The following is a 121,896-nucleotide window of genomic DNA, read 5'->3' on the forward strand; positions in this document are numbered from 1 at the left end:
ATACCCTTCACTGCGGGCCGGGGCACGTGACGCGATTCACTTACGCCAATGGTCATTGGCTCATTCTGTAGATACTCGAAGATGATAGAGCTCCCTGAAGTGATTCCAATTACGTCGTCACATCGACGTTACGTCGAACATGAGCGACTGAAAGGGAACTAGATTTGCATTAACCGTAATTTTTCATATACTATGTGTGAGTTTTTATTTCTGTAAATGTGACATTAGGGACTTCGTTAATTGATGTTTTGCAGCTTTTTTTTATTTAAAAAAACGACTCACAGGTCAGTCATTATCAGAATAGACCTGCTGGAGAAACCCATGTTGTGCCATTTGCACAATGGTGGGAGGACATGAATATAATCTCAATGACTCTCCACTGACTGTCTCCCCTATTGGCAGCTCAGGTACTTACTCCCACCTCAACATACTAAAATAATCTACAGTTATATATATATATATATATATATATATATATATATATATATATATATATATATATATATATATATATGCATGCTGTATGTAAGAAAAAATATATTTTACTTATCAGAATTTTGGTCTTGCATAAGATTTTTAAGTAAAATATTGAATAATATATATTGAATTCATTTTATGTTTTCTTGATTTAAGCCTAAATTCAACAAAATGCAATGAGGTTTATTATGTTTAAAATAATAAAATAATTGGTAAAAAAGGAGAAGAATACACCATAAAGATAATATATCATAAATTTAGTCTAGTTTTTATTTAGTAAGTTTGCTTGAATAAAGTTTATATGGTTTATGGATATTTAGATATTTTCATGGTTACAATTTATTTCGATGGTCCACTTTAGATATTCTATAAGGAACTTTGCAACTAAATGTCAACTTACTCTACTAACCCTAGCTCTAAATTAACAGTTTACAAATACTCTACTCTAATGAGAGTAAATGAACATAGCTGCAAAGTTACTTATAGTTAGTAGAATGAATAAAGTGGACCATCAAAATAGTTTAACTGTTTTTACTGGTAAACAAAGCAAAAATACTGAATTTTTTTTGTAATGTTTTTTCTCAATGTGAACAACTTGAACAACTGAATCCAAATTTTATCTTTGTTTAAAATTTTGATTGGCATGCTGCTCAGACTTGTTAATGCATCGGAGTGCGTGAATGTGTTGAATTATGCAGAATGAAATGGTCCAAATAAGCGTGCAGTCTCAGGTTAATGGTAATTGAATTTGATGATGAGTAAACAAATTGTTTTCGACTAGTTGTCTCTTACTCCCAGAACGTAATTAAACATGCTAAAAAGGACAGGAGAACAGAGACTGTGTGAAATAGAGCATGTATTTGCACTACCTAGTGATAGCTAATGTGACACATTGCATTGTGAGTCAGTGTAAGTCGACACACACAGTTCAAACCTAATCTAATTATCTAAGACAAAAGCTTGTACAGCTTGTGCCACCTATTGTTGCAGTCTTTCTTCATGCAGACTCTTCAGATTTTATGTTGGAGATGGCGTTTTTGCATGAAATATACTATGGTGCTGTTTTTTTTTTGATGAACTATAAAAACTTAAACTTTATATATATATATATGTGTGTGTGTGTGTGTGTGTGTGTGTGTACCTCCTGTAGAGGTATGACATTGAGGCTTGTACAATAAAGGCAAGACTATCAGGAATTTTATATTCATATGCATAGAGTGTCATACCCTTGAAATATTTTTTCTATAGACCTACAAGCTTTACTTTCAAAATATTATTCTCATTTTGACACACAACCCAATTGTCTGTTCTGTCTGGAGGTGAAGTGACTTCATTGTTAATTGCTCCCTATGCAGTACAATAATTACATTTTCTCAAAATAAAGAAAATCTGAAGTTTAGCTCTCGGGGTATTTGCTTGCAACCATTTAGGCCTCTCTTCTTATTAATTAGCACTGGCTAGAAATAAATCCCACCGAGGTCCCATTGAGATGATAAAACAATCGTTTCTTTGGTTAAAAAAAACAACAATTCATTAGAGGTGAAGGCATCCCCATCGGAAATCTCAGAGAACACTCTTCCACAGCATGTGGTTACTGATGAAAACATGGAACCCCGTCGCCTCCAAGTGATGACAAATTGGATTTCCATAATTGTCAGTGCAGAAGTGTGTTTCCCTATTAGTGGAATGCTTATCTTTAAAATAATGTAAGTGAAAAAAACAACACCACATAAATGTAAAACTATGGTATAGATGGATTAATAAGTGAATGACAACCTTAATTTCAGTCTGTTCCTCGCACAAATATATATTGAAGGACAAATACACTGAACAAAATTATAAACACAACACTTTTGTTTTTGCCCCCATTTTTCATGAGCTGAACTCAAAGATCTAAGACTTTCTCTATGTACACAAAAGGCCGATTTCTCTCAAATATTGTTCACAAATTTGTCTAAATCTGTGTTGGTGAGCACTTCTCCTTTGCCGCGATAATCCATCCACCTCACAGGTGTGGCATATCAAGATGCTGATTAGACAGCATGATTATTGCGCAGGTGTGCCTTAGGCTGGCCACAATAAAAGTGATTATTCTAGAAGTGATGCTAGAGAAACCATTTTTGGTTCCCTAAGAACCTTTCAGTGATCAGTTCTTTTTTTCTTGGTGTAAAAGAATACTTTAATAATCTAAAGAAACTTTTTTCAATATAAAGATCATTTTGTGCAATTGAAAGCTTTCATGGATTTTTATGGTTTATGGAACCATCCATGAGAAAAAGAACTGTCATTTTTAAAAGTGCACAGAACACGTTTCTGTGGTTATAACTGCGGGCTGCAGGTCAGTGGAGCAAAAAAAAAAAAAAAGAAGAAGAAGAAAAAAAAGCAAGGTTTCGATACCTTAAACTTCTTTACCTTGAGCATCACATAATTTAGAATGGTCTCTCATGCGCAAGGCATTGCAAAAGATGTGAGCGCAATGGTGAGAAACACGTCAAAATAATGAAAACGCAGCACAGTGGACTGCAAAAACTCGTTTTGTGTGAACGGCCCCTTATGACTAGCCTGACGTCGTCATACTTAGATTCGAGTCGGAATGTGAGTCTGATACTGCTCCACTGGGCTGTGATTATGGGGCGTGTTTCAACCAGGGGGGTAATCCAGCACCCGGAAAGCGTACCATCCCCGGGGGCCGCCATTGGCTAACAAGCCATCACCTGCTGTTAGCATTCCATTGACTCCCATTCATTTTGGTGTCACTTTGACAGCGAATAACTTTACATCTGAGGCGTTTAAAGACTCTATTTGTCCATTGTTTATTTCTAAACAAACACGACAATGTATAAAAGGCTCCATTACCTTGTATCTTACGTTATGGCCCCGTAGAAGCAGTTTTTGTAAAAATAGGCTAACGATTGCGTCATAACCACACGACTCTCTGGAAATTACCTTATAGACAGGAGGAGAAGCTCGCAGTCAATCGGGGGGACGTGGAGGCATAAAGTCCGATAAAGTCAAGGGAGAAGCCCATAGAGAGTCCATAAAAGCAACGGAACAAAATATTTCAACAACGTTTTGAGGAATTGTAAATAATTCGGTATGTGTCAAGTGAAAACATATGAAGTAACATTCATCCATGAACTTTAAATAATTTAACTACTTCATTAAATATGAAGTATGGGTAACGGGGCATACCTATATTAACAGGGGATGGGGAAATTATACAGGCAATGAAAAAAATGCTGTGAACTTTTCGCCTACTGTTTTTCGAATTCTATGATTTTGGACATACTACTCTGCTCGCGTACTGTTTTTCGCATACTATATATTAGGGAAGTATTCGATTTCGGATGCAACTATATTAAAAGATTTAATTTCCAAACTCACACACACACACACACACACATTAATGTTCAATGTGAGTTTACTCTGAATCTGACACATCATTGACCGTTCGAGGTCAGCTTGCATGCGCTTTATGATAACACCTGGCAATAGTCAAAGCCCTTTTTTCTGGAGAGCCGTGAGACTTCGACCTTGGAAACTTCTGATCATCATTCAAGACAAGTATTGTGTTATATAGGTGGTATTTTGTTAATTCAGTGTGTTAACTGTTTGTTGCCTTTTTTTCCAGGGCAAGCGATGCTTGAGTAAGGCGCACAGCATCACCAAAGATTGATCTCACCTCAACCAGACTAATCACCCCATTCCCCTCCAGGATGTGTTACAGGTCTCTATGCACCCGGACCAGCAGGTTCAGAGGAAACCCACCGACACCTCCTTGCCTGTGCCTGATGAGCTGAACCATGTCCATGGAGCTGCTTTGACAGGAGCAACAAGGAGGTAGCCATCAACGTTGTGGCTACCTCCTTGTTAGCCACAACGTTAGCCCCCTCCCCACACACACACACTACTCTTACAATGTTACTGTTATTACACTGCACATATCTATACATACTGTACATATCGGTCTATATTGTTCATACTGCATACCCATGTGTTCTTCTCTTATAATGCTACTGTTAATACACTGCACATATCCTTACTATAAACCATACCATTAGGTTAACTGTATACTACTGTCTACACTGCACTATGTCATTTATTGTTTATACTACACTACCTGTCTATACTGTACTTTTTTTGCACTTCTGGTTAGACACTAACTGCATTGAATTGTCTCTGTACTTGTACTCTACACAATGACAATAAAGATAAATCTAATGTAATCTAATCTAAAGGTGTCTTGACATCTCCCTTATTAATATTCACTGTGTAGGCCACTGACTTTGAATATATATCATTACGAAGTTCTACAACATAAGTAATAAAACCACATGACATTTCTGTCAAAGCATGTCTACTTGAAGTGTCTACTGTGTGTTTCGATATGAAATATTGAATCATTTGGTTAATAAATTTTGCTTTATTGAAACCATAAACACAAATAAAAACAATTTTAAAAAAAAGTAATAAAAATAAATAAAAAATCCCTATCCCCTCTCTAGCTACATTCATCGTGGGGAAGAAAAGAGAGAGGCCATGGGGTGGATGGCTAGGGTGATACATAAATGGCACGGAGGGGAGAAAGGGTGGGGGGAGAAAGGGTGGGGGGAGAAAGGGTGGGGGGAGAAAGAGCAGTGACTATTGAACAGTGTTATGTCTACCAATGTGATAATGTATTAAACTAAAGACAAAAGGCACATACACAACCCCAAAAGAATTTCAAATTCTTCAACTGTTTCATGTTTAAAACATGTTGAGAGGTTTAATCCAGCATCACCCGTACTGGATTAAGACTCTCAAGCCTTCAGCCAAATTATTTAAAGGAACTGTATGTAAGATTGTGGCCAAAACTGGTACTGCAATCACTTTCAAATTACTGTAGAGCGGTGTATCCCCTCTCCCTCCCCCCCCTGACTCGAGGTTGCCAGATAGGCTGCAGGATCCAGCAGGAACGTTTGTAGCTGCAGTTGTGGTAACTAGAGCAGAGCTGGCAACCCGGATGCCGAAACACTACTGACTTCATGATTGGTAGATAGGTGGAGGGTGGGGCATCAGGCCAAAACACAACATGACAACATCAACATCAGTTGAGGGCTGCAACTATCACTTTTAAATGACAATATCCTGGCTGGACTACTGTTGTCAGTGATATAAGTATTTGAAATGAACATGATTTCTTAATGTCTAGTGACATATCAGGGCCATTTTATGATTAATTGAAATACATTTCTTACATACAGCTCCTTTAAAAAAATATCATTTCCCATAGTGGATAAATGAACTTCGTCCCTAAAAAACAGGTGAGGCTTGTTAAATATTGTTAAATAGGACTTGTCAATTTTCCCTGGAAGGCCTGATCTCCACCGACATCTCTGGGTGATGTCAGACAGCACGATGATCATCTGAGGGAAACGCCGATGGAGATGTTGCAGATCCTGCTTCATTGCTGCGACGAGATCGATACTCTTCCTGCATCCCAAGTCGTTCCCGCCGCAGTGAATCAGCAGGACATCCGGGACTGCTCTTCCTCTAAGGGACCGGTAGAAGAAAGGAAGCAGTCCGTGCCATCGAAGTCCACCCCAGCCAAACCAGTGAACCTTGGCCGCTAGGCCAAGATTGGCCCCTATGGTCTCTCTGGCCCTCTCTTCCCCACGACGAATGTAACTGCTGCCCATGATCCAAATCACTGGACCTGTTAATAGCATACAGCAATTACAATCAAAACATTGTTTTGTCAGTGTCAGTACACATATTTTAACACACAAAAGTAACTTGTGTCCGGCCATTGATTTGTTTCTATCCAAACAAAACAGAAAAAAAGTCTATGCAGATATACAATAAAACACAAATTAATTGCTCTTATCTGTTCATTGAAATAATAATATGACAATATAGGTATTACACAAGGTTCATTTATTTTATTATTCTCTCTTACGGTCAATGTGTTGCTTTCAATATTTGACTTTAATCTAAATTATACTATAGCTACATGGCTTACCTTTGTTGTTGGGCATGGTGTAACAGTGCCACTTCAGTGCAGCTATTAATATTTGAACCTATGAGGAAAGAAAAATGAAAAGGGCAACCATTTGTTATAGATGTTATTGGTGACATTCATTATTGTCCATCTATTATCTATATTATTTAACAGGCCAAAGCAGACGCTTTTGTCCAAAGCGATTTACTGAATAACTTTTTTATATGACTGATTCGTCCATTTCTCTTGCGATGTAGATAACAGTTAACGCCATTTTGTGGTTATATTCGGCGACCATTAACGTTATACAACATCAATTATCCATGTTAATTATGTGCCCAGCAAGCATGTTATCTTTACCAGTGCCTAATTTCATTGTGCTTAAATGATATTTAAAATATGTGCTCCCTGGGCGGTTAAATAAATTTTTAACTTACATTAACTTACATTCGACTTACATTAGCTGTTTAAGTTTAATTAATAATGTTAACTAGCATTTAGTTAGCAATAATTAGCCTGTGCCTAGTATGTTATCTCCTTACATATACCTATTGCGTATGAATTCACATCACAAGTTCTTGAATATAATTTTACATAATTCCTTAATATTATGCATTAACTTAATATGGCGTACTGGCGTTAAATTTTAAAATAAATAAATACTATGCAAAATGACAAAATAACTAATCAGAAAACTTACCAAAAGTTGCTCCTGCTCCTAGCTCATTGATTCAATAGCCGCTTTCCGACCGGAGAAACCTTTTCACAGTTCCTAGAACTATTGGCTAAAGTACCCGGATGTCGGCGTGTTCGCACCGCAGGAACTAGGAACGATTTTAGTTCTAGGAACTCCATTTGGAGGAACTAATTTAGGTCCTACTTCAGAGTAGGGTCTAAACCAGCACTATACATAGTTCCCACATGACGTCACAACATACGGGCATTTGCCGACCCGGCGCCATTTCTGAGGGCAGAACACAACATTCTTACAATGCAGAACATGAGAAGAAGAAGCTGAAACGGAAATTTTGTGATTAAAAAGTGAAAATGGTAATCTCCTGCTGGGTCAATGGATGTTCCAATCGTGCCGGATGTTCAGTTAAATTTAGTTTTTTAGCATTTGCCGACCCGGCGCCATTTCTGTGGGCAGAACAATAGTAGAAGAAGCTGAAGCGAGTTAATTTCGTGATAAAAAGTGAAAATGGTGATCTCCTGCTGGGTCAATGGATGTTTAAATCGTGTCGGAGGTTCAGTTAAATTTGGATTTTACAGTATACCCGTCATTAGACTTCATGAATGTGAGAAGACTAACGTTAAGCTTTTGTCAGAACAACGATGGAGGTTATGGCTGGCGAGGATAAACAGGAAAGAAACTCCCTCAAAACACGCAAGAATTTGTTGTTTTTTATTGCGAGTGTACACAAATATAAGTTAACACTTTGCAGTTTGAATTATGTCCTGTATGAACAAAATGACGAGATATTAAAAACATACAAAAACAACATTGCTTCCACTGTTCGATCGCGCCCGCGACTCTCTCACTCTCACACACACACACTCACACACACACATTCCAGCACGGCAATCTCAGATTATGTCCCTAAAGAACCCGCGTATAAAGTAGTTCCGCATTACATTAATTAATTTGCACGCGAGTTTTACTTATTTTCATACCGTGTATATTACCGTGTATATTCATATTCATGCACATATTTCCAGGCTCGGAATTGCTCACATGTATTAAAACTCCTAGCCAATACCAGATAATGATACACATGATAATACTGTATCTGCTGCATAATCAGTGCTCAGTGCTTCCTTTGTTAGCGCATACGGATCCACACCATTTATGACTGAAATTTTCGCATTGTACCTCTCTCTGTCTTGTGTTAATAGAGTCTCTTTATAATCTCTGTCACTTTGTCTCTTCATGATTTTCGTAACATTATAAATGGAAAGAAATATTCGAAATTTGCTTGTAAAACTCATAGACAGTATGGTAAAACATTGTAAACACAGCAGCTTTTGCCCTCAAAGATGGCGTCTCCGGGGAGGTCTCGTGACATTAATTGGCCTGTGGGAACTATGTATAGGAACTACCCGTGACGTTAGTGTACCGAACGCATGCGGAACACCAGCACCCGCCATTTTTAAAACAGAATGTAAACACACAGATTATAGCCTATATATTTACTCCAGAAACTAACTATACAAACATGGAAAACAGTGATAGATGGGTCTCTAAACCTTTATGCTGAAGAGAAAATCCAACGCAACTTTGAGGGGACCAAGTCAAACATGATTATGTATTTCTGCCCAGCTAGCAACACTGGACATCAACCACACGGCATAGGCTAATAACCTTTTTTTCATATACTGTCTACTTTCTATAACAGTTCTATCTAATAACATATTTAACAGTACTGTTAGACAGATCGCTAACTAATAAACACAGAGGATGCGAGCATTGTTTGCTCTGGCGTTCTCAGCGCCGCCAAAATAAAGGTCCGTAGCGCCGTCAAAATAAAAGTCACCGTGCTTGCGTCACTCCCTTACCCCATCTATACCAGTTCCTATGGCCACTTGGCCAGTGCGAACGCAAACAGCAAAACCGAGTTTGGGGGAGAGTAGTTCTTAGAACTGTTTAGAAGTGGACAGTTCCTAGAACTAAGTTCCTGTAACTACTTGGTCGGAAAGCGGCTAATGATTCAGATTTCTCCATTACGGTGACCGGGAGGGGACATGTTCGGTTCACTTATTTTTGTCGTGGCTACAACATATAAACTCGTGGGAACGTGATATTAAGTCGTGGGAACGTCATAATATCTCGTGGGAACGTCATATTAAGTCGTGGCCACGAGATCATTTTGTTGAGGTAACGACATCATTATGTCGTGGCCACGCGATGCAAAGTCGTAGCCTCGAGATCATATGTTGAGGGAACGATATATTTATTTCATCTATTTGTCGTGGCCACGAGTTGAGGGAGCCACAGCGGCCAATACTGTAACTGTACCATAGCATAGACTGGGCTACAGCAAAGATGGAGATGACAGAAGAAATAACATTTTACTTTAAATTAGGAATGTCATAAAAAGATATAGTGCGGTATTTGGCATTCTTATGGGATGGGCTATTTTGTCGCACTTTTGCACTTGCATGAAGTTGGTTTGACTTTGGATGTTCAATATTCGCATATTTAGGGACCATCTCAAAATTACATGCGACATTGGCATAAACGTTTCTAACTTCAATAATAGCATTTGAAGACAGTGATTTACAGTCATAAAACCAACTGTACATTGTTCACCTAGGTCTCGTGTATGATGCACACCTTTTAGATTTTTGACAATAGATATTTAGATATGTATGACAATAAACTGCTAAATCATATGCAAATATTGCTATGTATTTCACTACTGTCAAATACCTGACACCTACACTGTAGATGAACAATGTAGGCTACAGTTGGTTTTATGACTGTAAGTCATTGTCTTCAAATGCTATTGAGCTTTAAATATGGTCATATTCTGTATATGATCACATACAGTAGTGCAATACATAGCAATATTTGCATATGATTTAACAGTTTATTGTCATAAATATCAAAAATCTAAAAGGTGTGCATCATAGCCTACCTGACACCTAGATGAACAATGTACAGTTGGTTTTATGACTGTAAGTCACTGTCTTCAAATGCTATTGAGCTTTAAGTATTGTCATATTTTGTATTATGATCCCATACGAAATACATAGCATTATTTGCATATGATTTAGCAGTTTACCGTCATAAATATCAAAAATCTAAAAGGTGTGCATGTGCATCATACATGAGACCTATATGAACAATGTACAGTTGGTTTTATGACTGTAAGTCATTGTCTTCAAATGCTATTGAGCTTTAAGTATTGTCATATTCTGTATATGATCCCATACAGTACTGAAATACATAGCAATATTTGCATATGATTTAGCAGTTTATTGTCATAAATATAAAAAATATTAAAGGTGTGCATGTGCATCATACATGAGACCTATATGAACAATACACAGTTGGTTTTATGACTGTAAGTCATTGTCTTCAAATGATATTGAGCAATGCCAATGTCGCATGTAATTTTGAGACGGTCCCTAAATATGCGTGCGACAAAAAAGTCTAAGAATGCGCTTCATGTGTCTTTCACTTATAACGTACCCATGTCTTTATGCCAAAGACCGCACTATATCTTTATATGACATTCCTAATTTAAAATAAAATGTTATTTCTTCTGTCATCTCCATCTCTGCTGTAGCCCAGTCAATGCTTTGGTACGGTTACAGTATTGGCCGCTGTGGCTCCCTCAACTCGTGGCCATGACAAATAGATGTCGTTCTCTCAAAATATGAAGTCGTGGCCACGAGAAAAATATATCGTTCCCTCAACATATGATCTCGAGGCTACGACTTTGCATCGCGTGGCCACGACATAATGATGTCGTTACCTCAACAAAATGATCTCGTGGCCACGACTTAATATGACGTTCCCACGAGATATTATGACGTTCCCACGACTTAATATCACGTTCCCACGAGTTTATATGTTGTGGCCACGACAAAAATAAGTGAACCGAACATGTCCCCTCCCGGTCACCGTACTCCATAGACAGTAAAGGATTTCTCTTGGCACAGCTACTAGAAGACTTACAACTGTTGAGACAGGTTGCTCACGTCACATCTACGTCATCAAGCTCAGTTTGAGTCTGCGCAGTACGCTCAGCCATCAGGAAGTGAGTGCTTCTAATTGGCTTCACTTTTCTCCGTTGAAGTCTATGGGGTCGCTGTGTCCATTTCTTTTACTGTCTATGGTTTCATACATGGGGGGAGTGGCCCCCGGGGACCAAATGAAATTTTTCCGTAAAAGTCTAGTGGGGCTACATGCCCACCAAATTTCATGTTCCCCGGTGTTTCGGTGTCCCTGGTATCGTTGACGAAAAATTCAGTAGATGACGGGAAAAAAAAATAAAATAAAATTTGACAATCCCTATATGACCGCTTTCCCAGCTACGCTAATAATTCATTTGATATAACTGAGTAAACAGCTATGGAGCCAGAATTGGCTATAATTGTCATTTTTATGTTTTATATTTTACTGGAGGATGGTGAGGATGTTTCAGCCCTGGCGCTGCCGGGTCATGTATTTTTGGCTTAGCCAAGACCATGGCCAGATAAATTAAGCTGGTTTGCTGCGTCCCAATTCAGAGGCTGCTTCCTGAATTGGCGGATTACACTTTAAACTGTTCAAGTATTGGGTGTTAACACGTAAATAATGTACACTGTAAAATGTAATTAGCTGACCTTACTTAAAAAAGTATGCAAACTCGTTGCCTCAAAAAAATTAAGCAAAGTAATCTTAAGATTAGTGAGTTAGAAAAGCTTGTTTATTTTAAGTGTGCAGTACTAAATCAGGTAGTACCACTAGCACGTTTTTTTATGTTCATGTAACTTAATAGCCATGATTAGTGTTAACTTAGTTTTTTCATTTTGTGTGGATTGCTTGATATAAATTTAACCCCACTTAGAATTACTAAATACCTGCAACTTAACACTTCTAGTTCTGCTCACTCATTTTTCATTCTGGGTGCAACCAATCAAAACTCATTCATGGCTCCCATCATGCATTGCTGCATGAATAAATAATGAGCTTATGATCAGGGGTGATCTGTTTGTCACCATTGTTGAGATTCATACGCTAATTCTTGATGTCTGTGTGCCTACATAAAAAAAAAAAAAAATTTTTTTATTATTTATTTGATTATTTGGATTTCATTGAAATGGCTAAAAATATTATGCTGTACCAGGACATTGCTGCTATAATTAATAAAGTAAACCTAACTCAGAAATTGGGCTCTATATGAGTTCAGTGAATCAGGTCAAATGATTGCGAAATAACGATTATGTTAAAACACAACCATCACCATCAGATCACCTTTTCTATTTGTTCATCTGGCTGTTATAACTCAGGTACAGCAGCCAAACAAAATATTAAATTAATGATATAAGGGTCAAGAGCCCAACTAAAACAAACACTAATCACCATTGAAATTACGTTTTTCTCCTTCAGCCAATAGTAGCTATTCAAGGTCGGGTCTTGGCGTGGCCATATATCGCCGTCTAGCGTAGAGAGGACTGATCTGCGCATGCCCACAGGTCATAAACTTACTTTTTCTAAATTAATCCAGCTCAAGTAGACTGAGCTGGTAAGATTTTTCAACCTCAAAGTTGACTTACTAAAAGCGAGTGTTAGTAGCAGGTTGAAAAAAAATGATTAAGGTCAATTTACTATTTTTAATTAAATACCATGTTTGCATTTACAGTGTAATGATATATGAAAATAAAATAAAACATTTTCAAAGGTTCAAATGTTCACTTATATCTTACCTTGATGCGATTTTGTAGGCTAGTATATTCTTTTTATTATGTACACAAATGGACCATGGTGAACATACAGGTTTTCAACCCTGTTTGAATATAAAACCGAATATTGAATATTGAATATTACTCCCGCTCATCATCGGCAGCTGTCACAGTTGCCAGGCGACAAGAATAATTCCTCCGTAGGCTAGACCGGTCCGAGCGCTTCAGATGCACCCTTTCATTTGGGATGCAGCTGTAGTTTTTCCCCAATGCGGTTTTAGTAGTTATTAAAATTACTTTTTTTCAGAAATATACTCTTTCTGAAAAAAATCTCAGTGACATGGCAGCCGTCGACTGAATCAGCCCTGCAAACCTGTTGGTAGACAACTTAGTGGATAGTGGAAATATGTACTCAAACACTCTGGAGACGTTCCCAGATGATGTCCCATCAGCAGAGGCCTTACCAGAGTCTCTATTGTGGAGCCCATCCCGGACCAGCAGCACCAGCAGGGTCTCCCTGCTCAGCTCAATAAAAGTTTACATAATTTTTTCTTATTTGATGTACTGTAATTTTAAATGTTTATGTTGATTTTGATATGTTTAACGTCCATCCATCCATCCATCTTCTTCCGCTTATCCGGGGCCGGGTCGCGGGGGCAGCAGTCTAAGCAGGGATGCCCAGACTTCCCTCTCCCTAGACACTTCCTCCAGCTCTTCAGGGGGGACACTGAGGCGTTCCCAGGCCAGCCGGCAGACATAGTCCCTCCAGCGTGTCCTAGGTCTTCCCCGGGGTCTCCTCCCGGTGGGACATGCCCGGAGCACCTTCCCAGGAAGGCGTCCAGGAGGCATCCGGAAAAGATGCCCAAGCCACCTCAGCTGGCCCCTCTCGATATGGAGGAGCAGCGGCTCTACTCTGAGCTCCTCCCGAGTGACCAAGCTTCTCACCCTATCTCTAAGGGATCGTCCAGCCACCCTGCGGAGAAAGCTCATTTCGGCCGCCTGTATCCGGGATCTTGTCCTTTCGGTCATGACCCACAGCTCATGACCATAGGTGAGAGTAGGAACGTAGATTGACCGGTAAATCGAGAGCTTCGCCTTGCGGCTCAGCTCCTTCTTCACCACGACAGACCGGTACAGCGACCGCATTACTGCAGAAGCTGCACCGATCCGTCTGTCAATCTCCCGTTCCATCCTTCCCTCACTCGTGAACAAGATCCCAAGGTACTTGAACTCCTCCACTTGAGGACTCCGGCAGGGCTGCCCTTTGTCGCCAGTTCTGTTCATAATTTTATGGACAGAATTTCTAGGCGCAGCCAGGGGCCGGAGGGTGTCAGGTTTGGGGACCACACGATTTCATCTCTGCTCTTTGCGGATGATGTTGTCGTGCTGGCCCCATCAGACCAGGACCTTCAGCATGCACTGGGATGGTTTGCAGCCGAGTGTGAAGCGGCTGGGATGAGAATCAGCACCTCCAAATCCGAGGCCATGGTTCTCAGACGGAAAAGGGTGGTTTGCCCGCTTCAGGTTGGTGGAGAGTTCCTGTTTTATGTTTAACGTATAGTGTAAATAATTGGAAAAAGTACTTTTACGTAGCCAATAGAACAAATGATTTTAATTTAACAATTTTATTTAAAAAAAAAAAAAAAGGTATAGAAGAATTTGTTTCATGTAGAAATTATGACCGTCATTACAAAAATAAACAATGTCCAGAACAATTCATTCTCTTTTATTTACACATTTAAAGTTGCTTAAATAAATAATGTACAGAATTTTTCTTTCCTTTTAATAAAGTGAAAAAAAGTTAAAACAAGAATATATAGAAAAAAAATATATTTTTCAATCATTCTCTCAAGAAGAGAAAACAGCCTGTCCATCCTCTCCCTACTCTCCTTGCCTCTGCCTCTCTCTGTAGTTGCATGTCTTCTCTGTCTCGCCTCGTCCTCTCTGTCTCGCCGCCTTCGTGCTGCTGCTGCTGCTCGTGCTGCTGCCCCTGGCTCTTCCTCACTGTGGGCACCCACTGCTGAACTCGGCCCTGGTGTGTCCTCAGGGATTGAGGCAATGAGGACGTGGGGTTGGTGCAATGCCTCTGTCCCAACACCTCATCCATGAGGACAAACCAGGGCCAAGTTTCAGTAGTGGGTTTCCCACTCACACCCTCACCTGTCCCAGGACACTTGCAATCCTAAGGCAGAGCAAATTAACCATGGCTTGTTAACAACAACAGCACAATACATTTCAGCAAAGATGTGTGTATAAACTTTCTTACTTTGTATGTTTTTTTTTGTTTTTCTTGCCTGTATGGGAGTTACGGTTACCCTCCCCAGCAGATCCATTTTCTCCAGAATTGCTCTAAAAAATCAGAAAAGGGTACTTATGAAAAATGTTAACACAGGGGTGCTTAACATTAGTGCATTGTTAACAATGCAAAATATGACAAATCAGGACATGCATACAAAATACTTAAGAAATCATATTTCTGGATTCTCAAATTTGGTTAAAACCTTTGTAACGTTAGACATAGCTTGCATGACAGCACTACAAAAACACATAAAAGTGAAACCCCATTGCCTTATCTACTGCTTTTCTTATTGTTGTGGACTTTATAGGGTGAGTGATATTTCTTATAATACACAAGTGAGACAGACTAGTGCAAATATTACAAATAGGTTGTTGTCTTGCCTCCAGTTTTTCGCCCCCGTAAAGAAATGATCATTTTCAGACCGCAATTTGAAGCCACGCAATGGTGACGAAGGAGTTAAGATGAAGTTTATAAGAAAGAAAAACTTGAGTAAATGAAAACATAATACTTACATTTAAATGTGAATTTGCCGTTCACCACTGAACTCTCGGCCGCAGTTTTTTTTAAAATAAAAATGCTGTCGTCACCTGCGCGCAATGACTTATGGGATAGGATAGGCCGCTAAGGATCCATTTATGTATCCTTCCTTTCACGGGGAAACGAAGGGTGCATTTGGCGTCGCTTTTGAATCAGGGAAGCCTTCGTCGCGCCGCGATGACGCAACCGGCCTTCGAATACGGCAGAATTAAATTGGGACAGTCTTCATCGCGCCGTGGTGACGCAATCGGCCTTGAAATGCGACCTTCCAACGGTGCAGCCTTGGAATTGGGACATCCATCGTCGCACCGCTGTGACGCAATCGGCCTTCAAATACGGCCAATCGGCCTTCAAATACGGCCTTCAGAGGATGCAGCCTTCACATTGGGACACAGCTAGGGAGGTTGCCGCTTGGTTTCAACCGAACCAGGAAAGAAAATGCCTCTTCACTCAATTGGATAGACCTATAACCAATCAGAGCAACGGAGTAAGTGACGTATGTTTTTCATTCATGTTTCTGATTGACAAATGCCTTGATCGCGATTCTCTGTTCCTCTTTTAAAATTAATGCGCTGTCGATATCTTCTATAACAGACGTGATGGTGGAATCTACACATGATGTTTTATAAAGAAAGGTTGGGAGGAGCACGTTCAAATAATCAATCCAATCAACTTGTCATCAAACAATTACCAGGTCTACCCTACCAGCATGAGAGGAAGCATATATATATTCACTCTGTCAACTCACCTATCATTCAGTTGGTTATGAATGTTTTCAGTTTTCAGCATCCCTCCACACACTCTTGGCTTGTTCTTCCACAGCCAGGAATACGGGGGGAGAACTTTGGGTGCGGGCCGAATACCGAGCCCGGAGCGCTCTCCTCAGACAGCATGCCAATATGCATTTATTCTATCTGACTTATTTGTAAGTGTGAACTTGTGTAATCTCAATTCTCCAGCGGCAGTCATCTTTTTGTAAACAAATTCAACCCAAGCGCTCTTTGGTGACGTGGATGATTATGTTACAGTTGATCATCTGTCCATCATCGTATAAAGCCTGTCCTGGCAATTTGATTGGTCCGAACAGCTTTTGTTTTGTTTTGTAGCTCCACAACGGATCAAGTCCAGACCGAACTTCCCGACCTAAAAAATGTGTGGGCAGGGCTAAGTTTGGCTGGCATCCAGGCTACCTTATGTAATTTCTATTGAGCTTTTTGTCATTGTTGGAGCTTGACATTCCCCTTTTGCTGTATGGAAAAGAACAGCATGAACATTTCTTTAAAGCATCACCTTTTGTGTTCCATGATGTCTTTTGGGTTTGGAACAATATGAGTTGAGTAAATGATGACAGGATCTTTTTATTTTTGGGATTAAATCTCATTTTAATGCATCTTCAAAGCATTTCTTTTGTCTGCATTTATTCTCAAAATATTCATTTTCTTTTGATTTGCCTCATTTTTCAGTGCCAGCTTTTGTGACTGCATGAAATTACAGCTCATTGTGCAGTTGTTCTTAAAATACAAGACATGCTGTCTTCATGACAGAAGTATAAAACGATTACCAGGCCAAGTGCTTTTAAAATTACAATTCTCAAGTCCATACACAAACACACGCATACATACAACATCTTGCATCCATAGTTATTGGATCTTGTGGTTTCTCAATAATCTAATATTGATGTAGATGTGGAGAGGGCAATAGACAGAAAACAAAGGCTGTTGCGACATGCAGAGCATTATTTAGAAGTATACAAGCTGGTGTTATTTTTTAACATCTCTGTCCCTGTGTGAACTGGACATGATCCAGTAACATTGATAGCGTCTTGCGGCTCTTATTCACACTGAGAGCAAATGTTGGCTGTGAACATGACAATGGATAGGCTACCCAAAAACCTCAGTACACTTTTTTTTTTTACTTCTTTGGGCGAAAAATAAAATTATATAACATACAAGGTTTGCATAAAAAATATTTCATGGAATAATGACAGTAAAAGAGAGAAGAAAAGCATTTTATATTTTTAGAGTATGCACAGGTAGAAAAGTCCACCTACAGTATGTGCGTACTATGCTGATGACAGAAATTTCCATTATGTGACACGTGACATAACACTTAAAGATTGAAGTATATGACTCTGAATAGTGAATATGCCTTTAATGCAGGTAATATATCCCCCCCCCCCCCTTCTTGAAGAGCACATTTCTTAAATTTTATGAATTTAAAAGAATCGACGTTTCCTGCAAATATGCTTAAGCTAGCAAGATGAGTGATAAAAGAACATGTTGAGCACAGCATATTGTGAGAAAGGACAACGAGTCATTAATCAAATAATCAGACATGTCAAGAAGCATGCATAGAAAAGAAATATATATTTTTTAAATGGTCAACCGAACAAAACTTTATAATCAGAGGGATTGCAGACAGTATTATTGATTAATTATTGCATGTGCCTGTGCTATTCCTGTACTTTTACAACTGAGTGAGTCAAGCTTTAAAGTTATAAAATGTATCATGTATAGCTTGCCAGTGAATATACTTCAACCCTGTCATCCTTGTCTGTTTTGATTAATTTCCCTCATCATTCATTATTATTTCACCAGGCCCTTGTGATTTGTGCCTGGCATGAAAACAAAATTCTAACACAAAACCTGTCTCTAGTATAAAGACTCACATTCAGAAAATGACACAATAAACCTGTCAAGTGAGGGTGATTCGGTGCAGCTTTGCATTTCTGATAGAACAACAGGGTCAGGAATCATCATGGGGCCGTGAGTTTAGTCTTGGACAGCTGTGCTGAAACATGTCCTGAAACTGTCCTGAGGGTCTGAAGTTGTTATTTTTACAACTACGAGGGAAAAAAAGGTTTAATTGAGGCAGTCTTTCAGAAATTTGTTAAGCTATATTTGTGTAAGGGTTCAATTATTATTTTTTTGCAGGTTTAGGAAATATATATATGATTTTCAAAGTTGTGTTAAAAGGATGAAATAAAAATTCATGCTATTTTGGGTACCATCTTGTGATTCCAAATTTTTATATCGGTTAAGACATCATTTGAAATGTCTCAGTGCGACTGGTACAAAGGTCTCATTCCCAAAGAAGTAAAACAAAAGGTAATAAGGTATTTAAGAGTTTAGAGATAACTTGCACACAGAGGAGGGTGCATCTTCAAGGCAAATGGCCTCCTGCTCTCAAAAGGTGTAAACTCTGAATGCAAATTCCCATTGTTAGCAAATGTTCACATTTGAAAAGAGGTTTCTGCCTTGGTCTGAGTATTTAGGGAGATGCTGAAGAAGGCTCGTTGCGATTTGTAACTCAAATTAGGCTGTGATGCAGAGTGTATGCAGGCACTCCGCATCATGTATTTTATAATGTCAGGTTTGCATCTTCTCTCTTTATTCCAGAGCATTTGATGTTTTGTATTTATTATCTTTGAACTGATTATGAAATTGGCATGATACATTTACCTGACATGATAAATTGTTACATTTGATTTTATTCTGACTGACTCAGCAATTGTTTTCCCAAGTAGATTAAACGGATTCGTATGTTACCGCAAGTTTTGCGTCAGATTAGTGACGACTAATATTTGACATCAATTCAAGTGTACTTGGTTTGCAAAGACAAGAAGTTAATTTCCGTTTAGAACAGCAAATGCTGCTTGACACCTTTTAATGTAATGTTACTTTAGATAAGTGTACGTGGGAAACCACGGCATGGCCAATCCAAAGCTATTATAAGACAAGTAAAGTTGGTTGACTTATTTCTGTAGTAGTGGCCATACCTCTACTGAAGTAAACGTTACGTTAAATTCAAATGAATGCAATCACAGGGGCTATACCAAAGTATCTTTGCTTGTGTAAACGTGAATGCGACCAATCTCAGGTATATAGCAATTACCTCTGTAGTGACCGAAGCTGGTAGGATTGTAATCGTGAGACCCGCGTTAAACAAGGCGTGAGGACCTCTGAGCGACATAGCTTCCTAAAATGAACGGGCAAAATATAAGTAAAGAGTTAAATAGAACAATCAAATGTATTATATTACTATTATATAACTATAATAAACTATTATATAACTGACCAATAGCCAATTGGCAATCTAACTTAAATTCGAGATCGTGATAAAATGGAGTCAGATATAAAATGGAGATAAAAGCTTTAAATTACTTTGCCATGCGGAAAGACAGTAACATGCAGAGACCTTCATCCGTTCTGGCGGAAACCCACATTTGAACCGATAAACGAGATTACACAAGTAAGTCAACTTGTTTCAATCATAATTGTTTGTAAGTTAAGGGCTGTTCACACAGGACATGTTTTTGTATTCCAGCACACTAGTCTCTCAGTGTTTTTCTATGTACATATATAGGCCTTTTTTTGTCTTTTTTTTTTGTCATTTCACTGCCCTGCATCTCACAAACACAACAAATGTGTTCTGTGTGAATGGAATCAATGAACAGCCCCTTACTTGTGTTTTTCTTACTTTGTAAATGTCCAATTTTTATACCCACAATCTTCATGAGCTTGATGGCATGTTTTTGCACTGAGAGTGATGCTATACATTAGCCTGATTGGGTTTTTTGTACTTAATGGATCGGGGCTGGTCATGTGAGGCTGTCTATTGTGACTGATCAGTCCTGGAACAAGACCGCATCTGATGAGCCAACACTCCTACACTTCTCCATTGGAGAATTTCCAAGCTGCCCATCATTTGAATGCCAGCCCAGTTTCTGAACGGGCCCCGAGTCAAATAAACAGCAAAAGCTATCTATACTGGAGATCAATCCAGATTACTTCAATTTTGATAAATGCCCTCAAAGTTATCAACACATAAATTAAGCGTATATGATGACATAAACTTCAGAGTTTTCTGCAAACAGGAAAACAGCCAGAGGAAATTTAAGACGCTTTAAGAGGAAAACAAAAGACACTGAGGACATGGCCAAACGGAGCAGAAACATCATATATCCCAGCGTCCAAAATCACATACTCTCTGACAAGGCCATAACCATGTTGTCACGCTGAGGCAAGGATGAAGCAGAGAGAGAATCCAAGTGCAAGCATACATTTAATAAAACAAACAGGTAATCCAGGCGGAACACGGAACTCAGGACATGAACAGGTAACAGTTACATTAAACAACGACCGACAACCAACAACTGAAGCACAGAGGTTTAAATACACAGACAAACAAGCTAAACAAGATAACAAGGGGGTGTGGCTAATTAGAAACACCTGGGAGAACTAATAAGCAAGAAAAACTACAAAGGACTACAAAACATGACACAGAACAGGAAATGACAAAAGTGCACACAAGACAAGGGAAACACAGGACAGGAAACATTACATAGCCCCCCACCTAAGGAGTGGATTCCAGACACTCCGAAGAGAAAAAAAAAAAAAAAGGTCCAGGAGGGTGGTGGGTCTGATCCGGGGGCGGGACGGGGGGCTAGGCCCGTGGAGCGGAAGAGGGCCTGAAGACTCCGGCAGGGCAGAAGGCCAGGGCGGAGCAGGCTGTGCAGGCGGCCAGGGCGGAGCAGGCTGTGCAGGCGGCCAGGGCGGAGCAGGCTGTGCAGGCGGCCAGGGCGGAGCAGGCTGTGCAGGCGGCCAGGGTGGAGGCGACCCTTCAGGCGGCCAGGGAGGAGACGACCCTTCAGGCGACCATGGCACAGGAACAGACACCGGCTCAGAGGAGACCATCTTGTCCGAAGACACCGGCGTGGAGTCAGCCATCTTGTCCGAAGACCCCTCGGGCGGCCACGGCGGTGAAGACCCCTCGGGCGGCCACGGCGGTGAAGACCCCTTGGGCGGCCACGGCGGTGAAGACCCTTCGGGTGGCCACGGCGGAGAAGACCCTTCGGGCGGCCACGGCGGAGAAGACCCCTCGGGTGGCCACGGCGGTGAAGACCCTTCGGGCGGCCACGGCGGAGAAGACCCCTCGGGCGGCCAGGGCTGAGACGACCCTTTGGGCGGCCAGGGCGGAGACGACCCTTCGGGCGGCCAGGGCGGAACAGGAGTCCACCCCTCTGGCGGTCCTGGTGGATCGGGCTGGTCCGGAGGTGTATTGCCCCCCCCCAAAATTTTCTTGGGGAGGCTCCCCGGTAAAGAGTCCTGGACCAGCGATGAAGAGGGCTTTGAGCTGGGCAAGACCAGCGGCGAAGAGGGCTCTGAGCTGGGCAGGACCAGCGGCGAAGAGGGCTTTGAGCTGGGCAGGACCAGCGGCGAAGAGGGCTCTGAACTGGGCAGGACCAGCGGCGAAGAGGGCTCTGAACTGGGCAAGACCAGCGGCGAAGAGGGCTCTGAGCTGGGCCGGACCAGCGGCGAAGAGGGCTTTGAGCTGGGCAGGACCAGCGGCGAAGAGGGCTCTGAGCTGGGCAGGACCAGCGGCGAAGAGGACTCTGAGCTGGGCGGGACCAGCGGTGAAGGAGACTCTGAGCTGGGCGGGACCAGCGGTGAAGGAGACTCTGAGCTGGGCGGGACCAGCGGTGAAGGAGACTCTGAGCTGGGCGGGACCAGCGGTGAAGGAGACTCAGAGCTGGCGTGAATTGCAGGCTCGGCTGGACTGGCTTGAAGCTCTGGATCGGCAGAAGTGACGTGAACAGTCTCTGGATCAGCAGAAGCGACGTGAACAGTCTCTGGATCAGCAGTAGTGACGTGAACAGTCTCTGGATCAGCAGAAGTGACGTGAGCAGTCTCTGGATCAGCAGAAGTGACGTGAACAGTCTCTGGATCAGCAGAAGCGACGTGAACAGTCTCAGGATCAGCAGATGCGACGTTAACAGTCTCTAGATCAGCAGAAGTGACATGAACAGTCTCTGGATCAGCAGAAGTGCGCTCTGAGCTTGACGGGACCAGCGGCGGCGAAGATGCGGCTGAACTGGACGGGACGTGAAGACCAGGTGTTGACCTTGGGTGCCACGGGAGGAAGCTCTCCAGACATCTGGAGAGTGCCTCTCTCCAATCCAGACCGGAGAGATCGGGGAGCTCCCTCGGGTCAACCTCCCTAGCCCCCAGCCGGTAACACACCTTAATTGCCTCGTCACCCAGAGAGCAAGAGGCAGCAAGAGGAACAAATCCCCAGGTATACTGGAAGAGATCGAGGCTATCCAGGGCCAAGGCCGCGATCTGTCCAGCAAACTCCTGGGTCAGGCTGTGAAAATCAGGCATGACGCGAAGAGACTCAGGCTTTGCAGGCATGACACGATGAGACTCATTTAATGCTGCTGGATTCATCGTTTGGTCGGTCGTTCTGTCACGCTGAGGCAAGGATGAAGCAGAGAGAGAATCCAAGTGCAAGCATACATTTAATAAAACAAACAGGTAATCCAGGCGGAACACGGAACTCAGGACATGAACAGGTAACAGTTACATTAAACAACGACCGACAACCAACAACTGAAGCACAGAGGTTTAAATACACAGACAAACAAGCTAAACAAGATAACAAGGGGGTGTGGCTAATTAGAAACACCTGGGAGAACTAATAAGCAAGAAAAACTACAAAGGACTACAAAACATGACACAGAACAGGAAATGACAAAAGTGCACACAAGACAAGGGAAACACAGGACAGGAAACATTACACATGTCTTGAACATTGGGGGGTGGGGACCAAAGTTCAACTAACTCTCATTAGAGTATTACTAGACTGTCTGCTTAATATCTACTAACTCTTTATTGTGATGCTCATCTAACAGACTTTCTACTGACTAGAAGTAACTTTGCAACTACACGTCAACTTATTCTAACCCTAACCCTACTACTCTCCTAATACTCTAATGAGAGTTAGTAGACATGTAGGTGCAGTTTTAGGTGCATGTAGGTGCATGTAGGGGGACAATTTAGTCATTTCCAATTATTGGGGGCTCTCTGAGCAGGTACTTCTTTTAATTAAGTACTTTGCGACAGTTAAAAAAAAAGTATGCTCTATATAATATGTATGTGTGTGTTATGAATGAAATTCAGACATACTACATGTTGTCTTTGTCATGTGACCTACGGCATCAGTTGTGTCGCTTCACTGGCATTCACTAATCTTCTCGTGGCATCATGGGATAGTAAACTGTCCATTGTATGCACAATTCAAAATCTCACCATAAGTAGTAGGTCATCTAGTTTCTTTTCTACTTCTGTTTTATGAAAACCATGACCTTCTATCACCAACTATAACCTTTTTATAATAGAGTAGTATGCCATGGTTTATCTGGTTAGCATGGTGTTGGCAATCGGTAGTTGCCATTGTCAAGTACAAGAAGATTCAGATTTTTTTTAAATGAAAAAGTTAGTATTTCAGCATGGAATTTGCAAGTTAACTGCTTAGCGTACTGCCTTAGCTTTAGCCTGCTAGGATAGCCTATACCCACAAATGTTCAATAGGACTATGTTTTGATTATTTGCTAAAGTGGGATAGCATTACAAATGGCCATCCCCTGCACTGTAATTATTTTTGTAATTTTAACATTAAAAGTCCATCAACAGTAAAATCCTGTTAATTGGTTGACAGCAAGTTCTACCAGGAAGACTCGGGAGAATAAATACCGTAACAAGTATACATTTATTAACAGCTCAGCAAGCACAATTATGATAAAGTTCTTTAGCGTAGGCCCCGTCCGCAGCTCGCATTCCGAGGGTACGGAATCTGCATTTCCTGCCTGAAGACGAAGGCAGTGGCGCAGCCAACCCCCAGGGAGGTATAGGAAGGGACCATCCTGGTGGTGGTGGGGAGGATGGAGGTGAATGAAAGCGTCAGCATCTGCGAACTCAGACATGTGTAAGTACCGCTCTTTTATACTACAAGTATTAGAACATAATTGGATAGATGAGAAGGTAATAAGTGACGTAACAATTGAGTCTTCCCGGCAGAACTTACGCTAAAACTTTCATTTCTCTTACTATCTGTGATGATAAAACTGTATGAGATCCAATAAGATTTTAAGTAAATTTACAGCAATATACCGTTAAATGTACAGACTGTGGACATCTCTGGAAGTAAAAAAAACGAACAGTCATATAATTTACAGCGAAAACTGTAAACTAAACAGTGGCTTGTGGGCCTCCTCCCTGTCCAGTGCATATAGACACGTGTAATAAATAAGGACCCTTATGTCACGGAGTAAACTATAGGATGGGGTTCACTGCTCTCTTGCCCCACATGTCTGGTAGGTAATCCTGCCCTGTTTTGGAAGTAATTTATTTGAAAATTCCCAAGCCTAATTATTATTAATAATAAACATACCCTGTCCTCCTTTCGTCTTTATTTTTGGACTGCTACATGGCCATAGTGGCTGTATGAATTAAACATGTAATCACTTTTAAAACAAAGCCTTTCTCAACTGCAAACATGCTAAATCTTGCAGGAAGCACAGCACAATCACGATACATGCAGCCGAGATGTAGTTCCACCCTGAAAGGCTGAGACAGGGAACCCTCCTCCAGACAAGTGCAAACTCAGATTCCGTCCCCAATCCATCATAGGAAGGCAAGGAAGAGAATCGGCTCTGGCTTTGCCGTCGTTCGCTCATCATGCAGTGGCCAAAAATACAACCAGAGTGAACCAGAAATATGAGTGAAGGGGCTGACATAGTCATGCTGGGAGAAAAGCAGTGGGCTATAAGACACACACACACACACACACACACACACACACACGTTCAAGCACACGTGGATCTGTTCCTCCTCCACATCTTCCATATCCACCACCACCGCCTGAACAGGCTTAGCAATGGTAAAACGAGCACTGCCCACAAAAATCCACCGTGGTAAAAGGAGGGAGACCAGCAGATATATTAAGTAGGATGGGAACAGATAACTTTGATGCTTTTAACATTTTGTGACATTCATGAGCAGCTCTGTCCTTATTCTTAATGGCAATATAATTACATCGTTCAAGAATCCGCATACATTGATTCTTGCACAATGAGCTTGATTGGCCACATGCTTTAGCTCAAGCTTAGAGTTATGGCACAGCTGGGGAATACAGTTAAAAAGGCCCTTGTGCTCAATATCTCTCTATTAGATGTGAGGTTTTCCCTGCTCATTTTCTCACTTTGGCTCCCTCCACCATCCACCCCTTCCCACCAAGTTTCATCACAAGCAAGGGATTGCATCTGCCTATTTTTTAGCAGATTTTCAGCTTCCTCCACTGGACTCTCATGGAAGGTTGGGAAACATTGTGCTACGATATTGAGTGGGAAAATATGAGGGGATTTTCTTGTTTCACAACTGTGGAGTTTTGAAGGTCTGAAAACATCTTCTAGAACATGGGAAAGTGTCAGTACTGCTGAGAGTGTTGCAGTGAGCTCCAAAAGACTACTATTGCAAATGTATCTATTTGGAAGATAAATATAATATTTAATATTTTTAATATAATATAATTATATATATAAAAAAAATCATTATTATTATTATTAATGATGTTGTTGTTATAACAATAGTAATTATTATTAATAGCAATAATCATAAATGTAATATTTAAATGTATTAATAGTAACAATAATTAATGAATAATAATACATTATTATTAGTAGTAGGAGTAATATCATCATCATCATCATCATTACAAACTATCAAAATAAATATTAATATTAATAACACATGTATTAATATTAATAACAGGATAATATAAACGATATTATTATCATGATAATGACAAAATAAGTATTAGTATTAAATGTATTATTAATAGTATAGAAATATAAATGTAATGCAAATAATAATAATAATACATTGATGTTATTATTGATATTTTTTAACAAAAATAGTTATTGATATTAATATTAATATTCCTAATATTAAATACATTATTAATTATATTTTAATATAAACATAACAAATTAATACATTAATATAATAATAATAATGTTAAATTGAAACATTTACTTGAACTTTAAATTATTTTAGTATTTTCAATGTTTAATAAATATAATCAGAATAAGTATATTGGTTAATTCAGTATTAAAAGCCATGACCTCATACAGCCAAAGCTATTACACAGTTTTGATTTGACTTTGCCTTTGATTTTGGGAACGTTTCACGACAACGATGTGCTAAAAAAACGGAAAAGTTATTATAATAAATATTATAATAAATAACAATACATACAACATTGCCACTAACAATAATAATACAAAAAATAATAATATTTTGTTTTTTGTTTTTTTGGCGGAAGCATTTAGGCGGAGTTTCCTTTGCAGCGCTATGTACGCAGCAGTTCGCCGCGAGTCTTCAAACTGCACGGGCAGCAGGTAACAGTAAGCTAATACGGAAAAGTTACATTTGTCCTACCATGCCACTGTAAAAGTTGCGGCAGCATGTGAGTTATGCTTAACAATCATAAAAGTATAACTCAATTTCAGCCGCATTCTGAGTCTGACAATGTCATTCGTTTTTATCCAAGGCCATAGCAAGTGTTATTAGCTTGGGGAAATACATCTAGTGAAAGGACATTTTAAGTCCATGTCCAGCTCTAAATTAGAAGGAATTTAAATCTTTGATTTCATAGTACACTTTACAATAAGGTTCATTTGTTTATTATTCATATTAACTAACATTTACTAATCATGAGCAAAACATTTGTTAGGCTACTGTAGGCCTATTTGTTAATCTCAGTTAATAATAATACAACTTTTAATTGTTTGTTCATGTTATGTTACAGTCAGTGCATTAACTATGTTAACAAATACAACTTTTGATTTGAATAATGTTTTAGTAAATGCTGAAATTAATATTAACTAAGATTAATAAATGGTGTAGAAGTGCAGTTCATTATTATTTCATGTTAACAAATTTAACTAATGAAACCTTATTGTAAAGTGTTACTGATTTCATGATAGCTAACATAGCCTACATAAAATTTAGGTTACACTTTATTTTAAGGTGTCATTGTTACTGTGTAATTATATATTTAAGTACTGAGTAATATTAAGCAACTACATGTACTTACTATAGGGTTAGGATAGGATTAGGATTTGGTTGAGGGTTAGTTGCATGTAATTATGCATAATTTACTGTTATTATTACTATAGTAAGTACATGTAACATATATAACAAGGACACTGTAAAATAAAGTGTTACCAAAATGTATAACATCAACATAACTAAACATGAATTCCTCATAATTACCTACTTGATTCTCTGTTTTGTTTGGTAAAGTAAATAATATTTAGTAATAATATCATCATTTCCCTATTTTTGTTTGATGTGTTATGCATTCTAATTGTATCAACATCTTTTCATTGGTAATGAAGAGAGGCTCTCTCATCTACTGCTGCTCTCCATCGAGCGAGATATTCCAAATAATTGTGAGGAAGTCATTAAAATATTTAAAAACACAACAGACAGACAAATGTTTTAAAAGATAAATGTTTTTTTTTTTTAAAGTGCCCTTTTTGGTCCTTCCATCCCTGCCCCAGAGGAGGTCTGTGCACGCCACTGGTTGACAGAATTAAACATTTTAGGTGAACTATCCCTTTAATGTTTTAGTGCTGTGCTCTGTATTCATCAAAAAAAAAAGAAAAAAAAAAGAAAGATAACAAGATACATACAAGGCATTACCTGCGTAATTGGCAGAAAAAAAAGAAAAAAAAGAAAATGTGTGTCTCTTTCACAACTCCAAACGCAGAACACTTAAAAATCACATCAAAGGCCAATTATTATGTACAAAAGGGTTATAAGTGCAAAAATAAAGCGTGTGATCCTACATCTGTTTCCTCATTGCGGTTCAAAATAGAAATAAGCACAACATAACAACTTTACACGTCGCAAAAGCTGATGAGAGAGCGTTTTTAGTTGTTATTGTTGTCCTTTGTTGTTTTGCCAAGTTCTTTTCTCACGTTATCCATTATTAATATCTTAAAATGTAATTGCTGTATTTATTGTAAAACACAGCTTCAACCTTGTAGCAATCCAGCCGAATGGAAGTTTCAATTAAAAAACATAAGAAGCATTCAGGCTCATAAACAGCAAGGATTTGCCATGTAACCTCATTAGCATTTAAAAGGCATTTTTAATAAAGTCTTAAATGCTCTTTTAACAACGTAAATAAAGCCCAGTGACAACCTTTATTTTATTCAGGCTTTGTACATATATTAAACTAACTGTAACACACATTAAAAGACCAAATGTTGTTGTTTCTAAACCGAAAGTTTTCATAGTTTAACTTTTTGAACTCATTTTGATGCAAACACCCCGACCTTGAAGTTCTGTGCATATTTTGGGTGTTTGAAAAACACCTCATAATTATGCAGATATCTGACAGATGATGTGGTTTAAATAATAAATATCATAACTAGTGCAGGAGACACTGTAATGAAATGTCATTATCATTCAGCGGCTACAGAGATGAATTCGACATCAAGCTGTGAAATTACATAAGCTGTTTGGTAAACTTCACAGCTATTGAAAGACATTAGTAACATTTTTCAGTATTGTGTTTTGAGCACAGCTACTTTAAAATAGTGTGGCTTTTCCAGTCACAAGCTAATTTTGCTAATGACTAGCGATCTAGCATCGGAAAGCATGTTTTTGAGATTAACTTATAGTCAGCCTCATAATCAGTTTTACTTCAAATATCAAGAGACAATTAAATGTAATAGACATTAATAATTGTCGCAAGGGATTTAATTTAGAAAATGTTTCATTTGCCTTACATCATCATAACGGATGCGATCAAACTTCTAATTGATGTCTGCAAGCACATAAAATATTAATAGGCAAAAGAGAAAGCTCTTAAAAAGGCTTTTTGAAGAAAATACTGTACATCAAAGTATGTATTGTCGCAAAATTGCATTGAATTATTTATGAGGGTCTGTTTAAGTAACAAGTCAGTCAGATAAAGAAGGATTCTTTTTAAAACTTTTGAGATGGATGAATCATCATACTATTATGATCTAACATGGCATGATCTGTGTCATTACAGAAGGATATTTCCAAATGGCCTCATTTTCACTGTGCTAAAAACATTATGGTAGATATGCTATACCCTTTTCATCTTTTTATATGGCCTCTAGTTATAGCTAGTAATTTATGGTCATTAACTGATCTAAGAGCCATGCTCACATAAATCATCCTCTTATTTAAATGAATCAGTTCATTCGGTTCACTTGAGTCCTTACCCAGAAATCCCTTATTTGTTTTGTAGTTTGACATGTTTTCCATTTAGATATTATGGTAACACTTTACAATAAGGTTTCATCAGTTAACAGTACACTCTCAGAAAATAAAGTACATAATTGTACCTAATTGTTCTTTGTACCTAAAAGTACATAATTGTTTTTTCGGCGCGCCTAATAAATCTATTGGATGTCTCCGATGGACCCGATTTTTCCCTAAAATCGGACAGGAGGAGCTCTAGGACTCACAGGTTCACCGCCTCATTAGTCCGCACACCAAAAAAACATTTCTTCGGAAGGTCTAGGAATGGAGTCGATCCAGTCCGCACCCCACAGAACCTCGAGTTTAATTACACATCAAACTCAGTACTCCACCACAGACCCAGGTCATCAGCATGGTTTCGTCTCTCAAGTTCCCCAATTAAGTAATTTATGTTTCTCTCTTACCCAATTCTCAGTGCCATTTGAGTTCAGTTTAGAATCAAAAGGAGGAATACAGTACAATCAGTCGGACATACAGTGGATACAGTTATAAAAATAATTAAAAGAGTTATAATATTATAAATAAATAAACTTCTCACCTGGCAAAACACCGGTGTATCATATTTTGTACAGCTGCTTGTTTTACTGTGAGATTTTCCCATGGTGATTACACTGTGTCTGTGGTGTTCTTTCGACGCGCCCCAAAAATCTGTTGGACGTCTCTAATAGACCCGATTTTTCCCTAAAATCGGACAGGAGGAGCTTTAGGACTGACTCACGGGGTAACCTTGGGTTCACTGCCCCATCAGTCCGCACCCCAAAAACCCATTTGTTCGGAAGCTCAAGGAATGGAATCAATCCAGTCCGCACCTCAGAACCTCGAGTTTAAAGGTCTAAGCGATGTTGGGTGACGTCACTTCTTGTTGACTTTCAAAGTATTGTCAAACAAAATGGAGGCTAACTCGACCCTCCCTCCTCCTCATCCCGTCCCCTCCCCCTCCCTTCTGTGCTTCCTGAAACAGGCTTTTCCAATGTAAATTCGGGACTTTGTGTGTTCCTTCTCCTTTTCCCTCTTCTTTGCTATTTGTTCATCAGAACGTCGTCTCTTTGGTCATGTGTCGGCCATATAACATGTGCACGCGCACTAACCCCCTTCCCCAAATCATTCTTGTCGGTTATTGGCTGGAACACTGTTTGTTATGTTTCGTGGTGCAGGTTGGCCCAGTTTGTTTTTGTTGCCGTTTGTGGAGCCTGGGCTGTCTTTTTTTTTACAGTGTGTTCAGGAGACAGGCAGCTTGCGGATAGTGAGGAGATGTTTGCTGTATGTGACAGCATGTTGTTAGTATGACAGTATGTTACAGTTTCGGCCTAAAAAAAACGCATACCATCGCTCCTTTAATTACACATCAAACTCACTACTCCACCATAGACCCAGGTCATCAGCATGGTTTCATCTCTCTTACCCAATTCTCAGTGCCATTTGAGTTCAGTTTAGAATAAAAAACATGAACTAACAATGAACAGCTGTCATTGTCAGAACAGCTTTCTGTCAGGACCACTACTGTCAAATACGATTGACAATTAGCAAACAGTTTAGATTGGCGGTATGGTTCCGTTCTGGGCGAGAACTCCCTGCGCATCCTTGCAGCCTAGCATGGATAAGAGCAGGGAGAGCAGCAATAACCCCCCTTGGGGTAAACAGAACAGAACCAACATGAATGTTTGTAAATATATTTAATTCAAGATTTTAAAGTACAACATATTTTGAACAGAACCAACATGAATGTTTGCAAATATATTTAATTCAAGATTTTAAAGTACAACATATTTTGAGAATTTATTCTGATTCAAGGGGAATCAGAATGCCAAATCCTGACTGGGCGAGAGGAGGGGCTGGGGATGGAGGAGGGTAATTAGCTCCTGAGAAACGCGATAGCTGCTGATAATACTGAAGGAGCTTATATATGTATACGGTGATAGGCGTCATATTCCTATAGGTAGATGTGAATCAGCTGAGGGTCAGCTGATGCGAGCTTGACTAACGTGACCTGCCAGAACTAACGCTACGCTTGATTTTTACTAACTAATGTTAACAAAGATTAACAAATAAAGTAACAAATGTATTGCTCATGGTTAGTTCATGTTAGTTAATGCATTAACTAATGTTAACAAATGAAACCTTATTGTAAAGTGTTACCGATATAACAATCGAGAGTCTTATTTTTCTAATTTTATTAGTTATGTTCTGTCAGAATTCCAGCCTGTGTTCCCCTGGTCTTGTGTGGACTTTTATGTTATTTCCTGTTCTGCACCATGTTTTGAAGTCCTTTGTAGTTTCTCTAGTTGATTAGTTCTGTGATCATTCCCAAGTGTGTCTTGTTTGCCTTGTCTAGTATTTAAATCCCAGTGTTTCTTGTGTTCCCTGTCAAGTCTTGTCCTACACGGATGTATGTTTGGTACTGCTCATTCTGTTCTATGATGTCATACAATGTCCTTCCTGCTTGTCAAAATATGTATTACCATACCTCTGCGCACCCTGCTGTGCTCTCATGCTTTCACTCCATGTCAGGAACGTAATTACGAGATGGCAACCCGTGACATTCTACCCGGAGCTGTTCACGTCCTCATACTCAGATTTACACGTTTCTATGTCAACACTATCAACGCAGAAATTAATCTGCAGCAGTCAGATGGTACAAGTAAGAGCTCTGTAATTTGTATGTTCATTATTATTGTAATGTTATGTGCTTTGAGACATGAGGTAGTTTAACGCCGTCTCTCGTGATGCTTTGCAGACTCTGCTGTGTGTGCCCATTTGTTTTGAAGGAGGCGTGACTTTGGAGACTCTGTATGGAAGGTGGGATCTCATGCTTTCAAAGCTAGCTTGCTATTGTTAGCCTCTTCGAAATTGCTTACCTAGAAAATAGCCTTATATTTAACTCATTTTGATTAGCAGCTTGTAGCTGGTTTTTTAAAAGAGAAGCTTCAGCTTTAAATTGTGAGCCAACACTGGACAATAACATTAAAGAAATATGATTTAGCAAACAAAAGTCTAGTCAAGTTTTTTTTATGTAGCGCTTTATGGACTGCATTTATATATATATATTCAATATATATATTTAGATATATTCAAAGCAGCTTTTCAGTGATAATGATTCAATGATGCGAACAGAGTTAATTTCGGTTGAACAGCAGCTCTATAAGAAAATAGTGTCATTGTTCAACTGAAGATATTTCAGTGTTGATTCAATCCCGTTGTAAAGGTAGTCAGTTATTGAATTAGTTCATTTCGTCTATAAAACAATTCTGCAGAAAACAGTAATGTCATCGTCCAGCTCAGTTCAGTTCTCATTCAATAGTGTCAGTGAGGTCAAATCAGTAATATTGCTGAATATTACGTGTCCCCAACTAAGCAAGCCAAAAGGCGGCAGTGGCAAGGAGCCTAAACTCCACCGTCTGTGCAGAGGACTTGTTTGGTTCTCGTGGTCTTTGCTGAGGATCTGTGCCGATGGCTGTCGTGTCGACGAGGCCTTCACAGGGGATTGTCTGGTTGATAGGATCTCTGCTGACATCCAGTAAGAAAGACAAAACAAGCCTCTTTCAAAGCTCTTGCATTTCCGATATGACCCCGAGGTCTGGAATAAATGAGGCCTTATGGGGCAACCAACTCCTCAAATTAATTCCTATTCTCTCGAACATGCTGATTCCCAAAAGTGTTTCCTTTTCTTCTTTTTGACTCTGTTTTCTGTGCTATTGTAAAAACCTAGTAAAACGCTAATCTCCAAATGACCTTTGAGTTACTCACCTCTATTGTACATTTTTGTAAAGGAAAATGCAGTGGGGAAATTGAAATGAGTTTACTTGTTTTTTCATTTGCTAACCACACAGTCATTTAAGCTTGGTACTGAATGAAATGGGTTCAATCACCTAGCTAGTACATTTCAATAAACAAAAACTAACACTAATTTTCTCACCCCTTCCTCCTTTTAATGGTCTTGGTCTTGAGGAACTTTAAAGATTGCTCAGTACTGTATGATGATGGTACTCCACTGTTCTTTAAGCCAAAGCCAGATAATTTTAATGAGTAGTGGGTTGAATCTATAGCCTGTGGCTGAGTACTAAATGTCAAGTAAGTGCAAGTCAAAATTAATTGATACAGGACCTTATCTGTGTACATAGCGCTGTTAGTTTTGTCAAGTATTCAGAAGCCCAAAGGATCAGACTTGGCATTAAAAGGCCATTTTTATTAAAAATAAATACTGATCTTACAAATTTCTGCTAATTATAGTTCTCTCACCCACACGAAAGGGAATGTGAAATTGTGTTTGCGTCCAAGTTCGGTTTTTGTGGCCAACTTATAGCGATAAGAAGGTTCACCTAAGGTCTTATTCATTCCTTATTTATTTCTTGGCCCTTAGAACATGACTTGAATAAAAACAAGATGTTTTGGAGTCCACCAGAAATCTCTCATAAGCACAATGTGTGCTTTACATTCCCAAAGCACTTACAATGATTTTCAAAACCATTGTTGTTTTCTCATGCACTGAGCCAGAAATCTCTACTTTATTAGCACTTACATACAACAAACGAGGTTTACTTCGGTCTGTATTGTGAATAGTTTTATTTTTATCGGAGTTGTTTGCCATGGGAGCTTGTTTCCGCCACGGAATTAAAAAAAAAAGACATTCTGACTTTTTTCTCTCGCAATTCCAAGTTTATATCTAGGAACATTCTGCCAAAAATGTCAAAATTGTGAGATATAAACTTCTTAACACCCCCGACTTTCTAACTTGCAATTCTGAAGTTGCAATTGTTGTTGTTGCAAGTTTATCAGCCTGATCTCATGAAAGTGTGTATCTATAGCAAAAATGTTATTTATCGTGCAATTTATACGCAAAAGAGTTTTTTCGTGCATTTGATACGCAGTTTTCGCGTGCATATGATACACACTTTATGGCGTGTAATACGCACGTACTCCACACCACTCCTAATCCTACCCAAGGGGTTTACAGTGCCTATCATATGCATGTAAAAACTATTTTTTGCGTATAAATTGTAGATATGCATTTTCATGAGATTGTGTTGGCCAGATTCACACTACTGCGTGAGCACACATTTCATTTCAATGCCCATGTTAGTGGCATATTACATACTTATTCAATGCCCACTCTAGGTGTCAGTGCTGAAAGTTGGGTTGGCGTCAGAACCCAACGTCAGACTGAAGTCAATATCCGATGTCGGACAGATGTTAGATTTTGGTTGGAAATGAAAGTTGGGTTGACGTCAGCACTCTAGGTGTCAGTGACCAGGGGCACCAAAGAGTCTTAATCCGCCACTGCTCACAGTAGGTCTGTCTTTAAAGGTTATCATTCAAAATTAATTTCCAAATGGAGAAAATTAATTTTTACTTCCGAAAGTTTTTACTTCCGGAACCCAACTGTTGCACTCTATTGTCTCAATGTACTTTGATTAATCAAATGGCGAAGTATAGCGATATCCATTAGTTACAATTTGTCCCTTAGTCACCTGTGGTGTCTTGCCTTAAATTAACTCAAACGGTCATTCCATGAATGATGGTTGTACCAACATCTTGTGGACATCTTTAAATGTGTGAATAGCCGTTATGGATGTGCAATGCCAGGAGAAACCCTTGAGAAATCCCTGTTAGCTCCCTGATAAACACTACGGCTGAATCGTTGAGCACAGCTGTTGTTGTGCAACTGATTTGTTTCTTAATAACCGTGTAATGGATGCAACATGGTTTCAAATCAAAACATGGACTTTCTGATTATCTTTTCTTTTTTTCTTTTTTTTTGCGTGTCATATGTGTGTTTATTACATTCGTGCCGCTGCAGGCTTGTGCAACATCAGCTGATGCCTATCAACCTTAAAGGTTACTGTAAATAAAGATTGTCAGGACTGCAAAATCTCGCAATGAAAAGTTACTCAAATAAATGTTGTTGAGTCAGAAGTGAGTCAGTTTGCAAGAGAGACGTTATTATAGCAAATCTACCTGTTTTAATATAAAGTAGGCAGTTTTGTCAGGTCAATTATTTGGGCATGTATTGCAAAATTTTAATCCACTTAAGCAGGAAAATTACACCCCTGCTAAACAAATGTCTATAATCATCTCACTTCAGGGGAAAGGGCACGTTATTGTGTTGGTGAAAATTTTTGTATGTGAAAAACACAATGCTTTCCAAGGTTGGCTGAGAAAATGAACACAAGATTATTTGAATTTCAAATATGGAAATTTTTTGGATAAAGATGTTTGATCTTAACAATGTGGGATTTCAGGGGTGCAGCAACAAATAAAAAATGTGTGTGAGGGGCGTATTAACATATATAGAGGGCCTGAGAGCACACTTAAAAAATCTGAGATTTTATTTACATTTAAATTTGTAAATAAAGTATTAGGATATAAAAAATGTTAGTTGGGTATATACAATGAATGAGAAAAATAGGAATGAACGTTTGTTTTTTATTATTGTTTTACATTAGATTACCTTTGCCATCATCTAACACTTATTTAAAATTAATTTTTAAAAACAATAATTTAATGAAGTCTTTAGCTAATCTTAAAATGAAAATTCAATTCCATGTCGTTCCGAACCCATAAGAACAGAAATGAAGATATTTTTTGTGAAATCTGAGAGATTTTTGTCCCTCCATTGAAAGTCTATTCATCCAAAACTCTGATGCTTCAAAATGTTCATAAAGTGATCATCAAATAAATCCATACGCATCGATCGGTTCAGTCCAAGACTTTTGAAGAGAAACAATCACTTTATTTGAGGAACAGATGTAATTTATGATTATATTCACATTTAAGCATTGATCAGCAAACATAAACAGAAGCTCAACTGGATTTGCTTGATGCACGAGAACAAACCTCATTGGTTCTCAAAAGTGTTGAGTGACATGCGAGAATGAACCTCATTGGTTCTTGTGTGTCATGCATGTACAGTTGAGCTTCTGTGTACCATATTTGATATGCTCTATGTATGTATATTCGCTGATCAATATTTAGATGTGAATGAAACCCAAATTACATCTTAAGGGACCGAAATCTCCCAGATTTCATTTAAAAAATCTTTATATGCGTTCTGAAGATAAACGAAAGTCTTATGGATTTGGAACGACATGAGGGTGAGTAAATGATAACAGAATTTTCATTTTTGGGTTAACTATTCCTTTTAAACAATTCATTTTTAGTGTTATTTATTTTTTACAAAATGGTGATATAGTGTAACATAAAAATAAACAATTTCGGCTGGTCACTATCTGACAGAATTTTAATATCGGTGCATTAAAGCAAAAGGCAAACATACCAAATGACAAATATCTGTTTTTCAGATGCTGTTCATTTTATAGCTAACACTGAAGCATGCTTTTCACGTTTGTTCTACTTCAATTATATTTAAGAGCTCAAACCTTTTGGTGATGACTGAGCTGCAGAAATTCCCACCATGTGAAGCGATTTTCAAAGGATGGTTCTGCAGCACGTGTAGAGCTGATTCTGAGTCAGTATCTGAGTGGGTGGACATCAGCCTACCTACAGCCCAGGATGTTGGCCTCACGCTGAGGAGATGTATAGACGCTGTCAAACGTTTGCCAGTCATCCGTGTTCAAGTTAGTTCATCATTATCCCTTCAAATAGCCCCGCTAATGCGAAGCAAATTGGGGCTCTCCCACACTGCCTGTTATGGCACAACAGAGGTAAAGCTAGCGGTTCGCCTGACACTGCTGGCAAGAGGATTTGGGGTCTCCCTGGCTCAGTGCGACACAGTGATCAGGATGAAAAACAAAGAAACTCTTAGTCACATAACCCATTAAATGAAAACCAGTGGAGAGAGCTGTGCCTTTGAGATAGAGCGAGCGAGAGAGACTGCCAGAGTTGTAGAGTGAGGCGGAAAATAGATTTATTTATTATCAGACTTTTCTGCACAACTTGGTGTATTACAAAATGAATTATTTAAATTGGAAATGAGGCTCTGAATAGCAGTGTTGTACAGTTTTTGTTTTTGTTTTTTTAATTTACTCAATATTTCGTTATGTCATTTAATAATTTCAGCCAATTTTACCTTTAGTTAAATAGCATAGTTCTAGTCAAGGAAAATAACATTTTAAGGTGTGGTCACATTAGCAGCAAAAAGATCTATCTATTTATCCATCCATTCATCCATCTACCCACTCAACCACGCATTTATCCATCCATCCACTCATCCATCCACCCAACCAACCACTAATCCAACCACTCATCCACCCATGCCTCCATCCTTCCATTCATTCATCCATGTATCCATTTATCATTACATTCCTCCATCCATGCATCCATTTAGCCTTCCATTCCTCCATCTCAACTGACTTGATTTTGTCACTTAATACAATGACAGTCAGGCATTTTTAAGTGTGATTTAGGTGCCCAAGTGCTTTTTACGGCCACTGTGTATCCTAAAAATGTGTATAAAACAAGCGCACATTTTAACACAGATATCCTGGCGTGAATCCTGAAAAGATTAAATTATGGTATAGGAAGGCAAGAGCCTTGCTGACTTCATCCTGGATACAGCCCACATGGGTTTAAAATAACTGTGAGTGAATAAAATGTAAAGAATAATGTTGTTATTTTCAAGCCATTTCAATGTTATAGTAAAAATGAATCACCAGCTATGTCATTCAAAAGTGTTAGTATGAAAAGGCGTGAACAATGCTAATTCAAAGAAAATCTTGTTGCTTAGTCTATTTAATTTGTCATGTACAGATGCCAACTATGTAGTGTAATGAACAGCAAGAAATAATTCAATCAGCAACCACTCAAATTAGCATTCAGACAGCTCAGCTGCTGCTGCCGCTCATCTCCAACTTTGGAATGGATAAGAAAACTAGGAACACTTTATAACGAGAGTTTGGTCACACTTTTTTTTCTTAACCTTGTGCATGCTATTTTTTTTTTTTGTCTAGCACTGATTTTTTGTATGCACAACTTGAAATGGATGGGTTGTATTGTATGCACTGAGTTGCATATTGCAAATTTCAGTTTAGAGATCACAATGACCTGGGCAAAACCAAGGTATTCCCTAAAATTTCAATAGGTGGTCTAAATGATTATTCAACAACTGGGGTTTTCAAAATATGGTGATCTATTATAATCCCAAATATGACAAGATGAGCTTTGTTATATATAGGGAGCTCTATATTCACACTTATAGAAACCCATTTATAATGTTTGATTTATTAAAATATATTTATATATTTTTTTAATAATATTATAAAGATAGCATGTTGTTTCCAAAATAAATTATTAGCTTCAAAGCAAACTATTACAATATTAACTAACATGAAAATATTAATGAATTTATACATATATGAATATACACCTCACACCATGTTTCAGAAAGGAGGATGATGAAAAAGATCAATTTGAAAGTCTAATAAAAGTCCACCGGAAAATCCAACAGAAAGTAGCAAGCTAGAGGGAAGGAGCAAGCTTTGGAGGAGGGTGTGGAGTTGGCGAAGGGCTGGTAAGAGGAGCAGGCAAAAGGATGGTGAGAGCAGGCAGCAGAAACCAGGGAGGAGCAGATGGTGGGAGCATCCATGGTGATGACGAGAGCGGACAGATGTTGCAGACCCAGAGCACAGCAAGGAAGACAGACCACAGTGAAGTTGATGGAGGTAGGAGCCATGATGGTGACTTGGCTGGCGACATCCGGGGGACGGCCGATGGAGGTGAAGCGCAGACGAAAGGCAGAGGTAGTGATGGGACGCCGATGACCTGGGCGGCCGCGACGGAGCCGCAGTGACGACCCCGCCGAGATGGAAGTGGTGATCCGGAGGGCTGAGGTTAATCAGGAGTGACCGTGGGCGGAGGTGGAGCCTGAGGGAGGGCGGAGCTGGCCGAAGCCAAAAGGGTGGAGAATCATAGAGCAGCAAATGGCCCGCAAGTCCGCAGCAGAGGTGTGGCGATGTCTGACCCAGGAGGAGCCGACGGTCCGAGAGACCACAGCGAGGCTGAATGGTCCACGCTAGAGTCGAGGGAGGAAGGAGCACAGGCGCAGGAGCCAGGGTGACGAGTCGAGGAGGGACTGAGCCATCTGAGGCTGGAGGGGAAGCTACGGGATCATCACGCCCAGGAGGAATTGGCTCCCAGCAGGTCCACTGTGTAACCACACCACTGAGAGGAGGTAGAGCTGACAGAGGGACCGATGGGATATGATGACTGAGTGGCAGGATTGGCTGAGGACTGGCAGTCTGAAGAGGTGGTGGGAGAGGGAGGCTGGGCAGGGTCAACAGGACTGAAGACAACGATACACATTTTGGCAAGATCAAGGGACACAAGGAATTCATCTCTCCACACACACAATCTGTCCAGTACATCCAGCTGGTACTCATTCTCAGAAGGCTCACTTCCATACCCTCAAACTCCACAAGGACTCCCATGGCGATGGACGGTGATGCTGGCTCACACCCCTGGTCAGACTCACTGAGGTGCTTCTGCTCTGGGGCAATGGTGGGTGCTGTCCTCCTTTCCTCGGGCATAGGCACACGGGCTCTGGCATAATATCCGTCCATCAGGGTGGTGGTGGGCTGGGGTCTGGCTGCGAGACATCCGTAAGGTGGGGCTGGATGAGGCTGATCGCTTCGCCCACTGTGAGTTTGGATCCGTCCACCCACAATGCAAAGTTGATATTGTCCTCTAGGGTCCAACAGTGATCATGACAAAGAGAGTTTCATCGTCCAGCCCACACCTAAATCCCTCCATGAGGCAGGCAGCTTGATGGCAGGGAAGATTTTTTTTTTAAACCAGAGTCTTTGATAAAAATCCACAGGAAAATCAAACAGAAAGTAGCAAGCTAGCAAACACAACATAACTTTAACAAGACCCAACAACTGAACACTAAGAACACAGGAACTTAAGTAGTAAGGCAAGTGAGGAGATAATGGCAAACACCTGGGATAATTAAATTAATCTCCATGACAACTAAAGAGTGGCGGGGAAACTAGACAAAGGGAATTAGGAAACTAATGAAAACAAAGTAAAAAGTCCTTGAAAATGTATCTAAGACCAAAATAACTGAATGTATGTGACAAATATATTATAGTAAAATATATTTTAATACATTAATATAATATACTGTATTAGCATACACTCACCTAAAGGATTATTAGGAACACCATACTAATACTGTGTTTGACCCCCTTTCGCCTTCAGAACTGCCTTAATTCTACGTGGCATTGATTCAACAAGGTGCTGAAAGTATTCTTTAGAAATGTTGGCCCATATTGATAGGATAGCATCTTGCAGTTGATGGAGATTTGTGGGATGCACATCCAGGGCACGAAGCTCCCATTCCACCACATCCCAAAGATGCTCTATTGGGTTGAGATCTGGTGACTGTGGGGGCCATTTTAGTACAGTTGACCTCATTGTCATGTTCAAGAAACCAATTTGAAATGATTCGAGCTTTGTGACATGGTGCATTATCCTGCTGGAAGTAGCCATCAGAGGATGGGTACATGGTGGTCATAAAGGGATGGACATGGTCAGAAACAATGCTCAGGTTGGCCGTGGCATTTAAACGATGCCCAATTGGCACTAAGGGGCCTAAAGTGTGCCAAGAAAACATCCCCCACACCATTACACCACCACCACCAGCCTGCACAGTGGTAACAAGGCATGATGGATCCATGTTCTCATTCTGTTTACGCCAAATTCTGACTCTACCATCTGAATGTCTCAACAGAAATCGAGACTCATCAGACCAGGCAACATTTTTCCAGTCTTCAACTGTCCAGTTTTGGTGAGCTCGTGCAAATTGTAGCCTATTTTTCCTATTTGTAGTGGAGATGAGTGGTACCCGGTGGGGTCTTCTGCTGTTGTAGCCCATCCGCCTCAAGGTTGTGCGTGTTGTGGCTTCACAAATGCTTTGCTGCATACCTCGGTTGTAACGAGTGGTTATTTCAGTCAAAGTTGCTCTTCTATCAGCTTGAATCAGTCGGCCCATTCTCCTCTGACCTCTAGCATCAACAAGGCATTTTCGCCCACAGGACTGCCACATACTGGATGTTTTTCCCTTTTCACACCATTCTTTGTAAACCCTAGAAATGGTTGTGCGTGAAAATCCCAGTAACTGAGCAGATTGTGAAATACTCAGACCGGCACGTCTGGCACCAACAACCATGCCACACTCAGAATTGCTTAAATCACCTTTCTTTCCCATTCTGACATTCAGTTTGGAGTTCAGGAGATTGTCTTGACCAGGACCACACCCCTAAATGCATTGAAGCAATTGCCATGTGATTGGTTGATTAGATAATTGCATTAATGAGAAATTGAACAGGTGTTCCTAATAATCCTTTAGGTGAGTGTATATGTTAATACATTTATAATTGTATTATTAATATATTAATATAAAGACAATGAGTTGTTCCAAAGTAAGTAGCTTTAAAGCAAATTATTAAAACAATATCTGAAAAATATTTACTTTACATTTGCATGTTGCTTTTTATATTATTTATTTTTGTTAGTTTTATATAGAATATCACAAACCTATGGAGGACAAACCTGCAAAAACAATAAACAAAAATACGTATGCATATACATAAATAAATACATACATGTATACATACATAATTACATACATACATAAATCCACATATTCCTGCACAACTAAATACATGTGCAAGCATATAAACTAAAAATTAAGTACATACATACATACAGTGGTGGTCAGAATTAATGGCACCCCTGGTAAATATGATAAAAAATGGCTGTAAATCTGCATTGTTTATCCTTTTGATCTTTCATTAAAAAAATTCGCAAAAATCAAACCTTTCATTGAAGTAAAATAATTGAAAGAGGGGGGTAAATCACATTATAAAATAAATTATTTTCTCCAAAACACGCTGGCCATAATTATTGGCTCCCTGTTATTAAATACTTTTTGCAACCTCCTTTTGCCAAGATAACAGCTCTGAGTTTTCTTCTATAATGCCTGATGAGTTTGGAGAATAACTGACAAGAGATCAGAGACAATTCCTCCATACAGAATCTCTCCAGATCCTTCAGATTCACAAGTTCATGTTGGTGCTTCTTCTGTTCAGTTCACCCCACTCATCTTCTATAGGGTTCAGTTCAGGTGACTGGGATGGTCATGTCAGAAGCTTCATTTTGTGCTCAGTTACCCATTTTTGTGTTGATTTTGATGTTTGTTTTGGACCGTTGTCCTGATGGAAGATCCAACCACGGCCCATTATAGGATTTCTAGCAGAGGCAGACAGGTTTTGATTTTTTATCTGTTGGTATTTGCTAGAATCCATAATACCATGTATCTGAACAAGATGTCCAGGACCTCCAGCAAAAAAATAGGCCCACAACATATAAGATCCAGCAGTATATTTAACCGTAGGCATGGGGTTCTTTTTATCCCTGTTTGCACCAAACACATCTGGTGGGTTTGCTGCCAAAAAGCCCTCTTTTTTGTTTCATCTGACCACAGAATCCGATCCCTTTTGAAGTTCCTGTCATGTCTGACAACTGAATATGCTGGAGTTCATTTTGGAGGAGCGAGGAGGACCAAACAAGATGTAGGGATGTAGGGGTTGTTTGATAAAAAAATTTAGGCTTTCTGACCCCCAAGACTTAACTAATCTCTGCAATTCTCCATCTGTGATCCTTGGAGAGTCTTTGGCCACTCAAACCATCCTCCTCACCGTGCATTAAGACAATATAAACACACGTCCTCTTCCAGGAGGATTCGTAACATCTTTAGTTGATTATAACTTCTTAATTATTGCCCTGATGGTCAAAATGGGGATTTTCAATTCTTTAGCTATTTTCTTACATCCACTTTCTATTTTGTGATGCTCAACAATCTTTTGATGCACGTCAGAACTATATTATTTGGTTTTACTCATTGTGATGAATGATTAAGGGAATTTGGCCTTTGTGTTTCCTCATATTCCTCAAACAAGAAGTCATAGCTAAACAATTTCATGTTCCTAGTCACCCTGGTGTGCTAAATAAAGGTAAATATTAATGGGAATCTACTTCAGAGATATTTTACTCGTAAAAAATTCTAGGGGTTCCAATAATTGTGGCCAACATGTTTTGGAGAAAAACATTTATTTCATAATGTGATTTCCTCCCCACTTTCAATTATTTTACTTCAGTGAAAGGTTAGATTTTTGCAGATTTTTTTAATGAAAGATCAAAAGGATAAACAATGCAGATTTATTTTTTACAGCCATTTTTGATCATATTTACCAGGGGTGCCATTAATTCTGACCACCACTGTACATAGATAGATAGACAGACATACAGACCCATCAATGAAAAAAATAATACAATATAAAACATAAATATATGGGGGGTTCTATTTTGTGTCCCAGAACTCCCTATAAGTGTTAACAGAGACCTTGTGATTGAATTTGCCACCCTGATGCTCATGGAAGCACTACTGAATATATATAGGCCTGTGTCTAGAGCTCTTAAACTGATTTGTTCGCTTTGTGCTACAATTGCTGTGCTGATTCCAGTGAGAGCAAGTGTACAACTGGAAAAATCCAGCCATAAATTTCTGAAAGGGCTGGAATGAATATTCAAGGCTTGATGCAGAGGTCACCCTATGGTGTGCTGTTCTGCATATAAAGCTTTATTGATCTAATGATATCAGTGATCTAATAATCTAATATTCAATATGAAGCTATTTCCAATGTGGATTGAATCATGAATGTAAATGTTCTATGTTGAGTTGTGTTACTTAATTGGTTTTGCTGTGATGGACAATGTGAACGCTTACATTCTAGAAGGGAACCCAGCGACTGTACTGTATATTAAGGGAGTATGATATCATAAAGACATGAAGGTGGACACATGAGTACCCTAGCAACCACTCCACACCTAATTAGTTGTCCATGTGTTGTCCTTCAAACCTTTTAAACAACTGAAGTGCTGGTGTGCTTTTTTCCTAAAATGACAATTTAAAAACCATCTATCGTTAAGCTCTTGTACAATCCTATTGCATATTATGGTAATGATCATAAATCTGTAGTGAATCCTGTGGGTGTATGCAAAAACTTTCACAGCAGCAGCCTTCTGGCTGTTTCATCATCATGTCAAATGTGTGCACTATGTTTTAGCGATCTTCTCATAAAACATTTCCACTATACACTGAAAAGATTAATATCTGTGGGTGTATCTAATAAAGGTCAGTTGTAAGTTTGGTTTTCAAATTGAGACCATCTCTGTGCTCTTCAGTGACATTTCTAGTTAGTTATACTGTAGGCACTCGTTGAGGGACAACTGATGGGTAATTTATTCAAAACATGTTGTTACTTATATAAATTAACAATTTGTGTGTGTGTGTGTGTGTGTGTGTGAGTGTAAAAAAAGTTATTTTAGACTGTAATTTTTCACAATATTTCAGCTTTAAAAAATCGCGCAGACCCCAAACTTTCAAAGGGTAGTGCATATCAAATTTTTATGATATATTTTAATAATACTATAACTCAATCAGAATCACTATGTTTTGGATGAAGGGAGAGGTTTAAAATATCCATTACCTGAGGGTTATGAGGCATAGCTGACAAAATAATGTGCTATTTATTATTTATGTATTATACTTCTATCTATACCATCACAAAAGAAGCAATGTGAAGATAAACTCACATTACATTCCACAAAACAATTCTATTCTGTCATAGCAAAAAACAGCACATGATTAATTAAGTAATGCAGCCATTCAACACTAATGAAATTAATTAGCACACAATTAAAAGCTTTAATCCAATGTGACTTACAAATGAGTAATACATACATCTATAAATAAAATATTTAATACACATTTAATTAACGTTAAAATTATGTTCCCTGTACAGTCATTGCGTCTTTGCACAAATTGTCATATAGATAATTTTTGTTCTACAGGGGAATATCCATGATTCATTGCTCTTGTATATGTAAACCTAGTTGCTGCAGCTTGTAATGTGAGCAATTTATTATTGTAAACAGTACAATGAGGCTTTTTTTTTTACCCCTTTGGGATACAGTAGGCTAACAAATGAGGCAAGCTCATAAAAGTTTTTTTTTTTCTAATAATGATCCAAGTGCAACAAACAGTAGTAGCATGTGCTGAATGTTCATCTCATGCCTATAATGTATTTCCAGGGCTTCTAGATTCCCATTGAATCTCCATTCACCTGTAAGGGCACTAGGGACAAAAACCGTCACGTAACAGCAGCTATGCCATTTATTAGCCATTATTTTTGAACTGGCTGCCTGTGAATGTGAGCAGCTGTACATGGAAATATCGAATGGCCTGTGAAAGCCCTCTTCAATGTTTGCAAGTTTGTGCACAAAGTGGCTCTCAAACGAAGAGGTTGGGATCTCTGAGAAAGATGCCTCTGGGGGAGTCTCTGATGGCAAATACTGTCTGTTCCATAGTCATTAAAGTATAAAAGAGCGCTGCTACGGGTAATGTTAAGCACAGAACAAGGCCCGCAGGAGAATAGTCTCACATTCTGGATTGCTTCCACGCTGTCAAGACACCCTCTGATAACCTCCAGCATGTTATCTATAAACAGTGTTTATCCAAGTGTCAGCAAGGCAAGGAATCAAGAAGCAGCCATCATTTTCCCTGTCACCCATTATCTCGCTGCCAGGCATTGTCAAAAGCTGAGAAATCAATTAGTGTGGAGCATCTTGACAGCAGACTCCACTGGCCCTCATGATCGCCCTGCTGATGGAAGGAGACAAAGTGTAAGTAATGAAGACGACCACCCACGACCCTTCCCTGCCTGAAAATATCTCTGTTTGCAGTCCACCGGAGCTCCAGGAGGCTGGATCACAGACTGGATTTGGAATGGAAATCCACACTGTAAAAAAAAAAAAAAGGATTGTTGGTTTAACTTAAAAAAGTAAGCAATCTGGTTGCCTTAAAAATGTAAGTTCACTGAAAAAAAAAAAAAAAAAGTGTTAATACAATGGAGATTGGTTTAACCTGTTAAGCTGCAACCCCACTTTTGAAAAATCCCAAGAAATTACATACCCAAACTGAAACAGATACAGTTCATGAACCCTTTGTACTAAAAGCACAAGTATGATCTCATTTGAAAGCTGACACCTGGCAGTTTATTGTAAATGTAGAATTAATTATTGTCATAATGACAAAAATTGTTATAAATAGCTTCAAAGTTTTGTAAAGTTATTAGAAATTATTTTTTATGAAAAAAAAATTGAAGTTGGCACTGGAGCAATCTAGAAATGCACTACAGCTAATGCCACATGTCTAAACATTTTATGTTTAAAATCTTAAGATAATAAGTCCAAAACTCTGTATTTAGTGAAATGTTTTTCAAGACCATGTCATGTGACTTTATTTTGATTTGAAGCTAAAATGCTACTGATGTTTATTGTCATCTTCTAACCATCTATCCAGTATATTGTCTTTATTGTTTTGTGGTGCAAACGAGCCCCATTCAGTCTCAGTCTCCCCCTGCACACATTCACACCTCTCCAGCCCGGTTATGGCTCTAAATATGCATTTCTTTTGTCTGCATTATAGTTACTAACGACTGGCTATTCACAGGCTATTCATATGGTTTCAGTCACTAATTTCTTTTCTTAAAGTTCACCCTTACATTTTAAACTGTATCAAATGCATTTCTTGAATAAAGAAACATTTCAGTAAGCATTCAAAAAATAATAAAAATATAACTTCTAGGTGGCAGGTGCACCTAGGGCTAGCTAGCATGTTAGCTTAGCACACCATCAATACACGACAATTTATGAGATTAAAACCATGTTTGTGCTTATAAACTTACTTTATAAAGCAAATCGAGTATTTTAAATAATTTTTTGTGATCTAATTTGGCTTCAGATAAAAAATCAGACAGAAAATATACTATTGGATAGTGTTCTGCACAACGATTCTATATAGATTAGCATTACATTATAAATATAATCTATTATTATGGAAATACCTGGCATGGATTGAAAAACACAGGTAACTCAAATATCATAGCAAACATGTTTATTGTCTTCAAAACTGCATGTTACAGCCATAGTTACAGCGCGATCTCTTGTTAGCTTTGTGTGTGTTCGAGGCTTCCTGGATTGTCACATGATTATGGCACTTCTTCATGTTCTAATACTGTGCACAGGGCGGCGAGGGCGCCCTCAGGCTATTGGTATGAATTGAAAACACAGTATCAGAGTTATGCAAACGCTCATAATGATTACATCGACGCATTTGGGTATAAATTCAATAAATATTATTCCTGTCTATAGAAATCTGATGTAAACCTATGAGAATATATCAATATTTCTCCAAATCTGCACATTTTTGAGCTAAAGCCCTGAGGCACGTTGTTTTGTGTATCGCTGTCATGACGACGGCACGGGAGTTTTTTTATGAATGAAAGCGGCTGACGCGCATAATTCATATCAAAGGTATCGACTAATTTTTTCATTTCATAACTCCTGACACAAATTAAGAAATAACTGTCGCTATTGAGAATGAGGACATACTCATAGGTAGCTTGCGGTCACGTGACGAATTGAGCCCGTCCACCATTTTGGGAGGATACGCTATCGGTTGCCAGGGGCAACAGTGCAAGAGCAATACAGAGACGGAGCAGGAAAGACGGCTCGAGGAATTGACCCTTCGCTAAGCCACGCCCGAAAACCGCCACAGGCCAATCGTGGCTTAGCAACCGTAACTAGGCGCGGGAGGTCTGGCAAGCTTTCGAGCGAGGGAAACATGCCGAAGCGTTGTGCGTATGGATTGTGCAAATCTGATACCCGGTATCCTAAAAGTTTGGACGGGGTGGTGGATTTTGTTCCCTTCCCGAAACCTAAAACCCAAGGGGAGAAATGCCGGGCGTCATCTTCATTTATATAGCGCTTTTAACAATGTAGATTGTTCCAAAGCAGCTTTACATTGATAATAGGAAATTAAAAGTAAAGTGTTTTGGCTTTATAGCAGCTCTAGAATAAAGTTATTGTCCAGCTCGTGGATCAAGCAGTGTGATTAAAGCCAAGACGGAGGCTCACTGACATAACTTGCGTTACTTAAAAATATATTTCAACATTTTGTTAATCGACGGCCAAATTACCCCAATCCGATCGCGACTCTCCCGTTAGTTCTAGTAAAAGTAAAAGGTACAGTAGTTAGTAAAAGGAGGGAATATCACGGGGCTTGCCGGAGATCTCCAAGGAAAAGGTTGGTATGCAAACTTAATCAGTTCATAACAGTAAGTTAGTCCGACGTGTGAGCAGTAACGTTAGCCTGGCGCGCTAAAAATATAAGCGGGAGAATGGTATCATTGCAAAGTGGTCAGGCTAATGTCTTGTGTTTATTCCACAATACATATGGATAAGCTGTTTGTTTTATAAATATTAGAATATTTTCAAATTTCACTTACCCTGCTGGGCATGCACATAGCTGTTCCTCAAATTTGTGTGTTTCCCATTTGAATGGTCAGCATATGAGGCGGTTGCTGCTTGCGCTGGGACCTAACGTTATGCTTTAACTTCAATTTTGATGAAATTATTCTCTAATCGTTTGCATATTATGTCGTGGATATAGCCCTCGAATGCATACTGCAGTATTGCACTCTCATATTTTCACCTGTTTGCCAAAAATGACTAATTATCTCCTTAGGAATGTCTGAAACCAGTGCATACATACTGTAATAGACGTGCCAGGCGCAAAAGCTTGACAGGCGTAGCAACAGTAACTAAGGAGGGCGGGGCTTAGCGAAGGGTCAATTATAATAGAAATTACGAGAAAATTAAGAAGAAATGGAGATGAATGCGGCAAAAGAAAAGGGTCCTTACAGGGAGAAACTTACTACCAATGCCAAACATTTTTTTTTTTTTTTTTTTTTACTTTTAAAATTTAAAATACGATAAAACTGTAACACATGGTTGCTACGGTTTCCACGACAATCGTGTGAGACACTGGAGCAGTTTTTTTACACATCAGTGTTTTCCAGGCATTCTAAAATAGTGCGACAACATCCTCTACTACCAATACAAACAATGAACGGCGCTGGCGGGTATCCTCCCAAAATGGCGGAAAGGGGAGGATGACGCGGTCTCTGAGGGCGGGGCGCTGTGTCGTGACGACATCTCCTCATTCTCAATAAGTTTCTCAGAATACAATAGTGGTCAAATTCTGAAACTTGAGTCTTATATCTTTTTAATGATGTATAGTTTGTCAAGGTATAACATTAAATCTGATAGTAACTTTGAACTATATATAAATAAAACCGCTTAAGTGCGTCCGCGCTCTGGCAACGGTTAACAGGTTTTTAATCAACAGAAACTCAAAATATTATGTTATCTTAAATACGTAAATTATTTAGGTCGATTTAACAAAAGAAAAAATGCTGTGATAACAAATCATTTGGTTATTTTTTTACAGTGCAGTGAAGCAACAAATTTAATTTCATTTTAATTCAATTCTACTGTTCCTGTTTTTTAACAAGCTGCATAATGTCTTTTAGTTTTATTAGCTGTATTTTGTGTACCTTTGTTGGGTTAGTTTAATATCATCTTAATAAAATCTATATAATTTAATCTAAGTTTAATAATCCCTAACTGAGAATACAGCACTGATTGTGTTAAAACATTTTTTTAAATATGCACCACCATTCAAGTTTTTGAGGTCAAGATTTATTTTTTTGAAAGATGTTTTGAAAGAAGTTTTTTATTAATGAAGGACGCATTAAACTGAATTAAATAAGTGACAGTAAAGATATTTATAATGCAACAAAATACTTTAATTTCCAAAATGGCTTCGGCGCTATATATCAAGTCGGACAAATTTTCTAACCGACATGCACTGCTTCAAGTAAGCCGCTGATCGGTCTGCGCAACGCTGTATGAAGTCGAACAAGCCTCTCTTCTTTTCTCAGATGATGTGTTTACTGCCGCGAGGGCGGGACAACCTGTCACTCGCATGAGAATGACCAATAGCAAACCATAACCATCCAATCAATTCCGCTTGGACAAAATCAAGTCCCGCCCTACATTTTTTCTTGTTCAAGAAGCTGTTTTACTCAGATATACATCACAAGGGAAGAAAAAACTATCATGCTATACTTTCATGCCAACTTTCATTCTATCTATCAGATTAAACTGCATCGTAAATAGATACTGAAGATGGTTGGAGGGACTGGCATTTTGAGAAAACAAAAATACAAAGACAAAACTTTTATTATTTTATTTGAAAAACAATGTGCCCTGATGAATTATGTAGAATAAGACCAGAAATGTGCATTAAGGAAGTAAACCGGGTCAATTTCTATGTCACGTTGACAATCAGAGAAGCTGCTTGAATCTCATGGGCAGTGCAGGTACTGTTTGGAGACACGTGACGTGCGGCTCCTTAGAGTTAATGTCTTTATTACACATGTTGCCTGGTTACATCCATATCTATAATTAAGTCCTTTTACCAGATAAAGGGTCGAGCCACAGTGCTTGTTGTTCTTTGTGCTTCTGCTGCAACTTTAGAGAGTAAAGATGGGTATGAAGTCACGTGTGTACAGTAGATCACTGCGGCCGGTCCCTGGGGTATTAATGTAATAGCGGAGAGTGCACACAGTGAGTGTTACTCTTTGTAAAGACACAATCTCAGCATGATTTGCTTTTTTAAATTCCTCCTCCAGCTCCATGCCTACCTTTGCTGTTGCCTTTTAACAAGCTGTATTTTTCAAACTCAAGGACAAGCGATATATAATAGGCTTACATTACATTGGTGCCACAGAACAAAAACGGCCAATAAGGATTATTTTGTTTTTAATTCCTTTCACTGACAGAATTTATCAGTTATAACGTTCCTTTATTTTTGACTGTGATAAATTTGTGTAACCTGTCAGAGCAAAAATTGCCTTGCAGGACAGAGGATTTTCTAAACACACGCTAACCTTTCCAACAGTTGAGATACATGTACTGTGAAACATGTGGACCTTGAGTTTGTCTCAACCATTGATTACTGTGTAATTACAATAATCATATAAAAGCAATAAAAATAATGTATTTAACAATACTATGTTTTTTTTTTTTTGTGGTTTTTTTGCTATATAGTTTGAAACTGTGATTAAGGGGAAGATCTTATTTAGATCTTTTTAATTAATTAATTTTTCTATCCAGCAAGAATAGTAACTTGATCAAAAGTAAAGACATATTATTAGTATGCAAACTTTCTATTCATCAACTATTATTTCATAACTTTTCCATATTTAAAAAATAAAAAAATGCAGCCTTGGTAAGCATAAAAGACTTCTTTCAAAAACATAATGAAATCTTGCCAACCCTGAACTTATGAACAATGTATACAGTAACTATATACCAAATTATATATAATGTGTTTTTTTTATTATTATTATTGATCTCAAATAGCAAGTACAGATCGATTCATATTAGATTGATTTAATTTAATGTTGATGTAGTTTGATTTAATAGATATCCAAGAAAGACTCTTCTTCTTAAATATTATATTTTGACACGGTTCCTTTTGGCTTCCTAACTGAGGATTGTAAAGCACAATGTGGCTTTAAAGTGATTTAAAATGAACTATTTTAACCAAACTTAATTTAATCATCACTGCTAAGACTAACTGGCTCTTAAAAAATGCATTTAATTCATGTCAAATGGGTTTATTCAGCTCAGACCTTGCAGAAGCAATGTCTCATGTGAGACCATAACCACTTTAGAAAATAAAAAACATCTTCATCTCAATGTCATGCCGGGTTCAGACTACACAATATCAGCTCGTTTTTGGCACGATCCGTTTGATGTAGGGTATTGTGGTGATTCTTAAACTACAATGCAAGGCGAAACAAAAGAGAAGTGATGGTATTGGTGCTGCTAAGTGGAATTATGCAATGGACGCAAAGTTTTGTGGGGCCATGGCAACAATACTCATGCCTTTATGATGTTTCCTCGATGGACTACCACAAGTGAAAAAAGGTAAGTGCTGGCAAATGATAGCGGAGGCGCTTCAGCAACCCGGTGAGTACTGGAATTAGCATTAAGTTTGCACGGCGCTTTGGTAGTTTGTTTACGCTCTTGTTTCCGGAAGTCAGTTGCTTGTTCCGCCTTCTCAATGACATCACGCACATCGTTAAAGACGGAAAGTAATGACTGGCATGTTTCTTCCACGACATGACAATAATTTAGGAGTCAAAATCGCATAATCATACAGTGACTATCGTAACAGACAGAAATATTGTGTAGTCTGAACCCCCGGCATTAATGACACGTATGCTCTCCATCTGCCCATCTTTTACTACATTTCCCAGCATCCCTCCTGTCCCTCACCTGCACCCGTTCCTCATCAGCATGCCAATCAAGAACAGTACTATAGCACATTGTCTGTTCTCCAAATTGGATTACAGACTTCTTATGTGTTATACTCAACTGAGAAGTCTCCAGCGATCTCCTGTCCTGTGAATCTATTTGCTTACCTGGCTACCCACAACTGTCATTGAAGAGGTTTGAGCTCTCCTGCTCATGCTTCAGTCACAGTCAAGATTTCTGAAACCTGGTAAAGAAACAAAGACTTTGCTATTCTATATTAATCTGCTAAAGTAATCACTGCTAAAGTAATCAATAATCACATTATTCACCTGCTTGTGTTGTTTATCATCTGTTTTAATAAATACCTGTTTGGGTGGAACTCCGAGTCTGGTATCCCCTGACAGAAGTCCAGACCTACAACATCATGAACCCAACAGCTTATTCACCCGTCCACCCCGCTGACTGGCTCCTCTCCCTCTCACAGGATGGCTGCCGTATAACACTATGTGGAGGAGTTCCTCGAGCTTTGCTACCTGGAGTCTTGGAGTGACGACACCCAGAGGACAGTCTTCTGGAGTGGTTTGGATAATCATCTCTTCCAACAGTTACCAGCGGGAACTATACCTGTACCCTGGAATGATATCTAGAATGTAGATGAGTGGCTTCTCCCTCGTAATAGCAGAAGAGGATGAAGACACCATCGCCCCCCAGTCGCAGCCTCTCCAGCCCACTCCAGTCCTCCTGGTGCCATCTGTCTTCATCTCAGAGACACCACCCGCCTCAGAACTCCTCCCTAGTCCTTCTCCACCCCTCCTCAAACCCGCCACCATGCTAGAGCCAGTGACTTACAGACTTCGAGCCCAAACAGCCCCTTACTCAACCCACCAGGGTCACTGAACCAGAGCCCACGGCAGACCCAGAACCTGAGCCAGAGCCTGCCAAGGACCTTCCTCGAATGGAGAAAGTTACCCGGAGCCAGAGCCTGCAGCCCTACTCATCCCAGTGTCAGTCATTGTGTCTGACCAGGTGCGAGAGCCACACCAGTGGGGATTTTAGAGGAATTTGACTGTGTAGAGTTGGGTTCCATCCATGTCCACATCCCTGGTGTGCAGTTGATGCCTATGAGCCCAATCAATGGCTCCCTAGTTCCCTCCTATTCCCAAACCAATTCTCCTGTGTCTCCGCTGGTCCCGCCCATCTTCATCACCCACACCTGTTTCTCATCAGCATCTCACATCTCAGTCTCTCATCGTCTGGTCTCCAACATGGATTACCGACTCCTTACCTGCTGTCTTCACCTGATAAAACTCCAGTGATCTCCTAGTAAGACTCCTGATATCTACATGTGATACTGCAGTTATGTCAGTCCTGTCCTCTGAATCCCATTTACCTGTTTACTCACCTGGCTACTTACCACTGTCATCAAAGAGATGTGTGCTCTCCGGCTCCATCACGCTCCAGTCAGAGTCAAGATATTTGAAACCTGGTAAAGACACAAAGTCTCTGTTATCCTATTTTCATCTGCTCAAATCATCACATTTGAGCAGATGCAAATTACTCATTTCTCACCTGCTTGCATTTAGCATCTTTGGGTTGAACTTATTCTTTCTCTAAAGTCTGGTATTCCCTAACAGTTGGAAATAGAGCTTGACCTATACCTGGGAGTACATGATTAAAGAATAAATACATATATGTGTTGAAATGGAACATTATTATAAGTTAGTAAGTAAGTACTGTTTGAAAGTAATTAAATAATTAAGCAAGCTCCACAAAACAAAACAAAAAACACTTGAGAGATTGTGCATGAGATATTCCCCCTGTAGTTTGTTTAAAAAAAAAAGAATGGGGAAAAAATGTTGCATATGCTGTTTTACATACATTTTTTATCATTAACAAGAAGCTAAACATGTCTGTGATGTCCATGAATGTCTTCATGTTTAATAATGATTCTTTAATAATGAATGTTGTTTTAAATTATTTACTTTTTATCTTCACAGAACACACAGTATGGTGTGTGCAGTGTTTGACAGCTAAGTTTGCTTGTAATTGGCCAAACTAGTTCAAAACTGTTGAAAATAAGGACCAAAAAAATGTACAACTATGCCAATTTCCAAAGATCAGAAAACAACCAGCCTCATAACTTCCAAAAAAAAAAAAAAAAAAAAAACGATTAGCAATCCAAGCTCTCTCTTTTTCAAAAGCTCATAAAGAAAATTGAACGAGAAATCATGGTTTGACAGCCCACAGAACAATTGTTAAGTGGATTTCCATGTTTTGTTAGAAGTCAGGTTTTCTTTTGATGTAAATGGTTCTGACTTGTGTCCTTTAGAAGGTCACATGTTGGCCTGTCCTCCTTTCCATATTAATGCATTTACCTTTAATCACACAGACCCATAAGTGCAGCTCACTCCAGGCAACGACCTGCAAGAAGACATCATTAGTGATTAAGCCTTTGACAGGTGACTATTAGACCATGTACGGGTGCTGTCTCTTTGCTCTCTGCAGATTTGTTTCCGTGCTTATGTCTATTCCTCTATTATTTGATTAGCATCCGAGTTATTGCGCTCAGTGTGGTGTAGTGGGTGTTATGTTTGGTTGATCAATGCATAAAAGACATCGACAGTGCAATGCAATTAATGTCTTCCCTGCTTTTTCAGCAAGCTGTTGAGAGCTGTAAATATCCTCCTTTTTCCGCTGCCAAGTTTAGTTACCCCTCACCGCCTCTGATAATTTGTGTGTGAGCTTGTGTGTGAGTATAGGTGTCTGTGTTTGAATATATGTTCTTATAAACTGGATAGTGCTTTATGCAGTGTATATATTGTTGGTCCTTGATTTTTATTGGCTGGGTGGCGTTCCAAGAGTGCTGATATAACAGTCTAACAGCACTGGGACCGTTTGTATCACTTTGTTTGCGATTTCCACAGTCTGTGCATTTGTGGTGGTGATTATCATTGTTGAGAGAGTCATTGAATTTTTCGCCCAATCAAGTTGTTCAAAACGTCTCAGGTTATGACTATAACCTGGGTTCCCTGAGGGAACGAGATACTGTCAGGATGTTATGGGAACGCTTCCGAGTGACCGGTCTCTGAAGCACATGTGAAATCAAACCAAATTCTATTAGCCGATGGCAGTCATGAAATGGTGCGCTATTATGACTAAATGGACCCTGAAGTAGACGTCATTAGCTTCTGATTGGCTGAAGGAAGAAGCCTGCAGGAAGTTCTACTCATTCCCGAGACATTCCCGGTAACACTTTATAAATCTGCACGCTATTAATCATTAGTTAATCATTAGTAAACAGTTAATTCATAATTTCTAAAGCATATATAGATTGGTCTAATTTGAATCCGAAAAGTCTGACTGATTGCCCCTTTAGCAAACTGTAGTTGGTCAGACTAGATCTTAAGACTTAAGGCTTAACATAGTAACTTTGTTTGGGCAACTGGCCGCTGTAATCTTTTATTCTTCTAACAGATTATTGGAAAAGAGACTTGGTTCTTGGTTCTATCAATTGGTTGTTGATTGGATGTTGAGATGTGCGTATTTCACATAAAAGTGGAGGCAGATAAATGAAAGCTTGCATTGGTAGGGTTTAAGCGGACTAAATTATTAGAGAAGTCTGTCATAACACCGGAAGATCAAGTTATGACATTTTGATTACACACTATGAGGTAAAATCATTAAAAAAAAAAAGAAACAGATGAATTGTTCACAATAAGATCTATAACATGCATTTAGAAAATAGATTGGGTAAATATTCATTTCAAGCCAACAACCAGTGGTTTAGGAAGAGGTCTACATTTGTCACAATGAATAAAGTGCTTTTGTATTATGCTGTGAGTTTTTGATTTGGCAAAAAAAAAAAAACTGGTTTGTGAATCTGATCATATTCATAGCATTTTTCATTTTTTTTATTCACTAGAACCAGTAATAGGGATTTGTTTTGGGAATTGGGGTTAGCTGCTTGTGCTGTTTGTTTTTGATTTCAATAAATTTCAAAGTCTGGAGAGTCCTTTATTCAACATGCAGTTAGAAGTTAAACAGCAAACATGCATCCTGCATGCATACGGGCGCAGCAGCAAAAATAAAGAAATACAGCCTTTGTCATTCTAAGGGTCAGAAAGGAAGTGGAGTTATTCACAAAAACAAATAAAACAAAAATACATGACATGATCACTTTAATATAAGAAAACTTGACTTTTGCTTGTGATGAATGGTTAAGCCTGGTAAAACGGCAGATTTCCTTCAGATTGAGGGCTCTTAAAGGCAATCAATAGAAAGACAACTCAGCCCGACCCAAGTTCTGAATCACTCAAATGGTGCAGACAGAACTGACCAGTTATGAGAGATTTCCTTTATTACTTTTAAAATGTCACATGCTTATTAAAGACATCCTCAAGGGAATGCATGTTATTTTTCTAAGCAAAGAAATTCACATCAGGCTAGAACTTTTTGTGTAGCGCAGTATGCAATTTAATGTGTGAACTTCCATCCAGAATGCCTGTTATGACGTCTCATAATCATGAAATATTTCTGACGCCCTGGGAGAGATATTGAGAGCCATGTAATTGGCTTACATCAGCATAGCAGAAGCTTTTGGTGTTGTTTCAAGACAAATGGGTAACAATTGGTTTGAGTTTTTTTTATAAAAAAATGTAACCACTGATTATCACATCCATCATACACTCTCTCTACAGACTCAAAAGACAATATGCTTTTTATAAATCATAGTCCTATATGAGAGAGCGTAAATAATGACAGAATTGTTTCTTTGATTATGGATTAAATGATTCGGATTGGGTATTATATCATATGCTTAAACTCTCATTACAAGACTTTTTGTTAATGTCAGTGCATGTGTCCTATATTTGTCAACATTTTTTTTCAACACAGCAGCTAACACAATGATGAATTAAGCTATGCTGTTAACAGTGACCTTGTTTTGCCTTCGTCCATCCTTACATTGCCATCGGCTCCTGCCTGTTTTTGCCTAACTCGCACTGCTTAAACTGGATAATCCCCTGCTAAAATTTATTCCATTGCTTAAAATTATCTGCATGTCTTCAATGCGGCAAGAGATCAAATAAAGCCATAGCATCCTTAATCCACTCATATCACGACTGCCAATGTGTGAAAGTTCCAAGAATTCTTCTTTTTTTATTTTTTTTTATTGTGAAAATCTTGTTTGACTGCCAAGATGGAAAAAAGATGGATTTTGAAAGTAAAAAAAAAGAAAAGATTTTTTACTTCTAACGAGATATCATCTTGTCTTTTTCACTTACAGATAATCTGCCCAAAACCATTTCGAAAGCTTCAAAAACCAGTTGCACCTTGTTAAAAGAGCCATTATAAAATAATCGACTTATGTAGCATAAAATTAGATGGATTTACAGGTAAAGACTGGAAGAAAACTCATCAAACTCAAACTCACTACATTTACCCACAGGATAGACAGTCCAAAAAAAAAAAAAAAAAAAAAGTCATGTTCTAACCATCCTATTAATTTTTTGTGATAAAGTTGCCATTTCTTTTTGCTTTACTTTTGCTTTACTTTTGCTTTAAGTTGGTCAGATCACAAGAACAGCCTGGAACAAATCTACTTCTCAAACCAGAAAATTTATCAGAATAATTATTTTTCATAGATCATATATCAAGTGTTTTTTTAGTTCAGCTGCTGGCTCTCTTGTTTAACAGCATACTGACCTACAGAAATACTTTGTTTTAAAGAATGTCAATAAGAATAACAAAACAACAAGAGTTAAACTTGGCGATTGTCTTCACTATTGTGACATACATCCAATTGAAACAGCTTCTCAAACAAGAAAAAATGTAGGGCAGGACTTGATTTTGTCCATGTGGAATTGATTGGATGGTTGCGGTTTGCTATTGGTCGATCTCATGTGAGTGACAGGTTGCCCCGCCCTTGCGCCAGTAAACGTGTCATCAAAGAAGAGAAGAGATGCCACTGCAAGAGGGAGAGGAAGTTTTTTTGATTAAAGATCACGAGGCACATGGACTTTTTTTTTTCTTTTTTTTTTAAAGTAATGATGTGCATGGATATATTATTTTATACAGCAATATTCCAATTAAAAAAAGTAAAATTGTCCATTTTGATTTTACGGTGACTTTAAATTCTCCACTAATTTGATCACTAAATTGGAACTAGCTCTATGGCTGTTTTTCCTAACACTAATTAGAGACTCCGAAAAAAGCACCAGGGGGACCAAAAAGGAAATTTCCATATTTTGTTTATCGTTAAAGAATTTTATGTCGCTAACATGCTGGATTACTTTGTTTTATAAGACATTTTCTTTCATTTTTTATGTGCCTGTATCACATACAGTTTTGCATGTATCTGAACTTCTACTTTACAATGTGCAGCTAATGATAGATTGACTATCTTGCTTATTATGGGGCTTACCAAGTAATTAAATAAACGGACAGTAAATATTGATTTGAGCTGAAATTATTTAAAGACGTGAGAACAAAAAGCTTCCAGAGCAAGGTTGCCTCGGTCAAACATACAGTTTACAGAAAATATTGATGCATAATTCCATGACTGAGTCAGAGTCAAGTATTCTGGATCTGTGTGATATTATAAAAAATATTTTTTTTATATGCCTAATTTAACCTGAATACATTAAAAGCAATTTTAAGGTTCTGGTACATAAATAGCTCAGTTTTCAACTGGGGTTCATATACTGCAAGGGGGTCCATTCAATTATAAAATATCAAAATATTGATTATTTTGTAAAAAAAAAAAAAAAAATACTATTTCAAAAGTAAACAACAACAACAACAACAAAAACCCCGTCAAAATGTAAGGTCAAATGCAACAACAGCAGCTTTTATCATCTCATTTGATTGATTCTATAGAGCATGAATCATCTTTAAATTAATGAAAATACAAGGATGCACTGTAAAGTATAGTTGAGGAATCAAAACTAGTTTAGCATAACCCAATAATGTATGTCAATATTGTTAATGTTGTTAATATTAGTGTTAAAGACATTTTTTATATTAAGACAATAAAAATAAATCAATCAATCATTGTTAGTGTCCATACCTGTGGTGGGCTACCACACACACACACTGGGTCTCTATTGTTACTTTGTAGTGATTAACAGTGTGTCGTTTACATTCATCAACAGTCTTGGTTAAGTAGGGGGGTGTTCTGGCATTCTGCTAGTGTTTACCGCAGCAGGTTTGCCTCCGGGTCACCTTTATTATGACTGTGGAGAACCTGAGGGTGAGGGCGGGAGCGCGCAATCATCATCACGGTCTGTGATATTTCTCAGGGACGAGACTCGACTGCGGCGGCGAGCACAGATTTACTCTCACGCAAAGCCCTCAACACTCGGTCTTTCTTTTGGCTTTGCTTACCTCTCTGGTCGATAAGCTCCGCATGATTTTAGCATTATTGCCTAAATTATGCGACCCAGAACAACTTTTGCCCTTATATTCAGACAGTTGCTTGCCTTGGTGCGTAGCGAGAATTGAATTACATTCCGTTTGATCGACGGATGACCATCATGTTTATTGCTGTTGGATATGTACCGGTTTGCCGTTTTGTTGGATTCAACGGAGGAGGCAGCATGTTTTAAAGTTTTATTTTTGCGACATGGAGTCGAATCGATAATGATTTTAGTTCGGCTGTAATACTGCTCGGACTAAAGGTAAAAGTCTTTGTTGGAGTGGACCCTGAGAGACTGATATCTGTGCAGTAACCGCAGGGATTAAACGCGAGTGGAATCAAAAGCGCGCGGCTGATATGGGTGAGTATTGGCATCCTGGGATACAGTTTATCCGTTACCATTGATGATTAATAAAAATGTTTTATATAATTTGCAGATTTAAAACATATAGTCGGTCCATTTATGTAAAATTAAACAAAAATGCACCTTTTCCCTTTTTTTTTTTTTACATAATAGTTAAAAAAAAGTCAAACTATGTAAAGTAAAATATTAGTTTTTTTCCGTCTTCTGTATTTGTTAGATGATTCATTGCAATTTTAAAATGATCTCAAGGTGTTGATAATGTCACATTTCAAATAATTTTTAGCTTGCCTGTCAAAATGATTGGCTTTTTTGTTATTTCAACGCATCAATTCGTGATGGGCAGTTCGACTCATTTCCGCGAATCGATTCTTTCGAACAACTCGTGTCAAAGTAGCATTTCGGAAAAAAAAAAGCTTTTACGTAATCACGTGGTCTCTGACATCACAAGGTGGTATAATGCATGTTTTAAAATATTCCGATAAAGTAATTTGTGCACACATGGATGTTTATTTCTGTTTTTCGATTTAGTTATTACTGCTTGTGTTTATTGTGATTTCTTTTGTCCCAGTTTAGTTTAAAATTATGATTCAGTTCATAAAAAAAAAAACTAACATATTTAGTTCTAAAAATATTTAGAACCTAACTAAACTTATTAATTGACATCTTTTGGATAAAAAGTTTGTTTTAATAAATTAGGTACTATTATAACCTACTATTATCTCATGTAAAACTGCCATGTGCCTACAGTCAAGATTTAATATTCATTAATATTAGGGGTGTAACGGTACGTGTATTCGTACCGGACCGTTTCGGTACAGGGCTTTCGGTTCGGTGCACTTGTGTACCGAATGACCGAATGCAATATTTTGTGTGCGGAACATAGGTACATTTTCGTGTTTCCACACGAACATATTAAGTGGCGGAAGTCTCCGTGTTCAGCGCAAATCCCGCCCTGCAGCTGATTCTAAAGTTTTACCAGAGCCCGTCTGCCTTATTAGACATTCTCTGGTTTTACCAGGCGGGAAGGAAGTCGACCGGAAGTTGAAGTCGGCCGGGTGCCGACATCTTGTAGCAGAACTTCACTTGCGTTAGCATCCCATTGACTCCCATTCATTTTGGCGTCACTTTGACAGCGAATAACTTTACATCTGAGGCGTTTAAAGACTCCATTTGTCCATTATTTATTTCTAAAGATACACGACAATGTATAAAATGCTCCATTACCTTGTAGCTTATGTTATGGACCCGTAGAAGCAGTTTTTGTAAAAGTAGGCTAACGATTGCGTCATAACCACGCGACTCTCTGTCGCACACTAGAGAGATTACCGTATAGACGGGAGGAGAAGCTCGCGGGCAATCGGGGGGACGTGGAGGCAAAATGACAATATAATTAATCAGAATACCTAGCAAAAGTTTCTCCTGCTCCAAGCTTATGGACAGCTCCTACTCACACTCTCCGTCTCTGCAAGATTCGGAAGGGAATGATTCAGATTTCTCTTGGCACAGCTACTAGAAGACAGACGGGTTGCTCACGTGGTCCGTGTAACGCTTTGCTCGGTTTGAGTCTGCGCGTCAGGAAAGGAAGTGCTAAGAAATCGCTGAAAATGGGCTTCACTTGTCTCAATTGAGTTCCAATGGGGTCGCTGTGTCCATTTCTTTTACTGTCTATGGGTTTTACCCGTCGTCACTGTAACCTAAACCAATGAAATCGACTGCAGGGCGAAAAAAAGCTTTTCCGCTCCGTGTGCGCCGCCGCACTCTCCGTTCCGTCTGTGTGTGTGTGTCTGCGCGCTGCGCTCTCTGCTCAATGTTCAATGTTCGACTCCGTGTTTGCGCTGTGCGTTCTGCTCTGTCGTTAACGGCCCAAACACTCCAATCATGGACCGATCACGCACTGGAAAAGCAAAGTCCGCTCAAATAAGGTGAAATTTCTCAGTAGTAGACTTCTGTTTGCTGAGCTGGTATAGTCATGCTGGCAACAATGGTAAAATGACCTGCTCTGATCACATGCTCTGGTAACAATAGCTTTGTAGGACTATATTTTATTTTGATAATTAGTAAAAAAAAAAAAAAAAACTTAAATTGATTATGTTGATTGATTATTGAAAAATAATAATACATTGATATATTTATGTTTAATATTATTTTAATATAGGGCTATTTTCTGTTCCTTTTTCCCCCGGTGTTTCATTTAATTAGGCGATTCTAAGTTTAGGCCTAATTATTGATGATTACAAGCTTGGAGGAATTGCAATTAATTACAGCAAATTGTGCAATTAATTAGTTCATTTTTTTTTTATCGATTCCCAGCCTTAATTTTTAAATATAAGCAGGCCTACAAGCTGGGATTGGTAATGCTGCACTGTAATCATAGTTATTTATTTATATTTTTCATTAAATTTATTATGTGATATTGGTTTTGCTTTGCAGCAGTATTTTATTTCTTATTCTTTTTTTTATTTTATATATATTTTATTAAAAAGTGTAAACAAATTGTTAAAAAAAAGTTTATAGTAATAAACAACCTGCAGTTTAATGTTTGCATTTCTTTCCCTTACTGTACCGGAAATAAACCGAACCGTGACTTTAAAACCGAGGTACGTACCGAACCGTGATTTTTGCGTACCGTTACACCCCTAATTAATATTAATATTAATATTTCTGCTATTAAAATTGGCTTTGACCCCATTAGTCAAATCCTCACTCCAAAGGCTCAGACCAAAAGATCAGCTTCTCACTGGCGCTCAGTTCTCGATTCACTTTGGGAGCTTTTTTTTTGGTGAACTCTTAACCTGGATCACTGCGAAAGATTATACTGTAATTAAAGCTATACTACTATTCAGTTTGTGAACTACTCTTTCAAGCGGGTTTTGTCAATTGGAATGCGTTCAGCCCTGACAAAAAGTTGCAAATCGTTTTTTAAACGGAAACGGTGGTGCGTTGAACACCCTGTTCTAATGCTAAATCTGTAGTGAAAGAGTTGCAACTATGGCAGCTGAGAAGGCCATTCTTTATGTTCTTTTTTAAGAATTTTCGGAGCCTGATGAAATTGGTATACATGTTTAATACTGCAAAATATGGTAGATGTTACAGTTACTGCCCTTGCTGTCCAAAATAAAAGAGAATATCCCAATAGAGTGAAGGGATTTGTGGAAAATGTGGTTCCTAATTATTGTGATCCAACATTTGCCTCGGATTTCAGGATGAAAAGACAAACATTTCAGCTGAAGGATAATCCACTTCTTATCTCCGTGACTGTGTTATGATCTATATGACTTTATCATTTATCACTTATCATCATGGCTTATCATTATTTCTGATCACTGTGATATGCTATATTTTTACTATAAAACTCTTACGACTTTATACTTAGACCCATTGTGCGAGCTGTCTATTTAATACAGCGTGGTTTATATACATGTTGCTGCTGATTGGGCTGACATTTTTGACACACCCACCAAACAAGAGAAAACGTATCTCAAACGTTGCTCACTGTTTCCAGGCAACATGTTGTTCAACCCGGAAACCATAGCAAAACGTTGCGCACTGGTTTGAGCTTGAACGTGCCCCTGGTTAATGACTCATTCAAAATTTTTGATTCAAAAGAATGATTCGTTGAATTTTGGTCACAAATTAGACATTGCTAATTGCTATTACAGCCTATAATGAAGATTCCCCCCCACCCCCCAGTTTTTACAGTGCTGCATAATTTCATATGTAGCCTACAGGGGAGACTGAGGCTATTCGGCACACCTTAGTCAAGTGAATATTTCTCTGCTTATATAAATTTCAACTTTGTCACAAGATAATTTATTAAAATATCAGTTTCTACTTCATATTCACTCTCACTGGCCACTTTATTAGGTACATCTTGTTGGACCCCTATTTGCCTTCAGAACTGCCTTAAAGGGATACTTCACCTCTGGGAAGATGAATGTGTATTTAAAATAGGTCATTTAAGTAGAAGAAATGTGAAGAAATTTTTGAATTTGGAGCTTTCTAGACTGAGAAAAGCCAGAAAATGTATTTTTGGCTTATGTGGATGAAAGACAACAACTCCCAGAATGCACTTGCTTCGCTGCCTTAGGAGGCCACGCCTACCGGTAAGAGTGCGCAGTTGAAAACAACAAGGCTAGCCTACGTGATGAGTTTGCCAGGGATTTAGAGATCGACCAAAATGTCCGGGATTCGGCTTTTGCGTTCTACAGTCGCCATTCATTCATTATGTTTACTGTGGCGAGCAGGATGAGGCTGACGGCCGCGGGAGAACGGCGCGAGGCCGGTGGCGTCATTACTGAGACGCGCTGGGTCTGGCATCTCTCACGGAGGAGCAGGAATTTTCTTAGCAATGGTAAAACGCACATCAACCGATCACTTGTTTAGCGTTCATGTAAACACTACATTCAGATTCACCAGTCGGAATGAATTCAGTTAGATTGAAACAAAAAGTGTGCATGTAAACAATGAATGGCGACCGCACGCAGAACGCAAAAGCTGAATCCCGTACATTTTGAACGATCTCGCCCGCTGGACAAGTCCGGGAAAAGGAGGATGGTAACCCCTACTTACTCAGCTTTCTCCTACTATTCAGCTTTCTCCACAGAACAAGAGCCTGCTAGCTTAGCTTCCAAAGAAAGACGGCTGACACTTGCTGAGTCCCAATTCGCATACTATCCGTCCTAAATAGTATGCGAAACTAGAATTAGTACATCCCAAATCATAGTATGTTGAAATGAGTATTCCCAAGATACCCGGATGGTCTACTATTTCCGGTTAGAATTCGAAGTGCAGACAGAGCCCGTCTACGGAGAGCCTTGGCACTTCCTATTAGCCCCATTGTATAGATGGTTGGTTGCAGTTCCATTAGAATTCCACTGGAGGTGATCGCGGGCGAGTGCAGACTGAATGGGAGTCAATGGGGCTATACGGCTAAATTTGTCTCTTTCACCCGATTGCCGTTGAGAAATCTCAGATTTTACTGTAGGTTTTGCAAGTTCAACATGGGTTATAGGTCGAAAATTGAATGAAAGAGTACTTATGTCCTTTCGATTTCTTACAAGTTGAGTTGTTGCCCATAACACGCTAGCATTCTGCTAATGAACTGCTAATGATTGGTCAGTGAAGGACTGATTACGACCAGAGATGCCGCTTGATGGCATCGTGGCATCCGAAGCGGGACCAGAAACAAACAAAACAAAAACTCTTCTAGCACGTGTATTTACCTGTGTCAGCTGTGTTGTCGATGCCTCGAGTGAAAAGAAAGTGCAGAGCGCGAACGCACCAGAGTGAGTGAAGGATTGCCGTAAAGCTGTATCTCTGGTCGTACGATGTGTATGACGTCATTGACACTTTAAAATACTTTTTAAAGCAAATAAGTGACTCAAAAATCTAACACCCAGCAATGTGTAATTTCTTTGCATCTCCTTTCGAATACAACATTCAAATTACTAGACAAAAAATTATATCCTGAGAAAAGTGGATTTTGATGGATATAGCGCCATAGACCTCCATTCATTCTGCACTCGCCTGCGAGCGCCCCCGCATGGACAGAGACTTGTTACTGCAGCCAGTCCAGAAACCGGAAGTAACCAGAGAGTGCCAATTCTCTTCCTATTAGACATTCTCTGGTGCAGATCAATGCACACTCTAACAGCTAATATTGCCCACAACCCATTGCGTGCGGGAGGGAGGAGCTTTGTGGTGATGGTGGTGATGATGTAAACATGACAGTCGGACGCAGCAGCGGAGATGCGCCCTCAGTTTTTAAGTGTAAGAATTCAAATGTTTAACCCTAATTAAAGCTATATTTAACCACACTGACTTATTTGTTGTAATACTGTGGCTGTACAAATGTTAACTTTATCAGTCCAACTAAAAGACACATGGTTACTACACTTTTACTATAGTAAAAGCATGGTTCATTTTCATCGGGGTATTTTTGAGTATTATACATAATGATGAAATTAAGTTTAAAATATGTTAAACAATAGTTATACTATAAACTTTAAATATTTTAACTCAGAAAATAAGTAGCTTTCGTTACACACATTGCACACGATTGCACATGAACGTCAGAACCAGCCGCCTCACAAACGACCTGCATTTGGTTAATCTACGACGACGCCCTGCTTCCCTCCTCAATTTGGTAGAACACATTGTAAATGTATTGTGGAAAAAACGATGAGGAAAAAAAGATAAAAAGATGGGAATAGTAAATAAAATTATATTGGATATGAATGAATGAAATGTAAAATGTTCTGTTAACAGTCGCGGTGTGCGTAACTAGGCAACCACGTTCAAGTTCACGTTGCATGACGTCATCGAAGTAAGTCCCAGAACGTGCATACTCTTTTGCTACACACTCAAAAGTATGTACTTTTTCCTCACAAAAAAAGTACATACTTTTAGGTCGTAGTATAAGTAGGCGAATTGGGACTCAGCAACTGTGTACATTCTGTGAGTGAGATCCCTCCCTCTATGGGCGGGTTGAAAACATGCGGAACAACGCCATCTACTGGCTGTAGTCTTTAGCCACTGGCCAGAAAATCCTCCGATGACGCAAAAAAAAGGATTTTTTCCAGACAAAAAATACATAAATCTCTTGTCTCAGGGGGATATGAGGGTGGAAAGCATGGTAATTCGAAAATACTACAGGTTTTCTACTAATACAAAGCTTAATGCTAAATCCTGAAGTATCCCTTTAATTCTTCATTGAATAGATTCAACAAGGTGCTGGAAACATTCCTCTGAGATTTTGGTCCATATTGACATGATAGCATCACGCAGTTGCTGCAGATTTGTCGGCTGCACATCCATGATGCAAATCTCCCATTCCACCACATCCCAAAGGTGCTCTAATTAGATTTAGATCTGTGGCTGTGGAGGTCATTTGAGTACAGTGAACTCATTGTCATGTTCAAGAAACCAGTTATCCTGCTGGAAGTAGCCCATCTGTTCAAGGTTCGACATGTTGTGCTTTCAGAGATGCTCTTCTGCAGACCTCAGTTGTAACGAGTGGTTATATGAGTCACTTGGTTATCAACTACCAGTGTGGCTATTATCCTCTGACCACAACAAGGCTTTTTTGCCTGCAGAACTGCAGCTCATTGGTTATTTACGGCAGTTTCTGAAATACTCAGATCGGCCATTTAGCCATTTAGCATCAGCGACCATGCCACAATCAAAGTTACTTAAAGGTGCAGTAAGCGATTTCTGAAAAACGCTGTTGAATGTGGATCGGACAGAGCACCGCAACAAACTCAACAGTGAGGGGCATGTCCACACATGATGGGGGAGGAGAGAGGTTGAGCAAGAGGGAGATTTGAAGAAAGACTGGCTGAGAGACATTATAAAACAGAACACGTATCACTGGAAAAAGAAGGGTTATGATCAGGTAAGAGCTTTATTAGAAAAGCTTTCCAGCACTGGATAGACTTCAGTGGGAAGACCTGAAAACAGATTCCGAGGTTGCCTTGTTTCTGCTGCATACTTGAGTAACATTGATTTTGAGTGTGTGCTGCTGTGTTTTTGTTTGGGGTGATTTCAAAAATCAACAGTGTTCAACAATGATTCTCAGAAATTGCTTACTGCACCTTTAAATTATCTTTCTTCTATATTTTCTGATTCTTGGTTTGAACTTCAGCAGATTGTCTCGACCATGTCTACATACCTAAATGCATTGAGTTTCTGCTATGTGATTTGCTGATTAGATATTTGCATAATTGAACAGGGGGGTATGTTGAATATTTACGATCAGAAATCCTGTTGTGTGGGAGGAACCCCGAGGACTATTAATCACCATTTCTTCTTGCCCGTCATCCGCCATGTTTGTTTGCTCTAAAGTCATAGTTGGGACTCTCCACACACTATAGGAACAAAACTGTTAAATTATTATTATTTTTATTGTCATGTTAGTGGTCTCTCACAATTTGAAAATCTGATAAGATTTTAAAAATCTTTTAGTGTAGGCCAGCCTTAAGCTAACATGATTTCACATTTATTCCTGCTCAGATGATGGATTGCACTTAGAAATTGCCATGTTGTCATGAAAATACACGTCCACGTGAATCAGATCCATCCTTGTTACCATTACATTGATCGCTAGCCCTACATACAGACTTAAATAGCCTATAGGGAAGGCTTCTATTAAAACAACTGACTATGTCATCAAAGATCTCTTTTCTAACATAAAATGACCTTTCAGGCATGAAAGTGACACATTCGTTCTTCACTTTTTTACACAGACCTTGTCCTTTTCAAAGCTTTTATTTCTAGTTTGGTTGGACTGGAGAGAATAGGTTTTGAAAGAAGACACATGTTTTCATTTTACTTGGGTTTCATCAGTATATTCTTTCAATGCAATACCTAAAGTATAAATGAGAAAGATGAATCTTTAAGATACAGTACACCCAATAAAAGAAACATTCTTTCTTTAGTGGGACATAAAAAAATGCCTCAGTGAAAAATGCCAATGTCAATGGTTATAGAGCTGTACGATTCTGGATAAATTGAGAATCACAGTTTTTTTAGTTTCAAATAAAGATCACAATTCTCCCACAATTCTGAACAGACAACTATAAACTTTTATCCCAGTACTTACGTGATAATAAGGATATTTGAAACAGAAATAATGATACTGTGTGGTTGAAAAGAGTGTTGGTGAAGCTGTTTCATACCTACACAAGATAACTGCTTTCTCTTTGGTCAGTGGCAGCGTCAACGCAGATTTGAATGTTCTGGTGTGATTTTTGTCGAAGATTTAATAGACAGGCGAAACGTTGAAAAATTGAGGTCGAGATTTTTTTTAATTATTAATTGTGCAGCTCTAGTGTCCAGTGTTGTTTCAGTCCCCATTGACTTTCATTATATAGACAAAACGTGAAAGCATTCTTCAAAATATCTTCTGCTGAAAGTCATACAGGTTTGAAACAATGAAATAATTTTCATTTTTGGATGAACCATTCCTTTAAAAAACATGGGTACAACAAATTATATAGCTGCACAGTATGCAAAGTGCCTCTCTTAATATTTAATTATGAAAGCTAAAGCTTGTCTTTGCAGTTATGAGCTTCTCTTTTATCTAATTGGAACATTTAATTTATTTACGAGCAGTCGCCACCAAACTTTTAGCATTCTTAATCCTTAAGTGCAAATCAATTGCCTTGCTACTGCAACACATTATTCATTGCAGTGGATTAAGTTGATTTTACAATCACAATTCTGCCATAAATAATGCTTTTATAGTATAAATCACTCCTTTGTTCTGTGCTCCACATCCTGAGTGAGGCACAGTTACAGCACTCTTCAATCTCACAATTAATGTGTGTTGAATCTTATCACTGCGTAAATTACGTGCTTGAGTTGTGGTCACGTGTGGATAACATGGAACACATTAAAGACTAGGTCTTGACATTGGTATGGAAGAGCCACGGTGAGCTTCATCCTAATAAAAATGAAGCCTTTCTCAAGATGTTTAGAAAGGTTTAGAAAAGCTTTGGTAGCAGGACATATGAGTTTCATTTAATTTAGTTTTTTATTATGGATACTATTGTTATTATTTGATAGTATTGTTATGAATTATTTATGATTCTTGAGACATGAAACTGTCAATTTATTAGATTTTCTCTTTACTTTATCAAAATGATTACATTCCATTATCACTCACTTCCCCTAAAACTAAATATAGGACCACAACTTAATTAAGATTAAAATTAAAACAACTTCATGTAGATTGAAATATGTATTACACTTAAGAAAAAAACATTTATGCTATGAAAATGTATGCTATATCTAGAAGGAAGAGGTTAATTTGTGGCCCTACGTTTCGTTTTTATACAGCACATTTTGTGGGTATATACACTGCCTGTCTTAACCCAGTATTCAAGAACTAGTGTTATGAAATGTTTCAGGAGTCTCATTACTGGGAATTGACTGTTTAGTCATGTAAAGCTGTATTTTTACTTTAAATAGGACAAGTCATGCTCAAGAGTGCATCCTATAGAGAATCTAACAACTTGAGGACTTAAACACATCTTGCATTGGCTATGAGTCATAGTTCATCTTACTTGAGGGAAAGTTTGGATTTGTAGAGAAAATGACCATTATTTTACATTCCAAGAATAGGGACATTTGCATTTCCTGTGGCCATGTTGCTCTCACGTAAGCCATTAATGTAATATTTCACATATCAGTGTTCCTCTCAAAGTTTAGTTTAGAGAAATAGAAGTTTTAATATGGAAAGTGCAGTTTTTTTTTTATTAAACATTTGCTCAGTCTATCATGAAGTGATATTAAACTGAGTGTTGACTTGACAGCTGAGCTTGATGCAAGCAGCGGGATATCAGTTATATTTGAAGATTTAGTCTAGTGAACCCAATATTAATAGGCAAACTTATGAGTTAAAACCATTTAATTCCATTCTGCTTCAAATGTTCATGTTTTATCCAGGTTTTGCCATTATCTTGGCAGTTTGGGTAATAGCCTTAAATTCACCAAAGCATTTATATCATTTAAATATCAGCTTGTCACTGTGCCAAGGAATACAGCAGCTGACTCTGCTGTATGTGCCAGCATCTTCCCCAGCTATTTGAAAGGGGTCTGCCACAGTTGTACAAAGTTAAATCAGTGGCTTTTAAATGAACTAACCTTGGGTGAGCTATGGCGCATGGGCCTTCAAAGTATTTTAATTTGCGGAGTAAAAAAGTCTTGTCCAGATCGATTTTTATCAGCAGTAATACTCACAGGTGGCACACTTGCCACCACGGCCTTCCTTAGATCTCTGATTCATTCTACACTACATCATTTGCAGTCAAATACTACTGTGTTGCTGCATTTGTAAGTGTCTAAATTTTGGTGAGGAGCATTGTAAATATTTAAACTCGATTGCAATTGATTGGCACTGCCTTGGTAGATAAGGATCCTACATTAGAGAGTTACTGCTATCATCTGGCAGTAGCTGGCAGTTTGTTGGTTTGAATATCAAATATTGCACCTGGAATATGAAAGTTCTTGATACCAATTTGCTGCAGAATATAAAATGGAGACCAAGATGTTTTTAGCATTACAACATTAAACTCCTGCTAATACACTTAATGCTAAGGGTTGGCGATGTAAGCAAACAGTTATGTGAAGATATTAGTAAAAAAGAATTGGTCTCACTATATGTATCACAATAATAAATATATACATTTATCAATCAATCAATAATTTATTTCTAGAGCATGTTTAAAACACAACCAAAGTTGACCAAACTGCTTTACAAAGATGCAAATGATCATTTTTTAATGGAAAAAAATTATAAAAAGAATGCTCAGAAATAATGTCCTTAAGAAGATTTCCTTGTAGACCTGTCAGCCTATCATTCAATGAAGTGCTTTTAAACCATTCAAGCACAATTAGATGCAAAAGAGAACTCAAATTGTTATTGGCGTGCGGCTGTCTGTGTGCACACACCCGAAAGGCAAGCACAGAAGGCTGCATAAATGTAGTATCAGAATACTAATGTTAGACCTACGGTAAAACCTTAAAGCACTATTTATTTCATGTGTATCTGTTCTTATGTGTTTATTTGTTCTTATTTTATTACTGACTGTTTACTTGTCTTTAAAAATGTTTGAACTTTATATTAGTTAGGCTCATAGTTTTTGTTGTGGTATAAATTTTTTATTGAGTTTTGTAAAATTTCACTGGTAAATGAAATGAAATAAAATAAAAGATTACATGGGTCAAAAACATGGGTTTTTGGCGGGGCCAGTGGAAAAAATCCTTAGCACTGAGCCCTGTTAAATGGCTTATTATATTGTAATGATAAATTACTATAATTACTAATTTCATCCCCATATAGTGAGAAATAAATTGATTAATCATGGTCGATTACAGAAAAATGTGCAATTTATTAGCTATTTTTTTCCCATTTGATTGACAGCACTGCTATAAAAGCATACAATTTAGCTTGCAAGGACATCACAGTCAAGAAATGCAAGAAATATATATTTCTTGCCATTATATTGAAGGACACTGTCTTTTTATCTCATTACATTCAATTCAGCCTGGTAACCTGCATTCATAGCGTAGGTAATTTATTATAGTATTTATAGGCAAAATTTTGTTTGCTGTGGCACTGGAGATTTAGGAGAAATATGCTTTTAGCAGCCAGATCATCAATTTAAAGAATAGCCTTTGATAACAGGGCCATGCTATTGAGCCAAACCTTGACCTTTGGTTAACAGTGTCCATTATTGTAGGATGACAGACAAACAATCAGGTAGTTATTGTACTTTTGTACACCTTTGTACTTACAGCTTTTTTTCTTGGAACTTGAGGCTGGGTATTTTTGGACTACATTTTTATTTGTGTGCCTACAGTTTGTGGACAGTGCAGTGTGTGTTTCTACATAGTCATTGTGAGGGTTAATCTATTCTGATTCATTTTACCTTTCCTGTTTCTTGCTCTTAAGACTTGCATGGACAGTGGTACAACATGACACAAACATAATGACCCTTAACAAATGTCCTTGTAGAGAGGGAAACAATATGTGTGAGTGTAATGGACTACCAGTGAAGCATAAAAATCGGTAATAGTCAACAAGTCATTTGGAAACACAGAGAGATGCGCCTGGGCAATTTTTTTCTCCTCAAAAAGCTCAGAGTATAGCTAATAGCGGTTTGGTGATTTTCATAGCCATATGTTTAGTAGGAAATCTATTCCGAGTCACTGCATGCTAACAGCAATTGACAACAATGATATGTAATTATGATATTTATTGCATGGACTCTGAATTGGTTTTATCACTGGTAAGCCCTTAAAGGGGACCAATGGACAGTACTGTTGGAAGATGTAATGACAGTGATCTCTTTTTTTTTTTTTTTTTTTTTTAGCCTCCTCTGAAATTTTCTTAACAGCACCAATGGGATTATAGTTTGGTAAAACAGATGACTCTGTTGTTTGCTGTGTATGCTTGGATGGCCTCAGTCATCCTTTTTTACAGTGGACAATGAGTTCATGGTACACACAGTGCAGATCTTTAACTGAATGGTTATACATTAAGACTTCAATCAATTTTTCTTTGTTCTGCATATTGCTGTATTCTTTTTTCCTGGCAAAGAAATTTCCTGTTGCACTTAAAACGTATGAGATGCAAAAGATTGTAATGAAATTGTCCATTTTGCATCATTTTTTTCTTGGCATGGATAACACAATATGAAACACATTTCAAATAGCATGGGTAATAGCTTCAGCGTAATTATGTTTGATGTAATGATTCAGCTCTAAAATGACTAATCAATTTCCACAGAACACTATAAAATATGACATTAAAGATATTGCTGGTCATTAGTCATATCTTAAAGTTGATTAGTTCATAGGTGATAATTACTAAGCTTTAAAAATGGTCCTTAGTAAATTAATCCAAATGACTCTCTTGGGACTCCTTTTGTAATTCTAGTCTAATTCAAAAGAGAGTGCCAAAAACTAAATAACAGATTTATAGTGATTTGCCTTATGCTGTGTAGAACTTTATAAACACTCTACATCATATACTGGTGATTTTTATGATGTTTCCCTAGAATATGAGATCTATATGATCTTATTCATATAGAATATGCATATGATATCTCTCATTTTCTGAGCCCGATGTCAGAAACAAACCAATCAGCTTTGTGTGTGCTAATCTTTACAGGGATTGGGAAGGTTTTATTTCATGAACTGATCTATTACCGCTCAGTTTGGAGAGACAGACAAACCACAAATTCCAACTATGCAATCAACCAATCCTGAAATAAGTAGCAAACAAAGAGGCTAAAAGAACCATAAAACAACATGTGTTGTCTTGGGCAACACAATTTGTTTGAAAAGAAAAACAATGCTAATTAAATTTCATTAAGGCTGTTGCTAATGATTCTGCGTTTCATTTCAAAATAAAATCTGAAAAAACTTACAGAATATAATTAAACTGTTATGTCAAAAAGATGACATCTTGACTTCAGGTGTGGATGGAAGCAGCATTTAATTATATGATAAATTATATGATTATATTATATGTTAAAAATCATAAGTTGATGTTGTGCTGTTTCCCTCTTCAGGTTCTGTTGCTTGTGACAAGAGATTAGCAGGCCTCCTCCTCCTCCAAGCCTCCTCCCTGCTGCTGTTCAGTTCTGGGGAAAGGATGTGCCCCTATAGCTGTCGCTGCGAGGGAAAAATTGTCCATTGTGAGTCAGCCAGCTTCCAGGATGTCCCAGAAAATATTTCAGTTAGTTGCCAAGGTCTATCCCTGCGGTACAATGACCTGCACACAATGCTCCCCTACCAGTTTGCCCATCTTAACCAGCTACTGTGGCTGTACCTGGACCACAATCAAATCACATTTGTGGATAGTCGTGCTTTTCAGGGGGTGCGGCGATTGAAGGAGTTGATCTTGAGCTCCAATAGGATTTCACAGCTCCATAGTGTAACTTTTCACGGAGTACCTAACCTTCGCAGTCTTGATCTCTCCTACAACAAGTTGCAGGAGCTGCAGCCAGGCCAGTTTTATGGTCTTCGAAAACTGCAGAATCTGCACTTACGCTCCAATGGGCTTACGACAATTCCTGTCCGGGCCTTTCTGGAGTGCAGAAGCTTGGAGTTTCTTGACTTGGGCTATAATCGGCTTCGGGTTATAACTCGCACTGCATTCCTGGGTTTGTCTCGACTTATGGAACTCCATCTGGAGCATAATCAGTTTTCAAGAATCAACTTCTTTCTCTTTCCTCGCCTTGCTAACCTTCGTGCCCTGTACCTACAGTGGAATCGTATTCGAGCTGTCAACCAAGGCCTTCCGTGGAGCTGGTATACCTTGCAGAAGCTTGATATCTCTGGCAATGAGATACAGGTACTAGATCCTGTGGTATTTCAATGCCTTCCCAATCTTCAGGTTCTCAACTTAGAGTCTAACAAACTGCCCAATGTGTCTCAGGAAGTTGTGGCTGCCTGGATCTCACTAACAACCATTAGCCTTGCAGGCAACATGTGGGATTGTGGGCCAGGAATTTGTCCTCTTGTTGTCTGGCTCAAGAATTTCAGAGGCACCAAGGACACTAGTATAATCTGCAGCAGTCCCAAGCACCTTCAAGGGGAGAAAGTCATGGAGGCTTCAAAGAACTTAATTGACTGTGATGATTATGAAATTACTGCTCAATCACCTTTGTATCTGCAGACCTTTGATCCATATTTTGACTTTACCTCTGAACCAACTGAACCGACAATGGCTCCTACAACACCGTCTCCACCCCTGCCTTCACCTGCCTCTGAGGCGCCCGTTCCTCCTCCCCACCCTCGACCGGCTCAACGCCCCACCTTTCCCAGCCATGCAAATATAGATCCCAGAGACTCCCGTCAATGGACACCCTCATCTCCTGACAGCTTATTAGTGACACCAGCTCCTGAGCAAGACGTGTCATTTCACAAAGTGGTAATGGGTGGGGTTGCACTGTTCCTCTCAGTGTCCCTTGTCCTGTCTGTAATTTATGTCTCCTGGAAACGTTACCCGGGTGCCACCCGGCTATTGCAGCAGAGTTCAGTGGGCCGAAAGCGAAGGAAAAAGAGTCAGGAGCCAGAGCAGAACCTGAGCTCCCAGCTCCAGGAATATTACATGAGCTACAGCCCCGCAGCCACGCCAGAAGCCTTGGAGGTGCTGGGTAATGGGACTGGTACCTGCACCTGCACCATATCCGGTTCCCGGGAATGTGAGGTATGACATGTGAAAGCAGCCTAAAATCAAATCAGATCAAAACAAATGAACAACTCAGGAAATAGAGGTAAATTCTTCATTGAGCATGCAGGAAATATTCACCAGAGCAAGGGTAAACACCTTTGACTCCTTAGGTCCTTTAAAATGACTCATACAAGAGATTGATTTTGGTTGATACAATAATTATTTGTATTTTGAAGCTGATAACCAGTATTGGCTGATTTTAGGTAACAGTTGACATTTTTTGTGATTGATTGCAACATTTCCTTTAAAATTCCAGATCTCTACATGCTTATATTGTCAAACATCATATTAAATATATCTGCATTTTTTTACTTATCAGACTGATAATGATAACATTAATGTTATATTTATTGGTTGAGACCAAAATAACTGCAGATATGTTGTGCATCCCTTATGTTGCTGTACAAGGTAAACCATAATTCAGGAGTCAATGGTTCCTTTACCAAAACTTCCCTGCACTGCCCCGTCTCACACATCTGCATCTTGGTTTTGGCCTCATTAGTTATTTCACTTGTGAAAGGCTTATTCATTTTTGTTTGTCCTCATGATTATGATTATTATGCTTTGTGTCTGAAACACATACACTTGAGATGTTAAACGGGTTTCTGAAAACCTCTGATTTTAAACATGATTTTTCAAACAGTCAAAACCATGCCTGTTGCATTGGGAATTGGTTTGCATCATGTAGCTTCTGAGAGTACAGCAATTACTTAAAAAAAGATGTAAAAAAAGACATCTGTCGATAATTAAAATTGCAGTGCAGGCTAATGATATATGCATCCAAAATGACTCCTCCTTCACTCTCTAATGTCATGTTTAAAAGCACCTATCTCTTTATCTGTCGAAATCTGTAATTGGTTTTTATGTAGCTCTTTTTGAAGATTTTAAAGGCTGCATTTTAATTTTGGATATATTTCATGTACCAAACAGCCACCAGACTGTGGAGACATGAATGTTATATTTTAATCATACTGGCATGGCATCGTTGCAGCTAGGGAAATAGTATAAAGTTTCCGCCAGTGTTCAGAACAGTCTTAAGTGTGAAGTGAAGTGAAGATGCGGTTTTTAACAGTCATGCAAAATCCCAAGATCTCTGCTTCAGTTCAGCCAGGAATAGTCAGTAAAAACGGATGTGCACCAGGCATATCTGATAAAAAAAGGGGTTATTTAGACTTAAGGAAGAAACTGTATATGGCAAGAAACCAAAATACTAAACTGGAAGTAATGTACTTGTTCAAATTAGCTAATGGAGGTAACCAAACATCACTGAATAAGAAAAGCTATTAAACTCTGTAAATATTTAGTTTGAACAATGAAGTCACTGAGTTGAATTAATGAGACAGTGAACATAGAGAATAGGACAATGAGACGTGCTAATACAATACAAGACAATTCAAGTTTCCATTTAACTGATCCTTCAAATCACCTTGATAGCAGCAGGGAAGAAGGAATTCCATGGAACCCGATGATATGGATGGTTTTCATGATTTCTGAGAGCTTGGACAGCTTTGCCTTCATCCACCACCTGCAAGGGATTGGGGTTTGTTCTTGAACTGAGGTACCTTTCTTGATTAAGCTAAAGCCCTGTGGCACCTCCTGTGTAGGTGCTGCAACCCTTTCTTATACAGGCAGTGTGTATTTGCTGCCCACTCTAATTTATTGATTGAGTGGACCCCAGGTAGGCCTATACCACCCCAGTGTCTTCACCATTGATGGTGACAGGGCTGAATGGAGTTCTTTTCCTTCCAAAGTCTCCTTACCAGTCTGTAAGAAAATTTTGAATAGCAGTGACCATTATGGAGCTATTCACATCGGATGCAAACTTTCCCCCGCTGAGAAGTTTATTTTCTTTGGAGAGGGTGATTTATTTTTTTTCTCGTCCTGCAATGAAATGCGTCTACCATTAAGATGTCCGGAGCCACTGCAGGTACATATACCAGAGTAAAACCTGTGGTTGTCAAATTGCTTGAATAAATTTTCACATTCACACTTTTGTTCTATGTGAGACATGGTCTCTAATCTGCATATATTTCTACATCTACATTCTTAAAGGGATAGTTCATCCAAAAATTATTGTCATCATTTACTCACCCTCATGTTTCAAACATGACTTACTTCTGCTGAGCACAAAATATAGTTTGGAGCAACTTTAGGGTGAGTAAATTCACCCATTCACCCAAATTCATTCATTTTTGGATGAACTATCCCTTCAACATTTTCATCACTATTTCACTATGCACTATTTCAATACTACTTGGGACAAAATTGGCCTACTTAGTTTATAAAAGTATACTTTTTAAGTATACTTTAAGCGTAACAGTTTTAAACTTTGAATACACAACTAGTTTACAAGTATTTTTTTTTTTTTACTGTACACATATACCATTAGTGAACTGATAGTAAAAGTGTACTAGTTAAATACTTGTGGCACATTTTTAAGTTTATGAAAGTAGACTTTGAGGTATACTCTCAGTAAACTACTAATTTAGTAGTTTTATACTGCAAGTATACCTGTAAGTTTTATACTGTAAGTTTTATACTTAAAGTACAGTTTTATACTTAAAGGTATATTTCAAGTAGATTTGGAGTAAATTCCTATATACACTACCAGTGGACTACACAAAAATTCACATACTCAGAATTAGGAACGTATGTTTTCCTTAAAAATCGATGTTTTCAAACAAATCGGTTTGTATTGGATGCCAAAAAACATGCAAGTTTATAAGAGTATGTAAAACTATGTGGGGGGAAAAGTATTTAATAGGTTACTCAAAAGAGTAAACACGACTACAAGCCAAGTATAATTAATTATACTTTTTACTTAATTAAAATTGAGTACAAGTATAGGTCAAATATACTTTTTTCTGTCAGTGTAAGTCAAATACTTAAGTGTAAGTTTAAGTATATTTCTGAGAAATACGCAAAACATAGAATGAAAGTATACTTTCTTATTTTTAGTGTAGTAACTGATTAGTACACTAATAGCACACTTGAATAAACTTTAAAAAGGGCAAGTGTGAAAAGACCATTTAACAGTGATGCATTTGGTGTGAAAGGGCCTTTACTTTTAGTCTAAATAGATATCTTCTTAAGTCTTTGTCTTCTTCTAGAGTTCAATGTGTTCAAGTTAAAAACATCTAATTTTGACTCATTAAGCACACAGTAACCTCAGGCAGTAAAACTATTAAGGAATGAGCCTATGCAGAGTATCTATTTATTCTTATGATTAAAGTTCTTTTGAAACATTTAAAAAGAACATATAAAGATTATACCAATGTGTGTGGTAAAAAGCATAGTTTAAATATAACAATCACTTACCGTACCTTTCAGTCGTCTCAGTAGAAACATTTTCAATGTTTCTTTTTGTTTTTGTTACACTGTTTTCTACTGATGTTTAATAATACAAGAGCAGGCACCCATTCTGCTTATGCAAGCACAGTGTTTCTGTGCCAGGTTCAGAACTTTTCATTTCAGCCCATACACAGTGGAGGCCGTCCCTGTGGATGCTGGTAAGATGCACTGATCATGAGCAGGAAGCAGGTATCACAGTGTGCTGTAGCTTTTGGTCTGTAATGGAATCTGCAGCGGTGAGGAGAAAGAATGAAAGCCCAGGCAGCTCTTTGGACTTGAATAAGCTTATTCATCTGCTCCTTTCCCACAGAATGCATTAGTACGATTCAGATGTGTTGGGTCTAAACTAGCAATACATGAAAATAAAATTCATGCACTTCACAGTGCGGCTGGGGAGCATGCTTCAAATATCTATGGAATATGTAATGTAATGCACAATCTGCCGTTCATTAGGATCCTAATTAGAGGGACTGATTATGGCCATTTTAAGAATATACCCATGCCCGCTTTTCCACGTAACAGTATTATTTATTCAAATGTTTTTGTAAATTATTATAAAATATAAAGTGTTATTGTACCTCCAGTTCACTGTCAAATTTTTTTATTTATACATAGCCTATATATATATATATATATATATATATATATATATATATATATATATATATATATTATATGTATATATATGAAGAGTTCAGATGCAAAAGCCTCTAAGTGCCATCTGCAATTTTCTTCTAGAATGATAATTTTTATCAAGCTCGTATATTTAAGTTCAGTAATTTCACTTAAATGACAATTAATAGGTCATTTTCATTGGCTTTTAAGTGAAATTACTGAACTTAAATATACGAGCTTGATAAAAATGATAATTTTAGAAGAAAATTTCAGATGGCACTTAGAGGCTTTTGCATCTGAACTCTTCATACATATATATATATATATATATATATATATATATATATATATATATATATATATATATATATATATATTGTCATTATATCAGCAGAATACCTCGACTGACCAATTATAATCAAGCATTTCAGAGCGTGTTAAACTACGTGGACAATTCTTAATAAATGTTGTCAAAAGTGTTTTATGTAGGCACCATTTTCTAAAAGTTCTCAGTGCTTTACTGAACCCACTGTGCTTCAGTATATATTGTGCGCTTAAATTCAGTCCTTGGCAGGCTGTCAACCCAATAACATGCAAGGAAAGAGACATATTTTTCTCGCTCAAACTCATGGAGAACTTAATAGATTCTGCAAGACTTTAACACACGAACAAAAGATGCAGCTAAGTCAGTATAAATGAGCATGAGCACCTTACAAAAATGTGGCCCTGGCGTGATAAATGGGCATTTCTGATAAACAGAAAGTTCTGAATGTCTTTAACCCTTGATGACCCACTGTAGCAAAATTGCAACTCTTGTTTACAGTTTTTCAATCGCGTTGGCTCAATTCTCAATTTAGATTTTTTCCCCAAAAACAATAAGTTCAGATCTCTGAACAGTTAGTTTCTCATTAACGTCAAATTTGAATTTCTTATTGATTTAAGCAAATTGCGTATTTTTTGGCATGTGTGCAAAAGTACAATTGTCTATAGTTTGTGCATTAACTAAATGCGCATGGCTTGATGATCAAAACTGATGAGTTGATTATCAGTGAAATTGTGAAACTCTTCACAACTTTTAAACATTCTTTCATTGTGTGAGCCTTCACATGCCAAACATTCTTGAAAACATAATTATGAAAAATGTCAGAAGGACCAGGGCTGGGTTTCCCGAAACCTTCTTAACGCTACGTCGTTCTTAAGTTACACCTTAAGCTGTACCTTATCGTTAATACGTGTTTCCCGAAACGTTCTTAGTTAAGTATACCTTCTGTAAGTCATACTTTCGGAAGGTTGGTCTGGACCACTCTTAGCTTTACCTTATCACTGTTGCAGGTCGATATGAATATAATTCTGAAGTTTTAATACACCCAGACAGTGTTCAGTTAGGCTAATTCAAGTGTTTTCATTCAAAGAATAAAATTGTCATTACACTGATTGTTAATAGAATTTTTATTATATTATTATATAATAAAATTTTAAACATTTATTTTAATTAAAGAGCGCTTTTAAATGCCAGTGAAAGCATAGGCTACTGTCAGTTAAGTCCTATTCGGACGCTAATATTGTTTCTCATGGGCTCGTACAGTAAGTCGGTTATTTTAGTGCCGTCCAATCCATAATATCAGTGTTTTTTCTCACCCAACCCGTGTAAAAATCCCTGGCCAAATTAGTACCTACTGTTTTTTGACAAACAGGTCGTACGTTAATTTAATTGCCGTCTGAATACACCTCTCCGAGTTTACAAGAAGAGATTCAAAATCCACTGTTTAAATCCTTTTTGATCACTGCCGAGCACCGTACGTATGACGTACACTTTTATTACTGAAATGCTATAAAGTATTTATAAGAACAATATTTCATCACAGCTCCATCTCAGCGAACAAAAAATAGGAAAGAGAAGAAAGCACATAAATAATTGAAATGGTTATTATGGCAGCAATATATGATACAATTTTAAAACATGTCGGCAAGGCTATTATAGGCTATTATAGTTTGGGTTATTTTTTATAATATCCCATGAGTCCTAATAAATGCATTTATTATAAATTTCAACTATTTATGAAGTGCTTATTTTATAAAGAACACCGCTTTCTCACATAAACAGCCCCTGCACAAGAGAATAATTGATTCTCGAGCCATCGATATCAACAGATTCAGCACCATTGCCACGGACAGCACCCGGTAACGTCGCACGTAAGAAGGTATATCTTAAGCAGCTTCCTAAGGTATAGTTCGGGGAACACACCTAGAAATGGTATACCTTCAGTTAAGTTATACCTTAAGAGTCTTCGTAGCGCGCTAAGAGACAACGTTATCGGGAAACTCAGCCCAGTCTGATCAATACCAATGATCTTCCCTGCTACCTTTTTGAAGCTCAACTTATTGTCAATGACCACAAGTTTTTGTTAGTGTCAACAATTTCTATCTCCGAACCTTTAATTGTTGTCATCAGAGGACTGGGTGGGGAACTCCTGTAATCAGTCACCATGTCCTTTGTTTTATTAACATTGAGCTGAAGAGAAAACCGATCGCACCATGACACAAAGTCCTCCATGACAGGACCATGCCTCGGATCCTGTTCATGGAGAAGACTCACAATCACGGAGTCATCCACATATTTTATAATATAACTGTTATCATACCTACTCCGACAATCATTGGTGTACATGATAAACAAAAGAGGTGAAAGACCGCAGCCTTGAGGTGAACCAGTGGAACAATACTGAAGGTCTGAACATCAAGTCAAGTCACCTTCATTTATATTGCGCAATACAGATTGTTTCAAAGCAGCTTTACAGTGGTAATAGGAAATTAATGTAACAGAAATTGTTTTGGCTTTACAGCAGCTCTAGAATAAAGTTCTACCAGAAAGACTCGGGAGAATAAATACTGTAACAAGTATACATTTATTAACAGCTCAACAAGCAAATTATGACAAGTTCTCTGGCGTAGGCCCCGTCCATAGCTCGCATTCCGAGGGTACGGAATCTGCATTTCCTGCCTGAAGACGAAGGCAGGGGCGCAGCCAACCCCCAGGGAGTTCTAGGAATGGACCATCCTGGTGGTGGTGGGGAGGATGGAGGTGAATGAAGGCGTCAGCATCTGCGAACTCAGACATGTGTAAGTTTCGATCTTTTATACTACAAGTATTTAGAGCACGATTGGATAATGAGAAGGTAATCGGTGACATAACGATTGAGTCTTCCCGGCAGAACTTACGCTAAAGCTTTCATTTCTACCAGAAAGACTTGGGAGAATAAATACCGTAACAAGTGTACATTTATTAACAGCTCAGCAAGAAAATTATGATACAAAGTTCTTTGGCGTTTTTTTTTTTTTTTGACACCACCAGTAGTTGCATAGGGATTTATCTGAATCGTTATTGAAGAGCTTGCTGTTGCTGTAAGATTCTAAAGCAGAGGAAGACCATCTGCCCAGGATCTTGATAGCTGAAGTAGAACACCACGTTCAGCCACTGTAGTGGCTGCCCCGATCCTGAAGGAGTGACTAGTATACTGGGAGGGAGATAGACTGCAGCTTTAGAGGACAGTAGCTAGATGAGTCCTGAACCAGGCTTAGAGAGAGGTGCTCCGTTAGGTAGAATAAATAGGAAGATGATTTATCTTTGCAATAAGACAAAGTAGAAGGCAACCGTTTATCTGGGGAATTGCTAGATATACCTGTAGCTATGCCTAAGAAGCAAACAGAAGTAGCAGTTTTCATACAGGGCCACCGGCCATCTTTTCGATAAATTGCCATAGATTTAAAAGCTTCTGTTATGTCAGTGTCACGACGCGCACACGAAAGGGTGAATTCCAAGTGCAGCTTTATTTTGGGTAATCCGTAGATAATGAATAATGAGTCCTACAAGGGTGATCCAATAGTGACTGACACCTGTGGGGGAAGAGGACTTCTAGTGGCTACCCAGGGGACATCACCCAGACATTGTGACAGTCGGCTTTAGCTAACCAAGTGCGTTGACCAGCTAACTTAATTAACTGAATAGTATTAATGAACTGAGTTAACGTAATAACTGAATTGCCAGAATATTTCAGAGTAGCGAAAAGGGAGGAGAAGCGAAATGGCCAATGACGTATCCTTTATTAACCTCTTTTCTAGTAATGCTAAACCACTCTTTTTTTTTTTTTTTTCACAAAAAAGGTGGTGAGATTGTGAAAGGATACCCACCCGAAGCCATTGGAACAACCCGGTGATTAAATAGACAACAATGACGGATGGGGGTGAAATGAATAGGAGTAATTGGTTGACTGTTCAGAATTCTTTTCGAATTGGGACTCTCCCACAGGTTGCAGGTTTGTACCGGCATGGACAAACTGATTTCAGGTGCGGATCCTTACAAACACTACAGATGTGAGCATATTTACAATTAGGATGTGAACAAACAGACTCATTAAAGGAAAAACTTAGAGGAACACCGTTGAATTCTGCAACAGGGTGACCTCTGCTGTTTGGGGAGATTCTTACATTTTCAGCACCAGGGACAGCGTGCAGATCATGGCTAGCGAATGCTTTAGGTCAAAATGAAGCCGTGTGACCATGAGCACTACAAATAGCACAAGCCAAAGTTTTTTTTTTTGTCGGTAACTGACCAGTCTAGTCTTGAGTTATAAAGTGTAATGAAGGAAGCAGATTTTGCGGAGAATGATCTAACTCTTCCCTTAGTAGTTCAACCTCTGATTAAACAACCTGCTCTAGATCCTGCAGTTCTTGCTAATTTCAGGCCTAACTCCAAACTGCCTTTCCTTTCAAAAATCCTGGATAAGATTGTGCACAGTCAATTAATGGCCTTTCATAAAGAACATCATATTCTAGAGGTTTTCCAAACTGGTTTTAAAACCCTGCACAGCACCGAATCAGCTCTTTTAAGAGTTTTTAATGATATCTTTTTAGCTACTGACTCTGGTGACTGTGTTATCCTTGTGCTTTTAGATTTAACTGCTGCATTTGACACAGTGGATCATAAAATATTGATTTCACGTTTGAAGCTGTGGGTGGGCATCAGGGGCATAGCACTGGAGTGATTCAGGTCGTACTTGGCTGATCGAACTTTCTGTGTCAGCTTAGGTGACTCTGTATCCTCTTCTGCTCCTCTCTTGTGTGGGGTCCCACAGGGCTCGGTTCTTGGCCCTCTCATTTTCTCTCTCTATTTGCTCCCACTTGGATCCATACTTAGGAAGCACGGCATTTCATTCCACTGTTATGCAGACGACAGTGAGATTTATGTGCCTCTTAAATAAAATGAATACTCTGTCAGACTGCTACTTAATTGTCTCAATGACATAAAGGCCTGGATGGCTCTGAACTTTTTAAATTTCAATGATAAAAAGACGGAAATGATGGTTTTTGGAGGCACCACTGGGACCCCCCCTGTAGATCTGGGTTCCTTGGCCCAGTATATTAAACCTAGCATCAAAACCTAGGGGTTAAAGTGGACCCTGAGCTTAAGTTTGACAGTCAGATCCAATTCTGTCAAGACACCATTTTGAGACTGTAATCCACACCTTTGTTACTACTCGGCTGGATTACTGTAATGCACTGTATGTGGGGGTTAGTGGGTCCTCCATCACGTCTTTTAACTGGCACACGTAAACATGAGCACATTTCCCCTATTTTAGCCTCACTTCACTGGCTGCCTATTCAATTTAGGATCCATTTTAAAATTCTGTTATTTGCTTTTAAATCCCTGAATGGTCTTGCCCCGCCATACCTCTCTGAGCTTCTACATTCTTATACACCCGTCCGCTCTCTCAGGTCAGATGATCAGCTGCTCCTGAGTGTGCCTAAAACTAAGCGGAAGCTCAGAGGGAACCGTGCCTTTGCTGTGTCTGCTCCTAATCTATGGAATGATCTGCCTCTGCACGTTAAGCAGGCCTCTTCTCTGTCTGATTTTAAAACCCGTCTTAAAACCCATCTTTTCTCTGTGGCCTTTGGTACCTAGTAAGATGTTGACTTTATTTACTTTATTTAATTTCTTATTTTGATTGCTTTTATTGCGTGGCTATTATTTGTACTCATGTTTATGTCGTTTAATTTTATTGTTGTATTTTATAGGTAATTTTGCACTTCATGTGAGCTGTTATGTTTTTTATTTATGATTTATTTTTATTTTCCTGTACAGCACTTTGGTCAACTTTGGTTGTTTTAAAGTGCTTAACAAATAAAGTTGGATTGGATTGGATTGGATGTTTGGTTGGCAACTGAACGCGAGCAAGGAATGAAGGCATGAGCATCTGCGAACTCAGACATGTGTAAGTTTCGATCTTTTATACTACGAGTATTTAGAGCACGACTGGATAATAAGAAGGTAATCGGTGACGTAATGATTGAGTCTTCCCGGCAGAACTTACCTTAAAGCTTTCATTTATTGTACAGATAAAGTAAGTTTTTGATTGGTTCACTTCCATTGCAAAGATCATTAGTTATTAACTTAACATTGTTGAGGATCAGTGCCGATGGCTGTTGTGTCGATGAGGCCTTCACAGGGCTGATGAGGCTGGCACTTCATCGCACTTGCGAGTTCACACACCTCTTTAATGTTAATTTTAGTGATCTCCAACTGGCGAAGTCGAACATCATTAGTGCCAATGTGAATAATAATCTTAGAGAATCTACGATTAGCATTAGCCAGCACTTTTAAATTTACTTTGATGTCAGGCGCTCTGACTCCCGGCAAATATGTGACTATGGTGACTGGTGTCTCTATTTTCACGTTCCGTGTAATAGAATCACCAATATCTAGGGCACATTCAACAGGATTCTCAGTGGGTGTTTCACTGAGTGGGGAGAACCTGTTTAATGTTGTTATCGGAACGGAAGAGCGGTGTTTTGTCCCGCGACTACTCACGGTCACCCAGTTGCCCTGCTGCACGGGCTCTACAGCCGGAACCGAACAATGTCCAGATTAACAGGCAGATTAATGGCAGATTAACAGACTAGCGGAAGGCTAGCGCGTTTTGCGAGCGATAGTGATTTAGATTAAAGCTAGCGAAGTCAGATCAATGTGACAATGTGATAATCAAAATTAGATAATTTCAGATATCTGGTTGATGAGTATGATATATTTAGCGATATATTTAAACAACAAGGAATGATAGCAAACAGAGATTTAAAATGGAAAACGTCTCGGTTACGTATGTAACCCTCGTTCTCTGAGTAGGGAACATCGGATGACGACAAATGGGGTTTCGCTTAGAAAGCCTATCACCTTCGAGTATAGAAAACGAGCCAATGGCAATGAAATGCCATGGGTCTGCGGAATTTGCATAGCGTAACTCTGCCCCACCTCGTGGGTATATAAGGAAGTACGCCGGCAACATGCAGATATGTTTCTTCGCTGAGGAGTCGAGACTGAACTCCGGCGATCCCAGCGGTACAGCGGAAGTGGCAGGGTGACATAACGTCTCCGTTCCCTACTCAGGGAACGAGGGTTACATATGTAACTGAGACGTTCCCTTTCGTGGTCACTCTGAGTTACGTTGGATGATGACGAATGGGGTCCCCAGTCTAATCACGCCACCTCGGCTGTCTTCCAGTGCCCTGCGTAAATCTGAGCTCCCTGTTGTGAGACTAGCACGGACGAAGGAGTCCTACTTAACACAGGAATACCAAGGTACACTGGGAAGCATATCTCAGTGGAAATATGCAATTATGTCCAGCCCAAAAGGGGACTTGGAATACACATATGACCCAGAGGGGCTGCATATGGAGTATCACTGGGGTGTCCAGCTGCAGGTGGAATATTTCAACCCCAGGGGTGGCAAGGTGGCTTGCCGAGGGAAAGACATATGCTCAGAGAGGCTTACAGTGGAAATACACATGTGGGGGTCGCCAAGAGGGGGAACCATGCACATGGAGGCACCTAGCCAAGCGCGAAAGCTGCCGGTGGCATAACTCTGGCGTTGACGTCAACAATGCTGGAGGAGACTCAGGGCTTATTAGGCTCACCTGAGGAAAATATCACACGTATCCCGTCCTTGGAGAGGAATGGCGAGCAAGCGAAGACACCTGAGCAGAATCTAGTACCGGCTGGTTGAAGCGAGTACATGAGAAGAAACTGGCTCCACTCTGAGATTATAGAATCTCGCGAATGTGTTATGTGTTAGGTGTCGCCCAGCCTGCAGCTCTACAAATGTCTGTTAGCGAGGCGCCATGCGCTAGAGCCCAAGAGGATGCCACACTCCGAGTGGACTGGGCCGTCATACCAAGGGGGCATGGTCGACCTTGCTGCTGGTATGCCAAAGCAATGGCGTCCACTATCCAGTGAGACAACCTTTGCTTGGAGAGAGCCTTTCCCTTCAGCTTCCCTCCATAACAGACAAAGAGCTGGTCTGAGGACCTGAAACACTGTATTCTGTCTACGTAAGCACGGAGGGCGCGTACTGGACAGAGCACTGCCAAGGCTGGGTCTGCCTCCTCCAAGGGCAGCGCTTGCAGGTTCACCACCTGGTCTCGAAAGGGTGTGGTGGGAACCTTGGGCACATATCCAGGCCGGGGTCTCAGGATCACGTGAGAGTTTGCCGGCCCGAATTCCAGGCACGCTTCATCAACCGAAAATGCCTGCAGGTCCCTTACCCTCTTGATTGAGGCCAATGCAACCAGGAGCGCTGTCTTAATTGACAGGAACTTAAGCTCCACTGATTGCAGAGGCTCAAAGGCAGCACTCTGCAGGGCAATTAAAACCACTGAGAGGTCCCAAGAGGGTACGAGAGGAGGACGAGGAGGATTCAGTCTCCTCGCTCGCCTCAGGAACCTCATGATCAGGTTGTGCTTTCCCAGAGACTTACCATCAACTGCATCATGATGTGCGGCAATGGCGGCAACATACACTTTCAGGGTGGAGGGAGACAGCCTTCGCTCCAACCCTTCTTGCAGGAAGGAAAGCACGACACTGATCGGACATTTCGTGGGTTCTTGATGTTTAGAAGAACACCAGAAGAGGTTCCACTTCAACGCATATGCATGTCTCGTGGACGATGCTCTAGCAGAAGTGATGGTAGCCACCACCGCTGGTGGTAGGGTACTCCAACCTGCCTCGTCCCGTCCAGGAGCCACACGTGGAGGTTCCAAAGATCGGGGCGAGGGTGCCATAGGGTGCCCCGTCCCTTAGAAAGCAGGTCCCTCCTCAGGGGAATTGGCCAGGGAGGTGCTTTCGCGAGGAGTACTAGTTCTGGGAACCAGGTCCGGTTGTGCCAATACGGGGCAACCAAAATGACCTGCTCCTCATCCTCCCTGATCTTGCGCAAGGTCTGCGCAAGAAGGCTCACTGGGGGAAACGCATACTTGCGTAGGCCCCGCGGCCAGCTGTGCGCCAGTGCATCCGTGCTGAGCGTGCCCTCGGTCAGGGAATAAAACAGGTCGCAATGGGACGAGTCGTGGGAGGCAAACAGATCTACCTGTGCGTCCCTGAACTGATCCCAAATCAGCTGAAGCGTCTGGGGATGGAGTCTCCATTCTCCTTGGAGAGGCCGTAGCCTAGACAGCTCGTCGGCCGCAAGGTTCAGGTCTCCCGGGATATAAATGGCTCGAAGCGACCTCAGATGCTTCTGACTCCATATGAGGAGGTGGCGAGCGAGTTGCGACATACGGCACGAGCGCAGACCACCTTGATGGTTGATGTACGCTACTGTCGCGGTATTGTCTGATCGGACTAGTACGTGCTGACCCCTGAGCAACGCATGGAAGCGGTGCGGGGCGAGACGTATAGCCAGCAACTCGAGGCAATTGACATGCCAAAGGTGCTGAGGTCCTGTGCAGGAGCCCGCGGCAGCATTTCCATTGCACATGGCGCCCCAGCCCGTGGTGGAGGAATCTGTTGATACAACAACATGCCGGGAAACTCGTTCCAAGGGCAATCCGGCCCGTAGAAAACTGAGGTTCGTCCACGGGGTCAAGGTCTGACAGCAGGCCGGAGTCACTGGGACTTGGAGCGTGCCGTGTTGCCATGCCCACCTCGGGACTCGATCGCAAAGCCAAAGCTGAAGCGGTCTCATATGAAGCAATCCGAGCGGCGTTGCTGCGGATGCCATATGCCCCAGGAGCCTCTGAAATAGTTTCAGTGGAACCGCACTCTTGTCCTCGAACTGGCGAAGACAAGTCAGCAGTGACTGTGCGTGCTCACTCGTAAGCTGCGCGCACATGGCGACCGAGTCGATCTCCATACCGAGATAAGAGATCCTCTGCACGGAGCAGAGTTTGCTCTTCTCCCAGTTGACCCAAAGGCCCAGACGAGCTAGGTGCCGGAGCACTAGGTCCCTGTGTTCGCAAACCTGGTCTCGAGAGTGAGCTAGGATCAGCCAGTCGTCGAGATAGTTCAGGATGCGAACCCCGTGTTCCCGGAGGGGAACAAGGGCTGCCTCGACGACTTTCATGAAGGCACGAGGAGACAGGGCTAGCCCGAATGGGAGAACCGCGTACTAGTATGCCCGCCCCTCGAAAGCAAACCGAAGAAACGGTCTGTGTCGAGGTAAAATGGAGACATGGAAGTAGGTGTCTTTCAGGTCGATCGCTGCAAACCAATCCTGCGGCCGCACGCACTGGAGGATGCGTTTGGCCGTGAGTATCTTGAACGGCAGCCTGTGAAGGGAGCGGTTCAAGACGCGCAGGTCGAGGATTGGCCGTAACCCACCGGATTTATTCGGTACAATGAAGTAGGGGCTGTAGAAGCCGGACTTCATTTCGGCTGGAGGGACCGTCTCGATCGCACCCTTCGCCAGTAGGATGGCGACCTCCGCTCTCATGACAGGGGCATTCCCACCGACCATAGTGAAGCGGACTCTCCTGAAGCGGGGAGGAGACCGCGCGAACTGAATCGCGTAGCCGAGCCTGATGGTTCTCGCGACCCAGCGGGACAGTCTGGGAAGCTCTAGCCAGGCTCCCAGAAACTGCGCCAGCGGGGTCATTCGAACCACAGACCATCGGTGGTGCAGCGAGGCGGAATGACTGGCCCAGGCGAGGGTGGCATAGCGGCCCTGTGCGGGGGCACGTTCATTAGCCGCGTCCTGCCAGAGGAGGCTACAGGGGCGTGCTCTGGCAGGGGTCTGGCGACAGAGGGGGATGAGAGGAGCGTGGCCCGTGGGCGGCGCGTGCTGTCATCTGAGAACTCTGTGACAGAGGGGGACGATAGTGGCGGGACCCGTGGGCGGCGCGCACTATGGCCCGAGAACTCTGTGTGCTCAGGGTTGGGGGAACCAGTCCTTTCTTTAACCACATTAGGGTACTGCTCATCGTTGGACGAGCAGCGGGGAGTGGAGAACAAAAGATTCTCCCCCGGCCCTCCACCGGGGGAAGGAGTGGCTCTGCTACCATCTCCTGAGAAAAACTGGTTGCCAACCCTGAGCAGCCTGTCTCAGGGGCGCCGTTTAGCCTGGCGTTTAGCGGGGCCGGAGAGAGCTGTGGCGCCTTCCTGCGGCTTCCTCCACGACGCGGCCCGGGTGGAGGCTGCTGCTGGGGCCTTGCGGGAGGGGCGGGAGCCGCAGGAGGGCGTCCTCGGCGGCGAGCAGACTGAGGATTCTGTGCCGACGGCTGGGTGGAGGCAGCAGCAGGCCGTTGGTGCAGAATGTGCTTTATAGCCTCAGTCTGCTTCTGAGCGGTCGAGAACTGTTGGGCAAAGTCCTCGATCGCACCGCCGAAGAGGCCGGCCTGGGATATGGGGGTGTCGAGCGGCCTCCCACATATCAGCCAGGTTCAGCCAGAGATGTCTCTCCTGGACCACAGCTGTGGACATCACCTGGCCCAGGGAGCGTGCGGTCACCTTCGGTGCTCGGGGAGAAAGGTCGGTGGCGGCACACAGCTCATCAAAGAGCCCTGGGTCAGTCCTGCCCTCGTGCATGTCCCTAAGCACCTGGGCCTGGTAGACCTGCAGGATGGCCATGGCATGCAAAGAGGCGGCTGCCTGTCCCGCCGCTCTGTAAGATTTCGCCACCAGGGTAACGAGTTCATTGAGTCTCGACCGTAGCGTGGAGATGGTTATGTTCCCGCAGTGAGAACATGAGTCATCCACAAGCGCTGCTTTAGCGTGATCTAAGCCCAAACACACAAAGCAGCGATTGTGCTCATCAGAATTGGAAACATCGCGACCACAACCAGAAGTGCACGGGCGAGGCATCTTAAAAAAGACGTGCCGCGTGCAAGCTCTTTTTGTGAGAGGAAAACTCTGCGGATGCTGAAGCGACCAGGGAGAAACACACTAACTGGCAGATCACTGCACAGATCAGCAGGGTAATGTGCACTCACTGGAAATCGCCGTCACACCAACACCGGAGAGTCGCTCGTCTCGAAGGATGAAGAGAGAAAGAGTAAACTCAGGATTTTGGCTTACAGGAGTGAAGAAAAGCTCTCGGCTCCGAAGCGAAAACATATCTGCATGCTGCCGGCATACTTCCTTATATACCCACGAGGTGGGGCGGAGTTACGCTATGCAAATTCCGCAGACCCATGGCATTTCATTGCCATTGGCTTGTTTTCTATACTCGAAGGTGATAGGCTTTCTAAGCGAAACCCCATTCGTCTCATTCATAATCCCATTCGGAGTGACCACGAAAGGGAACTATATGGAGCTTACAGACGCAAACCACACGGCAGCAAGACAGCGAGGCAGACCGGAGCAATTGATCCTTGAGCGATCCTTGAGCCAATACAGAATTTTTAGTAATTTCCGCAGATCCATGCGAACTTGAATAATTTTGTTAACGTTTTATCTGTACAGAGGTAAAGGGAAGGGAAGGAGGCCTTCACTGGGGAGAGTCTGGTTGACACTTCAGGGCTGCGTTGTCATTGTGTCTAGGCGCAGGTCCTTCATCAGATCTCCATTGATGAACACCATTAGATCAGATGAACACCATTGACTCTGACACAATGAGGACGTCCTAATAGAAAATCCAAGATCCACCCAACAATATTGAGATCCAAGTTAAAAAGAGAAATAAGTTTCTCTGCCAACAAATGGGGCCGTATTGTATTAAAGGCCAAAGAAAAATCAATAAATAGTAGCCTAGCATGGGTGCTTTGAACAAACAATTTAACAAAGGTTAGCAACCTCGACACAACTGCCCTGTCTAAAAGCAAACTGCAGAGGATCAAGACTATCTTTAGACTGCTGTAAAACACTACTTTCTCAAAATACTTTATAACTATTGAAGTAAAAGTTATCGGCCTTAAATCATCGAGTTCCCTTGGAGCCCTAGTCTCCCAAATTTCAGGGACTCGTTGTAGCTTGAGTGATTGAGAAAAAATATAATGAAATATCTCACACAACTGTTCAGCACATGTGCCTAACACCCTTCCTTCAATATTATTTGGACCGAGACTTTTATTATTGTTAACACACTGGAAATGACCTTTAACCCTTTGCACATTGATTAAAAGCTTGACTGCTTGCAGTCCTTTGTTTTAAAACATCTATATTTTCATCAAACCTTAAATAGAATGTGATCAGCTCATCAGTAAACTTTTTTGCTGAGCTAAACCCATTCGGTTTAATATCCCTATCCCCTCCTCTTTACAGCCTGCCATTTCCTTCATATCTTGCCAGGCCGATCTTAGATTATTACCACTTAATTGTTTCTCAATTGTATCCTTATATATTTTGTTTTATCCTTATTCAATTGAACTGTCACTGCCTTTTTCAATTCCCTAACTGCATTCAGATAACCCTGTTTTCTGTACAGAAGGTCTTTTGTTTGATTGGAGACCAATGGTTTATTATTTGGAAAATCTATAACCGTTTTGTTAGGAATAATCATATCTGTACAGAAGGACACATAATCACACACCACTTGTGTGAGTTCATCAATATTTTCTGACGCAGTTTGGAAAACATTCCAGTCTGTACTTTTATGGCAGTTCACATACTGATAAAAGTCACTTAAAGTCTTCTTTAAATTGCAATTATTAAAATCCCCCACATCTGGAGAGATTGATCTAAAATTTGATAGAACTTTACTAACATATCCAGTGGCAGTGCCAGCTGTTTGTTTTCGGGTGAACGTAAACAACTGTAATACAAATCTGTGGAAATTCCCTCGGTATAGGTAAAAGGGTATTATCGAGAGACACAGACAACAACCTGTCCCAAAAACCTGTCCCTAACCTTACCTGTATCCCTCTTCAATAGCAGTAAAAGTGTTTTGCAATACAATATGAACACAATAAGAACATTGTAATTATTTTTAATGTAAGTACATAGTAGATAAGGACACCTTATATAAAGTGTGACCAGTCCATTTTTTTGTTTGTGTGCTAAATTTTTACCTACTGCTAAATTATGTATCTAAAAGCGCAGTGTGAGACACATGAGCATTCAAAACTGACAATATGAATATTTTGGGTGATTTACTACATTTTGCAGACATGCCAGAGTTCTGATGTTCCAGCAAACAGTTGTGACAATTGAACTTACAGTTTAGAGAATATTAAAACTGTTTTGAAAAATGTGCCAAAGTGAAAAACTGTAAAAGCAATTAAATAATAGTGTTGTTATTGTTTGATATACATAGCAGTAGCTGGCACTCTAAATTGTCTCCCAGCAACAGTTTTGAAATAATTAGATATTGAACAAGGTGAATGATATTAGATATTGAACAAGGTGAATGCTTACTGAATGAAATAATTTCTAACACTTCTGGAACACGTTTCTTTATTTGGCCTGTAATTTGTATGTTTATTTCTTGAAAATGTATGAAATGCACCAAAATGCAACTGTGGGCCTTAGTTGTCAATATTTTAAAGGGGCATTTCACCCATTTGAACATTGTTTTTTATTTAAAGTGGGTCATATATGTAGTCGATATGTAAAATAAATTTTGAATTTGGTGCCTTTGTGACCGAGGAAAGACAAAAAATAACTTCAGGACGCATTTGTATGAAAGACAACAACTCCCACAATGCACCACATTGCACAGCTCCGCAAGCCACTCCCACTAATCCAGAAAGCGCATATCTGCCTATAAGAGAAATCACTCTTCCGTCTACAAGGCTAGCTACCACCAGAGCTTGAAATTCATTTCACATTCACACGAAATGTCTAGTTAGTTGGCGAACTCATTAGTGCATTACTCCTCGTTTGTATTTCTTTCGAAAAGGTGAATTATTGCATGGTACCTGGATGTTCAGTCAGAACATATGCGGTGCGAAACTAGGATAGTTCTCAACACAAACGTCCGTGTCCTCGTCTGATTCAGAGATTTCGTCCAGGAGAAATTGTCATCGTTGAAATTCTTTGCCGCAGACGGACTCTATCTCTGTGTTCGTAGTTGCATCTGACAGTCTATGAGTTGCATAGTGAGATCACCGGCGCCACCAGTCCGCCCTAACTCGAGCCAGTCTGGGCTCCTCGTCCGCGGCAGGCAGGTCTTCTGCCTCGGCTGCTCTTCGCTATAATCCGGCTTGTAAAGGTAGCCACAAACACCTGATTCAAGCATCAGACTTCCGAAATCCTCTTCCTCTATATCATATTGAGCACTCTCCTCCGCTATTGTCATAACTTTAGATCTGTCTCCACAGCGTCTGTTAGCTTAGCTTCAAACAAGATGGAGGATATTGCTTTCAGTTTCAGAGAGTAAAGTCCCACCCACTGATCTGTAATAGGTCTGTAGCGTGAGCGGTTCCTGCCCCCTGGGAAAGATGAGGAACTAGTGCTTGTAGTCTCAACAGAAATCCCCCCCCTTACACTTCCTCCTACAATGACGCAAAATTACGATTTTTGCGTCATTGTAGGAGGAAGTGTAAGAGGTAAATAACGGATTTCTCCCGTCTCAGGGGAAAATGAGAGAGTGTTGCACGACCATTCAATAGTATGACTGGGTTTCTAACAATGCAAAGCTTAATGCAAATGGGTGAAATGTCCCTTTAAACTTAAATGACTAACTTGCAATTTTGCAACACAAAATATGCTTAAAAATGTCTAAAAAAAATGTAAACTGTAACTGTAAAAAAAAACTGTCAAAAAAAACTGTAACTGCCCTTTTTGAGCACAGATCTGAACTTTGGAATTTAGACCTTGGGCCGGTTTCACAAAGATAGACTTTGACTATGGCTTAGATATAGTAGATAGTCAGACTTCAGATAGACATCTAAATCAGACCGTTGCACAAAGCACTTAAGACTCTGACTATCTTAAGTAGGACTACACTGCAATGCATTCTGGGTAAAATAAGACACTTTTCAAAACAAAAAACATAGCGGATCAAGTAAGCACATTCAACCGCTCAGTGCACTTTACCCCAGCGGAAAATATGTGTTTGTTGGAGGAGTATAAATGACGGAGTATGTTTTTATGTTTCCACTGTTCGATCGCGCCCGTGCCTCTCTCTCTCTGACACACACACACACATCAGCACTGCAATCTTGACATCACAGCCTGTTATTATGCAGCATTCACACCAAACGCGAATACAGCGTCAAATTCGCGTCTAGTTCGACGCTTGAACATTTTGAATCCATTCGCGCGTCCAAGGGGAATAGGACGCGTGTATAAAGCGAGCATTTGAAGCGAAATAGACGGGCGTTCAGAGCTATGACTCCATGACTCTACTAAGTTACCCCCTGTTGCGTGAGTGGTGTATTGCATTTCACGCATCGCCCGTGAAGCTTGCGTCTAGTTTGAAAGGGAGCGCGTCGATCGTTGCTCGCGTTGACTATGTAACGGCCCTACAGTTACAAGGACATTTTACTTGGGAATGTAGTAACAAGAAGAAATTTTTAAATTATGAGCCATTTTCCCTTTTCTTTTGGCAGTTTGTAACTTATTGTTACTGCTGGGGCCGGTTTCACAAAGCTATTTTAGACTGGTCTATAGTGTTAGACTAGTCTCAAATTTGCTCATAGACTAGTCTAATGGAAGTTAGACTGTTTCACAAAAGTAAAGACTGACTTAATTTAGACCAAAAAAATTAGACACCTTACCCCCAGGCTAACTTAGGTTTAAGACTCTGGGCCCTATTTTAACGATCTGAAACGCAAGTGGCAAAGCGCAAAGCGCAAGTAACTTTGTGGGCGGGTCTTGGCGCTGTTGCTATTTTCCCGGCGGGATAAATGACTCTTGGGCCAGGCGCAAATCTAAAATGGGTTGGTCTGAAGAGCTTCATTATTCATAGGTGTGGTTTGGGCGTAACGTGAAATAAACCAATCAGAGCGTCATCTCACATTCCCTTTAAGAGCAGGCGCGCTTGTTCTAAAGCAGATTCCTATCATAACGGCGGATTTGCCAGGCGCGCGCCAGGAGCAGTTCACAGCCGAGGAGAGCAACGCTCTCGTCAGGGACGTTGGGGATGGAGAAACCCACCCAAATTAACTTCGGTTAAAAAGGCGTATGATAATTTGGGTAAATGTGTAAGCTAGATGTATGCTTTTATAATAAACTATCTATCTATCTATCTATCTATCTATCTATCGTAATAATGTATGATTTGCAAAAATGAAAACTGCTGCTTCTGTGTAGATGAGAGAATCAAAGTGTATTCGCGTTGTGCACACGCTACATTGATTATGGCCAAGCATGCGCCCTTAAAATAGCATATGAATAACATGCGCAACGCGCCACTGACTTTAAACAATTTTTTCCTGGTTAGTGGCGCAATTGTTTTCTAATCCTGCAAAATAGCATGAAGGAACGTTTGCGCCGGAACACGCCTCCTTTTTTGCGCTGAACCGCCCAGGGAGCGCAAGTTCATTCCCTAGTTTAGCGACGTGCTTCTGTGGAGGGAAAAGCGCGCTTTGCGCGGGTGCAAAATAGGAATGATACATGCAGGCATGAAAACTCCTCACCTTTCGGCGAAATTCGCCGTTTTAAAACCTAAAAGGGTCACCTACGTGATTTGTGCAGATCCGATGAGAAAATATTTATGGGGGGGGGGGGTGTCGAGGTCGAGGCCAGCATTTATCCCCTATAAAGTTACCATAAACTTCGCAGCTTTAAAAAACAATCATCATTCCTAATGCCGAAACATGACAGCCAATACGAGTCAGAGTAACGTTAGGGCAGAAATGTTTTCAAAGTCTTTTACACCGCGAGTCTGACAACTGGACACACTGCCGAACAAAGTACCGCACGTCGGAAAGAAAGCCTGAGGTAAGTTAGCTTACAATGTTAACTGTCCTGTCAGATACAGACAGCGATGTTGCCAATGTCATTATTTTTAATTTTGACATAGAAGTGGGCGAGATAATATCGCGAGCGGGCGCGGGCGCCGTGAGCGCTGAGCGAGCAGGAACAGTGCAGTGTTATTCATTGCGCGGCTCGCGAGCCTCATGTGGCTCGCCAAGCTTTAATTTGTGGCTCGCATGGCGATAAATGATACGGTGATATGATGCATTCACTAGAGATATTTCATAAAAACATTAATAACAAGTAGGGCTTTAACATAACCCGTTAAAATCTCAAAGTGTCAGCTCTATTACAAATAATTTCGATCGGATTGAAAGGGGTGGTTTATCGAGAGAACGTGAAAAAACTCGATCGATTGAAAACCGAAACTGAAAGGACGGCGTATGACGCGCTGAACGAGCTGTTCTCCTGATGAATAAAGTGTCATATAAATGAGTATCCTTTCATTCTATAATTCTCCTTTCACTCAGCATCTGTGAAGTGAAGCAGGACAACGGCCCACCAGTCCTTGTTTCAGATTATCATACAGACGACTGGTTTGGGGCATTTTTAATGCGTGATAAATAGTAGTAGTAAATAGTTTTTTTTCTCTGACACCCGATGAAACACGTAGATCAGCGGCCCATTGGTTCTTTTCTTGATTGACACTGGGCTAGCCCAATCAAATCTTTAATGTGAAGTATAGAAATATACTCTTTCAAGTATAGAAATTAGTACAAAACTAATTATGAAAGTTTCCTTTATTTTTCAGTGCATTTGTTTTACAATATATGGCTATTACTATCATGGGATTAATATGATAACTATTATTGTAGTAGTAATGTAGACAGACACTGTAACTAAAAGAGTTTTGAAATTTTCTTTGTTTAATTTGCACCAGATTGATGAATTTAACATTAAAAAGCAAAAAATTTTCTTACGGGGGAGCATGCCCCCGAACCCCCCTAGAGTGGCAGAGGTCCATAAATGACAATTTTGTACTTATTTCAGTTGTGCGTGTTAACTCTCACGCGTTCCTACTCACTCATTACATTTATTTATTTGTTTATTTATTTGTTTATTTTTATTTATTTATTTTGGGGGGGGGGGGGGGGGATATATGCCGCATCCTTCTCACCTTTTTTACCCCTGACCTGTTTTCATGCCTGTACATGCGTCGGTGCGCGATCGAACAGTGGAAACATAAAAACATACTCCGTCATTTATAGTCCTCCAACAAACACATATTTTCCGCTGGGGTAAACTGCACTGAGTGGTTGAATGCGCTTACTCGATCCGCAATGTTTTTTGTTTTGAAAAGTGTCTTATTTTACCCAGAATGCATTGCAGTGTAGTCCTACTTAAGATAGTCAGAGTCTTAAGTGCTTTGTGCAACGGTCTGATTTAGATGTCTATCTGAAGTCTGACTATCTACTATATCTAAGCCATAGTCAAAGTCTATCTTTGTGAAACCGGCACCTGGTTGCCAAGGTAACATAGAGTCTTAGACCTAAGTTAGCCTGGGGGTAAGGTGTCTAATTTTTTAGTCTAAATTATGTCAGTCTTTATTTTTATGAAACAGTCTAACTTGCATTAGACTAGTCTATGCGCAAATTTTAGACTCGTCTAACACTATAGACCGGTCTTAAATAGCTTTGTGAAACCGGCCCAACTTGTGTTGGTCTCTTTTTAAAGAAGACACTCAGAATATGTGAAAGCACTTCAAAAAATGAAAGCGTAAAAACGTAATGGAAGTTTATGTTTACTGTAAAGCAAATGTGCTGAAATACAAAATATGTATTTTTCAAAATAATTTGGACTCTAAAATTGCTAGACAATCAAAACCATTATGCCTAACCAAGTTGTGTTCCAAAATTTGAAGTTGATATAACAAAAATTGAGCCTACACTGTAAAATATGTTGGGTTGTTTTAACCAATGTTTGGGTCAAATATGGACAAACCCAACCATTGGTTTAAATGTTTTATAACATTTTTGGTAACACTTTATTTTGGGGCCAAATTCTCTTATTAGCATGCATGTTACTAGGATTTTAGCTGTTTATTAATGCTTTTAAAGCACATATCTTATTCTGCATGACCATTTTATACTGTACATCCCTTAATCCTACCCAATACCTAAACTTAACAACTACCTTACTATCAATAAGCAGTAACTAGGAGTTTATTGAGTCAAACATTTTAGCTAATAGTTAGTTAGTTAATAGTGAGATTTGGACCCTAATCTAAAGTGTGACCAAATATTTAAACCCAACGGTTGGGTTTGTCCATATGACCCAAACATGAGTTGAAACAACCCAGCATTTTAAAGTGTTCTAAAAGGTTTAAAGTACAGTTTCCATGGTAATGCAGTGTCCAATTTCAAAATGTTTTTTACATGATGAATTTTGAGTATTCAAATGATACCTAATTTGTGATTAGAGAAAAATAGCAATAAAAAAAGCGTGCCAGCATCTATGATAATAAATAAAGCATCATCAATGCCAGTGTTTGGGTCTGTGGAGATTACTGATAGATGACATGATTGGATTTTCAGCAGTATCCTTCCCTACAATTCCTGTATGACATCATATGAGTCAGATGCATCACATGCCCATTGACTCTCATTATCTCATAAGATTAAAATGGCCATTAATGGCCATATTCTTAATGCCTCTAGATGTCAAAGAGGCCTTGTTATGAATGTTAGGAAATGCATGATTCACATTCATTATATTTTTTTAAAAAGCTGTTCTTTTAAGATCAGTTTTTCTTCACACCTCCTCAAATTACCCATTAACCAAACTTCTGTGGAGATTAATAGTCGATTGGACTTTTAAGGCACTTGAGACTGTAAAAGCAAGTGATGAAAGAGTAAAAATATTTAGGGTAAGTGTACCTATTAAGCACACCAAAATCTAAGTCTAGGTTTTTTTGATAGATATTGACATGGTTTATAAGAAAAATACTTTGTTAAAATGCAAGATTTATCTCTCATTTGAAAATGTATTAATTAGTTGATGTACATTTTAGAATGTAAAATTAAGATATTTTAGGAATAAAGTCAGAAGTCTGGCATGGGCTTAATTGGTACTTTGGCACGCCTGCATGTGTTCCAAATTAGCCCACATCATCTTTGATTCACAAAAAGAAGTAAAACATCACTATATGTATTCAGTGACAGAGAAGTATTAAAAAAATGCCTTTTGCTAATGTTTGATTAGAGCCCTGGATGGGATGGGTAGGTGTTAGTGGCCGGTGCCGGTGGTCTGGAGCCTTAAGTTGGCTTGACTGGAGTTGTAGCTGGAGTCAAGCTGGAAGTTTGACCGGGTGTATCTCGGGAGCCAAGCCGAGTTGAGGCTCCATACTCTGGGCTTAGGGGGTCCCCTATAGTTTGGGGTGACTTTGTGTGAGGTCCCCTGAGACAGCATGCACATGGGTAGGGCTAACTCAACATTGCCAAATGTGATTGGTATGCAATAAAAGTGCCATGGAAGTAACAAATCACTGGATTGGTTAAAATAATGAGCAGCATAAAATATTATTTTCTTGACTTTAGAGTTGAAAGTGGGCTTAAAGAATACATGGGCTTAATGAGTTTAAAGGTAACAAGATAAGTAAAACACGTCTTTCAGACTGCTGCATGTTTCTCCTTTTACCCTTAAACAGGCTGCAAAGCATGCCAACGGCATCTCTTTAAAGATAAATACAAAACTAGGCCGTGAGGTAAGTCAGGTGAAAGAAATTATGTGTAGGATGTATTAAACATATTAAGCCAAAAGTAAAGACATTTCTCTTTCTAGTGAACCAAGCATGAACAAAACAAATCATCTTGTTTGCATGTTGTAAATGACTCTAGGCTTTTACTGTGGGTCTTGCATTTTATTAAAAGCCCCAGCTGGAACGTTGTATAGTCCTCAGGCAAAGACAACAGGAAAGCCTGATTTTATTTTTTTTTCCTTCTTGGTAGAAATTTAAAATAAATGTGCAGTTGCGATTTTATAGAGAGAGAACGATCTATTGCAGTGGTAAAACAAACAACAAAATGAGTAAATTGACAAGCTGCTTTCACATTGGGCATGTTGAAATATTTAAACACTAGGACATTCAAATTTTAATTTGATGACTGCACAGATGGAGGATGCACACTATAGCTCCATCATGCCGATCTAATGTGCTTTTTAGTTTTGTTGATATAGTGCAGCCTCAGTGTTTAGCCCATACAAATCTTCATTTTTAAATACAGGAAGTATATGTCTTTTTTTATCTTCTGTTTGTGCACCTCTTAGCAAACTTTCATTTGGATAGGTCAATGGAATCGTAAGATGGTGGTAGAACACTAGGATTTTTGATATTTTGGTTTTCGATCTGTCCATCTATGAGCCAACGGAGTAAATCTTTACCAAAGAGCTTCAATGAAAATGCAAGGACAGAATACAGAGAAATAAAGGATCTGTAGTCGCTGAGGACTTCGGGTTACTACATTTAGTGTGATTGTCTGGAATGGTAGTTCTACCATGTAAGAGCCTTAGAAGTCTTTATCACTAGAGTCCGAGTCGAGTCTCAAGTAATTTCATCTCTAACTTAAATTATATGTTCTTTCTATGATCTGTTTTGTTTGTAATAAAGGTCCCAAGATGTAATGGATATTGTATATGTAAGGGTTAATGCCCGACGAGGTGTCCATTATCAGGTATTAATGGATGACGGCGAGGCGTGCGCGTCGGATGGTTGCCTCCGCCGAAGTCCATTAATACCTGACAATGGACACCTCGAAGGGCATTAACCCGCTTATACCATGGTCACTTATGAACGAAAGAAATATTTAATCAATTAATAATACCTTAATGTGTTTTAGAGAAAAATAGTGAGGGTTTTTATTTATTAAGTCGAGCGCACTATTTAATATCTCCCGTATACAGGCGTTGCCAAGCAACGTGGCCACAGCGACCCGACCGCAGCAGTTGATCAGTGAGTTTGAGCCAGCGCAATCATTTAGAACTGTCATCAGGCAAATTGACGGGACGCCTTTCCTAGGTGTACATTATCACTTTTTAATGGACACCCTGCAGCCAATCAGAATCGAGTATTCACCCAGACCATGGTATAACTAGGTATATCAGAGTCAGTTCATTCACATTCGGAGATCGACTATTTTTGACTGTCAAAATGCCGGCGGACGGAAACAACATCAGCTACAGTGAGTTGTTCAACGAAAATACGGTCAATCTCAAAAGTGGCGTTTCCATTCTAATTATACTTTTAAACAAAAGTTTACCTCGGGTAGATTAACAAAAAGAACCTATGTTGCATTTTGGTGAGAGTTACCCTTTAAGAGAGAGAAAAGCCATATAGGCTACAAAAAGCTGGATAAAACGTAGTGCTAGGTTTAAAGGCTAGATTTTTCGTTCATGTTTTTTAACAGGCTGGCAATCCAAAGGAACCATGATAAAAAAAAAAAAAATTGATATTGTCGTTTTGTTGTTTTTAATTATTTATAAATATTTTCTTTGCATCTAGCCAATGTGACATTAATAAATCCAAATCCGAGTCAGTAACTCAAGTGCAGTAACCATCTCTGCTTCATAGGTATTTTTTTCTTGTGTACAGGACAATCAGCAGATGCGTATCACTGTAAAAATGTTTTTAATAAATTAGTTGAATCTTGTATAACATAAAAAAGTTGAAAATTGCTTAACTTATTTTGATGAGTAAAAGCAATGTAAAACCATGTTGTCAAAACTTTGATCATATAATTTTTTACAGTCATGCTCACGGCAAGTATTCAGTTTTTCCATAAACGCAAATCCCATTTATGACACTTCAAACAAAAAGCTTTGAACAGTGACTTTCCATGTCCCATAGTCCGTATTCCTCACTTTATTATTTAATTTACTTTGTTGTTGTTGTTGTTGTTGTTCAGAGAAGATGTTGAGTAAAAAATGATAGTGAAATGCTTTAATATTTAATCAAGTAGCTACAATGTAACAGCATTATTTAAGGTATAATTTAAAGCTCCATCTTTTAGTTACTAATACATCGAAACAATACAACGATACAACAATACATTGTTACATACAATGAAACAAAATAATAAACTGGCTTTTATGGAATTTAGTTCTTTTATTTCATTATATATATGATTGGTCATATTTTAAGAGGTCTCTTTCAGCAACTTTTGCAAATCTCTGAATTATTGAAGGCTGATGAGCAATGCACAGAGAAGATGGTTGAAGAGATTTTTTTTTATTATTATTTTTTGCCTGCGGGCACACAAATGCATGTTTCGCATATGGAGGCTGCAGTCCACTGAAATGAAACAATCCACATTCTCTCTCTCTTCCTCTTTTTCATATTGTGCCACAAGGGACAGAAGTACTTTTATGAAATAGTTTTTTTTTTTTTTGGCTCTTCTCACACTGAATATGATTTGAACACAGTTGAAATGACTAATGGGAAATAATCCAGTCTTTCAATGGCTCTATGACATTCGTCTTTTGGGGTTCATTACTATAGATATGTGTATTTGTGTGAGTCATTCTACTGTGCTGTAGTGTATTTTTAGCTGGGTTTCATGTTGGTCTGAAGGGTCAACATTTGAAAAGTCATGTTATGATCTCAAGTATGCAAGCCTTTTATGCACATGCAGCTATTGCTCTTGAGCTAAAGAAAGACATTAATTTTTATCATCGATGATTGCTCAGAGACATATTATAAAACTCTCCCCTATATTTAACACACTAAATTACGGGATGTTATGGCAACCATATGTGCAGAAAAAAAGTATGGCTAATTAGTCTTTTGAAAATCCTGTATCTCTGTAAAATAAGGTATTTTTATAGTGTAACTGACCAAGAAATAGAATTTGATGTAAATCATGAGTGTAACAATATTAGCTCAAAGGGGAAATATCAATAATAATCCATAATTACCAATTATGATTAATCATTAATATTTGGGTCAGTTAATTAGATTAACTTTGAGGTAAGCTAAATTAATATTTGCAATCAATTAATCAGTTCCAACAAACTCTTTTGATTATTCATTTATTCTAAGAAAAGTGTATCTTTCATGGCCACCGAAAAAATAATTATTTCTTAGCATGTACAGCACTTAGAGCATGTAACAAGATCAAGATCGTAAAAGGGACTTTGTTGCAAGCAGAGTATCAGAAACCAAATACATAATTGTGCACAAGTTTTATTAACTAAATCACAAACATAACTAAACTAAACAAACATACATTCATACATACATACATACATACATACATACACGCATAGTTAAAACACACCTTGAAGGCCTGGCCTTCCAACAGGAAAGGGAAAATTTCTGAGCGGGCTTTTCCTCTGTGGGGAGGATTTATGACGCTATCTCAAGTGTGGGTAGACCTCTGCCTTACCTTTTTTCTGTTCATTAATGCTCAGATAGATATAACAATTCCACACTGCATTCTAAGAGAAGGTGATGTACATCAAAGTGTGAGTCATTAAATGAGGATTAATTAGATAGGAGACATGATACAGGTGAGGTTACATTGACCGTTGGTTGGTTGTATAATAAAATACATACCATAGTACATAATACAGTAAATCATTCACACAGTTTCTGGGATGCATGTTCATTTATAGATCAGTTAGTCTATGATTAATGCAGCAAAGTCTGTATTAAAGATTGTTTCTGTCTTCCCATTGTCTCTCTCTTGCGCATGTGGCCACATTCCTTTGGATCGTAAAACTCTTATCAGTCTCAGTGTGTCCTGTAACAAGGCACCGTGTCCTGCCAGTGTGTTAGCTTCATTTGGGATGTTAGTTTTTGGAGGAAGTTTCACAGGCCTTGGTTGGGAGAGTGAGTTTGCTGGATTATTCATTAAATAAATGAATAATTTGTGTGTGTCTGATTGGTCCAGATGCTACATGAGACATTAGCATCACTATTGTTAGTGGAAGAAAATATGTACAGTTGTTATTATAACAACTCTCTACTGAATTTCAATATTGCATTTCTCAAGAATAGGAAACAAAGATTAGCTATATCTGTCTTGTGGTGAATCCTGTAACATCGGTTAATTTCCATGAATCAGTTCAAATGAATTGGTCCAAAACTTTGATTCAGAAATTCAGCTCTCAGATGATTCATCAGTATTGTTATAGCTAAAACAAAAACTATTAAAAATCTTTTTGTAATTTAAATTAAGTTCAAATGAAATATAAATACTTGATTAAAAACTTAAACTTTAAAAGTGAAAATGAGAAATGTTACCTTGGCATGTTACTATAACTAAAACTGAAATAAATATTTATTAAATCTATATCAAAATATATATATTTAAAAAAAAAAAACGGGGGGAAAAAAATGACAAAGGCACATAACAAAGCAACTAAAACAAAAATAAAAATCTAGAAATAGAAGTTAATTCAAAATAAAACTAAAATAACACTGGTTTTATATATGTATGTAAATGTTGCATTTTATTGTAGTAAAACAGCGCCTAGATTATGTTTTATTAACTAGATTTAAAATGTTTGGTTCAATAATCTGATGGGGAAAAAAACAAAGTTATTTGAGAAAATACATAGGCCTAAATATTAAGATAAATAAAACATCATCAAAAACATCAAACAAATTATTATTATTGTTATTATTATTATTATTATTGCTATTTTGCCTATACAGAAAAACCTACACATCCAAAATCAAAACAATTATCAAACATTCATGCATCATAAAGGAGACCTCAAAGTCAGCAGTTCAACAAGAGCAAAACTCACTGGAAGAGCACTTTTGGCAACCTTTTTTCCTTCTGTTTCAAACGTCTCTCATTTGCTCACTCTTTCATGTTTGCTATATGTGAAAAAGAAAGCAGGAGACCCTGTGCACAGCAGCTGACCTCCCGTTGTTTGCAAGGCACATTGGGATAATTGGAGCCTTGGGCCGGATTCTAGTAGAGAAACAGCATGGCTTTACTGACAGGTTGAGCCTGACATATGTCTCACTTAGCGCTTCACTGCCGACACAATACAAGCTAATCACTACATGTTTCTGCTCCTAATTAAACCTCGCTAATATGATCTAATTACAGCTCTGCCCACGAGGAAGTGAGGTTAATTTTACTTTCCTAAATAAAGACAAAATGCAGTCTAGGTTATCACCTTGGCCTATAAAGTGTAAGTGATCATCCACTATTTGACTTGCCTCTAAACCGCATTTGTTGTGCAACCGTGTGATAATTGAAATTGCTGAGGGTTCAGCCAGGCAAAACTTATTAGCATAATTAGTTAGTTACCTATTTGTTGGAATTTACAGCCATGCTCATCTACTATATGTAACACAGGTTAAATAAAGTTAATTATTTAATTTACACAATTTAGTTATATGATTTTACCTTAATACAAGTCGATAAGAGATTATTAAGATTAAGAAAAATATGTGAATATATTCTACAATAAATTCTCAGCGATCAACCAATGAGAGCTCTCTCTAATTAACGTCATGAGTGTCGACGAGCATGTGCGATGACAGAAGAGACGAGCTTGTTTACAGTCTATGATTGAGAGGAGCAGACGAAATCCCATCGTCGTGATCCATTTTATATATCTGAGGTTAAAAATCTTTGAAAAAAGCAGGGACGTCGTTAGGCCTATTTTAGGGGGGCTGAAGCTACCTCAAAATGTTCCTAAGCCCCCCTAAATGATAATAAGAACAACAATAATAATTCGATTTATCAATAACCGTATCCTCATTCATATTTAGACGCAAAAAAAATGATATCCAGCTACAAAAAATAGCCGAAAAGTCGGAAGTTGGACAGAAGTACAAAGTCGCTGCCAACTCCAGGCCCGGGGTGGGTAATCGGGATAATCGGGAGAATTCCCGGTGGGCCGCTTCACTTTTGGGCCGGTCGAGGATTTTTTTTTTTTTTTTTTTTTACATTTGTCACGTTAGTTACATTAGGCTACACACATTCCGCATTCTGACACCGCAGCGCGCAGCCTCTGCATGGGTTGTACCATGAGAGGGAGTTCTCCCCTCCCCTTCCATGGAGTTGGTTGGGTCCATAGCCCATCTTTTCCAAAACGTTTTCTCAGGTAGGCTACCGTGGCACCGACGGCGCCTACCGATAGCTGGGCCGGCCCTATGGCGGCAAATCAATGACAAAATTAACGGAGCGCACAACTGATGCTTGGCGCGCGCAGTAAATGACATTCGCGAGAGGATAACAGCTCTACAAGCGAGGAAACGGGAACTCGCGAGCTCATTCAAACCCTGCGCGCGTGCATGACATCTCCTCTGCACGCAATACAAGCCTTCGCACGCGCATGATCATTCCCCACGCTCTTGATCTCCTGCTTTTGCTCGCTCGAACACTTTTACTTTTGGCAGTCGATGGGCGGGACTTACTGTTTTAATAACCTCAAATGTCATTAGGTATCACGTTTTTTTTATTAAAAAAGCATTATTTTTGAATATTTTTGAATACAAATAAATCTGTAAACATTAGTTCAATATGCCTCTTTGTGGAAGAGTGGGATACATTTCAAATGCTTTCTTTCTTTCTTTCTTTCTTTCTTTCTTTCTTTCTTTCTTTCTGCTTTTGTTAATTTATCAACCTATCCTTGTGGAATAGTGGAACATTTTTTGTTAACTTCTCAGCTTAAGTGAATTATTATTTAACCTTTACATTATTTGTTGAACCATGTTATTAATAAAAACTACACAATGGTAAGAGCTGAACTGTTGCTTCATTTATCCAATTTGGAAAAAGTGCTAATTTGGAATTCCACCAAGGAAAAAGAGGGCCGGTCTTGGGCCTGAAACTTCCGGGCTGAAAAGTGGCCCCACTCCGGCCCTGGCCAACTCTCACGCATTCACCGTGAGTCCGTGACACACACGCAATTGACACTTTTCACACGCTCTCACGCCACACATCCATTTTCTCACGCACAGAAAAATCGCGAAACAAAGAGGACACGGAGACCAACAGACTAGACAGAGCAGGTTACTTATGATATATAAGAATCTCAACTATCAGATTCTGTCACTTTTATTACGAAATTCAAACAATAAATACCGTCTTGGTGTTTGTAAATGTTACGTGACAAATCCCTAGCGCACGTGAACCGATCATCTCTACTAGTAAAAAATAAAACACTGTTGAAAGATACAGTAGTAGGCTACAACTTACCGAAATGTATATTCCTCATACATAATATCGATCAATCAGTGTTTTTTTTATCAGCGTGAAGAGGTCAATAACATAGCTGGAGAACAATTATGTCACATTTACCTCAGGAAAAGCCATTTAATGAACATAATATAGGCTATAGCACGTAGTTGGCAAGAAAAAAAGAGCTAGCCTATAGAGAGTATTTTGCTAAATATGTGTTCTATATTTATTATATTTTTACTTATATCATTAAATAAAGTTGTTGTTATTATAATAAAAAAAACACACATTAGGCTATATTTAATTTGAGTTACTTTTATTTATTGTTTACAGCATTAGGTGAGTTGTTTTTTTATTGAGAAAAAAATCTTGAGTAGCCTACCTAATATTTATCCAAATGAGTCAATATTAAATCAAATTAGGCTACAATAACTGAATTGAATTGAAATAATAAAAAAGCGTAGCTTACCAGAAATTGTACCATGCACCATAACATTTACATATAATTTTACACTTATGCTATAAAGCCTGAAATGGGCACTTTTTGTGACAGCAACCCTATAATTTTTAATCAAAGATGTGGCTTAACTTCAGAATTTGAACTAAAATCAGTATTCTTATGATTGCTCTGAACAGTTCTGACTAGTTCAACAAACATTAAATTACTTATTCATAAACTTAAAAAAATAATTAATAAAAATGTAAGTGAGACAGGGTTGAGACTAGGGCAACAGGGTTGAAGATGGTAACGGGGTTGAAGAGACAAATAGGCCTACAGCTTAACATATACATAGTTGTTTTTTACTCAAATTCACTGTAAGATTTTCTATAAACGCAAATTACTAATACCCTGGGGGCTAAGCCCCCCCTGTCTTCCAATCCTAGTGACGTCCCTGGAAAAAAGTATTGAGAAGTTGAGATTTAGTTAATTTGATGCATTCTGAACAAGAAGCCGACTGAATAGAGGAATAAATTATACTTGGTGAGTCAGTATCATATAATTAATGATAAAAAAAAAATACTAATACTTCATAATAGGATAGAATTACTGCTACTAAACATTAAATTAGTTGCTGTGGACTGGTTATTTTCTTTAAAAATTGTATTTTGATCCGAGTAGTAACAAATGTCTAAAGTGAACCGCGTGGTCATTGTACATTGCAGTTCACCGACGCCATTTTACGATCACGCACGAGGTGCGCCTGAGTGAGAGCAAAAGAAAAAAAAATCGATCATAAAGGTAAATAATTAGTTAATCAATTCTGTGAAAAAAAAAAGATATTTGTATGTTAGTATGTAATTACTTCAGTTTGAGCGGTCATAGTGAACCGCATGGTTATTATTTGTTCATTTCAGAGTTCAGCGTCACTATTGTTGGTCACGTGTCTGTATGAAAGAGCTAGTGATTCAGAGGTAAACGAATGTGATTATATTGGTTCATGAAGAAATTGTAATTGCGTATTAGATGTTATTCTGGATCTTAGATGTGGAACTTATTTTGAAATGTACTTAATGAATGTTCTGGTCTGTGATCATGCCAGGTTTTTTTTCTCTCCTTTGTTTTTTTCTTTTTCTTTTCTTTTCCTTCTTGATTCGCGAAGACCTGCACAACCTTCTGTAACATCCTGTAGACTGTGAGTTTGATGGCGAGCCAATCCAGTTTGTAGAAAAGACATCACGTGGTGGAGAGGAGGCTCGATATCCTTTCCTTGAGTTTCCACTGAAACTCATTGAAGCACGACAAATTCGATTTAAAGAACTGTTTCTTTTTCTTTTTTTCTTGAGGGTGTATGGTCAACTACCACCCAGAATTGAGAGAAATTTAACTTTTCATGAGAGACACTTGAAGTCCCTTTGAGAGAGAGATTATACTCTTGTAATATTGTCTATTTTATTTTAATTTTTTTTCTGAGTGTTGAACTGACTATGTGGGTACATATTTGAAAACACCGACAAGAGTGCACTCGAGGTGGAAATTGCACAGTCAGTTTTGTTTATTGTGATCCGGTAATTTCATTTATTTTATTGACTTTCTACTTTTCTTCCAAATCAAATTGAAACCAATTATATTTCTAAATTAATCTTGTGTCTGTTTGTTACTTCTTATGCTACCCCGCCGTCTCCATAGAGATCCCTAGTTCATCTGACAGAATTTAAATATTATCTGTATTATAATAATAAAGTAAAAAGCTACTTAATTACTGCTGATAATCCAAACACGTGCTACATATAACTGTGTTAAAAATCTTTCACCTTGTCTGATTTATCGACATTTTTTGCTGCTACAATTTCGATTTGTGGCTGGTCTCTTGTCAGTAATCGCAGGACTGTCATTGTATCTGTCACTCCTGTCATAACTGTGATTATGATTTAAATCACATGCTATTATACTGCTCTTACTATTTGTGTGTATACTCTGAACTATGGCTGTAAGAAATGACTGTTTTAATAATCGAGTCATCTGTTGATTATTTTTGTGATTAACTGACCAATCGAATATTCCACATTGAAGTCTGTACAATTTATGCTAGATTGTGTGCCAATTTTTTTAACACTTTACAATAAGGTTCATTAGTTAACATTAATGTATTAACTAACATGAACTAACTATGAGCATTACATTTGTTACAGTATTTATTAATCCTTGTTAATGTTAGTTACTAAAAATAAAGCTGTTCATTGTTTGTTCATGTTATTTCACAGTGCTTTAACTAATGTTAACAATATTTTAATAAAGTATTAAAAAATGTTGACTTTAACATTAACAAAGATTAATAAATACTGTGTAAGTTAACTAATGTTAACTAACAAAATAATAATAATAATAAAAATCAAAAAAGTCTTCCCTGCTCCTGAGGACCCACTGTCCTGCAAAGTTTCTTTACAATCTGGCACGTCCTGAGTTAGATGTTCCTAAGCCTAAACTTGACATAAACTGTAAACTTGTCCCTCTTATCTGATTGGTTGATTGGAATAACAAAGATTTTGATCTAGGAACATGTGCACTTGGTGAAATCAGGTCATGCTGTCTGGCACAGTATCTCAGAATCCAAAAACAAGCAAAGAAGAAGATCTGCGTAAACCAGAGAGACATGAATAGCTGCAGGTCGAAGAAACGGGTGTGCTGAAAGGTACACACTGCTACATCTATTATTAACCCCTAACCCTACCCTACCCTCCCCTCCCCTCCCTTCCCTCCCCTCCCTTCCCTCCCTTCCCTCCCTTCCCTCCCCTCCCTTCCCTCCCTTCCCTCCCTTCCCTCCCTTCCCTCCCCTCCCTTCCCTCCCCTCCCTTCCCTTCCCTCCCTTCCCTTCCCTCCCTTCCCTCCCCTCCCTTCCCTCCCTTCCCTCCCTTCCCTAACTGGCAGCTTTTACCACCAATTATAAAGACCTTTCAGCCCACTTCTCTGACCTGCAGAAACCCATGCTTGAAAACAGGATTTTATTTTGTTAAATTCTTTTCATTTTGTATTTTTGCAGATTTTACAAATTAGCCACCATACTGTATTCCATGATGTAATGCTCTTCACTTTCATTTCCAGTGATGAGAAGTATTACCCATGATCCCTTTCTGATTTGATTGGTCTGCAAAAGCGTTTTAACACAAAATTGGATTAAAATGCAAAATAATTAATTTTATTTTCAGGATGATAACTAGACAGTGCTTGAAGAATCAAACAAAAATGTAATACAGTTTGAAATGCAACATTGCATAATGTGTTTTTTTTAACACAGTAATTATTATTTTTAAAGTTAATATTCAGTGTTTTATAATGCTATAATATCTTAATAATTACTGAATACTACTTTTTTTTTATTGTTGAATGCTTGATTCTGATTGGTTGACAAACATTATTATTTTTATTTAAACTAATTACAGTTCCACTTCATCTAATTATTTCAGTCACTTCAGTAAAAGTCCTTACTGCATACAACAGCAAAATAACCTAAACCCAAAGACACCGATCAAGCAAACTTTTTTTTTATATATAATTCATTGGCCTGTCATCAGTTATTCTTTAGATATTTTATTCCGTACACAGTCAATGACAAAATATGTCATTTATTTTGTATAATATCCTAAACACTTTGAAGGTAAAGGTCAAATTCAAAGGTTGCTAATCGAATGCTGCATAAAACATTATAAGGGTTTTGAACTCGGCTATACAGAGTGCAAGGAAACTCACATCATCTATTGTGCTATGTCTGTTTTTTAGCATTCTAGAGTGTGCTTCTGCTCCGAGCATGTCCTTTGGGGGACTTGAAAGGTTTTTTTTTGTTTGTTTTTATTTGCTATGATTCTTCATTGCAGAGCAGGGCTTTATGCTCACATTTTTGTTTAGGACAACTTGTTCCTAAGTTACTTTTTTATAGATAGATAGATAGATGGATAGATGGATAGATAGATAGAAATGTATATGATCAATAAGTTATGACAACAAATGTTTTTGCATTGTTTTAACTCATCAAAATAAGTTACACAAGATCAGTCAGTTTAATATAATTTAAGTAGAAATGACTTAAACATCCAAGTTGATTGCACTTAAAAATGTAAGGCCCATATTGGCCAGGTTGAGCCAGAGATGGTGCTCCTGGACCACTAAGGTGGACATCGCCAGTCCGATCACGTAAGCCGCAACGGCCATACCCCGGAGGGCGAGCCTATAGCTCACCTATGAGCGCACGGTCCGGGCTACCCTCGTGCATGTCCATGAGTGCAACGCCATGGCACTCAAAGAGGAAGCGGTTTGCCCACAGGCTTTGTAAGCTCTGTCCGTAAGAACGGACGAGAACTCACAGGCCTTAGAGGGGAGACGAGGATCCCCCGTCCAAGAGGTAGTGGCTGCCGGACACAGGTGTGTCGCAACAGACCGCACCACTGGAGGGATAGCCCTGTAACCTTTCACCGCTCCTCCGTCAAGGGTAGTGAGGGGGGAGGAGCTACTCAGGCAGTCTCTGGCAGAGAAAGGTGCCGTCCACGACCTGGCAAGCTCTCCATGCATTTCGGGAAGGAAAGGCACTGGGGCGGCGGGCTGAGAACCGGCCCGGCCCGCCCCAAGAAACGAATCATCCAACCGAGACCCTTCGGGACACGGTGGAGGATTCCACGTGAGCCAGACAGCCTCTGGATCTGGCTCGGGCAACGTTCCCCAAAGGGGATAACGCAGCCGAGTTGTCATCTTCAGAGCTCAGCTCACCCTCCGATGCTGCAATCGGCATCCTGTCCTCTGGAGGGGCCCTGAATGAAACGGCTGGTCGGTCCATTACAGAGGGACCAGCATGCTCAATGGGGAGCTCCACCGGTTGCGGTGTGATAGAGAATTGAGGGGCCCACAGGCATTGGTTACCGGGCAGGGAAGCCATTACTATGATCCTCGATCACCCATCCCACACGGCACCCTAGGGTGGGGCGTGGTAATGGGGACTCCACCTTCACGGACGAAGGCGAGTCTCGATCTCAACACCGTGATAGTCATGTTCTCGCAATGAGAATATGAGCTATCCATAAAAGCTGAAGCTGTAACCCAAACTTAACCCAAACACGTGATGCAACTAATGTGACCGTCAGAGGGGGACAGGGCGTCATCCAGAAACGCACGGGTGGAATGACATCTTGAAAAATATATGCAAACACACCCGTGTTGCTCTTTCAGGAAATGAAAAACTCTCACCAGTGCCGAGGCACACAGGGGAATGATCGCGGCAACACTGACAGGGATGGTGCAGCCTGTGCCAGTGAAGCACTCACTTTCTTTGCCCTCAACCGGCCGTCAGACAAACAAACACAAAAAGGAATGCTGTTAAAACAGCAGTTGAGAGCTCGGAAGTCTCGCAACCCACCGCTGCACTCGCGCTGTAGAAACACCAGCCCCGGGAGAGAAGAAGCACCGACACACTCGCTCGTTGAATATATCAACACTCTTCATAGACACTGTCATGAAGACCAATCGGTTCCGAAGCAAAAGACAAGTGGTGCTTGCATCCACTTCCGTATTTATACCCGTGCTGCGGGGCGGAGCGTGGATGCAAAGCTCGCACGGCAATATGTGCATTGGCTCGTTTTATTAATACTCGAAGATGACAAGCTCCCTAAGCGTGATCCCGATCAGTCGACACGTCGACTACGTTGAACGTGAGCGACTGAAAGGGAACTTATTTTTACAGTGTAGATAGATAGATAGATAGATTTGTCATTGCAAAGTCGTAAGAAATTACAACAATTTATACTTTATAGGAATAACGATCAGTTTTACAATGGTTACTGTTCTGAAATAAAACAACCTTTATGATGTATGCAGCCAACAAAGACACAGCTAATAACTAACAAATATGTGAGGGTATAGCTCATGAATATTTAATGAATTACAGGACACTCAGAAGGACACGACACAATTAATATTCACGCGGTATACCTTAATTTCACATTGGGGCGTACATACAGGATGCTGTTTTTAAATGGAGCAGAGTGTCCTGTTGAAACATAACTTGCATATAAAGGAGGGTCAATTTTTTGATAATACCTGTATTATATCAATCAATTAAATTCACCAGTGCAGGCAAATCATTTTCCACATACTGTACACAGTAATTTTCAATGTCAAATGTTCATGCCGTAGAGCCCTGCATATGCTGAAAGAACTCGCTGTCAGTAATTTCAGCCTATCTAGAATTTCACTTAAATTGTAAGTCAAGGGTATACAGCTTGTGTCAGCCAGTTTGAATACAAGAAAATCAAAGCTCACCCTCAGGCTGCTCCAACAAAGCCTCGCAATGGTGGAAAAAAGCTGGCATTTTTAGTTACCTCGCTGTGAAACACAAAACGTGGTTTTAACTAAAAATCAGATTCCCTTATTTTTGCAAGTTACAGTCTTTCCGAGAGCATCCTCTTGAAGAATCTGCTGTTTGCACCGTTATCTCTGCCTGAAACTTGAGTTTACTAGCATTACATCCCATTTCTCTATTCAAAGATATTTCATTGATCATTGTTTTTTTTTTTTTTTTTTTTTTTATGCCACGCAAAATGAGATATTTGGCAGAATGTCCAAACTGCACTTTTCCATACAATGAAAGTGGATGGGAACCAGGGGCAGCCATTGAAATGAGCTGCATCAAAAGTCTGCAGCTACTCCGAAGTGTTAGAGATATGACAAACAACCCATTCACTCTGTGTTAATTTAGATGAAGTGAGAAAGATTTAATTCATTTGATGGTGAAGATTTTATTCTCATGAGTAAGAAAGGCGGCATCACTTTTGTCCTCATTTTGTCCTCATTTTATCAAGTAATTACTCAAATCTTTGTCTTCAGGTTGACTCATTGGGCAGTATAGCTGCTATTCCCATGGTTTCTGAAAGAACCTCAGTTGAACTTGAGGATAGCTGAGATAATGATGATTGTGCTCAATGCATATTGTTAATTAGTATTCACAGCGGTTTGTTTAATCCATTTAAGACGAAGTGCTCATGACAGCAAGGTCACTTGAGCTGAGTAAATTCAGTCGTCTCAACTGTAATTAACATCTTAATGATGGCATACAATGTGCTGCCATATTTGATTTCTGACTTTCTTTACTGATAGCTGCCAAATTATCCAGTTCTACCAGAAAGACTCGGGAGGCAAAATAACTTAACAAGTATGCATTTATTAACAGCCCAGCAAGCAAGTATTATGATATAAAGTTCTTTGGCGTAGGCCCCGTCCGTAGCTCGCAATCTGAGGGTACGGAATCTGCATTTCCTGCCTGAAGACGAATGCAGGGGCGCAGCCAACCCCCTGGGAGGTATGGGAGGGGACCATCCGGGTGGTGGTGGGGAGTATGAAGGGGAAGGGACCATCCTCGTGGTGGTAGGGAGGATGGAGGTGAATGTAGGTGTCAGCATCTGCGAACTCAGACATGTGTAAGTACCGATCTTTTATAATGCAAGTATTAGAACACGATTGGATAGATGAGAAGGTAATAAGTGACGTAATAATTGAGTCTTCCTAGCAGAACTTACGCTAAAGCTTTAATTTCTGCTTCTCAAAGTTTTTTTTTATTTCTTGGCCATGCATGAGCGTTTCATTTAACATCACAATTGCATGCGGCTGAAGTAATGTGTCTGATTTATTATCCTGATATTTGTATATAATCAAATTTATCTTAACAATGGTCAATAAAAAAATCTTAGCAATGTAGGCTACTCTTTCTTTGTATTCATATTGGTTTCATTTGTTTTTGAAAAACTTGTATAGCTTTTCAAGAAAAGTTTTCTATGTAGTTTATTGATTACATAGAAAAGCTAAAAAAAAAATGTTGTGTGTTGTAACCATCAATTAAAATCAATTAAAAAAATTTTTTTTCAAAATACAAATGTAATGAAGTATTTATTCATAAATGTCATTGTTTTGGGGGGGAGTCGCACCACATGACTTTTTTTTCTTTCTTTTTTTTTTAATATAATTCTATTTTTCTTCATTATCATTAAACCCTTATATTTTTGACTTCCTGCTCCCCAAAAAATATTGAAATATTTTTTTTTTTATCCCCAAAAAAGAACGAAAAACATGCTCATCATAGAAAAGGTGTATTCAGGATGATGTATTATTTGCATTTTTGGACAAATAAAAAATTCATCAGTACAAAAGAGAGCATCGTGTCATTGACCCGTGTATCAGTTCTAAACTGAACCTCATGGTTTTGTACCGTAGTAATCATCATCTGTCTTTTTTGTTTCCTACAGAATGAATACACGTGTCCCAGACCGTTGCCTGGAGCTTGGATTGGAGACATACCGACCATACACTAAAGGGAATGTTTTGTTCCACAAACATAATCCACCGGCGGAGGATTTGTGCCTACCTGCATTCCACCAATCCATCAAGCGTTGTTCTCATGATACCACTCATGCTGTCAGTGCTTCTTTAATAGATTGTGCTGGATATTACAAATGGCCATCTGAGAGACAGTCAGAACAGATGCCTCAGATGCATATTTTACTAAAACACATTTGGATGCCTCACTTTGTTCTTTAATGCACCTTTGCATTAAACATGTGTCAGGTGGGTGAAGAAGCCTCTGGTGGGCCATACAGCAGGGTCAGTGCTCAAATAAAGAGCAATGGAACATACCAATGAAAGCTATCCAGCCTTTGATGAATCACCCAGCGTCATTTGACGCATGTGTGGACCTATACATAAACTATAAACTTTGTTAATATACCCTAAAATTGACCCTTTCCTTTGTTATTTAATGTAAATCCTTGGAAAATTTGTGTATCAGAATAACTAAATAAAACGACTGAGTTAAAACCTTTATATTTGCTGCTTAATACTGGATTTGTTATGCTTTGAGTTTCTGCAAAACTCTTTGTACAGTTTTATTTGAGGAGATTCTCAGATTTACATGCCCTTCACGACAGTAATAGACTTCTTACTGTTTTACCAAATAATGTAAACATGACCTCTGATCTCATGTCAACACTGACTCAATGTTTGAGTGTAAATATGTAGTCTCATTTTATAGGAGAGTGTGTAAGCAAATGTCAAGATCTGAATATAGAGGTATCGTTTTAAGGTGAAGCGTGTCATTTGGTGCTGCTAGTTGTGCAGAAATGATACACTTCACCTTTAAAATGGCATGTGTGTTGGAGAAGGGTCATAAAGAGCATGTGTGTGAGTGTATTGGGTGGGTATTGATTTGTTCAGGTTCCACCTGCCCCTCAATCTTGAAACATTGCCATTTGAAAGTGTAATTTACTTTTATGCTCCCCCACTTTAATTTAATAATTACATTTTTGTAATAAACTGTATGAATTGTACACCACCAAGTTCTGTTTTATAATGAGAATGTTGTCAAAATCAATGGTGAGAAATATACATTTGTCAAATGGAAATTAGTATTGATCAACTTATTCTATTTTTATGAATTTATTATTAATACTCTTTTTAGCAATATAGATTTTCCAGAAAGAAAAAATGAAGAAGAAAATGTTACTGAGAAGAACCGAGTAGGCTCAACACATCATTTTTCACTTGTTGGACATTTCATGTAGCTCATTTGTATTATTTGAATTTAACAACTGTAGATGTAATTAGAATGCACTACCAAAATTAGTTTTTAATGTTTTTGAAAGAAGTCTCTTATGCTCATATGCTTATGCTTTTTTTGTGGAAACCATGATACATTACCATTTAAAAAATGTATCTAAAAAATTACAATAAACAATAATTGAGCAGAAAATCAGCATATAATGATTTCTGAAGGATCATGTGACGCTGAAGACACTGGAGTAATGATGCATTCAGCTTTACCATCACAGGAATACATTGCATATATTCAAATAGAATACAGCTATTTTAAATTGTCATAATATTTCACAACATTATTTTTTACTGTATTTTTTGTATTTAAAAAAAATGCAGACTTGGTGGGCATAAGAGACTTCTTTCATAAACATAATCTTTTTGTAATTATTCCATTTTGATCAGTAATGTAAAGTTAATATGTTCAGAAGGTTTTTACTTTAAAGCTTAGATGGCTGTTTGTGTCTCAAACTTTGGCATTTGCTATTAAGTTTGTGTGACTAAAGGGGCTGTTCACACTGACCATGATTTGCAGCGACAAAATCACCGGAAGACACTACTTTTCAGAAAGTGTTGGCGATTTCTGGCAACATAGGCGACGACGTGGGCATTTTTTTCTCATTTGTGATACAATTTTTAAAAGCTATGGCCAATTACACACTGCCAGCGGCATCATCTACTAGCAGCCAAGAGTACTGCAACCTTCAGCCATTAAAATCTCTGTCATTGTGGCCACAAGTTAGTAAAAGAAAGTTCAAGCTATACTTGGCTGCACCCACATGCTCAAGCCAAGGAAATGTCCTCCCATATTTCGCTTCTTTGAATGCTGTCAGATCAATATTGGCCTCATAACCCTGAAGGAGAGCCTCTCCGATTTGTGCCAGCCCTGCCCTCTCTAAACAAAGAAAGTTCAAAATTCTTCCGGGCATGTCATAATTATCACTAAATATGTCATTTCTCAAGAGGGGGCTAACATGAAGAGTTTGTCCCGCACCAAGTCCTCAAGGAACACGTCAAGCTGTCTGATATGAGGTCCAGATGGCATATCAGCTCCGGTGTTTTCCTAGTGTTGCATCTCTCCCCTTCTCTCTCTTGCCTGCCGAAGCGACAGCTAAACAGACACAGCACTGTGTTTGACCAAACTCTCCCCATGAATTATTCATCAGCCCCCATCCCTTCTTGTTCAGAAAGGAGTCTTGACATTTTGCCCAGTCAACGACCTACTACTGGAAGAGTTCTGTGTTCAGAGGCCCCGACTGCATTCAGATATTGGCTGGTGTGTGCTCTATTAACCTCAATCATGATATCCCAAAAGTGCTCAATTTTTCAATTATTTTTAAGTGTGGGCTAGACATGAATTAGACAGACACCATTGGGAACATTCATGCAGAAAGCGTTTTTGCACTACACTGCTTTTTCATTGTTTTTCTATGTAAATATGTGGTAGATGAATGTGACCATTGCTCTCACGCCTTTCATCAGTTGAAAAGCATAATTGCATCACGGATGATTGACACATGATCATATAGATTGATGTGTCTGCTGCTGGAAAAGATTAGGACTCATGGGAATATGTCTCAAGAGGTAGAAAACTCGCCCATTCTTGATCTTTAGCCAATGGTTGCACATCCTCCAGGGAGCATGAGGTTGGAGAAACGATGCAAGACCCAGCCAGAAATTGTCTTTCCAGAACACATCTCACAGCTAATTAAAAGTTATGAGATGATATAGACTGTCCAGTTCACCCGGCCTTCCAGTTCACCCACACAGAAGTACAAAGTATGGTTAAAAAAGACCAACAACCTGTTAATTAATATGAAACCAGTAATCTGTTTTATCCATAAGCCAGCAGATAAGGTTTAGTGTTAATGTAGTAAAAGATGAGATCTCTTTAGCATCTCAGCTGTTTTAATGATATCAACCCCCAAAATAAAAGTTCTGTCATCATTTGCTCACCCTCATATTGTTTCAACCCACGACTTACTTTCTTCCGTGGAACATG

General features: G+C 39.2%; 1 protein-coding gene across 1 annotated transcript; it reads left to right on the forward strand.

Moving 5' to 3' along the window:
• The first annotated feature begins 60,354 nt into the window (after positions 1-60,354).
• lrrtm4l1 (leucine rich repeat transmembrane neuronal 4 like 1) lies at positions 60,355-119,634 on the forward strand. The gene is made up of 3 exons (XM_084104752.1): positions 60,355-60,855; positions 74,937-76,579; positions 118,553-119,634. The coding sequence occupies exons 1-3, from the start codon at positions 60,852-60,854 to the stop codon at positions 118,616-118,618; spliced, it is 1,713 nt and encodes a 570-aa protein (XP_083960878.1). The 5' UTR covers positions 60,355-60,851; the 3' UTR covers positions 118,619-119,634.
• The last annotated feature ends 2,262 nt before the right edge of the window (positions 119,635-121,896 follow it).

This window comes from Abramis brama (genome assembly GCF_963993115.1).
Source record: "Abramis brama genome assembly, chromosome: 25".
NCBI lineage: Eukaryota > Metazoa > Chordata > Actinopteri > Cypriniformes > Leuciscidae > Abramis > Abramis brama.

Coding starts and splice junctions, on each gene's coding strand:
- lrrtm4l1 (XM_084104752.1), top strand. Junction 76,580..118,552: donor CCGGTTCCCGGGAATGTGAG/GTATGACATGTG, acceptor TGTTTCCTACAG/AATGAATACACGTGTCCCAG.